General features: G+C 55.2%; 4 protein-coding genes, 1 long non-coding RNA gene and 1 pseudogene across 16 annotated transcripts; 3 read left to right on the top strand and 3 right to left on the bottom strand.

The window, feature by feature from the left end:
- The first annotated feature begins 3,923 nt into the window (after nt 1-3,923).
- Nucleotides 3,924-10,840, top strand: LOC132414220 (small ribosomal subunit protein eS17-like; annotated as a pseudogene).
- A 2,082-nt stretch (nt 10,841-12,922) lies between these two features.
- PPP1R9B (protein phosphatase 1 regulatory subunit 9B) lies at nt 12,923-29,238 on the top strand. The gene is made up of 10 exons (XM_059996585.1): nt 12,923-14,805; nt 18,635-18,767; nt 20,084-20,204; nt 22,064-22,168; nt 23,204-23,339; nt 23,928-24,080; nt 24,191-24,244; nt 26,760-26,989; nt 27,324-27,420; nt 27,612-29,238. Exons 1-10 carry the CDS (start codon nt 13,432-13,434, stop codon nt 27,663-27,665), a joined length of 2,457 nt encoding a protein of 818 aa, XP_059852568.1. The 5' UTR covers nt 12,923-13,431; the 3' UTR covers nt 27,666-29,238.
- On the bottom strand, nt 24,074-31,817 carry LOC132414204 (uncharacterized). The gene is made up of 4 exons (XR_009516907.1): nt 31,711-31,817; nt 26,522-26,768; nt 24,446-24,486; nt 24,074-24,232 (listed from the first exon to the last, which is right to left on the bottom strand). It is a non-coding gene; the product is annotated as an uncharacterized lncRNA (long non-coding RNA).
- A 631-nt stretch (nt 31,818-32,448) lies between these two features.
- Nucleotides 32,449-47,682, top strand: SAMD14 (sterile alpha motif domain containing 14). Of its 10 annotated transcripts, none has more exons than XM_059996591.1 (11): nt 32,607-32,634; nt 35,959-36,135; nt 36,873-36,927; nt 41,428-41,594; nt 42,028-42,316; nt 43,041-43,128; nt 43,219-43,293; nt 43,400-43,559; nt 44,769-44,888; nt 44,976-45,131; nt 45,942-47,682. In XM_059996591.1, the coding sequence occupies exons 3-11, from the start codon at nt 36,885-36,887 to the stop codon at nt 46,095-46,097; spliced, it is 1,254 nt and encodes a 417-aa protein (XP_059852574.1). In that variant the 5' UTR covers nt 32,607-32,634; nt 35,959-36,135; nt 36,873-36,884; the 3' UTR covers nt 46,098-47,682. The 10 variants fall into 10 exon arrangements, with proteins under 10 accessions (XP_059852569.1, XP_059852571.1, XP_059852574.1 ...); XM_059996590.1 differs by lacking the exon at nt 32,607-32,634 and adding an exon at nt 32,796-33,415; XM_059996594.1 differs by lacking the exon at nt 32,607-32,634 and adding an exon at nt 35,547-35,635 and having other exon boundaries at nt 41,428-41,589.
- A 147-nt stretch (nt 47,683-47,829) lies between these two features.
- PDK2 (pyruvate dehydrogenase kinase 2) lies at nt 47,830-64,174 on the bottom strand. Of its 3 annotated transcripts, none has more exons than XM_059996598.2 (11): nt 63,943-64,174; nt 61,956-62,097; nt 54,733-54,804; nt 54,201-54,385; nt 53,640-53,729; nt 53,375-53,452; nt 50,944-51,020; nt 50,755-50,853; nt 50,479-50,586; nt 49,696-49,809; nt 47,830-48,901 (listed from the first exon to the last, which is right to left on the bottom strand). In XM_059996598.2, exons 1-11 carry the CDS (start codon nt 64,058-64,060, stop codon nt 48,761-48,763), a joined length of 1,224 nt encoding a protein of 407 aa, XP_059852581.1. In that variant the 5' UTR covers nt 64,061-64,174; the 3' UTR covers nt 47,830-48,760. The 3 variants fall into 3 exon arrangements, with proteins under 3 accessions (XP_059852581.1, XP_059852579.1, XP_059852580.1); XM_059996596.1 differs by lacking the exon at nt 63,943-64,174 and adding an exon at nt 63,851-63,869; XM_059996597.1 differs by lacking the exon at nt 61,956-62,097 and having other exon boundaries at nt 63,943-64,044.
- A 5,117-nt stretch (nt 64,175-69,291) lies between these two features.
- On the bottom strand, nt 69,292-97,551 carry ITGA3 (integrin subunit alpha 3). The gene is made up of 26 exons (XM_059997825.1): nt 97,093-97,551; nt 89,731-89,858; nt 89,350-89,429; nt 86,961-87,210; nt 85,337-85,423; nt 84,768-84,975; nt 84,113-84,309; nt 82,353-82,441; nt 82,090-82,226; nt 81,836-81,922; nt 80,822-80,889; nt 80,611-80,747; nt 79,865-80,014; nt 79,676-79,773; nt 79,230-79,377; nt 78,881-78,955; nt 78,191-78,270; nt 78,004-78,081; nt 76,842-76,944; nt 76,553-76,735; nt 76,250-76,372; nt 75,400-75,513; nt 74,362-74,460; nt 70,679-70,804; nt 70,177-70,318; nt 69,292-69,422 (listed from the first exon to the last, which is right to left on the bottom strand). The coding sequence occupies exons 1-25, from the start codon at nt 97,296-97,298 to the stop codon at nt 70,208-70,210; spliced, it is 3,162 nt and encodes a 1,053-aa protein (XP_059853808.1). The 5' UTR covers nt 97,299-97,551; the 3' UTR covers nt 69,292-69,422; nt 70,177-70,207.
- Between the last annotated feature and the right edge of the window lie 26,037 nt (nt 97,552-123,588).

Below are 123,588 nucleotides of genomic sequence, written 5' to 3'. Positions count from 1 at the left end.
ACACCCCTTTGCACGAGCTCTTCCCTCTGCCTGGAGCTCCCTTCCTGCCCTAATCCTACCTTTCATCCTACCTTCTACTCACCTTGCAAGACGCAGCACAGGCATCCTCTCCTCTCTGAAGCCTTTCTGTCCTCCCTCCTGTGTGGCACAGCCAACCGCACAGTGTTGCGGGGTGGCCTGGGATCTCATGATCTTTGCATCCCTGGACCTAGCCCAGGGCCTGGCAACTAGTAGGTGTAGGGGGCGAGGTGACAGCTTCATGAACAGCACGTGAGGGCACCCATTCACCCAGCCCTCTCCTCAGACTGGGCACCCCCAGCATGCCCCCCAGGTCCGGGAAGAGAGAGAGCCTTGGACAGAACCAACCAGGTAGAGACAGGGAGTAAAGGAGGCCTGCAGGCCTGGACATGAATCCCACCTTGACCCATTCACTGGAGAATATGGCCTTGAAAAATCATCTGCCCTCCCTAGGCTCTGTTTCCACGACTACAAAGTGGCAAGAACAGTGCTCTCCTCCGGGTGTCCTTGTGAGGAATCCACAAAATCGTGAATTCAGCACATATTACAGAGCACCTGCTATGTGCCAGGCACTGAGGGGGCAGAGATGAGCAGCCCCTACTCAGGTGGAGCTCTCACGTCAGCAGGTGATGACAGCTGCCCTCTGCCTGCTACTGTGCTGAAGGCTTTACATAGATTTACATATAGTAACTCATCCCATCCCCACGGCCGTTCCATGAAGCAGGTATTATCTTTGTCCCCATTTTACAGATGAGAAAACTGAGGCATGAAGGGTGTATAACTTTCCTGAGGCCACACTATAGACAGCTGAATGCATGTAAAGACCTCAGCCCGGTGCCTGACTCAGTCCAGGATGCCGCCAACGTCCTTGCCGGTGGGGTACCACTTCCCCTTCCTTCCTGCGTCTGCCGAAGGATCTCAGTACAGGTGTGATGGAAGCGGTGTGCCCTTCTTTCCCTGGACCACCCATTCAGAACAAGCAGAGGGGCACTCTCCCCAGATGCCCTGAGAAGGAGGCAGGGGACTGTGGGTGCCAGCGTTCCAAAATCCTCGGTACCTGTGTGAGCATTCTTCCTGGGCCTTGAGACATAGGGGGTTGCCACCTCATCGCCATAGGCGAATGCCCCTGGCAAGGACATCTGGGACCTGCCCTGAGTCAGCCTGAGAGGGAGGGTGTTGGCCTGAAGATTGGGGTGACCGGTGGGCATGTTACTCAGTCCTTGTCCCTTCCTGTCTCTCCCCACATGACCATCCCACCTGTCCTTGGATAGCCAGCAAATTCCAGAATGAGTGTCCACTTAGGCTCTCAGACAGGGCAGGGTATGTCCCAGAGTCACCTTGGTACCTCTCTGCCTTCTCAGAGATGGAGGGCAAGAGGAAGAAAGGAGGCAGAGGAAAGTCAGAGGGCTCTGGGGGAGCAGGCAGAGGTGCCAGAGCCTGGCTAGCTGCCCAGGCCTCAGCCCCTCAGTGGCTCCATGTGATTCCCTCCCTCCCTGGCTGCTGCCTCTCCTGCTATTTTTAGAGCCACCCAATCACACCCTCAGCTGTCTTAAGGTGGCATTGCCCGAACCCAGTGCCACCAGGCCCACTGAGGCCAGCCTTTCTTACTGATCCTTCGCTCTCTCCCCAAAATCAAGGGAACCAGGGACTGGGCCAGGAGGCAGCTGGAAGTCCCTTGAAAGTCTCCTCTGCCCCACAGATGACCTCCCCACCTCAGAGCTGTCTGGATTGCAATCTGCTGCTATAACAGATTGAGTGCCTTCCGTTCCTTGAGGCTTAAGGGTGGTGGTGGTGGGCGGGTGTCACAGGGTCTTTAAACCTATTCTGGAAATTTTAAAATAAAACTAAAATATATAGAATAATACAATGAGCCCCCGTATATCAATCAGCCAGCTTCAACAATGATCAACTTATGGCCAATCTCATTTCATCTAGAGCCCTCCCAGTTAATTTCCTCTGTCAATATTTCAGTGTGAATCTTTGAAAGATAATGACTTTTTAAAAATATAATCACAATTAAACTACCCAATGACATTATTTTACCATAAGGTTAATAATAATTCCTTAATATCAGATCTATAGTGCTCAACTTTCCAATTTCTCATAAATGTCTTTTTTTTTTTACAATGTACTTGTTTGAATCAGGATCTATATAAGATGCACACATTGCAACTGATCGATAAGTCTCTTTGAAATCTCTTTAAATCTTTGGAGTCTCCCTCCAACTAACTCTCTGTCTCTCTCTGCCCTTGGGGTAACCAGGTCATTTGTCATGTAATTTCCCAGTCTGGATTTTGCTGATTGCATCTCTACTGTGTTCTTTAAAATATTCCTCTGACCTCTGTACTTCTTATAAATTGTATCTCCTGGACATTGTTTTTTCTTGTAAATTGTAGTTGGATCGAGAGTCCTGATCAGGTGTATATTCCACTTTCTTTGGCAAGACCACTTCATAGGTGGTCATAGGAGCCCATCTTGAGCTCCTGATTTTGTCCTATCCAGCTGAAGCACCCATCTAGGTGAACTGGAGGGTCAGTTCTGCACCTGGGTTTTTCTCAGCCTTGTCTCCAAAAGCCCAGCCCAGGTTCCCATGCCTCTGCTTTACTCCTGCTACTCCAGCCCTGACCTCAGCTAGCTGATTCTCTGTCCCTGCTGCTTTGCCTTCCGCACCTGTCTCCCCAGCTTTCTGCCCCATCTTGGCCCGTCAGTGTCTCAGTTTAATCCCTTGGGTCCTTTGTCCCTGTCTCTCCCCATCTCAATGAATGTTTGCTGAATAAATGAATGATTGATTGAATAATATATCATCTCCCCAACTCTCTCATTCCACTTCCGTCTCTATGAACCTGTTTCTTGATCTCTGAGAGCCATATTTTCTTCATCTGCATCTAAAACGGAGGGTTAGATGTTGGCATGAGGGACAAAGGAAAGGGATTCTCGTCATTGTGATCTGACTGTCGCATCTGCCTCCCAGACTCCACCCACATCTTTCTCCTGCATCCTCTTCGCCGCCTCCAGCACTATAACAAAGGGTGCGATCTGACGGTCTGCCACGAGAGGGCGCATTCGCCAGTTCAGGCCCGGACTTGCGCCTGCGCATTATGGGGCCCGAGCCGGGTGGCCCGTCGGAATGGCAACAGAGAGCCCCGCCCCAGGCTACGGATACGCGTCAGAGGTGCTTGCTAAGCTCGGCGGCTAGAGGGGGCGACGGAAGAGGGGACCCACGGCCTCTAGCCCTTGCTCGTCCTCCCCTTCCGGGTCCGGAGGATGTTCTTCCAAACAGGGAGGAGAACCCGCGAGGAGGCAGGGCACTGGAGACAATGCCCTGTTTCCCACTCTCTCCATCATTTATATCATTTCTCCGACTTGAAACACTTCCATTTTTCCCCACCCCCACGACGTTTGGGGACACCAGCCTGAGGACCTAAGTGTACCCAGAATCTTACCCCCCTTTTATCGGTGAACTTCAGTCTTCAGAGGGGTTCCTTGAGCCTCGTGGCCGCCCAAAGCTATCAATCATGAGTCTGAGCATGCCAGAGACCATCCCTGGCCAAACTTTTTAGCTTAGAGGAGAAACACAGAAGGAGGGGGACTGTCTGAGGCTTCACAGCGCAGTGTTCCGCACAGCTCGATTGCTGCACTTGGAGCTTACAGCCCTTCCCTTTCTGTAAAGTGGGGGCAATATGGGTCCACGAGATAACGGAAGAAAAAGTGCTTTGTAAACTGTAAAGCTCTGGAGAGAGTAAGGGGTCTTTTATTTATAACAGTGCAAGGCAGGAGCCGCCCAGGGCCAGCCCACTGGCACAGCCCAGGAGCTGGGAGAGGTCAGTTAGAAGCTACCACTCAGCGATAGAGGATTAGGAAATAAAAGAAACAAAATCTCACTCTTTTACCAAGGACCTGCCAACATGGGCCACGTTCACACCAAAACCGTGAAGAAGGTGGCCCGGGTCGTCAATGAGAAATAATACAAGTTCCTGGGCAACGAATTCTGCACCAACAAGCGTGTGTGCGAGGAGGTGGCCATTATTCCCAGCAAGAAGCTTCACAGGGAGAAAGCAGGCTATGTCACACATCTGATGAAGCAGTTTCAGAGAGGCCCAGTGAGAAGTGTCTCCATTAAGCTGCAGGAGGAGAGAGAATTATGTGCCTGAGGTCTCAGCCCTGGATCAGGAGATCATTGAAGTAGATCCTGACACTAAGGAAATGCTGAAGCTCTTGAACTTTGGCAATCTGTCCAACCTGCAGGTCACTCAGCCCACAGCTGGGATGAATTTCAAAACACCATGGAGCCAGTTGACTCTGCTGTGCTGTAATATTTTCACCGTAAACCTTGGGACCAAAAAAAAAAAAGGAAAAAAAGACTCAGACTTTTTTTTGCAGATGGTATGATTATATAGAAAACCCAAGAGATTCCATAGGCATGTTGTCAGAGCTATTAAGAGAGATCAGCAAGGTTGCTGGACAAAGTTTAACATCCAAATACAAATAAAATACAAAATTCAGCAGTGTTTCTATACACAAGCAATAATTTATTAGAAACTGTAATATCTTTTTAAAAAGAAATAATTCACAATAAAATTGTACAGAACCCAGAAAAATATTAGAAAAGATATCTGAAGATATTTGTGAAGAAAAACTATAGGCTATAAAACCATAAAAACTATAGGCTAAAAAAAGAATAAATTGAGAGATGTATTAAGTTTAGGGATGAGAAGCCTCGATGTCACTAAGACAGTTCTCTCCATAAAAATATGTCGATTCAAGGCAAGTCCGCTGAATATTCCAACAGGATTTTTCAAAGAGCTAAGCAATGATTCTAAAATTCATATGGGAGAGCAGAGGACCAAGAATAGACTAGACAATTCTGAAACGAAGACTTATTTGAAAGCGATAGTAATTAAAACAATGTGGTATTGGTGCTGGGCTAGACAAAGAGATCAATAGAATAGAGTGCCCAGAAACAGATCCAAGCATATGTGGAAATGTGATTTATGATGGCAGTGGCATTGCAACGTAATGAGAGAGAATAGGCAACTCAATAAAAAGTGTTGTGACAGTTGACTTTTCATCCATAAATATTAATTCCAGATGGATTAAAGACCTAAAAGTGAGAAACAAAACTTTAAAATAATTAGAAGAAAATGTAGGAGATCTCAGAGCAGGAAAAGTTTTCTTAGATGAGAGACACAACTCACAAAAGATTGATTTCATTACATCACCAAAAAAAAAAAAGATTTCTTCTATGAAAATGACGTTATAAACAAAGTTAAAAGACAAGCAACAGCCTAGGTGATAATATCGGCAGCACATAAAGCAGATAAAAAGTTAGTATCCAGGATATGTAAAGAGCTCCTACAAGTCAATAAAGCAAGCACAGAACTTTTGAGTGCCACCCCAAAGGGCAGTCTTTCCCTTATTCCTTGCTAACAGAATCCTGATTCAAAAGTCAGGGGTCTAGGCTTTGGGTGAGGCTGGGCCTTCCCCATCTGCATCAGGTGAACAGTGATTGGTCTAAATAGAGCATGATAATACAGTTCTTCTGGTCAACGATTAGTTTAGGTGTGGACCTGGATGCAGTTCTGTCCACTGAGACCAGAAGGAAGAGCTCCTGTGGGCCTCTAGGAAAAAGACACTGAGAAGAAAGCATCCACTTTCTTCTGCCTCTGGACACTGTTGTCTGCATGAGACGCCCGGAGCTGAGGCAGCCATCATGGACCATGGTGGGGCCAGTCTAGGAAGCAAACCAACATGAGGAGGGTCTTATAGAAAGATGGAAAGAACCTCTTCCTTGATGTCATATTTGAGTCTCTAAATGAACCAAACCTGGGACTCCTTGTTATGTGAGATAATAAAATTCCCTTTTTTGCTTAAACCACTTCTAGTTGGGCTTTCTGTAACTTGTATCAACAGCTGCACTGGAGAGCAAAGGATGTGGACGTAAGCAATTTGCCTGGAGGAAACCCAGATGGCCAATAAGCATGATAAGATGCTCTACCTCAGAGGCAGGGAATGCAGATTCAAATGAGATACCACTTCACACCCATCAGATTGGCAAAAATAGAAAGTCTAACAAGAGCAGATGTTGGCAAGGATGTGGTCAGATAGGACATCTTGTACAAATGCTGGTGGTGAAAGCATAAACTGGCTTAGAGAGCAGCTTGGCAGTACTAGTCTAGGTGACAGGGTGCCTGCAACCCTGGCTTCCTGCTCCGAGCTGTGCACTCCAGAGATGGGTTAGACAAGCACAAGGGTGTTCATCGCAGCCCTGCTTATAACAGCAAAACACAGAAACAACTAAAAGGCCCATGAGTAGAGGAACTGATGAATAAGTTGTGGCTTATTCATATGATGAGATAGAAAACAGAAGTTAATATGAATGAACCAAAGCCACATGTATTAATGTGGCTGCATCGTGGAAAACACCTCAAGTGAAAAAAAGACGCAAAATGATACACACAGCATGATGGTCATTATATACATTTTAATAATACAGAAAACATTACCATACGCTGCTTTATGAATACTTAAATGTGTAGGGAAAGTATGAAATTATGGGCTAGACTTAAAAGGTAAGGAAATTCTGACATATGTTACAACGTGGGTGAATCTTGAGGACATCCTGCTATTCGAAATAAACTAGTCACAAAGGGACAAATACGGTATGATTCCATTTATATGCTGTACCTAGAGTAGTCAAATTCATAGAGACAGGAAGTAGAATGGTGGTTGCCAGGGGCTCGGGGGTGGGGCCTGGGGAGTTATTGTTTAGTGGGTAGAGAGTTTCAGTTTGGAAAGATGAAAAAGTTCTGGAGATGGATAATGGCGATGGTTGCATAACAAGGCAAGTGTACTTAATGCCAATGAACTGTACACTTAAAATGGTTAAAATAGTAAATTTTATGTTATGTATATCTGACAATTAAAAATGGTAATTTAAGAATTATGGGCTAGGGACTTCCCTGGCGGCGCAGTGGTTAAGAATCCGCCTGCCGGGCTTCCCTGGTGGCGCAGTGGTTGGGAGTCCGCCTGCCGGTGCAGGGGGACGCGGGTTCGTGCCCCGGTCCGGGAGGATCCCGCATACCGCGGAGCGGCTGGGCCCGTGAGCCGTGGCCGCTGGGCCTGCGCGTCCGGAGCCTGTGCTCCGCGACGGGAGAGGCCACGGCAGTGAGAGGCCCGCATACTGCAAAAAAAAAAGAAAAAGAATCCGCCTGCCAATGCAGGGGACACGGGTTTGAGCCCTGGTCCGGGAAGATCCCACATGCCGCAGAGCAACTAAGCCCGCGTGCCACAACTACTAAAGCCCGCGCGCCTAGAGCCGGTGCTCTGCAACAAGAGAAGCCATCGCAATGAGAAGCTCGCGCACCGCAATGGTAGCCCCTGCTCGCCACAACTAGAGGAAGCCCGCGTGCAGCAACGTAGACCCAACGCAGCCAAAATATTAATTAGTTAATTAATTTTTAAAATTATGGGCTATAAAGGATGCATTCCAAATTTGTGAGAGTGGGTAGGGTGGGCAACAGGACTGGGGATAAAGAGAAAGGGGATTGGGGCTTGGTAGCGCAGTGGTTGAGAACCTGCCTGCCAATGCAGGGGACACGGGTTCGAGCCCTGATCTGGGAAGATCCCACATGCTGCGGAGCAACCGGGCCCGTGAGCCACAACTACTGAGCCTGCGCGTCTGGAGCCCATGGTCCACAACGAGAGAGGCCAAGATAGTGAGAGACCCGCGCACCGCGATGAAGAGTGGCCCCCGCTCTCCGCAACTAGAGAAAGCCCACGCACAGAAACGAAGACCCAACACGGCCAAAAGTAAATAAATTAATTAATTTTAAAAAAGAGAAAGGGGATTGAACCTGTGCCCCCTGCATTGGGAGTGTGGAGTCGTAACCACTGGACCACCAGGGAAGTCTCTGACAGCATTTATAAATTCTGTTTGTTATGTGATTCTCTGAACTTTTCTTTTTTTTTGGCCCCGACCAGGGATCAGACCTGAGCCCATGGCACTGATAATACCAAGTCCTAACCACTGGACTGCCATGGAATTCCCTGAACTTTTCTTATTTTTAAAGAAACTTTTCAAACTAAAAGTAAAAAAGTAAGTGCACATTCTTTTTCTTTTTTTTTTTTTCTCTCAGAAACAAGAGTTCTCTAAAGTAGAACTGCCCTGAAGTGGCAACATTTGTCACCCAACCCTCGCCCTCAAGGCCACCTGAAGTGCAAAGGATTGCGTGTGGAGCCTGAAAGCTGGCTTTGCAGACAGTACCTAGGCCAGGCGCATGCAGCCTGGCCGAGCCCGGTGGAACCAGTTGGGAGGGGAGCTGGCAGGGCCAGGATTCTCTCTCCTTTGACCTTGGGCAGGTGAGGCAAAGGCTGGTGGGAAGGTGACTCTGAGAGCCAGTCTTTTCCCCAGGCATCCACTGCAGATCCAGAGAGCAGATGAAAAACAGAAACCAACATCAAAACACAGGAATGTGTAATAATAGCAGTTGGAGCAGTTCTACGAATCTGCTGATGACAAAATAATATTGCTCAATCTTTCCAGTTATTTTTTTTTCTTTGACCTCCCTGCATATCTCTGGAGCTCCGACGGCTATGGCTGTCTGCTTTGCAAAATACATATTTACAAACCCTCTAAGCTTAGCTAAATATAGGCTTTCTTTTAAAGCAACTGATGATTTGGAGAAATCTTTCCTCTGTCCTAACCCTTCCCTGCCCCCAACACACACACACACACACACACACACACACACACACACACACACACACACACCCTGACTCTTCCTTCTTGGTCTCCTTCCTGAATCTCTAAGAGGTATCTGAACTTTCCAAGTGACACTAGAATGAAGCGTGGAGGGTGGATGAAAGAAAGCGGGGCAGAGCAGAGAGACCCAGGCAAGCCAGTCTCCCAGCTGTGGGAGGACCCCAAGGGGCACTCTTTCTGCAGGGGCACTGGGGAACTTGAGACACTAAGAGGAAGGAATGAAAAACACTTTGGGAGGTAGAGAAGGAAGGTCACCTTCACTCCAGGGATGATCCCAAAAGCTTTGGAGGAGCTGCAGGCAGGGGGTGCTTATATTTCAGAATTTCATATAATAGACCTTATAAGGAAACAAGAGGCCCTATAGTCCAATGAAGACACACGTGGAGATGCAAATACCGATGCCCACTTTCAGTCGTACCTCCCCACACGTGTACACGTGTGCACATACACGTTCAGATATACATGTAATCAATAACAACCAAGCTCCTTTGTGCCAGGAGCTGTTCTAAATGTATTTAATTCTCACAACACTATGAGGTTGGTCTGTTATCTCCATTTTACACATGAAGAAATTTGTTGAAGTCCCTTAACTGGGCAGTGGCAGGTTGGAGATTCTAACAAAGATGGTCTGGCTGCAAAGCCCATGTTCTGCTCTGTTCCAGAATTGGAAACAACCAGGATCACCTATGCTCGGGAGACACACTCAGACATTCAAATTTGAGCAAGTTGAGGAAATTGGGGCTTAGGGAGAGGAAACAACTAGCCCAAGGTCACTCAGCAAATGGGTGGAGCTAGCGCTCGGTTCAGACCTTGTGAACCCTGGTCTCTTTCCTCCAAAACTGGTAAGTCACTTCCCACTTCAAGTCTCAGCCTTCCTCATTCCCCCTGGGAAGGGGTCAGCCAAGGGCCGCTAAAGGCCCTTCAACACTGACATCCTGGATTTGAGCTCCCCTGTATATAAAACATGTACGCATAGGCAAGCCTTTCCAGCATCCTTGGATTAGCCCAAGTCCCTGGCAGAGGAGGACAGATGAAGGAGAGTGATCGGGGCAGGGGCCACTGGCTCACTACAAAACGACCAAAGAGCGGGGTCTAGGCCAGTCTTTGCTCAGATGACCCTAGCCACGGAAACACCACTTTCCGAGGCTGAGTCTCAAGGCCCCAGGGCTGGGAAGAGAAGGCAGCCTTGGCACCCAGCCTGGATGTGAGCCCAGGGTGCTAAGAGCTTGGGATTTATCACAAATCAGGTCTGTCCCTGCCTTCATCACCTTCATCACCTGTCTTTGCAGTTAACACCTGGTGTTTAAAACTATGAAGCCTTGGGCTTCCCTGGTGGCGCAGTGGTTGAGAGTCCGCCTGCAGAAGCAGGGGACACGGGTTCGTGCCCCGGTCTGGGAAGATCCCACATGCCACAGAGCGGCTGGGCCCGTGAGCCATGGCCGCGTGTCCTGCGCATCTGGGATCAGAGGGCCCCCATCAGATTTGAGGGTAGGTGGGAAAACAGGGAGGAGCTTTATCTGGAGAATAAAGATTACCTCTCCCTATAGAAGCCCCCAGGCTTTTTAGCAAGAACTGGGGAAGGCACACACCCTATTTTCTGTGTTCCACACTTTCACCTCAGTTTACCCTTATCAGAGCACAGAGAGGCTAAGGGATTTGTCCAGCGTCACACAGCTAGTAAGTGGTGGAGCCAGGATTTGAACTCTGGCAGCCTGGCTCCTGCGCCAGCTTTGGGAACCACTCTATTCCACGTCAGAGGTAAGGAAGGAACTTCCATTCAAAGACCATCAGGCAGCTCCACAAAGGAAAAAGGAGAGAAAGAATGGCTAAATTACCCTGGGAGATAAGTAAGGATCTGAGGATCACAGCCTGAGGAATGAAAATTAGGTTCAAACCCTTCAGTTTGGGCGTAACCCTCCCCAAAGTAACCGCCCTCCTCACCCTCCCTGCAGGTGTGATTATTGCCTCAGGCAGGCAGGGACTGGGTGGAGAAGATAACAGCCATTCCCCACTCCTCTCACAGGCCAGCCGGCCTGGCGCCTGACCCCGGGGAAGGAGTGAGGCGCTAAAGCACTCATTGCTCCATAACAGCTTCTTCGGGAATACTGGCAGGGGGTGTCGCCCAGGAAATAACGATCCCCCTCGTTAGCCTCAGTCCTCCGAGCTCTGGGCTGGCTCCAACTGTCCTGCATCCCGAAGTACTTAAAAGAGTTTCACTCTTGGAAGTCTCAGGACAAGGGGGACGCAAGCATCCCGAGTCTAGTCCACTCCAAGCTGCTGCTGGAGATGTTGTTGGGGGTCGGGGTGGGGAGCGTCCACTGGGCCTGACTTGGTTCCCACCTCCTCCTCCCGTCCTTTAGAAGCTGGATTCCCCACCTGGCCAGAAGCATGGGCACTGACCCCTTGGGCTGGGACCAGTTAGAATGACTCACCAAAGGGTGTGGGAGATTCTGGGCGGAACACCCAGGGGCCTGTACCCTCCCCCAATCCACACAAGAGCTTCTGAGGACACCGCCCAAACCCCCAACTAGGTGAGACTTCTGTCTCACCCAACTTCTATAGTGAGGTTGAGCGGGGGCGGGGCCGGGGGCGGGGGCGCTGTGGGTGGGGAGGTTCAAATCCCAGACTTGAGCTTGGAAACCCAAGTCCCAAACCTCCTGCTCGGAACCCAGATCGTTCCTCTCCGTTACCCTCAGGATTGCCAGCCTCAAGATCCAGTCCTGTGGTTCCTCGCCCCTCCCTGTCCCAATATTCAGGGTTCCCAGGCGGCTTCCCACACCCCATCCCCCACGCTCTTTTGCACGTGCTAACCAGTTTATATCCCACAAAACCCACACATATCCCAACAGTGGAGAGGTGAGAGGATTCCTTTCGACAGCCCTTCCAGGCAAGGGCAGTGGGTAGTGGGAGATTGGGGAGAAGAGGAAGAGGATGGAAGGGAAGAGGGCGGGGGAGGAGGCAGAGGCTGCAGGAAGGCCCGAGATGCAGGAAGCAGCTGGGAGTGGGGGGAGGCTTTGTGCCTGAGTTGTTCTCTGGGTCCTAGGGTCCACAATGTTCATCATTTTCTGGGATCTGTGGAGTGAAGCCGTGCATCTGGATCTGTCATGGTCTAGGGGGTGGACCTTCACTCCCAGGCCCTGGCATCTGGGGAAGGGTAGAGGGCAACCCCAGGCCCCTTGTTGTGTATGTGGGGGTTGGGGGGAGCATCAAAACAGCTGCCAGGACAGGGAACGTATAGGTCACTGCCCCCCTTCCCCCTCCCTCCCCACACACACTTGCACACAGTGGCCAGAATCCTTTAGAGTAGAGATCCAAGCTAGAGCTCTCACTGGTGAAACTCTGGCCCGAGGCCTCCAGAATTCCTCCTCCAAAACTCCTTCTTCCTGTTTGAGAGGCAGGAGTGCTCTAGTGAGGCCGTGAAGACAGGCATACCACCCCTTCTTTCCCAGCCTGGGTGCAGTGCAGGCAGGTGACAGGACACCCTCTTCAGAATGGCAGAGGGCAAAAGCCAGCTTCGGACTGCCACCTGGGTGATGAGGACCATCTCCTTTCTCTCTTCCCCTTCCTCCTCCACCATAAGGCCAGCAACACTGGGCCAAGGTTTCACGCGTTAAAGGGTGCAAAATGTTCCCTATGGGAAATTGTTAAAATGCAGATTCCAGGGCAATCTGAATTTTTAAAATTTTCAAAGTGAACTATACTAGGAAGCTCCAAGGACATTGAAGGAAATGATCCTTTGCCCCGCCCCACTATTCTCCCTCCACACCTCGGGTAGAGGAGGGCCACACTGAGACCACAGTGGTTGGCTTGCCAACCCCCAATATTTAGTGGGAGTGCGGTTATGTGGGTTGTGAAAAGCCACAGTCAGAGGTTGGGATGGAAGGGTTGAAGTGTACAAGCCAGCGTCTGGGGTCAGTGGAAGGCTGTGGCGAGGAACGGGCAGGGGAGGGGAATACAATCGCGTGGAGGGGAAGGGGAGGGCTCACAGGCTCCGGCCCCGGAAATCCGATCCCTTTAGGACCCAGAGGTGCCAGTCCCCAGCGGCGGCTGCGAGAAGGGCAGCCGCTTGGTCTCCGGCAGCCGCCGCTCGGGCAGAGCCAGAGAAAGACCGAGGCTCGGGGCGCGGGGGGGAGGGAGGGAGGGAGGGTAGTGCAGCGGCGGAGCGGCCCGGGCCGGCCGAGCAGCCATGGGCGCCCTGGTGCCGGGCCCCCCAAGAGCCAAGGCCCCCGGCCGGGGTTGGGGGTGCCGGGGCTACCAGCCCCGCTGACACCGCCTCGGACGATGTGAGCCGGCGCCTCCGCTGCTGCTTCGCGGGCAGGGCTCGCAGTCCCACCGGCCCCGGCCGCCGCTTTTCTAATTTGGGTGGGGGCGACCGTTCCAGGCCGCTCGGTCTTTGGTAGAGGGGCTGGCTGTCTTTGGCAGCTTGACTGGGGGAGGCGACCCACACAGGGCTCTCGGAGATATTTTTTCCCTTTTTTTTTTTTTTAAAGCGAGGTTAACTGTTTTGAGCAGCTTGGTTTTGGGGGGAGGCTAAAAAAGGCCTTTCGGGGTTCCTTTTCTCTGGGGGAGGGGGCGGTGGTCCCGACTTGGCCAGCCGCCTGTTGGAAGGGGGGAGCGGGAAGCGTGGGGATGAGAACCCGGCTCCCCCCACTATGATGAAGACGGAGCCGCGGGGGCCCGGGGGTCCCCTCCGGAGCGCTTCCCCGCACCGCAGCGCCTACGAGGCGGGCATCCAGGCTCTGAAGCCGCCCGACGCGCCCGGGCCAGACGAGGCACCCAAGGCGGCCCACCACAAGAAATATGGCTCCAACGTCCACCGCATCAAAAGTATGTTCCTGCAGATGGGCACGACGGCGGGCGCGCCGGGCGAGGCGGGCGGCGGCGCGGGCCCCACTGAGGCCTTGCGGGCGCCCGAGCGCGGCGTGCGCCTGTCGCTGCCGCGGGCCAGCAGCCTAAACGAGAACGTGGACCATAGTGCCCTGCTGAAGCTGGGCACCAGCGTGTCGGAGCGCGTGAGCCGCTTCGACTCCAAGCCCGCGCCCTCCGCTCAGCCTGCGCCGCCGCCGCACCCGCCGTCCCGGCTGCAGGAGACGCGGAAGCTGTTCGAACGGAGCGTCCCGGCGGCCGCGGGCGGCGACAAGGAGGCCGCGGCGCGGCGGCTGCTGAGGCAGGAGCGCGCCGGCCTGCAGGACCGGAAGCTGGACGTCGTGGTGCGCTTCAACGGCAGCACCGAGGCGCTGGACAAGCTGGACGCCGACGCCGTGTCGCCGACGGTCAGTCAGCTCAGCGCCGTCTTTGAGAAGGCCGACTCGAGGACCGGCCTCCACCGCGCGCCGGGGCTGCCCAGGGCCGCGGCCGCCGGGGCGCCCCAGGTCAACTCGAAGCTGGTCAGCAGGCGGTCCCGGGTGTTTCAGCCGCCCCCGCCGCCGCCCGCCCCGTCGGGGGATGCCCCAGCCGAGAAGGAGCGCGGCCCCGGAGGGCAGCAGCCCCCGCAGCACCGAGTGGCCCCCGCGCGGCCGCCCCCCAAGCCTCGGGAGGTGCGCAAGATAAAGCCGGTGGAGGTGGAGGAGAGCGGGGAGTCGGAGGCCGAGGCGGCGCCCGCGGAGGTGATCCAGGCGGAGGTGACGGTCCATGCGGCCCTGGAGAATGGCAGCGCCTTGGCAACCACCGCCAGCCCCGCGCCCGAGGAGCAGAAGGCCCAGGCGGCCCCCGAGGAGGAGGCGGCGACCGTGGCGGCGCCTGAGAGAGGGGTGGGCAATGGCCGGGCCCCGGACGTGGCCCCCGAGGAGGTGGACGAGTCCAAGAAGGAGGATTTCTCGGAGGCGGACTTGGTGGACGTGAGCGCCTACAGTGGGCTGGGGGAGGACTCTGGGGGCAGTGCCCTGGAGGAGGACGACGACGAAGATGAGGAGGAGGGTGAGCCCCCCTACGAGCCCGAGTCGGGGTGTGTGGAGATCCCGGGGCTTTCGGAAGAAGAGGACCCGGCCCCGAGCCGGAAGATCCATTTCAGCACGGCGCCCATCCAAGTAAGTGAACCCCCTCCCCGCCCCCGCGCCGCCCCTGCCACGTGCACGCAGTCGCCCCCGCCTCGCCAGCCAGCCGGGTTTGGCAGGCTGAGTCAAGCCCTGTCACCCAGCCCCCTTCCCAGAAGTTACCACCCTAAGGGGGGCGTGGGGGACTTCCAGCTGTTTGTCAGAGGGGGAAGAGTTTTAGGCCTGAGCCGGGGTGGCCTGCTCTGACCTGCCCTCAGGTTCCTGAGCCCGCTGCCCCGCCCAGCTCTGGGGCTCACCTGCCCTGCCCTGCGCGGGTCCTGGGACACCTGCTTTCCCTTCCTTTCCCAGACCTTCGTCCTCCAGAGGCTGCCAGAGGCGTGGGCTTGGGTGGTGGGAAGGTGTGTCTGTGTATGTGTGTGTGCGTGTGTATCTGTGTCCTCAGGAGAGCCTCCCCACTTTGGTCCTTACTCCACTCTGGGCTGGAGGAGCCTGGGGAGCTTAGAAACACCCCTGCTTTCCCCCTGCACCAGAGCTGCATGGGGGGATGGAGGAGCAGGAACGTGCAGTGGCCTGCAGCCCTTCCTCCACAATGTCTGTAGCCCTCACCCCAACTTTACAGAACTGAAAGAGGGAAGCAGGTCTGTGAGGTTGAGCTGAGCTGGGGCCATGTGACTCGGGCCCTGTTCCCCGGGGTGTGTGCTGGGCCAGCTCCCGAGGTGGGGGTACAGGGTTCCACGGGGAGCAGGCGCTTTCTGTGGGTTTTGAGGAGGCTAGGCCTTCTGAGGGGTGTGGAGAAGGGAGGGGGTGAGGCTGGGAAACCCCCAGGTGCTTTTGCTCTTGGCCTTGGCAGGACCCAGGCGCTCTTGCCTCATTCTCTGGGTGCCCTCTTTTTTGGGGACTCAGCTGCGTACACACACACACACACACACACACACACACACACTATTGGTGATTGGTTTGTGGGTTGTGCCAGTGCCCTGAGATCCTCAGGAGAATGTTGATGGTGAGATCCCTGGGAGAATTAAGAACCACAGCCCTCCTGCTACCACAGCCTTTCCTACTACCCTCCATTCTCGGCTGGCACCTTCAGCCTAAAGGCTCTTTCTCACCACGCCAGGCTCAGCTGTGCCCAATTCCAAGTCGGCTTCATGGGGGTGTCCAGGCCAAGGAAAGTCCAGCCTTTACCCCTCACCAGTCAAACCCTCATCTGTTTGCCTGAAGTTTCCATAACTACTCCTGGACACTGAAGCTGCCCAAGTTTCCTCTCACCTGCCCCAGCATCTTAACCTCTGTTCCTCTCCCACCTCCACCCCAGGGGGCCTGAAAAGTGCTACTCCCCGCCTGGGCCAGCCCCTTCCCCCAGCTGTGACCTCACAGGCCCTTTCCCCTCCCCTCTCCTCTTCTGAAGGTGCTGGCATCCTGGAGGGAGAGAATTGAAGATTATGGGTGTTTCTGGGGACACTGAGGACAGAGGTGGGGACCACTGAGGCGGTCAGGACCTCCCCCACCACCACCACCGGCAGTTCTCTGAGCTGTCTGATCCCCTCAGTTGGAGTTTGGTCTTTCAGCCCTGGGCCTCTGACTGTCTATATTTGACACCTTACCCTGATTTTTGGGTAGAAAATAGCACATGATTTGGAACAGTGCTCTCTGACTCCCTGGTGACTGTTGCTCGCCTGTGTGTGGGAGCCTGTGGTGTGGGGTGCCGCCTGTGCGTGTCTGACGTTTGACCTTACTGGGAATTTCCTCCCCCCACCCCCCAGTTTTTCCCTCTCTTTGCTGCGCCCCCTGCATTGATACTAAGTCCAGGTCTTGTGCCCCTTGGATGACCCAATTGTTGCCTTTACGGAGGCTTCTGCTGAGGACAGAGAGCTCAATTCCAGATTGTCACCTGGAGAGGGGGGACTGGGTCCAGGGCCCTGAGGTAGGCTGGGCACATGGTGGTGGGCAGTGGTGAGGGGTGGTCTGGGACCTCTGAGCCTGAGGCCTGGGTTTCCTGCAGGGGGCAGGATTTGATAGGCTGAGAAAAGAGGGGAGGGCGAAGCCCAGGACAGGCTGTGAGGGTGTTATGGAGGTCACTCTGTGTGTGTGTGTGTGTGTGTGTGTGTGTGTGTGTGTGTGTGTGTGTTTGCGTGTGCACACAATGGGGGGGTTTTGTTGACCCAGGCCACCACATAGACTGAGGGATGAAGGGACCATCTCTGCTGGAGTAGAAGGTGAGGGTCAAAGGGACTCAGGTACAAAAGGGGGCCAAAGCCAGTTTGCCAGGTCTAGGCACACACCCGCCCCTGTCCCAGGGCCTGGGGCATATGTGCAAAGGGGACAGAGTCTCAGTGACCCACCCTCCAGTCTCATCCCGCCCTGTCACAGCCTAACCCCCGTGACCTTGGGCAGCGGACCTGGCATTTTGCACTATGTGTGGATGAGGTAGCCTGTCCCTCCCAGGAGCTTGGGGCTGCTGGCCAGAGGTCAGGGGGGCAGCCCGACTACTGCACAATCCACAAGGAGCTTTTAAGGGTTTGTGTTCAACTTTCTCTGATGCTGTGAAGTTGAGGGCAGTGAGTTAAGTGACCCACATGGACTCCTCCAGCTAGGAGCCCCCTTGTGGGAGTGGTGGGGCTTCGCGGGGGTGACACCAAACCACGGCTGGGACACGAGAGTGCCGCTGCCGGCCTGGGTGCCCGTGGAGCCTGCTCCTGGAGGAGTGGGGCCCTGGCAGGGGCCTTGGGGGAGACGGTGCCCCACTTCAGCTGCTCAGGCCTCAGGCCCAGCCATCTGATAGAGCTGCTGCCACCCTTCGTCGCCCCCGCTTGGCTCCAAGTGGTACCAGCCTGTCGCTGCAGGCAGTGCAGCAGGAACACGTCACGGTACCCCAAATGGTGCTCATTAACCTCCCACCAGGGGCACCCTGCCTGGGCCCAGAATTAGGCACTCCTGCAGAGCCCTTGTCCTAACTTCTCTGCTCTTTGGAGGAGGGTCAGGCTGGGGAATTTCCCTTTCTGCTGAGAGACGGCAGAGGGGTACGGGGGACAGTAAGGCCGGGTTCGCTGTGGACAGTGTCAGAGGCTGCCACCTTCCCGCTCTCCTTGCTTTCTGCAGGGCACCGGGCCCAGGACCTCTGCCCAGGCCTCCTAGTGCCCTGGGGATAGGGGCGTACCTCAGAGAGCTGAGGTTCTAGAGGGAGACTGAGGCCTGGCTGTGCAGGCAAGGCCACAGGGGCTCCTCTGGCCTGCCCTCTCTCCGTGGGGGTAGAGGTGGTCCTTCCTGCCTCCCTCCTCCACCCTGGCCTCCACTTCAGGTTCAGGTCAGCTGGGTCCTGGGTGCCCCTCTGCCTCTTTCTACCGCTCTCTCTCCTCCCTTCCCCCTCCCTGCGTCTCCACTCCCGTCCGCCACCCCCCAAATGTGGCATCCTCCAGCATCTCCTTCACTCTTTCTCCTCTGCCCCTCTTCCACTCATCCTGTTCCTTCCTCTCTCCTGCCGTCTGTGTCCGTGCCCACCCTCGCCTCTGTCTGGGACAGGGGCTGTCTGTCCATCTCTCTCTGACCTGGGGACCTGGGTTCCTGAGTGTGACCGTTTCTCCGGCATTGACCTTCCTTTCCTACTCCAGTTGGCCATGCTCATGTGGTCGGAGCTGCAGGGGAGTAATGGTGTGGATGCGGCAAGGCTGGCTCCCTTTCTCTCTCGCCCCACAGTTCCGGAACCAGAAGGGCCCCCACTCTGAGCTGGGGTCATTGCGGGCTGGGGGAGGCCTGTGGCAGGAGGGGAGCGCGGCGGGGGGCGCAGCCTGCCCTTTGGGCCCCCTCTCAGCGGTTTAGCGCTCGCCCTCCTGCGGGCTCCTCTGACAGGCGGCTTCCTCCCCAGGTGTTCAGCACCTACTCCAACGAGGACTATGATCGCCGCAACGAGGACGTGGATCCCATGGCAGCCTCTGCTGAGTACGAGCTGGAGAAGCGGGTGGAGAGGTTGGAGCTGTTCCCTGTGGAGCTGGAGAAGGGTGAGCCGGGCCTCCTGCGCCTCCTCCCCCGTGCCAGCTTCCACCCTGGACCCTCAGGCGCTTCCACAGAGACGTTCTGCTTCTACCTCTAACTGGGCCTCTGTCAGCGCCCCACGGCCCCACAGACTCAGCCCAGCCCAAGCTCCTACCGCCACCACCCCTGTCATGCTGCACTATGTGCTCCTGAAGTCATCAGGCCCCCCGGGAGCACTGGGGGCTGGGTCCTGGGCTGTGTGGGCCAAGCCTTGATGGGAGAGCGACGGTGGAGGTGGGGGGCAGGCCTGGGTGGAATGGTCACATCTAACTACGTCCTTGTGTACAGTGAGGGGGCCGGGAAAAGAAGGGAGGGGCCGCTATAACAGCATTTAACAGGAAACCTGACCAGACTCGGGGGGATCCCCAAGGAAGTGATGCTTGAGTTGAGCCCTGAAGAGGAGATCAGGGGAGTGTGTGGGAGAGAGGAGAGACCTGGTGGATTCAGAGGGTGGGGGAAGAAGGGTGTGCAAACAAGGCCTTGTAGACCACTTTTTTCTAAGATGGACCGGAAGTCTTGCGAGGCCTGGGAAAGGTATTCTAGAGAGACCACACCAGGCTGTGCTGTGGGGTGAAGGGTTATAAGTGGATGGAGAGGGGCCACTGCGGTGTGGACAAGACGATGGCCATGCAGGAGGTGGATGAACAACTTGAGAGCTTCTTAGAAGGTGGGATCGGCAAGAGTCGGTGGTTACTTGGCTTCCACAGAGGGTACGAGGGGGCGGGAGGAATCCAGGTGGCTCCCAGGCCCCATGAAGGAGTGGCAGACAGGAAAAGCCTGTTTGTGGGGGAAGATCATGAGTTTGGATGTCAGAAGCCCGTTAGACAGGCGGGGGCAGCAGCTGTGGAGAGAGGAGTGGGTCTAGGGGGAGACAAAAGCGGGAGGTCTTGAATTGTAAAGGCTGTGAGCAGCGATGAGACTGCTTAGGGAGGGGGGAGATCATCCCCATCGTGGCTCCCCCAGTGGTCCTGTGGCCACCACACACCTGCATCTGCATCCAGACAGTACCCCTCAGCACCTCTGCTGCCCGTCTGTTCTTTGGATGGGGCAGAGGGCAGGCAGTGACCCAAGAGCATCCTAGTTGGCAGAGAAGAGGTGGCCAGAACCATGTCCCTTCCCCAGGTGTGGGACACCCCCACGTGGAGACTGCTTCTTGAGGTGAGGCCATACCTCAGCACGAGGGTAGGGGATGGGGAGTCTCTCACTCTGTCCCCTGCAAGCCCCAGGCTGGAGCTCCTCACCCCACCCCCCTACCTGCTTCTCATCACCCTCTGCTTTGCAGATTCCGAGGGCCTGGGCATCAGCATCATTGGCATGGGGGCCGGGGCAGACATGGGCCTGGAGAAGCTGGGCATCTTCGTTAAGACTGTGACTGAAGGCGGTGCGGCCCATCGGGACGGCAGGTACCGCCTCCCCTTCCCTGATCAGCCATCATGTATGGGGTGGGCCACTACCTGTGTGGGGCTCAGATGTTCGTGGAGCACTACTGTGCCAGGTGCTGGTCCAGGCCCTGGGGGTACAGTGAACAGAACAGGCGGAGTGCTCGGCCTCATGGCATGTGCATGCTAGGAGGCTATATGTAGGTGTTGTGTGTCCTGGTTTTGAGTGTGTGTTGGGCCATGGGGAGGAGAGCACGGGTGTGGAGGCTCTGTCCTAGCAGAGTACCTGTGAGCTTTTTTTTAGTTTAGCAAACACTGAGCCTCTGACCCTGTTGTAGGGCTGGTGCCAGGCGCTGGGGAGTCAGTGTTGAGGCCTTGCCCTCAGGAAGCATGTAGTGTAGTGAGGCAGACGGATGAATAGTGGATACACAGAAAATGGTGAAACAGAGAAAAATACAGGGTGCCACTAAACCCTAAAACAGGAGGGCTTGACCTCTCTGGGTATCAGGGAAGTCTTCCTGGAGGAAGTGATGTTGGAGTTGAGACCCGAAGCATGAGCAAGAGTTAGCTAGGCTGAGGGAGTGGGGCATGCAAGGCATTGCAGGCAGGGCACCGAAAGCAGGCAGGTATAACTGGAGCTAGAGACCACAAGGGATCAGGTGTGCGGTGAGGCTGGAAGAGCCAGTGGGGGCATGCCAGGGAGGAGGCTGCTTCTTGCCTGTGTGCCTATGTTTGGCCTCTGAGGCTGGAGGGTGTGAGTTCTGTGGGTCAGAGGGCTCAGGAAGACCCCCTGGAGTTACGGGCAGCCCAGTGACCCCTCTGGAGCCTCCCTACTGTGTGGATTGCAGAGGGGGAGTGGGAACAGCTGTAGGGCACCCCGGGTTATTGTAAGTTAAAGGCTGATATCAGGGGTACCTTGTGGTACCTCTAAGCACAGACCCCTCCACGTGACAGAGGTGAGTGGGTGTCCTTGCGAGGACCGGGGTCATGATGCTGGAGGTGGGGTTGCCTCACTCAGGGAGCTTCTGTCTGCTGCAGCCCAGGTGGCATGGCGGGCTGGGGTTGGGGGGTCAGAGAAGAGGAAGGAAGGCCATCCCTGCTCTTTCACTTACCCCCTCATTTGAACTTTCCAGAGCCTTTCCCATGGTCTCTCGTTGGCCGCGTGGGGAGTGTGTGTGCATGTGAGAGTGTCCCCACACGAGGCGTGTTGGTGTGAGCTGTTTACAGTAGGCTGTCTCCTCCATTTCTGTGTGGGAGCCCTGCGGGGAGGCCTGGCATTCTGGGGGGAGGTGGGAGTGGAGGAAGGAGGTGGCCGAGGGTCCCTCCCACGCTTTCGTCCCCCTCGGCGGCCTGTCTGGACCACCCCCATCTCCTTGTGTGGAGAACAAGGGCTTCCAGCACCACAGCTGGGGCGTGTTGGGGGCTGTGCACCTGTATGGGGGCAGGGGGTGACCCTGTGGGACTGTGTGAGAACACAGGTCTCAGGCATTTGGAGGAAATCTGCGGACTCAGGTCTGCACGGAAATGGATGTATAAGAAGGCTGTGTGTTACGTGTGCGCGGCAGGCCCTTGCTGGTGTGCATGGCCGTGATGAGCTCTGTGGATGTCACACTGGTCCGCTGAGTGTGGTGGAGGAGGGGAAATAGCTTGTGATTGTCATGGCAAGTGTGCTTGCCACCATTCCTGGTCCTGGATGCCTGGTCTCACTGCCCATGGGCCTGGCTGATACCTGGTCCTCCGGCCTCATGCATCTTATGCAGGCAGACAAAGTACCAGGTCCCTGTGGGGACTGAGCCTTGAGTTACTGATGGGAGGGGGGCCATGTCTACCCCAGCTCCACAGTTCGCCTCGTGACCCCCCCTAACCAGTGTCACCTCCCTTAGGATCCAGGTGAATGATCTCCTGGTGGAAGTGGATGGAACAAGTCTGGTGGGAGTGACCCAGAGCTTTGCAGCCTCCGTGCTCCGGAACACCAAGGGCCGTGTGCGGTGAGGCCCGGGAGGGTGGGGGCGGTGGGCAGTGGGAGCAGACAGGAGGCTCAGCCCTCATCTGGCCACTTTGCCCAGCTGCCCACGCCTAGTGAAGACTCTGGGTGGCCCAACTTACAGAGGAGCTTTCACCATCTCCCTGCCAGAAGGAACTGCTGTGTGCCTATCCCCTGCCCTGTCTGCCTTCGCATCTCTAGCCCCTGACTGCTGCTAGCCACCAGCACTCAGGCTTCAAGGCCCGTTGTCCACCATGCCTCCACACTGGCCTCTTGGGCTTATTCTCCTTTCTCCCTGCCTGTCCTGACTCATTCACTGAAGATCCGAGACATGCAGGGAGGATGTTATCCAAATTGCAGTTGATCCCTCCCTCCTCTCTAGCCTGGTGATTCCTGTGAAGACTCCTCCCGGGGTCTGTCAATTAAAGGGGTTGGGTTAGAAGCTCCCTACGTTCCTCTCTGGCATAACATTCAAGGACCACTCCCTGCCCCCTCCAAGAGGGGCACTGCCCCCAGAAAAGGGTGGTAGAGAAACAGGATGTGGGTGGCCACGGAGAGGAGGGGCTGGTGCCTGGAAGTTCCACTATTTCCTCTCCATCCTAATCTCTAGTTGCCATCATCCCGCCCCTTCCTGAAGCTCAGGGCCTTGGAGTGCACACAAGACACCCGTCTACAGCCCCAGGGTCGGCTTCGCCAATCCCCTGCCTCGTTTTCTCCCATGTGGTGGGGGAAGAGCTCCTATGCTGGCACCTCCCGAACTCCTGTGCCCTGCGGCCTAGCCTGAAGTTTGGCTGATGTCTCCCCACCCCACAAACTGGCCAGAAGGGCTAGTGGGCCTCTGCTTCTCCTGGGAAGGAAACCCAATAAGGGCCCCCTGCTACCCCATTCATTATTAACACTCTGCAGTCTCTGGACTCAGTTCTTTCATTTCACCTCCCTGGGAGGACCTGGATGTGGAGAGGGGAATACCAGCGGGGAGGATGGTGGCATTTTCCGGCCAAGGACAGAGACAAAGGGAACGATGCTGGTGCCTCTGCAGATTTATGATTGGCCGGGAGCGGCCGGGTGAGCAGAGTGAGGTGGCCCAGCTAATTCAGCAGACCCTGGAACAGGAGCGATGGCAGCGGGAGATGATGGAGCAGAGATACGCCCAGTACGGGGAGGATGACGAGGAGGTAGGGACTCCGCCTGGCTGGCAGCGTCATCGCCCCCTGGTGGCTTGATGGAGTATTATAGCCATCCTCTGCCTCTGCCACTTTCCAGGCCTTGTGAAGAACCCCAGAGCAACGCTCCTATCCTGGGGGAGCCCCCAGTCTGAGGGAGGCGATGCAGACCTTTCCCCTAAAGAACCTCTAGTCTGATGGAAGAGTCACACCCTCTGTCTTCAGAAAGCCTTCCTGGTCCTACAAGAAAAACGTAGTTCCCTCTAAGAGCCCCCACTCTGAGGGGACCTAGTCTGAGGAAGGAGACAGTTCCAGACCTCAGGGGACCTGCTGTGTGAGGGGGAAAGCAGAGGCTGTTTATTCAGGGCCCTCAGTCTCACAGGGGAATTACCCCTGTCTTCTGGGGACTCTCCAGGTTGTTGGGGGTAGACACAAACCATGCCCCTGGGTGACCCCCAGTCTGATGAGGGCAGCGTGAACCACACCCCTGGGTGGCCCCCAGTCTGACATGGGCAGACTGCTGCTGGCCTAGGCCCCAGTCCTCAGGGCTGAGGGAGGTTGTGGTGGGCAGGGTGCACAGCCGCCTGTCTCCCTTCGCAGACAGGAGAATACGCCACTGACGAGGATGAGGAGCTGAGCCCCACGTTTCCAGGTGGCGAGATGGCCATCGAGGTGTTCGAGCTGGCAGAGAACGAGGATGCCTTGTCCCCTGTGGACATGGAGCCTGAGAAGCTGGTGCACAAGTTCAAGGAGGTGGGCAGAGGGGTCCCTGGGCTGGTGGAAGGCAAGGGCAGGCTGGTATCCAGCCCCTCAGTACTGCCTGCCCCAGCCCGAGCTGAGTGCCTGTGCCCCTGCCCCCACAGCTCCAGATCAAGCATGCCGTGACCGAGGCGGAGATCCAGCAGCTGAAAAGAAAGGTAAGAGCGGCGGGGAGTGGGGGTGGGGCGCTGGGGGAACGACCCCTCCACCCTTACACTGCACATGCTGGCCCTTGCCCTCCACCCACAGGTGCGTGCAGAACCAGCCGCTCTGAGGTGAGGGAGGGTAGTGTTAAGAGCACAAGTTCTGGACCCATCTCTCCACCACTCACTTGCTGCTCTGGGTCTCATTCTCCTCACCTGTAAAATGGGTTGATAACAGTGCCAACACCGTAGGATCACTGTGAGGATAAAATAGAATAATACGCGTAAAGTCCTTAGTACAGTGTCTGACACATAGTAGGTGCTCAATAAAAAGTTGTGCTGTTAGCCGTCAGCATTCTAACAGCTGAACGTGGATGTCTTCACGTTCACGCAGTCCCACACGTGTCCTCTACACACAAGCCCAGCGGTAAACGTAAACCATCCAGGGGTCCAGGCACGTGGTACCCACAGACTCACTCACCCAGACACCTAGAGACACCCACTCTGCTCAGACATAACACGGGGACAACGGACCCATGCTTCACATGGCAATACCTCTGTGTCCGTCTGCTGTGTCCGTCCGCTGTGAGACACAAGAGGAGTGTCACAGGACGTGCGCATTCTCACAGAGATGCTGATGCTACCAGTTGGTGCACACACGTGACATCTACAAACACACACATGTGCTATGTACAGACACCCACACGAGCACACGGGGTGCCCACACCCTCACAGGCATAGATACACAGACTTCTGATACACGGTCTGTACTGGGTCCCTGCTGGGCCTGGACATTAGGAGTCCCAGTTCCCCTGGGGCTTCCAGTGTGGCAGGGAGAGGCAGGGGCACATAGGGACTGTGCAGACATGGTACACACATGTGCACTCCCACACGTGGGCTTAGACCAGCACACCTGGAGAGAGGAGAGCGTGAAACAGCCCCAGGGGGAGGGCAGGGTTTAGATGACTGAGGCAGGGGAAGGGCATTCCTGGCAGGGAGACCAGCGTGAGCTTGGAGGCTGGCTTTGGAAGGAGGCCCACAGGCTGTGGCAGCCGTTCCTGTGGGGGAGAAGTGGGAGACAGCTGGACTGCCAGGGTGGGCTACGCTTGCAGTGTCCTGACGCCCTGCTAAGGGCTCCAGCCTTGATTCTTTGGCCGTATGGGGCCACGAGGGGGAAGGTCACTGCCGACAAAATGGGAGGCGTGGGGGTGAGCAGGACTTGGAGGCCGGCGAACCAGTTAGAAACCCGGGTGATGTCCCGGCAGGGATGGGCAGGGCTGCCCAGGGCACAGGCAGAGGGAATGGTTAGGAAGGGCGGGTTTGAGTTGCATTTTCTAGGGTGAGGTGACAGGCCTTGTTCCTGGGTAGATGCGGAGCATGAAGGGGAGGAGCTGCTGGGCGCCTTCTAAGTGCTCAGCGCCATCTAGGACCTGTGATGGGCGAAAGCAGATTTGATCCTTGCCCTTGTGCGGCTTAGAGTCTCTGCACCGACACTGGTATCACAGAAGCTGACCCGGGCTCTAGAGGAGAGGACAGGGCCGCTGAGCTAGAGCCAGCAGAGCCTGATGCAGCCGGGCTGTGTGTGGGCTGTGCTGTCAGAGGGGAATCACGGGAGACTTCTAGGGAAGTGATGCACTAAGGAGAGGGCCTAAGGGTGAGCTAGTGGGAAATGACGAGGCGGTGGGAGGGTAGGTGTGGGCATTCCAGGCGCAGGGAACGGGGAGGCAAAGGCCCTGCAGCAAGAGGGAATGTGGCAGGTCTGAGGATGTGCACGAAGGCCTGTGTGGCTGGGACACAGAGGGCAAGGGGTGTTTGCAGCCAACGAGGTGTGAGGGGCAGGCAGTGGGGCTTGAAGCTGAGCCCTGGGGTGGCAGTGAGATGACGGCACCTTTGGATGGAGGTGGGCTAGTCAGAAAAGGAGGAATAGGTTTGTGTGGGTGGGGGCAGGGTGCCTCTGAGGAGCTGGGAGTAAATTTGGGCTGGAGGTGCGGGGCTCAGTACACAGAGGTGGTGAAGGAGGTGAGTAGAGAGAGAACAGAGTCCCCAGGACTGGGCTGTGGGCGCTGGGAGGTCTGCACTGGGGTGGCCAGGGAGCTGGGAGAGGAGCCAGGACTGTTGAGGAAGCCACAGAAGCCAGGGCTGCAGAGAGGGGATAGAGGGCAATGGTGACCCTCACCTGCCCTGCTCCTTTATCTCCACCATCTCACTGCAGCCTCTGTGAGCTTGGCAAGGAAGGAATCACTCCTGCTTTACAGATGGGAGGACTAAGGCTTAAGACAGAAGTGGCCTTACCCCAAGGCCCCGAGCTAATCAGCGACGATCCTGGGCCTCCGGCCTTCTAGGAGTGTGGCACGTGTCAGGGCCCCTGGCTGGGAAGGCTGAGGTTGTGGTCCCACCTCGTCCCTCTCCAGCATTCGGTTCTCAGGCCCAGCCAAGGAGAGTCAGTAGCTGGGGGGCAGTGGGCTCCGTATCTGCGGGAATCATCCAGCGACTCTGGCCCCCGCCAACCCAGGGTGTTTCTTCCTCTCAGCTGCAGAGCCTGGAGCAGGAGAAGGGGAGGTGGCGGCTGGAGAAGGCCCAGCTGGAGCAGAGTGTGGAGGAGAACAAGGAGCGCATGGAAAAACTGGAGGGCTACTGGGGCGAGGCCCAGAGCTTGTGCCAGGCTGTGGACGAGCACCTGCGGGAGACCCAGGCCCAGTACCAGGCGCTGGAGCGCAAGTACAGCAAGGCCAAGCGCCTCATCAAGGACTACCAGCAGAAGTACGTGGCTGGGGGCTGGGCTTCCTGGGCCTAGGGGGGACTGAGAGGCCTATGGTGGCATTCCCTCCCCACCCCAGCCAAGTAGGGAGGCAAGGAGCACAGAAGTTGGAGGGCCCTGTGGTGGGGATGCCCGGGTTTGTAATGACTGGGCGCCAGAGGCAACAAGCCAGGCCCCAGAGGCTTTGGGAAGAGCTGGGACCTCCCGACCTGAGGACAAGGAGCCGGCAAAAGCGGCCCAGGTGGAGCCGAGGACGGGGCCGAGGACCCTGAGACGCTCTGGATGGAAGCTAGACCAGACCCCCTTACCCACTGTCTGTCTCCCCCTGGTACCCAGGGAGATTGAGTTCCTGAAAAAGGAGACGGCACAGCGCCGGGTTCTAGAGGAGTCAGAGCTGGCGAGGAAGGAAGAGATGGACAAGCTCCTGGACAAGGTAGGCCCAGGGGTGCCCTAGGGGCAGGCAGGGCAGCCCCCGTCTGGCACCCACCCTGTGGATCCTGCAGGGAGAGAGAGGAGTCATGCTGCTGGCTGGGAGCTCAGGGTCATGTCTCCTTCAGGGGGGCCCGAAGGGCAGGGACCATGCCCAGCGCCCAGGCCTGACTCCCTCTCCCCTTTGTTTTTCAGATCTCGGAACTGGAAGGAAACCTGCAAACACTGAGGAATTCCAATTCTACTTAACAGGAATCATTCCTTGACCGGACAATAATTAATCCCCTCCCATTGTCCTCCTCCCTCCCCTGTCCTCAATACTTCACCCCGCCCCCTACCAGCCTGGGGACAGGTGCCCCGACTCCCCCACCCCTCCACCCCACCTCCCCCAGCTTCAGGGACCAGAGGGCCCATATTACAGGCCCCCTTAAGGTGGCCCCGGGCAGACAGGTGGCTGGAAGGATGGCCTCCTTCTAGCCTTTGGGGCTGAGGCACAGAGGCCATGGGATGCCAAGGGCTGGCCTGGGTGGTGGATGGACACGAGGACCTGCAGACCAAACTGCCAGACGTTACAACCTCCAGCCTTTGTCTCTGGACTGGAAAGGGGCCGGGGGCTCTCCCAGCATCTCACCACCTGGAGGCTGCTCCCTGCTCACGGGGCTCCTAGGCGGCCCCTGGGCCTCTCGACTTGAGTCTACCTTCCTGTCCCTTCCCCGCTCCCCCGTCATCGTGCTGTTCTGTTGCATCCTGACCCTCCTGCTGGGAGGGGTTGCCTCTACACCTCTCCTCCCATCCCTGTCTGCCCTCCCAGGATGGGTAGCGTCTACCCAGAGCCTGGAGGCTGGGCCTGGCCCTGCACTGATTTCTCACGTATCCTGCGTGAAAAGGGGAGAGTCCGGGACACCTGATGTCCAGCTCCCCCTTTGCTCGGGGCAGCAGCCCTCAGTCTCTCCTTGTGCCTCCCCTCCCCCAGGTGCCAAATAGCCATAACCTCTTCCTGGAACTGTTCCGCGGCCTCTTTGGGGACCAGGTTTCCTGGCCGACCCTGGGAATGAGCGGGAGGACAGGAGGTCAGCTTAGGAGGCCTGGTTTTAGGCAAGGGGAACATTTGTCACTGGAGAGCCAGGCCCTGTCCTGCCCTACGCAGGGCCACACCTGGAAGCCTTGTACTAACACGGCAGAGATTCGGCCTCACCCCACCCACACCCACAGTTTTCCAATGTTTTGACTGGAGGGCAAAATTTTACTACTTTTCATCTTTTTGGAGACCAGGGCTGCCCTGCTGGCAGCCTGCTTTCTAAGTGAAATCGACTCCGTTTCCCCACTTTAACCCCAAATTGGGGCTTGGACCAAGGGAGGTGAGACCCTCACCCCAGGTCCCCTCCCCTTTCAGATGACATCTCTCATTCTGCCTCTTCCTCACGCCCCTGCCTCAGCCTGGGTTTTTGTTCTTTTTTTAAAAAACGACGCTTGTTCCATCCATTTTGGCTTTTCCTCGTCCCCTGTAAATACACCATGCCATCGATCAGTATTTCTCAGCACCCACTTCCTGCCCCCAGACGTGCGCCCACCCCCGAAGGAGCTGGCTGTCTCAGTGCCTGGGCCCGTGCACTTCACCTCCTCGGCCTCAGCAGATGGAGGGGGCGGGGCTGGGTGGGCGGGGCCGTGGGGGGGTGCTTCTGGTTTCTCCGGCCGGGGCCACCTCTGTCCCGCCTTCCACAGGACTGCGTCTCTGTATATAATATATATATGTATGTATTGTTCCCGGTTTTGTACGGACCATGCCCTCTGTCAGGTCGTCCCCATAAAAGCAGCCCCCAGAGCCTTGCTGCCTGGTTTCTTGATTCGCAGGAGGGGGTGGGGGGCAGAGATGCCAGTCTGAGCCCAGTGGTCTCCCGCTAGTGCTACCTCTGACCCTGAGGATCTTTATACTGAGAACCCTTGTTCCCGCAAACTCCATCTGCCACCATCCCCCCACCGCCCCCCATCCCTTCCGGGCAGGGCTGGGGTTTCTAGAGCTTTCCTTAGGCTCATCGCTTTCCTCTTTTTCAAGGTCTCTGATGGAATTCAAAGGATGGGTTAGCTACAGTAAGGTGAACCCTGAGTCCCTCCCCTGAGAAGTGTAACCTGATGGGGATACCCAGCCCCTAGTTTTCCGGAAGTGCAGCTGGGGGTGGGAGATGATATGTCAGAGCAATTTTGTCGCCTGGGTTCTAGAGATTCCCTCTGGCAGTAGCCAGAGAGGCCTTAAGTAGTCCTAGACCTCTGCTCTGTGCCAGCAGGTTTGGTTGCTAACTCACCAGTTCTAATACCAACAGGCCTGGGAGTCCAGATGCCAGGGTTCCAGGGACAAACTTCAGTGAAATCCCAGACAGAGATGAGAGCAGGGGGCAGTGGGGCCTCTCCTTGCTCTGGGAGCTGTGTGCTATGTGTGAGAAAAAAGTACAAGACACTTGTGTTCAGTGGCCCGGCCACCAAGAGGATTCTCACGGTCCCCTTTGCCCTAAAGAATGGAAGTCCCAACATTAGGGCCCTTCAAAGTCACTTTGGTGGGTCCCTGACAAACCCGAGACGAGTGGCCTCTACCAGAACTCCCAGTGGCAGTCGGCTCCTGGGGTGGCCACTCCCTTCTGGATGGCTCTGTCACACAAGTCTCCTTCACGTCAAGCCAAATTCTGGCTTCCCATAGCTTCATTCCAAAAATCCTAGTTCTACACCTCAGGGCCATATATAACCAGTCCAATTCTGCCACCCACCTAAGAATCACCTGGGAACCTGGAGATGGTGGCCATGCCTCTCTAGGCATTTTCTCTTACAAGTGGCTCTTCCTTGGAACACTGCTGGGAAGACAAATCCAGGTGGCTGAATCCCAGGATCAGAAACCACCAAACCACAAGGTCACAGGTCATATCTCCAAGTTACAGGTGACTCGGGCCCTGCTCAGGCAACCTGGCCAAGAAGACCCAAGGAGGACTTCCCTGGTGGCACAGTGGTTGAGAATCCGACTGCCAATGCAGGGGGCCCGGGTTCGAGCCCTGGTCCGGGAAGATCCCACGTGTTGCGAAGCAACTGAGCCCATGCGCCACAACTACTGAGCCTGTGCCCTAGAGCCCATGAGCCACAACTGCTGAGACCGCGTGTTACGACTACTGACGCCTGCGCACCTAGAGCCTGTGCTCCGCAACAAGAGAAGCCACTGTGATGAGAAACCCACGCACTGCAACGAAGAGTAGCCCCCACTCGCCACAACTAGAGAAAGCCCGCACGCAGCAACGAAGACCCAACGCGGCCAAAAATAAATAAATTCATTAAAATAAAAAAAAGGTCCCAAGGAGTGAAGTGGCTGGATCTTCCTGGGTGGCGAGGCAGACGTGGGGGTTGTGATGAGGGTTTCTGTTGATCTGACCAGAGCAGAGCATCCAGGGTGGGGTCCTGCCCCCGTCTGTCCTGTGTATTAGGTGAGGGGCTTGCACCCCGTATGTTCCAAAAGGTGGAATCCCTTTGGAAAGTAGCCCAAGTCAAAGACTGAGTGTGGTGTGTGGCTGGGGATGGTGTGTGTGGCTTTGCGAGTTCCTCAGGCCTGAGAGGTGACTCACCTGTGAGCTATGTCAAGTAGCCATGGGCAAGCCTGTGTGAGGCGTTACCCCAGCCCTGCCCTGCCACCTCCCCAGTTCTTAGGAGCTTGCGTAGGTTTGCCACAGCCCCAACATTCGCCATAAGGGAGGGAAATCAGATGAGGGGAGTTTCCCAGCTCCCAGAAATTTAGGGGGTCCTCCTGAGTCTTATGATCTATAGACACCCTCCCATAGAATGTGCCCCCAACATTGACATTACATACCTATCATCTCCCCACTCCCTACGGGGGCTATATAATCAATCCCTCACTCCAGCCTACCACCCAGATTTCACCAAATGCCCACAAACTGTGTTTCCCAGACACAGCCCCGATAACACCTCCAGAGTCACCACTCCCTCCCCAGATCTCCACAGTCCAGCCAGCAACCCATGGCTGCCAGCAGATTCTAAAGACACCCAGAGATGCCACAACTCCCACCATCTCATTGGATCTTCAGCCCCTAAAAGTTATGAATTCTGTCCTTACCCATGGTCCTAAGACCATCCGGGCTCAACATGCCACCTCCCAGAGCCCCTCAGAGACCTGGGACTGCAGAGACTTTGGCCATCGGGGAACTCTATCCCTACAGGCTGCACACTGCTCCCTGGGCTCTGGACCCCCTTGCCCAACCTCACCACTTGCTCTTGAACAGACAAAGGGGGTAACAGAAACACCTACCTCATGGGTTTATTGTGAGGGTGACGTAAATCATCTGAGAAAAGTGCCTAGCACAGTGTCTGGCATCCCCTGCACCATCTCGGGACCGTAGCTAGCTGTTGATTATTGTATTCTCTCCCCTGGCTGGCCTGCCACCACCTCCAGCTCACCAGGTCCAAGTCTGACCTCATCCCCCCACGCCCCCTCCACCTACGGGGCCTCCAGCCAAGGCCTGCAGTCATCTAGACCCCTCCTTCTCCTTCTGTGGCCAGCCAGTCCCCAAATCCTGTCAGTTTCTTCAATTCCACATCCTTAATATTCCTCATCACGATCTTTGATCTTCGTGCCCACTGCCATCACCTCTCAACAGCCTCATGAGTGGTGCCCCAGCCTTCAGGCAGCCTTCTCCAAAGGAGCCGAGGGGTTCTTCCTAAAATGCCAATCAGAGCCCCTCACTCCTCTGTTACTTTTTCCCCTACGGCTGGTAGGATGAAGTGCAAGCCCCTCTCCCCATCCTTCATCTTCCTCTCCTTTCCTCCCCACCCCCACAAGTCCCACTAGCACTTCTACCCTGGCCTGGCCTGCAGAAGTAGCCAACAGGTCACCTCCTCCGGGAATCCTCCTGGATCACTTCCACACACAGCCCCCGCCCCGGTCCTCACCCGCCCCCGGGCGAGGCCTGGCTCCCTCTGGTGTGCTCTCCCCGCGCTGAAGTGTCCTCTGTGAACCAAGGCTCACAGCACCCGCTCTCTTGAGAGCCTCCCCACTCGTCTGTCCCCCTGACAACGCTGCGAGAGCCACGACGGCCCGGACCGGGTCGGCTCTGCTCTCCACGGTCCCCTCGGGCCTCGGCGCACCCGACTGCTCTGTGGACTTCTGTTGAATGGATGAATCAGGAGCCCTCACAGGCCTTGCAGAGGAGGCAGAAGCCCCGCAGGTCCTAAGGTGGGGCCGCATCTCCGTCCGCTCACACCCGCCCCGACTCCCGCGGGCCGAGAAGTAGCGGTAACTAGAATCCCCTCGCCCGGCTCCGCCAGCCGGGGCCGCCTCCTCCCTCCCCCATGCTCCCGCTGCCTCCGCCCCTCCCTCCCTCCCTCCCTCCCGTTCTTTGTCTCCCGGGCGCCCGGCCTCCCCGCCACGCGCCCCCTCATCGCCCCTTCCCTGGGGACCCCCCGCGGATCCCCGTTGACACGACGCTAAGAGTATCCGCCTGCCAGGCGGGGGACCCCGCGTCCAGCCGGGCGGGGCGGGGAGACGGTTTCTCTCTCTCTCTCTCCCTCCCTCTCTCTTCTCTTCTCTCCTCTCCTCTCGTCTCCTCTCGTCTCCTCTCCTCTCCTCTCTCTCTCTCTCTCTCTCACACACACACACACACACACACACACACGCACACACACACACACTCGCACACACACGCACACACACGCACGGAGCATCCTCCCGTCAGGTCTCCTGGTCCAGCCCCTCCCGCCGTGCCTCCTGCTTCCTGCAAACCTTCTCCTTCTCTCTCCGAACTCCCCCACCCCCACCCCCACATTCCCTCCGGCTCCAAGACCCCCCTCGCTGACCCCTACCCCTACTCCCGGGATGGAGCGGATGGAGCCAGCCCGGAGCCCCCCGAGGCCGGGGTGACTGTCCCCCGCCCCTCTCCCGCCTGGCCCCAGCCCCAAACACCATGGGCCTGAGGGGATTCTGAGGCGCCGGACGCTGAAGATGACAGATGCTGGAGGTGAGGTATTGGGACCCCAAGAGCCCCAAGTTGAACGGGGAAGCGGAGCTGGGGGGGTCTCCGGCTTGCGGTGGGAACCCGAGTGGGGTTGGATAGGGCGAAGAGACAAGGACCTTTCTTCCCCTGTCCCTAGGGCGGCCCGCACAGAGCCAGGGTTCTGGGCCGTTAGGAGATGGGGTGGAGATAGGATTTGTGTCCCTAATCCTCTCCCTTTGCCCGAGGTCCGGAGAGATTAATTTTTTTAAAAAACTGGTGTTGGGGGAGGGGGGAGAGCTTAACCCCTTCTTGCCTGGTGCGGAGTTGGACTAATGGATCGGACAGAACTAGCCACTTGGCTCTGATTGGGCAATAGGGGCCCCGAGAGTGCAGAAGGTGCCCTGTCCTCCACCCCCACCCCATCTCCAGCGGTGCTTGCTGGATGCCCCCAGCTTGGGCCTTATGGGAGGGGGTCGCCCCTTTCTCTAGCTCCACACTGCCTCCCCCTGCCCCAGCCTCCTCTCCCAATCATCCCTCCCCAGTTGCACTTCTTTCTCGGGCTCCTTCTCCTCTTCCAGGGCCCCTTTCCTCTTTCCTTCCCCACTGAGGGCCGCCTCTCTCCTGGCAGCCGATTCTGCCCTTCTGCACCCTTCCCCTGGGCCTCACTCAGGGCTGCTGGAGCCCTGTCTGTACTGCTTCTTCCCCTGGCCCCGCTGCCGCCGCTGCTCTCAGGCTCATCTCCTTCTTGCTCTTTCTTCCTCTGCAGCTCTGTAGACTGACTCTCCACCAACCTGTCTCTGTCCTGCTCCCCATTTCCTCTCCAGGGCTTGTGTACCCTTTCTTTGTCTTTCTCCTTCCCCTGGGTCCCAGGAAACTTGGAGTTCACCTGCCTCCCTTTCTCATAGGGAAGGGTCAAAAGTTATTGGTGTTCTTCCTCCGGGAATTGGGAAGTTTTGGGAGGAAGGAGTGGCCTGGTAGAGTCAGAGCCCAGACTGCATCCAGAGAACAGGTTCATTTCCACCTTGTAGTGGTTACCTGGTTTGAATGTGCATGTATGAGTGTGGCGCGGGTGTGTGTGTGTGTGCGTGTGTGTGTAGGAGTGTAATGTTGTAGGAGTGTAAATGGGGGGGATGTCTAATTTACCAAGGTTCAGTGTTGGAAGGGGGGGTGGGAAGGGCCTGGTGACATTCTGATGTCATGCTTCCCAGAGTTCCCCAAGGGACAGTGTAGGGAGGGTCCCCCATACACCCCCCAGGGAGTTAGTTGTTGAAGAAAGCGGTTTGTGCTGAATCAGAATTCATTCGGCACTGATGTGAGCTGGAGGCCCCAGCCCACCCCAGAGCGTACCTGAAAGAGGATGGCATCCACAAGAGGGTCTCCACCCTAAACTGGGACCTTGAATAAAGAGCACATGGGCTCTCCATTCTCAGGTGGTCTAAGAGAGGAAGCACCCTCAGGGAACCTCCATTCTGTTGGGAGAGGCAGTTCTTATCTTCCGAGATTCCCTCTTCTGATGGGGAATGCTGCCCCTTCTCCTCAGGAGCTCCCATCTGATGTGGCAGAGATGTGACCCAGTTAGGGAATCAATGAAGTATGAAAAATTACTCATTTCCTAGTAGTGGGGAAGAGTGGATTTAGAAATTATATAGACAAATGAGAGGAGTGAGGGCTATCTAGGACAGCTTTCTGGAGGAGGTGGCAGCTAGGTCCTGGTCAGATGAGCTTTGCGATTGAAGGAGGGAATTCAGTTCATTCTTAGGGGCAGCCTCTCTTCCCATCTACCCCTTCAGGACAGGAAGAGAGGTTCTAGAACTTCTCTGTTACTAGCACCCAGGGTTGAAGAATGGCAGGAGGGTTCCTGGAGGGCCCACATCCCTGGCTCCTTCTCATACCTCATTTCCTGCTTGCAGCCCCAAGCATCCGCAGAGCCTGGGGTGGAGGTAGCTTTGAAGCGTATCCGGTCCTAGCGAGTATGGACCAGCTCCCTTACCTCTACCCCTGTCCCTTCTCCCAGCAGTGTTCTTTCCTCATGAGCAGGTTCCCAAACTGCAGATCACCACCCAGGACAGAGCTGAGGGGCAGGAGACTGTGGTCAAGGTCGAGTTCTGCCTCTTATCTCCTGCATCTCAGTTTTCCCATCTGTAAAGTGGGGACACTAAGAGTCCCGAGCCTGGACAGTTCACAGTGAGATGAATCTATGTAATAACAGAAGAGGAGAATCGGAAAAGACCAAGCAGGCATGAGGTAGCTTTCCTACACCTGTCAAATGGGTGGTCTAATGCAGTGCTCTGCCCTTCTCATGGGGACCTGAGTGTTAGAAGTAATTGGAGATCACGTCCCAGGCATGCAGCATGCCCCTGACCCTGAGCTTCCTCCTTCTCCCCTCATCTGATATTCCCTTGCTTCTCTGACACCCAGGCTTTGGTTTAGGGATGCTGCAATCCTACATCTGCTAGGAAGCCTGCCCAAATTGTTCCGGCTACATATATCCTGCTTTCCCACCTGCCCTTCCTTTCTTACTTCCCACAAACAAAACCAAACCCCTATCCATCCATATTTCTTCCCAGAACATTATCTGGTGCATCATAGAGATTTGGCTCTGCACTGTTCTGCTACGGGTACTCTTTATACCCTTCTGCATCTGTGAGTCTGTCTTGAACTGTGAGAACTGTGACTTTGTCGAGAACAGTGGCCCTGTTGATGATGCCAGCTTCCTGAACAGCTCATGTTCAGGAAGACAGGTGGTGAGTGCACCAGTGATGAGAGTGGGGGGAGGCAGGACTGGGTGATGGATGGGAAGATGGATGGGTGGATGGTATAAATTGACGGATGTAAAAATGGGTGGATGGTTGGACGGGGCGGATGGTGGATGGATGGGTGGCTGGAAAGATAGATGTTTGGACAGATGATGGATGGGTGAATGAGTGGACGGTGAATAGGCAAGTAGATGCATGGATAAGTAGGGATGTAAGTAGGTGGGTGGATGGAAGAACCTGGGTTCTCATTTTGATCTTGCCATTAACTTATTATGCGACCTTAGATCAGTCATTCTCCTGTCTCTTTCTTTATTTGTAAAATGAGAGGATTGGATTTAATAGTCTCCAAGATTTCTCCCAGATTTGATATTGGACAGCTTATGATGATTAAAAGCTTTTAGGGAATGCTAATGACGGAAGGGCCCAAGACAGTGACGGGGAGAGAAGTTCAGTGACCCGTGTGCAGGCACTCGGCAAATCAGCTTGGACCCGGGCTTCAGGACAGCCTGTGTCTATACCCTGGACTCGCTTCTACCTCCTGCCTGCCCCAACCATCTGGGCTGTGGTTCAGATGATTTCTCTTTCAGGGGCCAGAGAAAGAGTTGTAAGGAGAGGTGAGGGCCGGAAGGCTAGGAGCAGGTAGCCATGGGCAGCTCCCTTGCCTGCACCAACCTGAACCTCTTATCCATGGTCTTCTTTTCCTCTTTCTCCTCTTGTTCTCCCAGCTCTCTTGAGTCATGGCTTCTTCAAAGCTCCGAGAACCTGCGGATGAGGTTTTCGGTAAGTTCTGTTTGGCTCTATCTCTAGCCAAGGCTATCGGGCCTTGGGGGAGAGGAGTCCTGGTAACTTCAGTGTGTGTGTGTGTGTGTGTGTGTGTGTGTGTGTGTGTGTGTGTGTGTGTGTGTGTGTGTGTATTTTGGCCTTACAGCCTGATTTTTTGTCACCATTATCTGAGTAGATATCCAATTACAACACGATGATAATAAGGGTCCCCATTTATTAAGTGCTTGTCTCATGCCAGGTACTAGGCTAGCACCCCCATTTCACATGCACTGTATCATTTAACCCTCACAACAAGGCTAAGGAGTGTGCCCACTTGTCCTACGCCTAGGACACGGAGCACAGAAGTGACTTGCTTTAAAGATCACACTGCAAGTTAGTGGCAGAGCTGGGACTAAAACTCCAGACTGCCTAACTCCCTGCTGGCAGCCACTGTGCCGTATGTACACCAGTATTCCCCAGCGCAGGTGACACAGGTTACCTCCGAGCTGCATAAATAAGGGACCTCATCTGCATGGATGTGCAGGGAAATCAAAAATGCATAACACACACTCAGCATCTACACCCTCGGGGCACCCCCAGACTGACCCCCCTGTGTTCTCACTGGGGTGCATGGACACCCCCCCCCACCCCATCATTTACCCCCTGCAGCCTTTCTATTGTGTGGATTAGAGAAAGACCACTGACGGGGCACAGCTCCCAGCATGCACTGGGGTGGAAAGGCTGTTTACCAGCTGGGTTCGGTGGAGGAACGTGGAGGGCGCGGTGGAGGCAGAAAGCTCGCGTATGCAGCCCTCAGGACTCTCAGCTGGGAGGGGCTCCTAGCTGTGGAATGCCACAGGGCCTCCAGTTTCTCCACCCCTGCCTCTCATCTCTACCTTCCTTGCCCTCTCCTCCTCCCACTTCCCCGCTCACCTCTCTCTCCCCTGTGGCTGCCACAGGCCCCGGCAATGCCAACGCCGCCCGCCGGAACTGCTGCCTCCTGGCTCCTGGGGAACTGCTTCCCGGCCTGGCCTCCCTGGGGCCTGTGCATGGAGGCTTTGCCTCGGGGACGCCCCCAGCCTCGAACTGTCTCTGGGCCTCAGACTCTGAGTCTCTCCATCCCCACGCAGGCCCAGCCTGACCCCTGGCCTGGCAGAGGCGAGCTCCCCGTTCCTTGGGCTTTTTGGCCTCCGCTCCCCCACCCCCGACCCTTCCTGTTTTCCTTCTCCCTGACCTGCTGAGGTAGCTGCCTGCCTGGCAGCCTTCCTGAAGAGAAAGGCGATGAAATATTCATGACTTCCCACTGCCCAGGGCCGGGCTAACTCCCAGGGAGAGAGGGAGAGGGAGAGCAAGATGGTGGGAGGGATGGACAAGGTGATGAGGGCCTGGTAGAGTAAGGGACCAGAGGAGAGGCTGGCCCCACCTTGCCTCAAAAAGCCCCAAGCCCCTTAGGAGTTCCTTTGCTCCCTAGACCCTCCACGGTAAGATGACCATGGTTTTGATGTGGCCCAGATTCAGGTGCAGAGAGCCCTTCTCCACGGCCCAGGGCGGCTGGGCACCAGCTGCGCGCTGGACGGGTCAAGGAGGCTCATGAGCTCCCTTCCAGGAGCCCTGCCTACTGTCCTTAACTCCCTCTGCACCCTGGGCCAAACTTTCCTCTCCAAGGAAAGTAAGGGCCTGTAAGGTGAGGGGTTGGACTCACAAGTCACTCCCATCTCTGCCTCAGAGGACGTAGAGAGGGCTTGGTGGTTACACACGGAGCCCTGGAGCCGGAGCCCGAAGGCCTATGACCCTGGCCTGCTCTTCACCAGCCCTAACCCTCGGGCAAATGAAGGCTGCCCTGGGGGTTCTTGGAGTCGCTTCCTCCTTGGGTTGTGGGGAGGTTTAAACGAGCTAGTAACTGTAAAACGCTCAGAACACTCATATACACATACACTCTCTCACACACACACTATTCTATGCCTGTGTTAGTGCAGTGAACAAAAGAGAGAAACGTCTGCCTTCACGGAGCTGACGTTTTAATGGGTGGAGAGACAATAAACTAAATTAGTAAAATATATGGTATGCCAGAGGATGACAAATGATATAGGAAAAAATTTAGCAGTGGGGGTTTGGGGGGTATTCTAAATTGGGTGGTCTCTCAGTGAGAGAAAGCATTTAAGCAGAGCCTTGAAGGAGGTGAGAGAGAGAACTGTGCAGAAATCTGTGGCAAGAGCCTTGCAGGAAAGGGAAGAGGAAGTGCAAAGGCCCTGAGGTGCAGGATAGCTGGTGTAAGGAAGAGCCAGGAGGCCAGGGTGGCTGGAGCAGAGGGAAGAAGAGGGAGAGAGTCGCTGAGCTGCCTGAGTCTGGAGGCCGTGGTAAGAACTCGGCTTCTTACTCTGTGAGAGATGGAAGTCACTGGAGGGTTCTGAGCGGAGGGAGGCGTGACCTGGGCTGACATGTTTTATCAGGATCACTCTGGCTGCCGGGTTGAAATTAGGCCGTAAATGGGAAAGGGAGGAGGAGGGAAGACCAGCCGGGATGATCTGTAATAATGGAGGCAGGAGGTAGTAGTGACCTAGACCAGGAATGCTGTGTGCTCTCCCTCTCCTTTCCTCTCCCCTCCTCCTTCTCCCCACATGTATACATGTATGTAAGTGCGTGTGTATACAGACACATATACACAATATTTTACTGTGGGAAGTCAAAAGTAGAGAGACTAGCACAATGTACCCCATCATACGCTTACGTACTCATCTCTCAACCTCAACCATCATCAACTCATGGACAGTCTTGTTTCATCTACATCCCCTTCCACTCTCCACTCCTAGTCTCCTGGATTATTTTGAACCTAACCCAAAACATCATGTCATTTCACCATAAATATTTCAGCATGTCTAGATATATTTCCAAAGTAGACCTAACAGGAATTGTGGACGGATCAGTTTGCAGGGTGAGAGGGAGAGGGAGGAATCACGGGTGACTCCAGGGGTTTGGCCTGAGCAGCTGCAAGGATGGAGACGCCATTCACTGAGCTGGGCAGACCGGGCAGCTTAGGGGGTAGGGAGGTCAGGTGTCCAATTGTGACATATACGTTGAAGATGCCCATTGGACATCCAAGTGGAGGTGTCAAGTAGGCAGCTGGACACATGAATTACCAACTGGGTCTGAGAGGAGTGACTGGGTGGACAGTGGGGCCTTTCAGTGAGCCAGGGACAGAGAACCAGTTTGAGGCAAGGTGGTGGGTTCGTTTGATGGGCTGAGTTTGAGGTCCCTGGGTGATTCTGACATGGTAAGTTCCCTGGCAGGTGCTGAGGTGCCCAGACTTGGAATTCAGGGGAGGGGTCAGAGTTGGAAATAGGTATAGGTAGTAGTTCAGCTACTGGGGTGGCTTAGGGGGTGTCTGCAGACAAGGGAAAGAGGAGCAGGCAAGGCAGGGCCTTGAGTGATGGGATGGGGTCCCTGAGATCATGAGGGGTGGAGTGGTGAAGAAAGGTCTTAACCCATGCTGAGGTCTGGGAAGAACCTGTTCTGCCTGGAGAAGCTCAGGGTCACTGCAGAGTGAAGGTTGCATTCTCCGGTGGAGCAAACGGAAAGTGAAACTTGGAGCAGGAGGGTCTATGCATAATCTGTTGGGTTTGCCTACTCTTCCGCATGTCCTCATCCAGGACCTAGCCCTGGGCCACGGACCCCAGGACGGGAGAGACAGGCTTCAGGGGTCTGTAGGCTTTCCTCTCTGCCACCGCCGCTGGCTTTTGGGGGTCCCTCTGCTCCAGTTAACTGTGAGCCCTCTAGATGCTCAGCAGTGCTGTCTCTGAGCGTGACCTTGAGCATGGCACAGCAAGCCAGTGTCCCAAGCAGGGCCAATCTCGAGCTAGACTAGCCAGGCCGGCGCGGCGCCCCCTGCTAGCCAGGCTCAAACCCCAGACCATTGCTAGCTGCTGGCCTCAGTCAAGAGACCTAACCTCTCTGATCCTCAGTTTGCTCAGCTGTGAAATGTCCCCAGCAGCTGTGCCCAGCCTGCGGGTTGTTCTAGGTAGACAAGGTGTTGTATGTATGTCCTGGCGTGTAGTGGGCGCTTCCTCAGTGGCAGCAGTTACAACCATGCTCTCTCCGGCCTCATCCTCCAGTCCTTCCCTCCACAAACCTGCCCTCCCATTGCCCTGGAGGTGCCCGCCCCCAGCTTCCCTTCCTCCCAGCACTGCATATACCAGTTTTGCCAACCTCCTCTCTTGTAAACTCCCATCCAGACCTTAAGACCCAGCTTTGGTGTTTCCTCCTCCAACCCATCCAAACAGAGCCATTCTGTCCTCTGTGCCCGTGAGAGGTTCCATCACACACTGCATGTATGAGCTGATATGTCCAGCTCCCTGCGAGACTGTGAAAGACCCAGCTCTCCGTCTCATAGGACTATCAGTGCCCTGCGCTTGGAGACATTTGTGGAATGCCTGGGTGTGAGTACAGGTGGCCACTTGAGGTGGGCCTCCGGGATTGCTGTCCTCATGTGTCTGGTCTCTGCCCCTCTTCCCCGGTTTGCAGACCTGGACTTGGCTGTGCCAGAGACCGTCAGACTGGACAGCAGTTTACACAAGGCCCGAGCCCAGCTACTGGCCAAGGGCCGGAGACACAGGCCCTCCCGCTCGAGGCTTCGGGACAGTGCCAGCTCTGCAGAGGATGGTGAAGGCTCCGATGGGCCCGGAGGCAAGGTTGGGGCAATCCACCCAATCGCACATACCCCACCCACCCTTCTTGCTCCTGGATAGTCCCTCCAAACCACTCTTCCAGGGAAACCACACCCCTAGACTTCTGACATCATAAGGCTAACAAATATTAGCTGCAGTTCAATTCTGGCTAATCTCATCCTTTCAAGGAAGGTATTAGCCCCATCTTCCAGACGAGGAAATTGAGGCTCTGAGAGGTTCACTAACAAAGTCACACAGTTAGGAAGTGAAGGAGGCGGGATCCAGCCCCAGCCCATGTGACCGGAAGTCCCGTTTCCCACCTCTCGCTGCCCAGCCACCTCTCGGCCCAAGGCACGAGGAAACCCTCCCTCCAAGTCCCGGAAGGACCTAGGAGCCCCGCGCTCCCCTCCGGGAAGAGGGGAGGAGGGTTGGCGGTGAGCGGCTGCCCCTTCCCCAGGTGACCGATGGCTGCGGGAGCCCCCTGCACCGGCTGCGCTCACCTCTGCACTCGGGCCCGGGGTCCCCAGCCGGGAGCTCCTTCTGCCTGGAGCCCCCGGGGTTGCGGCGCAGCCTGGACGAGGACGAGCCGCCGCCCTCGCCGCTCGCACGCTACCGACCCCTGCACAACGCCGCCTCGCACGAGGGCCTGGCCGCCGCCTCCTGCTCGCCGCCGCGCTCCGCGCCCTCGTCCGACAGCTCGCCCAGCTTCGTGCGCCGCCATCCCCGCGCCGAGCCGCACAGCGAAGGTGAGCGGCGGCCGGCGCGGCGCCCCCTGCTGGCAAGAGGTCCCTTGGGCGCCGAAGTGCGTGGCGGGATCCGAGGGGCAGGGTGGCTGGGGAAGGTGGGGAATAAAGACCACGGTTCTTTCACTCATTTCCCGAGCGCCTTAATATGTGCCAGGCACTGCTGGCCACTGACACACACAGAAGAGCAAGCAGATGCAGTTCTCGTCCTCACGGGGCTTATAGGTTCGAGCAGAAACAATCAAATCATCCATTGATTAAACGTATAGTTACAAGGTGTATTAAGTGCTATGTGAGAAAACAGTGCGCGGGGCGGGAGAGCATATATCAGCGTGAAAGCATCCTGGGAGCAGCTGGGAGCATCCTGGAAGGCTTCTCTGAGGAAGTGACATGTGAGCCAAGATTAGAAGGTTGGCTACAAGTTGGACAAGATAAAATTAACAGTAAACAGCAGTGGTCCCTACGTTTTCAGCGTGGTTTATGGTTTGTCTAAGGCTTTCATCAACATCTTATTAGGTCTCATGAAACAGGCAGTGTCATTATCCCCGTATTTGAGATGCAGGAAGCTCAGAAGGTAGTAACTTGTCCTAGGTCACACAGCTAGTGAAGGGCACCAGAGCCAGGTTACCTGATTCTAAGTCGAGAGAATTCCTACCACCTCACTGGCAGCTGGAAGAGGCAGACAAGCCACCACCCAGGCTGTTTTCTTCCTTCTCTTCCACAAAAGATGACAGCCGGGATGCCAGCCCACCTGAGCCCGCCAGCCCTACCATCGGCCTGGATAAGAAGACTCGCCGCAAGTTCCTGGACCTGGGGTGAGTGGAAGAGGGGCCAAGAACAAAGGCTTGGGGATGGGGGTAGCACAGTGGGCAGCACTGTCCCACTCCCCCTCGCCCTCCCCACAGGGTCACCTTACGCCGAGCCTCCACTAGCAAGAGCCGGAAGGAGAAGGGCAGCAACCGTCTGTCCATGGGCAGCAGGTAAGAGGTACCCACAGCCCCTCAGCCGCAGCTTTTGCCCCCAGCTCCCTGGGGGCCCCAGCCCTCGCCTTGGTGCCCACACCCATGCAGGGCGCTCTCTCCACAGGGAGTCGGTGGAGGGGTCCGGCAGGTCAGGGGGCTCCCCGTTCCTGCCCTTTTCCTGGTTCACAGACAGTGGCAAGGGCTCGGCGTGTGCTGGCAGCACCACCTCCCCGGCCTGCTCCCCTAAACACGAGCGCTTCAGCCCTAAGAAGTCAGCTTCTCAGGTGAGTCTGTGGCCCTCTGGCTCCCATACTGGCCCCCAGACTCAGGTGACATGAAGACATACTTCCCCCTGGCTTGGGCTGGGATCCAGGCATTCCTGGAGTCCATCTGTCTGTCCATGGAGCCATTCCGTGATCCATTAATTCATCCAGTTTCTGAGTTCAGGCATTCGCTCATTCACTTGTTTATATGCTGAGTGGCTCCTTCATTGATTCGTTCATTGCTGCCTCCAGGATCCCCTAGTACACACCCGGCCTGAGGGCTCCTCTATCCCTGCTAACTCTCCTGCCTGGCTCAGTTCTGGCCCCATGTCCTGTCTTAGGAGCTGGGCTACGTGTGTGGTGTGGTGATGCTTGGGGGAAGCAGAGATGAACAGGACCCCAACCTAGCTAGTGCTCAGAAAGTGCACTAGCTGTGGGAGAAGTGAGACCGAGTAGCAGAAGGAAGAACGGGCAACTGTTGACATTCCCCGGGACTCCGCGGTCTACAAAGCTCTGAGCGCATGTTTTTGCTTTACTCTCACAAAGGCTCAGTGAAGTGGGGAAGGCAGACACACTCACCCCCATTGTACAGATGAGCAAATGCAAGCCCAGACTGAAGGGATGTGCCTACAGACTCAGTTGGATTTAGGTGCCAGGCGCTATGACTCCCAGCCCTGTGCTTGTTCTGTGATTCTCTTTCTTATGTGCAGCCTGGTCAGAGATCAGAAAACTGGAAATTCAGGGGAGAAGGGATCCCTCCCTTTCTTCCTTCCCTTGTGCTGGGCCCTGGTGAACAGACACAGCCCAGGCCCTCACAGAGCTCACAGTCCAGTGAGGACAAAGACATCTAACCAGGTTTTTACGAGCCAGCGTGCTAGAGGCCATGCTGGGGAGGCACAAGGCAGAGACGTCCGACCCAGCGCGAGGGAATCCCAGTCTGCTGTCTAGAAAGCGACACCAGTCTGACCTCCTCCATTCCTGCTAACTACTCCGCCTGGCTCAGTTCTAGCCCCACGTCCTCCCAGAGGCCTCAGATGCGATGTCTCGCACGGGTTGCCGCGCCCTGCGTGGCCGCCTAGCTCCTGGCTCACTACGAGGGCCCTGAGCAACTCCTGGTGCCCAGCCCTGGGCTTCAGCTTCCTCTGGATGGGGCTGGAGGGTCGGGGGTGACTGCCTTGCGCTTGGAGGTGAGGTCTCTCCTCAGCAGCGTGCCCCCCCCCCCCCGTCTAGGAATCCACTCTGAGTGACGACTCCACACCCCCCAGCAGCAGCCCCAAGATTCCAAGTGGTCCCCGGCAGGCGGCCAAGTGTTCCTACCCCTACCACACACTGTCCCAGTCTTCGGATGAGGTAAGCAGGCCCTGACGTCTGACGCAGCCAGGTGTGCGGGCCACGGGCCACGCCTTCCCCCCTCACGCTCCTTGGTCTCCGCCCCAGTTTCTGGATGAACCTCTCCCCACCATCTACCACTGGACCAGTCAGCAGGTGGGCCAGTGGCTGCACAGCCTCAACCTGGAGCAGTACGCTGCCGAGTTTGCTGCGAGGCAGGTGGATGGGCCGCAGCTACTGCAGCTGGATGGAAGCAAACTGAAGGTGGGTCAGAGTACAAGGACCACGACCCAGCCAGAGCCTGAGGCAACCTTCAAGAATTAGGATCCCCTCATCCTGACCTTTCCACTCCCGTTAAGACCACTGCCCTGGCCTCTGACCTCTAGGCAGGATCCCCGGCCTGATCGCTGCCCTCTAGTATGGGTTCCCAGTCTGACTCCAGCCCAATTCCTCAGTTTGACCTTCAAGCTCCAGCCCAAGTCTCCAGGTTGACCTCTGACCTTGAGGACTAGCCTATCATCTGACTCTTCACTCTAATCAGTCTCCCGTGGTCACCTCACCTGATTCTTGGAGTCTTAGTCTCCAAGACTAAGAATCTTGGAGGCTGGTGGTTGTGGGAGGGAATGAGTCGGGGGTGGGGTGGGGGGCGGTGGCAGGGGGCTTCTGGCCTGTTGTGCACCCTCTGCTGAGCTGCTTGGGGAAGCGGTGGTGCAAAGAGTCCCCCAGGAAGTCTCTGGGATGGAGAGGGGACTCAGCTACTGACTAGCTGTGTGACCTTGGACATTTTGCTCCCCGTCTCTGGGCCTCAGGGGATCGGGCAGGGTCATGCCAAGGCTGAAATCCTGAGTGGAGGAATATGGGAGCCAACCCTCTACCCTCATCTCTCCCAGTCACTCCCATTCCAAATTCTTGCCCTGAGGGTTCTGATCCATCAGCAAGTCTGGGAGGTGGAGGCTGAGGGCTGGCAAGAGCTCCGGATAGAATACACCTGGGGCACAGAGAACCCGGGGCTTGGGTTGGCCAGGCCTGGGTGGCTCCGGGGCTCTTCCGCTCACCCTTGGATTCCTCCCCCAGAGCCTGGGGCTCAGCAACTCACATGACCGGGCGCTAGTGAAGCGGAAGTTGAAGGAGCTGGCAGCGGCCGCTGAGAAGGAGCGCAAGGCCCAGGAGAAGGCTGCACGGCAGCGTGAGAAGCTCCGGCGCAGGGAGCAGACGGCCAAGAGGAGCTAGGGGGACGGGCAGGCAGCTGCTGGGCTCTGAGGGCACAGGCCGCCCGGGGAAGTGGGGCCTGGCCCCATGCTCTCAGGAGGAACAGCCCTCTCACCCTGTCTTCTATCTGGACCCAGATTCCTCAGAAAGGGAGACCCCAGGGGGAGGACCCAGTAATAAACCCCATTTCAAGGACTCGTCTGGCACAGGGTTCCTGGGGGAAGTGGCAGATTATGGGCAGAGAAGCCAGGGCTGAAGCAAGTCTGGGAGCCCAGAAGTGCCTGAGTCATTCCGACCCTCTGCCCTCAGGCCATGGTGGTCCTGGGACCAGCAGTGAATTAGGAGGCCTGCTTACCTACCAGAAGCCCTGGGCTCAGAGGGGGCCGGGCGTCTCTGCAGGAGCAGGTAGATAGAGCAGCTCCTTGCCAGCTCTCCCAGGCGACTGTGTCGGGACAGCCCGCTCTGCTCCGCAGGGAGGCTGGTGGGCCTGCAGCACGGTGCATGCAAGGTGGGCTCCCAGTCTGCACTCCTCAACAGGAGGGCAGAGAAAGCAGCATGAGTACCCCACATCATCTCTGCGAGGACTTCAGAAGGAAGGGAGGAGGCAAAGCTCCTCCTTTTCCCTGTCCCTGTCCCGTGGGTCTCTGTTGAGATAATGCCCTTGCAGGTCTGCCCCTCCTGAGGCCCAAAGCCTGGTCTTTGACCCACTCTCCAAGCTGGGCCCACTTCTGCTGCTCCCTCAGGGGCCACCTGGGCCCTCCCTGAGGACAGAGCAAACTTGGGAGCTGGTGGCCACGGAAGACACCCCCTACCAATGCCTAGATGGTCCTGAACTGGCGAATCCTCATCCCAGCCAGAGAGGCAGAATCTGGGAGGTCCCCCGGAGGCTGCTAAACTGGAAAGGTCCATCAGCCGTCCCCCATCTGCCCTGGTCCCTAGCGAGGCCTCAGTGGGTTCCAGAACTGGCAGGCAGCGCGGGCTCCGGTTCCTGGGCCACAGGGAGGGGTGGGGCCGGCTCCCTGGGTGGGGGTGGAGTCCACCCCAGCAGCCCAGAGCAAGCCACCTGTCCTTGTGGGGAGGGAGTGTGCGGCTACGGTGCTGGCCAGCGGCTAGCCCAGCTTCTGGAGCGCTGGCCGGAGTTAACAATGAGGCCAGCGGCCTCTGATTAGAGACCTCCCTCCGCCTCCTCCCATCCGTCTGGAGCGGTGGACAGGACCCGATGCATGCCTGCTCCCCTCGTTCCAGCCCAGGCGCTGTGGCCTGAGGGCTACCCCTATTCCTTTCCTCCTCTCTGCTATCTGTGCCGGGAGAGGGGCTTCAGAGAGGGGACTGAGATATGGGGGCATCAGTACCATCTGGGCCCAGAGGAGGGGCCAGTGGGGAAGGTGAAAAGTCCCCAGGTCCTTGAAGCCATCAGGAGTTATCTGGGTGCCCACCTGCATGTGAAGGGGGAGGCGGTACTCAGTTTATTTCAATAAACACTTACGACGTGCCAGTGACCTTTCTGTCTGCCCCAGCTGGGGGGTTGGGCTGGGCCCCGAATGTGGGAGGCCACAGTCCCGTCCCTGGGTGCCGCACCGTCAAGTGCTCTGAATGGACAGCTGTGGCCGCTGTTACACTCGGCACGCACTGAACCACGTCCTGAGCCGGGATCAGGTGTCCCGAGCGCGTCATGTGTTGGTCACAGGGGCTGCAGTCTGTATGCGTTTATACGTGAGGATCTCCCTCCCCCAGGAAAGCAGCAGGGCTGCAGTCTCATTCGATCTCCTCTTTACTGTGGATGTCACTGTCACCATCACAGCCACTGGGAGGAGCACACAACTTTAACCCCCTGTGTGCTAAGGGAAAGGGCTATAAAACTAGCTATGTACACACAACATTCTAGGGAGAAAGCCACCCCAAGCACACGCGGGCACAGTGGGAACTGGGGTCTGGAGCTCGGTGGGGGACCGTGTGTGGCAGGCAGGTGGACGCATGTGAGGACATGCAGGGGAAGGGCTCAGGCGGCGGCAGAAACATCGCTGGGGCCACCTGCAGGCTTCAAGCAGCTTGGCTGGACGGCCAAGCTCTGGGTCCTCCCAGGCTCCTCGGCTTTAGGGGTGAGCCCCAGGTGAGAAACCCCTCCCCCCTAACTTTGACCTTAAACTCAGTGGAGGAAGAGACTGTAGGACCAGGTCCCCAACCAAGGGTCCCCTCCCCCTATGACAGATGTGGCGGGTACCTGGCCCCTTCCTAACACTGACACCAGACCAGGGCCAGGGTACCGGCACGGGCCAAGGGAATAAGGCAAGCAGGGGTGTCCACTTGGAAGGCCAGGGCTGTGGAAGGCAGTGAGGGGGACCTAGGACCCCCAGCAGAGAAGTGGCAGCTCTGGGCTCAGAGAGAAAGAATGCCATGGAAATGTATCTCTGGGACACCCTATCAGGGTGGAGGCATCCCCCAATCCTCAGGCATTGCCCACAGAGACTGGACCCAGGGAGATCCCCTAGGAGTCTCCACAGGGACAGAGATTGGCACTTAGGGGCCACCACAGACCGGTCACCGCAGTGATTTCCACAGAGCCAAGAAGCTGGTCATCAGGGAGAGCCTCCCCCAACCTGGGGTGGGGACAGGGAGGGTCACCATGGTGGCCGGATGCAGAGACAGCAGTCCATGCTCCTGGGCGCAGATGAGTGGGGCGGCCTCTAGCTGACACGGTACGTGGACGTGTTCTTGGGCTCCGTGCTGGGCACACACCAATCGCCGGCCTCCTGGATGGTCTGGTAGTGGCGCCAGGCTGACTTGTTGTAGACGGGCAGGCGCTCCACCGAGTCCGTGGACAGGGCCTGGACGGCATCAGGGTCAGCCTCTCCTGCTTCCCTGCGCCTTGCCCACTCCTCGGCACACCAGCCTTGCCCCGGTACACTCTGGTGGCCGCTGACTGTGGCCCACATGTTAGCCCAGCCAAGTGCCAGACACGGGCTGAGATGACTAACCCGGAAAGACCCATGAAAGGGTCTGTCCCTTCTGTGGCTTGCTCCTGCCCATTCAAGAAGGCTGTTCACTTAAAGGTCAGGGAGGGATAGGAAGGAGGCTAGGCTCTGTGACCCTGAATAAGGTCACCAGCTCTGGGCCTCAGTCTCCCCCCTGAGCTGAATCAGGAGTTCTCTGTGGTCCCCCCTTTCCTTTTTTTTTTTTGCAGTACGCGGGCCTCTCACTGTTGTGGCCTCTCCCGTTGCGGAGCACAGGCTCCGGACGTGCAGGCTCAGCGGCCATGGCTCACGGGCCCAGCCGCTCCGCGGCATGTGGGATCTTCCCGGACCGGGGCATGAACCCGTGTCCCCTGCATCGGCAGGCGGACTCTCAACCACTGCGCCACCAGGGAAGTGCCCCCCCCACCCCATTTCCTTCTGAGTCTAGCAAGTCAAGGGTTCCCAGAACAGGGTCTTACTCATGCAAACCACAGACTCCCTGAAATTGCCTGCCAACTTAGGAGTGCCTGGTGGCTGGGAACTATAGCTTCGCTCTGATTCTCAGTTTGGAATCAGGAAAAGGTTGGAGGGATGGAAAAGAAACCTAATAACAGGCCCGACCTATCAGCAAACTCCCCCAGCCAGACTCTGCAGGCAGGGGCACTCACCTTGAGATAGATGACAGCGTCGGTCCCAAAGCCCTCCATGGAGAAGAGCTGCAGGTCCCCCTGGAAGTACTTGGCATACAGGCGGGAAATAGGGAGCCCATACCCGAAGCCAGCCTGCAAGGGGGTGAGAAGGGAGTGTGAGGAGACACTGGCCCTGGGCTTCCTGGAACTGCAGGGACCCGATGTGCTGAGTGAGGAGGGCCAAGCTGGGGTCGTGCACGGGGACTCCCAGAACTGGGGTGGGGAGGGGACATGAGAAAGGGACAGCTCTGAGGCAAGGTGGGGACCGTGGGATAAAGGAAATCGGTCTGGCAGAGGGAGGAAGGCTGCGGAGCATGGGGCGGGTGGGGAGCAGTAAGCAGGGCAGGGAGAGGGGCTCGGGACTGGTAGCCAGGGGTCTGGGCAGGTCACGGGGCACCTCTCTGTCTCAATTTCCCACACCCAGCTCTGCCTACTCTGCTGGGAACGGACAGGGAGGTGTTGGTAAGCTGAACAACTCCAAGAGAGAGGTAGTTACTTGTGGAGAGAGAGAGGGGAAGGGAGAGTTGAGCAACAGTGACAGACAGAAGACACCCACAGATAGGTAGGTAGGTACAGGCTGGGAGAGACAGGAAGAGCAGGGAGGCCCAGACTCAGACTCACACACAGCCACACAAGGACGGAGGGACCATGGGAGGTAGGGAAGCGAGAGATGGGCAAGAGTGACAATTTGATAAGAGACCCGAAGGCCAACAGGCATCCTTCAGGAGGCCAGTGGGGGGAGCCAGAGAGAAGCCGTCTCACCAGTGGGGTTCCCCCGGTGCCAGGCTGAGGCGTGGGGGCCGTGGAGTACATGTAGCTGAAGAGGCGCTCAATCTTCCTCAAGGGAACACCCCCACCTCGGTCACTCATCTGGGGGACGTGGGACACGTCAGGGTCTCCAGACCTCAGTTCTCTCCACACCCCACCCGACCTTCTCAGATCTTCCTCACCCCCAGGGGCTTCCCTCAGCCCATCTCCTGGCAGGAGGGAAGTCTCCACACCACTGCTCTCTGGTCCCCAAAGTCAAGGGTCACATACTTTGATGGAAAGATCTTCCTCGCCCAAGGCCACCATGACCTTGAGAGGTGGGAGAGTGAGGCTGGATTCATGGCTTTCCACAGTCGCTCGCATGGCATTCTGTGGTGGAAAAGGGGTAAGACACAGTGAGAGCAACCTAGACCCCACCACTCCCACCCCCCACAAAGGACCATCCCCCAGCCTCCTCACCTTGAAGAGTTCAAAAAGCATGTGGTAGAGGTGGGAGGGGACATAGACCATGTGAATTGGCTGTTTGGAGTTGGATGCTGCCAGGGAAGTCCAAACCACAGATCAGGAAATTGTCAGGAGGTCAGCATTCAGCATTCATTCACCAGCATCTAGCACCCAGCACTCAACCACCAACCACTGTCCCTCCATCGTCCATCCATCTGCTCATTCGTTCATCCGTCTAGCCATTCATTCAGTGTCCATTCATCCATCTCTCTCTCTGTATAATATCCATCCATTGTACAGTGTCTGTCTGTCCGTCCAGCCATCCATTATCCATCCATTCATAGTCATATCCATTCAATATCTATTCGTTCCTCTATCTACCCATTCGATGTCCACCCAACCATCCAATTGTCCCTCGATCTATGTATCTGTTCAAACATCTCTTTCCCATCTATCCATTCATTCAAAGTACAGATCCATCCTTCCATTCATCCACTGTTTATCTACCCATCTATCCATCATTCATCCACCCAAATAATATCTGTCTATCCTAAATGTAGCCTACTAGCGTTCACCTTGATACCAGAATCCCCTGTAGAGCCTGTTCACTTAGAGGAGAGGGGAGGGGGCTGCCCAGGTGATTTTGACACCAGCATCCTACTTCCCAAGAATCACTCTATCCTGGAGAGTTTTCTTGGTTTTATAGACTGAGTGTCTCTTCCTGGTGCCTGGCACAGAGCTTTGCATGTAGCAGAAGCTCAGTAAATGTGAGTGGATCAATGAAGGAAGGAAACTCGGGCCCTGTGCTGAGCAGTGGAGACATAAAGTTGAATAAAATTCAATCCTACCCTCTCAGAAATTCAACTCTAGACAGAGAAACGCACAACTGACTTTCACATTAGGTGTTGTACCCAGAGCTGTGTGCTAGGCCCTGGGCTTGACCCCAGGGATCCTGAAGTAAAGCGGCCTGTCTCTGCCCTTTGGTTTCTGCCAAGTAATGCAAACAGTGCAATTCAGAGGCACACCTGGGGCAGGCGGTGCCTAACTCTTCCTGGGAAGGCTTTTCAGAGGAGGTGGACTTGATCCAGGTCTTAAGGAAAGACTAGGATGTGGGCAGTGTGACTTCCAGGCACAGAGGCGTGAACACCTCAGGTTTCTGGCCCACAGGCCAGGGTGGCTGAGGAGCAGGTGGGTGGAGGGGAGGGTAGAGGCCCTGATCCTCCTCACCCCTGCACCTCCAAGGTATTTATCCAGTTCACCCCCTTCTTTTCCTCTCTGCTGCCTTCCCTTCCCCTTGCCTGAATCTGCAGTGACCTCCTAACTGGTCTTCCTGTGTCCTCTCCTGCCTCCTCCAACCTCTAAATATCTTTTTTTTTTCTTTAATATTTATTTGGTTGCACTGGGTCTTCGTTTTGGCAGGTGGGCTCCTTAGTTGCGGCTCACAGGCTCCTTAGTTGCGACATGCATGTGGGCTCTAGTTCCCTGACCAGGGATCGAACCTGGGCCCCCTGCATTGGGAGCACGGAGTCTTAACCATTGTGCCGCCAGGGAAGTCCCCTCTAAATATCTTTAGAATGTTACTCAGATCCTGTCATCATCGTGCTTCAAACCTCCGGTGGCTTTCTGCTGTTCTCAAAATCCCAGCTCCTGTCTGTGGTCCACTGGCCCTGCATGCCTAGCCTCTCTCCCACCCATCACCCCTTTAATCTCCTAACCCCACCACACTGTTCCTTCTGGTCCTTGACTACCCCATCCAAAGTAGGACCCTTGTAGCCATCCTCTTGTATCCGTTATTCCCTTTCTTCTTTTAGTAATAGATGCCTCCCTCCCCTGAAGTTTTGACTAGCACGTGACTACCCAGCTAGAGACTAAATTCCCAGCCTCCCTTGCAGCTGGGAGACGTAGGAAAGTGCTGTGTTCAGCTCTTAGGCCCTGCCTTCTACATCCTCTTTCCCCTTCTCCAGGCTGGAACTGAGACATGAGGGTGGGTAGCCAGCTTTCACCATTCTACCCCAGGGGCTGGGGAGATGGAAACCTCTCTCTCAAATTAAACCAGTTTTTGGATTTTGGGAAGACAGCCAAACTCATTTCCCACCTAATACACTGCTCCTATCCATCACTGTCACGTTACCCCATTGTGTTTCCTTCCTGTCACTTATCATGACCTGAAGTTATCTTGTTTGTTATTTGTTCCTTGGTTAAAGGTCCCATTCCCCAACCTCCCCAGTACCGAGAATGTAAGCTCCGTGGGAACGGGGACCTTGCCTGTTGGGTTTACTGCTTAATAAATATTTACCAGATAAATTAATAATAATAATACAATAACAGCTCTGCTTCTCTCTCATCCAGGTAACAGTTCATTTCCTGAGTCCCACCTCACTTTCCTCTCCCATGTGCCCAGCGCTTAGACAGACAGACAGGCAGACACACAGCCTCACTCCCTCACCATTGATCTCCTGGATCTCCAGGTCAGGTGAGGCCATGTAATACTTGTCACACAGGAGCTTGGCCATGTCGTAGGCATCTGAGAGAAGAGAGGGGTCATCAGGGAATGGGGTGACCTCTCCCCAGCAGGCAGTCCTCTTGGCACCAACACTGAACCCATGGGGACGTGGCCCCCACCCACTGGGGAATGGGTCACCGTCTGGCCAGGTAAGATTGGGGGATCACTGGGGCTCCTCTGTGGGCCAGGCACGGTGGGGACAGCTCACCTTTCACCACCTCAGAGACGCTGCAGTTGGGGTCGATGCTGCCGATGTGTTTGGGGTGGGCTGGGTTGGTGCTGCCGTCAAAGATCAAGGCTGCGGGCGGGGAGGGCGGGCGCGGTTAGCGGGGCCGCACAACCCCAGCACTCCCTCCCCCCCGTTCTCCAGTGCTCCACCTCTACTTCTGACACTTCTGACCCTGATGCCGCACCCCCCCACCCTCTCTCCCCTGACCCCTGACCCCTGGCCCCTCCAGCCCTGGCCCAGGCCAGTCTTGGACCTTTGTAGGCCTGAAGCAAGTCTTCTCAGAAGTTTCCTCCCCATACATTCTACGTTATATTTAGTCTTCTCTTTTGCTATACGTTTAAAAATAATTTTTACCTTCTTGTGTAATTAATGACTGGCTACGATTTCTCAACAATCATAGTTAATACTCCTGGAGTAAGAAACACCAGACAACCACCTGTGTCCTAACGTAAAGAGAATTTTACGAACGCCGCGTAAAGAGGCGACGCGGTTTTGCCTTCTGTAAACATGCGAACAGCGACCGGCCCCGCGCCCGCTCACTGTGCTGGTTGATCAGCATGCGGATGGAGATGCGGCTGAGGTAGAAGCGGTCCAGGAAGTACTGGATGTTCTGGTTGGAGACGGGGTCGTCGCCGTAGGCGTCCTTGTACTCCAGCACGCCCTGCGCCATGGTGGGCACCACGTCATTGTGGCGGTTCCGGATGGTGACCAGGGCGTCGGTGAACCTGCGATGGGGGTACACGTCGGCCCTCACCCTGCCCCAGCCCTGGGACACCCTCAGAAGCACCCCGCTTCTCTCCATGGTGCCTTCACCCACTCGACTCTCCCCAGCCCACTCCCCCGGAAGCCCACCCCAAATCTCCCACCGCCTGCCTGACGGCCTGGGAGCTCCACAGGGGCGGGGCCTGGGTCCCCCCATCAGACTCAGGGCACACCAAGGATCGGGGGCTGTCTGCCCCCTCAGACTGGACACCCCTGAGGGTGGGGGCATTTCCTTCATCCCGCTGGCATTTCTGCCCCCGGGGCCGTGGCCCACACCTGCCCTCCCGCCCCCAGCCAAGGCCTCACTCACTGGCTCAGGGTCCGATGGTCCTCAGGGTCCTTGTCCAGGAACTCCATGATGTCCAGGAGACTCTGGACATACCTGTGTGCGGGAGGGGGCGGGGGACGCCTCAGCCCCAGGCCGGGCCCCGGCACACCCGACTCTGCTGACCCTGCTTCCGTCCTGCGCCTCCAGTGGGCGCCGCCCAGAGCTGGGCCGCGTGGGTTCACGAGCTGCGTCTAAAGTACTCTCACTCTGCTCCCTCCGTACGTGAGTCTCCCCAATGACACCGCGAGTTATGCAAGAAGGTCTCTAATTTGTTGGTACCTAGAGCGCCTCTGCTTGACATCCTAGAATACCAGTCCTCAAAGGGGGTTTGGTGACCACCCCACCCACAGGTCTCCCGGATTAGGAGACTGAGGCCCAGACCGGAGAGGGGCCTTGCCCGAGACCAGCAGCGAGGGCAGGCTGGGGCGAGGCACTTAGCTCCCCAGGGCCCGTCGTGGAAGCAGATCTTAGTGTTTGTCCCGCAGGGTTGTTTCTGCATCCCACGGGCACGGGGGCAGAGTGGCCAGCCCAGAGCTCTCCCAGAGCAGGGGTTCAGGGAGGCCCAGAGCTCTCCCAGAGCAGGGGTTCCAGGAGGAAGATGACAGCCTCATACTCCCGACTGCAGGCACCAGGAGCTGTGCAGGCTCCTAGGGAACTGGATTTTAAATGGTGGGTGGGAAGGACTCGGGGTGGGGTGGGCATGCCCAGCTCTGACACTGGGTAGGGCTGGAGCCCATGGAGAGCCTGAAGCGACCCGGGCTGCCCAGATGCTGCCAACCTGGAGCCAGTGTCCCCCCTGCCCCTCCTGCGAGGCAGGACGCCACTGCTTCCCTGCTGACACCTCAGCCCGCAACAGCCCATTCTCCTGGGGAAGGCGGAGAGCTGAGCCTCTCTCCGGCAGAAACACTTCCAGCCGGCAGGAAGGAGGGGCCACCCAGAGCTCTGACCGGGGCGGGGGGAGGGGAGCCCCCGGGGCCTAACAGTGTCTCTAGAAGAGGCCCCCACCACAGTTGGAAGCATTCCCAGGTACACAGTGCTTTGACCCTGACAGGTAAGAACGGCAGTAATTAGCCCCATTTCACAGTCTCCTCAACTGAGGCCTCAAGCAGCTCCACAGCTGGGAGGTAGTACAGTGAAGACCGGCCTCCAGCGCACCTGCCACTGTACAGTGCTGGCTGCTCGAAGTGCTCAGCCCGTGGGGCCTGCGGTTCCCTCTGCCTGGAGTGCCCTGCCCCCTCCACCCACTAGCTGCTACTCTCCCCTCTGCTGCTTAAACCAGTAGAGAAGAGGGTAAAAGGGCTAGCTTTGAAGCTGGCTCTGCCGAGTTCCTGGCTGGGTTTTTCCACTTTGAGCTGCGTGGCTCTGGGTAAGTCATGGAACCTCTCTGGGCCTGAGTTTCCTCATCAGAAAAGGAAGGGTTTTGGACCTACTGCTGTCACTGCTTTCTGGTTAGAATTAAATGTGATAATCAACACGGTGCCCAGCAAACAGTGAGCACTCTCTAAACGTTTGCTCTTGTTTCGAACAGTGGTTCAGACACTGTCAACAGCTGAGTGCACCCTCTGGGTCCCCAGGCGGCACACGACACACTTCTCCTGGTTGTACTGGACAAAGACTCGGAATCACACCATGTCTGAATCTGTCACGCTCTGGACGGCCACTGATGGCAGGAATGGGGCCGTGCTCGCCCTGCTGCGCCTGCCTGCCCTCCCCACCCAGGGCCCGGCACGACGCCTGGCAAGAGGTGGCGTAGTCACTGGTAGGCGGAGCCGACAGCAGAGGAGATCAGCTCCCCCTCAGTACCCCCGCAGCCCCAGCAGACAGAGCGGCCCTCCTTCGGCCTCACCGCAGGCTCCCTGGAGAATAAGAACAGACGACACTTACCCAGTGACTGTTAGAGCTCAGAGTCTACACAGGGTCTCTCATCTCCCAGCAGCCTTCATGAGCATGTGGTATTTCCCCCCTTTTGCAGACAAGGAAACCAGCTCAGAGAGGGCAGGTAATATGCCCCAGGCCACACAGTAAGCATTCGCACTGGGATTCCAACCCAGGTCTGTCTGATGCCAAGTCTACACCACACGGTCAAGTGCTCACTGTCTACACCGGTCCCAACAGCGATGCTGCTGGTGAAGGCGGCCCAGCAGCTACTGGCGCCGGCCTTGTGCCAGGGCTCTGCTCTGTGTTCCCCTACTTTGACCTCCACAGTGACCCTGTGTGTTGGGGGGGTGCTACCGCTAGACCCATTTTACAGATGAGGAAGTTAACATGCAGAGCTGGGATCCTCTCTCACAGGCCTGTGTTATCCCTCATTCCTTGACCACACCCAGAAGAAAGCGTCAGGCTCATGGGATTCTTAGAGGGAGAGGGGATTTGGGAGGAGAACCTGCGAGTATGCAATGGTGGGGACAGGCAGAGAGAGGAGAGCGAGGAGACCAGCTGAGGGGTGGGGGCCCTGGAACCCCTTCCCAAGACCCTGGGGTAAGCAGAGAGAGCTAGGGGCCCCTGACCAGCTTGGCCAGGAGCGGGGGCGAGGGTAGGGTGAGCGCTCTCGCTGCGGGCCCCGCCCCTCTGGGGCTGCCTAATGAACCACAGGGCGCTGTCACGTGGCCAGTGAAGTAGAACAAAGGGCACCAGGATGGACTGGCAACGAGCAGCGCCTGCGGGCAGGGCTCTGGGGAGAGCGGCAGCCTCGGGCCTCCGTCTCCTGACTGTGAAGCAGGGTTTAGAATCCCTGCCTGCCCCCCTCGCAGGGCCATTCCTTCAGGGCAGTGGTCCTGAGTGTACTCTTGGAAGGAAGAGGAGAGGATGACAAAGATTCTCCCAGGGGAACCTTGACTCTGGCCTGAAGCCCCCCAAGGGCCTGGCAGACCAGACCTCAGCCCTGGGCCAGATCTTGGTCCTAAACAGGGAAAGACGCTGGGGAAGGAGTGACGCTGGCTCCTGGGCTGCCCACCCCCGAGGGCCAGAGAAAGAGCTGGGCTTGGACACTAGTCTGGACCAGTGGTGCAATGACAGATGCGCAGCCTGCCCCGGGCCTGGCAGAGCAGGTAGTGGGGCCAATGTGACGCCCTAGGGAAGGCCTGGCCTGCCGACCCCAACAGTAAACAAGGCCACCCAGGACTTCCTGGGTGAGATCTAGAGCTTCCTTCCCCTCCCCTCCACCGAGGTAATGTGGAAGCCCCAAACCGTGCCTCTGGGGCTTTCCAGCCATTCCAGAGCCCTGGATTTAGGAGCTGGGAGGAGTGGAAAACGGAGAGAGGAGGGAGCGAGACAGCGTGTGTGTGTGTGTGAGTGTGTGGGTGCGCGTGTGTGAGCATGTGTGTGTGTGCGCGCGCGTCTGTGTGAGCGTGGGTGTGTGTGTGAGCATGTGTGTGTGCGTGTGCGCGTGTGTGTGTGCGCGCGTGTGAGCGTGGGTGTCGGAATGAGTGCCCGGCAGCTGGGGAGGAGGCGTGTGCAGCCTTGCGTGGGGGCAGAGGAGTGGTAAGCATGTTTGAGTCTGGGCGCCTGCGGGTGTGTGTGCACCACGTACTAGTGTCCACAGCCGCTGGGGACCAGGGGTGTGAACAAGGCAAAGGCCCTGCGAGGAGGGGAGAGGGGGCAGACGTGTCCTCCATCTATCTGGAAGCTGCTTGTGGAGGGGTGATGGGCACGGCCCTGAGCCAGGCCGACCTGGGTCCCATTGCTGGCGGTGCCACTCAGGTTCCCGTGTGTGAAGTGGGCTTCGTAGCAGCAGGCGCGGATTAGAGGAGACGATGCTGGTGCCCGGGTCTCCATTCTGATTACGTAAGTGGCGGCTGAGGGATTCAATGGCAGGGTTTGGCCCTGGGCGCCCGGAACCTGTGAGGTGGTCATTCTTTTCAAGGGCAAGGACTGGGTTTGGGGTCTACATACCTTGCTGACGCGAGGGAAGTTCAGAGAAGGTGCTGGTGACACCCCCTGCCACCCCCTTCCCTACAGCCCTGCAAAGGCTCTACTGGTGACAGGAGGGACTCGCTGTCGTTTGATTCTACTCTGCAGTCATCACTCAACCCTCCCTTTTCTCGAAGTACATCCCCACCGACTCCACGCCCTTCCTCAGGCTGTCTTTCTCTCCTGAGAGGAGGCAAGGTTACCCCTCTGTGCCCCCACAATACTAGCCATCAAACCCTCTCTGTAAAGAAAATCTACTTTCCCACTGACTTGCTCTGCGAGCTTAGAAATCTCTGACTCCTGGTCACTGTCCCAGAACGCGGTTCTCTCCTTTCCCTTCAAGAACGCAGCCTCCAGATCACAGAGCCTGGGCTGGGATCCTGGCTCTACCAGTTATTACCTGAATGAGCTCAGACAAGTTTCTTACTCTCTCTGAACCTCAGTTTCCTCGTCTACAAAATGGGGATAAGAACAAGGCCTACTTCATCAGGCTGTTGTGAAGTTAAATGAGTTAATACGTGGACACGCTTAGAACGGCTCCAGGCATGTCTGCTTCTGTCATCGTCATCATTATTATTACTACGCTGTGAAGAGAACCTCTGCCACAGCACATCGTCTTTGTCCCGGAGGTGCTGTTGCCAGAAGCTCGCAGACATCACTCACGCTTAGAGAGTTCCGTGTACTTTCACAGCCAGCAGTGGCATCTGACCCTTAGCAACAGAACGGATCCCCATTTTACAGATGAGGAAGCCGAGGCTCAGAGGGGCCACGTGGTTGACCAAACATTAAGTGTCTAGCAAGCAGCAAAGCCAAGCCTCAGAGTCAGGCATGCCGGCGCCACCACCCAGGGCTTTCCTCTACCTTCCAGTCACTTCCAAAACAGGTTCCCACAACACCAAGTCTGTCCGGTTGAAATAATACATCAGGTTTGTTTAGAGCCAGGAATTCTCCACTTGCCCACAGTGATTCCTGCCTGGAACCTTTCCCCAGCTGAACAGAAACTCCATTAGCTGTTGCCACAGATTAACTATTACCTCTGCTCCTCCAGAGAGCAGGTGCTCAGGGCTTGTCCATTTCCAAAGGGGAGGTTTTGCTCCTCACTCATCAGACTCTGAGGCTAGCGGGCCTCTTGCCAGGCTCTCTGATAGGTCGTCCCCCTCCTCTCCTGCAAACTCTACCCACCTCCACCGCCTCTATCATCCAAGCTGGCAAGGGGGTTCCCCCAGATAGGGAGGTCTGCCCTCTCTCACAGGCAGCCGCTTCAGAGAGTCCTTCCTTCCCTCAGACCACAGTCTCTCTTGCTGCAGCTGATGCCCATTCTCCGGGAACAGTCTCAGCAGGCCGTCTCTTCAGTGTGTCAGCACACTCTAGCAATACCTTGGCCTGCTCCCCTCTAAGTGAGTCATGCACTGGGAAGTCTTCCCTTTTGTCTAACTTCACTCCCTCCTGCTGCTGCTGGACATTACTTCCCAGCTCTGAGGGAAGAAAAACGTCAGGCCAAGCCCCCCGACACGTGTAACCGCGTTTCAGGAAGGGACTCTGGGGGCCTCGGGGGCATCGCGGGCAGTTCAGCAGCTCCCTGCCCTCCCTCCCCACATCCCCTGACTCTTCTAGGAACACGGTGTCCAGGGAGGGGCCTGGAGTCAGGGACCAGCTGGAGAGGCAGCCAGGTGACTCAGCCGGAGGAGGGCTGGGGAGAACAGATGGTACCTTCCGTCCCTCCCCATGCCTTCCACACTGCCCGATGGCAGGAAATGCCAGTTGGCTCAGAGGTCTTGGACCTCTAAGGGACAGGGCCCAGCGAGGGGTGACCTTGTTGGGCCACATGCAAATCAGGCTCTGCCCTCTGTCCCCCCGTCCACCTTCACCGCTTGCAGTAACAGCACTGTATCCACAAAGTGAGCGCTCAGATGCCCCAGCCGGGCCCTCTCCGGCCTCTGCGCCTTTGCACAAGCAGTTCCTTTGGCCTGGAATGCCCTTCCCTCCCTTCTAGGTCAGGGTTCAGTTAGGTACCCTGTAAGGCCCAGTGACACGTCACCTCCTCTCTGCGTCCATTTCAACTGCCCCACAACTTTCTGATTCAACTGAAATTCACTGTGCACACATCATGTACCTGGTCCTTCCTTACCTTATCCTCGTTTAATTAGAGTAAGTCATGCATATGCATATTCATGCATAGAAAAAAGCTGGAAGGGCACCAATAAAGGGCACTTACAAAACCTTAACAGTGTGTGGTTAAGGGGTGGAGGGTAGTGGTTGGCGTTCCCTTTTATCTACTTTTCTGTGTTCTCCAGGTGTCAACGTGAACATGTCATACTTCCGCAACGAGGGGAAAAAACCCAATCAATGTTATTTTAAAATAATACTTCGCTTTTAATTTAAATAAAGCTAACTTTTCAGCGGCTTCCTGCTCCTGCCGCTGTGTAGCTCTTAGTTTGCCCTCTTCTACTCCCCGCCGTGCGATCACAGGCTCCCTGAGGGTCGCTGCTGCCTGTTTAACCTAACACGGCACTGGGCTCGAAGTAGGTGTGGATGCCGCGAATCCAAAAGGAAACCACAGTCACACCACACCTGCCACCGCCAGAAGCAAGGGCAAGATTTCTGCACACACGCCACTGAAGATCAGCCATGATGACGCATTTACATACCCAGTTACACAGCAAATTCTTGCTCCTTCTCCATGTGACTGGCCTCTGGCTAATGGCGTTCAGGTACTTATCCCTGGACAGAGTTTCTGAGTAAACTTTACTGAGGATTTCTCTCTGCTACTGCTGCTCTGTGCAATAAACCTTTGGTCTTTGCCCATCCAAAGCTCTCTGGAGTTGGTACTGAGCCATCCTTGCATCTATTCCAGTGATTTCCAACATCCAAAACACGCTGACGTGTTTGGATTATATAATTTGAAGGTTAGCTTCTTCCGGTGTCTGCTTCCCACTAAGTTGCCTCAGGTAAATACTACCCAACAGGTGCCAGATTTTCAGGACCAGGGCTGGTGGCAAATGCCGACATTAGCCTGATTTGGGTTTGGGGCTGTGAAAATGATGATTTCCTAGGTGGATCCTGTGTTTCCAGAGAACGGAGGGTGGTGAGTATAGGGCTGTGTCCCCTAGACATGGAGGCCACGAGCTTGATCTGAGTCCCTGCTCTGGCCTAACATTCCCACTTGACCGCAGGAACCCCCCTACCTCTCGGAGTCCCTGTGCCTCTCCTCTTTCCCCGCCTCCCTCAAGGTTCCTGGGAGCAGGGGGCATCTGACAATGGGGTGGGAGGTGCGGGGACCTATTCAGGGGTCTCACCAGCTCTGTACCAGCTGCACCGAGGGTGTGCTCAGCACCCGGTCGGGAAGCAGGTTGATTTCTTTCATGATGTTGGCCAGGCGCACGGGCAACTCCTGCCTGAGGAAGGTGAATGAGGTTTTCTCACAGGCATTGCTGGACCCTGGTGGGAGAGGGAAGGGTGAGCTCACAGAGTTACAAAGCACTGGAGCCAGAGGACATCTTGGGGGTGGGGGCGGGGTCAGGTCACTACATCCTTTATTTCCTTGAGGGTTCAGAAGAGAAGAGATGGAGGCATGGGACAAGGAGTCTTTCCTGACCCCCCCTGCACTGACCACCACACCACCCAGCCTAACCCTTAGAGAGGTTGCATCCTCTCCTCACCCCCAGCTGAACCCTGCTTGCCTTCAACCACAGGGAAAAGGGCCACCCTGGGCCCACAGGGAGCTGCCTCCAGCCCAAGTTATTCACTTCTCTTTCTTTCCCTCCTAGTAGATACTCACTTCGGGGGGGGTTGATCCAGGTGGGCAGAAGGGCCTGGGAAATCCATCCCTACCTTGGGATGAGCTCCCTCTGGCTGAGGGGAGCTATGCTCGGACCACCGCAGCTGCAGGGTCCCAGTGTCATCTCTGGCCCAGCTGGTCTTTATGCCCACTGTAGAGCTGCCCTATGTTAATGCTCGCCCACCTGTGAGGTAGACAGGGCCTGAGAACCGGGGCCCAAATACTTTGATCCTTGGTCTGGCTTGAAAATGAAGAGGGAGTAGAGGACTGAATGAGGCCATGGCCTAGAGTCAGGAAACCTGGGTTCTAAGTCCAGGTTCCGCTTTTAACTGTCATCCAGTGCATGTCACCATCCTTCTGAAGGTCTGTTTCCCTCACTGAACTCCAAGTGGGGGACCAAACTCTACTGTGAGCCCCTCCCTCCTGTGACAGTTCTGTTAACTGGGGTCCAGTCTGGACTGGACAGATGCTGGGGGCTGGGAGTGGGCTCAGGCTTTCCTACATGGGCGGAGCTCAAACAGGGAGGGGGGTAGGCAGACAAGTCTTGGGGAACAGATGCCCTGTATCATGGCTGCCACCTCCCCGCCCCGTCCCACCAGTGACACAGCTGTAACCTAAGCCAGGCTCTGTCTCCTCAACTCTTGAGAGACCCGGGCAACCCCCCCTGATCTCCAGCTGGCACCATGTGTGAACAGACAGGGTCCACACAATGCCTGTTTCAGTCCCGACGTTGGCACAGCCTTGCCACCCCCAGAACACTGATGGTAGGCGACCCTGGCCCAGGATCCCAGGGGGGCAGCCAAGGATGGGTAGGTACAAGCTACCTGGCTCCATCTCATGGTGCCCCGGACCCCTGCCCAGCTGGGGTAAGGCGGCCAGGCCACAGCAGATGTGATCTGCAAGTGTCCTTGCCCTCTAGGACAGCTGGGAGCCAGCTCCTTCAGTGCGCGGAGGTGGACCGGCCAGGGCCTCACTCCTGTTGACTCATCTGAGAGAGCCCCCTCCCCCAAACGACCCCTCCGCGCCCACCCCCGCGCAGGTCTCCTTCCAGATGGCTGCGCCTCCCAGTGCTGCCTTGTTACCCCCACCAGCATCCCCCTCATCTCCTCTCTGACCTTCACTTTTAGAGTCGCCAGGACAACCCCCAGTAACCCTTTAGTGCCTGGTTACACCCTCCTGCTCCAACGTCACCGCCTCACTGCCCCTTCCTCTCCAAGACCCCTCACAAAGCCCAGGAAGACATCTTGGACCCTTCCTTCTCAGTGCCCCCCCCCTTCCTGCTAACAGTTCAGTCTCTTCAGTAACGGTGCCCTTAACCCTTTCAAGCCCGGCGGCCGGCCCCTTCCTCCCCGTTAACCCTTTCCTGTCTGGACCCCTGCAAGCAAACCTTCCCTGTCACTCGGCCTCCCTTACCCTCCTCGTTAATCCTTCATGGCCAGGACTCCTTCACTCCACCTCCACCCCCCGCGGGCCCTCGCTGCCAGCCGCCTCCCGCCCACTTGTACCGAAGTCCAGAAACTGCTTCATGGAGAGCGGGGACGGGGAGAACTTGCTGAAGTGCTCGATGTACTTGGGCGCCCCTGCCAGGGACGCATTCTTCAGCAGCGCGCGGACCCAGCGCATGGCGGCGGCGGCGGCCGCGCCTCGGGCTCGGGCTCCGGTCCCCGCCCGGATAGCGCTGGCGCTCCGTTCGGCCCAGGTGGGCCCAGCGCCGCAGCAGCCGCCTACACCCCACCCTGGCCCTGACGGGTCTCCGAATCCCGGCCAATCGGCTCGTCGCGGCGCCCCGACGTTGCCAATGGCGGCTCACAAACAACTCCGGGAGAGCCAGTAGCCTCTCGCCCCGGCACGTGGCTGCCCCTGGGCCCACCCCCTTAACACGTTGTTTACCCGGAGCGGCCTGGTGTTTTCGAGAGGCCTCGCCGAGAGCCCGCCTCCCGGGCGTCACCACGCGCCTTCCTCCTCTGCGCCTAGCCCGGGTTAACCCCTCCCTCCCCAGAGGCCCGTTATTCCCTTTCCTCTTACACTCCTTCCTTTCCCCGCTCCCTCCCTGAATCTCCTTCACTTGCCTTCCCTGAGATTGTCCGGGTAGCTTTCAACGCATTCCTTTCCTCCCAAAGGGGTCTGATTCACCTGTCCTGAATTCCACGCACCTGCTTTCCCTCAGGGGGTCTGGTGGGTTTCCAGTCCTGATGAGTGACTCAGACTGTGAATGTTTGCTAACTTCGGGTTCGGGGTGCAAGCCCACGCTAATCCCTCATATAGATATGCAACCCACCCACTTCCACAAATATCTAAGCGCTCAGGAAAAGGCGGCATTTTGCTTTTCCAGTTAAAAAACGCCCAACCCCCTAACTAACGCCTAGCGGCGGCTACAATAAACTTTTCAAAACACTTTTATTTTATTACTCCCTACTCATTTGACCTGAGAAAGCAACCTTTTCTGCCCTGGGCTTCTTTAGAGAAAGGTCCTTTGAGGTGATTTGTGCTGGAGGCCGAGAGTACAGCCTTGCCCAGCAGCCCGGCTCTCTCGTGGGAACATAGCGCGCCCTCTTGTGGTCGAACGCCGTAAGTCCTGTTCCCTCCACCCCTCCCGCTTTCCCCTTTGAGGTGTTTTTCACCCTTCAGTCCTTGTCTGGCACTCACCAAGTGCCTAACAGGTGCTAGGCTTATATGCTGGGAACGGGAAACATAGACAGGATTGGGACATGGTCTTTTCCCTTGATTATTTCAGTTCTCAGTTTGAGAGAGAGCTGCATAAGTAAATAATAGTTATAACAATGCAATTACAGCCAATGCAGAGCTACGTGCAAGGCGTCACGATGGAAGGGATCTCTTAGCTGAATGAATAATAACCTATGTGCCAGGCACTGTTTGCATGCATCATCTCATTTAATTCTCCAGACAACTCTACTGTGCTACTCTTATCCCATTTTATAGCTGAGGAAAGAGGTTCAGGGATCATTTTCAACTGCAAATCTGAAGGTGTTACTTCTCTTGCTCACAGCCTTTTGATGGCGCTCCACTTCTTACTGGAGCCTTTCTAGCTCTCACATGATCTGATTTGGCCTAACTCTCCAGCCTCATCTCTCCACATTCCCTGCTCAACTCCTAGCCATACTTATCTACTGCCTTGAACCAGCCTCCAATCTCCCCGCTGTTGCTAATGCTGTCTCTTACCCATGGACCATTCTTTCTTCTCACTTTCACCTACCCTTCTTCAGGCCCCTGACCCCCCAGGCTGGGTTATGGGCTCCCTCCAAAAGTTCCTTAGGCCTCCTGACCTAGCACTATTTTAGCTCTTATCACACCAAGTGGTAATCATCTGCTGACTCATCCGTCTCCCCAACTAGACTTTAAGCTCCACGAGGGCAGGGCTGTCTTGGTCTTATTCACCACTGTCTCCAGCACTACTGTCTCCAGCACTGTCTCCAGGCACAGCACCCAGCACACTGAACGGAAAAGAAGGAGAAAAAAGAAGTTGGGGTCACTGGGAAGACAGGCCACAGAGGTATCAGGGAGGACCACTGAACATCCCTCAGGCTAGCCATTAGGTCATTGACAACGTTGGTGTGTGCAGTCTTCAAGTTGCCCAGAAGAGTGTATGAAATACTATATGTAAAAAGCCAAGCCCTATGCCTGGCACACAGTAAATAATGAATAAATAGCAGCTATTACTATTATTATCAAAACTAAAGTAACAAGGAAAAGGCCATGACCTCTGAGGCTACATGTAAGCGACAGAAGGAGATTTCCCATGATCGTCCCCTTCGAGCTGGACTTCCGTAATGAGGCTCTGAGCTTGGATTAAATTCCTCCTGCAGAGATGGCTGAAGGGTGGTAATGGGAGTGGTGTGGTGTATCAGTCCAGCTAGGTTAGGTGATGGGAGGTAACAAAACCCCCCAAATTCCCAAACTTCCCACTAAATGTACAACGTGGGTTGGTGGGGGGCTGTCAAGGCCTGACAAAGCTTTATCTCAACACAGGCTTCCACAGCAGCAGAGTTAGGAGAAGCAGAACTGGGAGAGGCACCCCCAGCAATGAACTGTCTCAGCCCAGAATTGATCCCCTTCCCTCCGGCTGAAAACTCATCGGCCGGAATGGCCTCACGGGGCCTCATCCAACCAGGAGGGCCCAGGAAACGCAATCCAGCCCTGTGACCAGAGAAGAGCATTACCTTATGGATTCTTTTAGTGATATAAAAGCCAAGACCCTCTTCTGAAACTGTTCGGAGGTGCTGCAGCTCCAAGGAGGTCAAGAAGCTTGGCATTAGAAAGGGTCCTTTTCTATAAAGCGGACATTGCTGCATCTCTGTCAGTATGTTTCTTTCATGAAAGGGTAGCTGCACCAGTCCTGGAAAATGACTACTTATTCTCACAACCGTGTGTGTGAGACAGATGGTGTGTTCGTATCCAAACAGGTGCTCACAGGAGGTGGGGGGCTGGGCCTGTGAAGCTGGCCAGAGGGATGTGGAGATCCCACTTCTTTCTGCAGCAGGAAGTGGTTGCAGAGGACTGGACCGAACTGCACGGAACTCTGCTCAACCTGAGCTGGGCTTTCACAGCCCACACGTGTATTATTCCTGGCCCAGTGAATAACCCAGATTCTGGAAAACAAACTGAGGTCTCCGGTTACTGGTTCTGAGAGCTCTGGGTAGGGGCTGGGGTTTTCCTGGAGGAATTGGACATTTCACTGTCAATCAGTGACAAATCCCAGCACAGAAAGTGAGGGGGTGGGCTCTGGTAGAGAGTGGGGAGGGCAGACAGCTGGCACAGGAAGGCAGACACGTCAGGAGGAGCCCGAGACAGCGGCTGGGTCTGAGGGCTCTGCGTAGCTGAATTGAAGATCTGCCTCTAGGCTTCTCTGGGTGGTAATTTCCGGCCTTCTTTCTTGCCAAAGGTCACCGCCTTAGGGACAATTAACAGAAGGACCTGTGCCACGATTTAGGACAACCTTAGCGCAGAGGAGGCAGCGGAGAGCTTGACCCGCTGTGGACTGTGGCTGTGGACTCAGGACAGCAGCACGTCTGGAGGAGCTGCCGCTGACTAGGACTCCAGGTACTCCCGCCCAGAGGCTAGGACATGGATACTATGACCTTTCAGTTTTTCCGGGCTTGTGTCACTGGTCCACCTTTTGCTCGACTCATCACGGGGCCTAGGGCTAGTTGTGGGGGAACTGAGGCAGTAAAGCAGGTTCTTGTCTGAATTTAGCCACCAGACGAGGGCTCTCGGCTCTCCACCTGTGCACCCAGCCTCGCCCCACCATTCCCCGGGACTACCTGCTTCTACAGCACAGTGGCTTCCTGCTTCTTCCAGACCCTGCCCTCCACCACCTCTTCCCCAGGCCTGGCGCACTCACCACCAAGAAGCCATTTTGGGTTCCATCCAGTCTACTCGGGTCTTTTTCATTCATCTCATGTTCTGGATCTCAGTTATGTGACCATGACCATCCCTTAGACTGGGACACCCCTGAGAACAGGAGCAGGTGTCTCCGCCATAGAGCTTCACCCTCCCAACCTCTATGAGCCCTGCACCTGGCTTTGTCCACCTGGGGGTCGGCTAGGTAGCATGATCCGTCAGACCGAATGGCGTTGGTGAGGCGCGGGGGTGGACGGAGGCAGAAGCAGTGTGTACAAACTGGGAGCTCTTTACTGGCTGCCGTGAGAAGCCTATATACAAAGAAGGCACGAGGAGGGGGAGGGAGCTCCCCTGCTACAGTACCATGGAAGTGGGCAGGGGTTGGGGAGGGGGCCTGCCAATAGGCAGGGGTCAAGAGAGGTTTTCTGGAACTCAACTTCTGGAATGGGCCACAGGGGAGAAGGCAGAGCTAACCTGGCTCTGAAAGCCAAGGACAGCCAAGACCTTCACTTCTAGGTCTCCAGCCCACGGTCATGGGGGGCAGAGGGGGGTCTGGCTGATGTGGCATCGTGGGGCTCCCTCCCTGTTCTACATTCAAGTGTCGCTCCCTCTGTGATCTTGTGGGGGTCCCTCCAGGCCAGGATGGTAATGTGGCTGAAAGGTGGTATCTGCTCTGTATCCTTCCAACATCTCCCTGGCCCAGGACCAGTCCCCTCTTCTGTTGAGGATTCCATTGTGCTCCCAGGGCAGTCCCAGCACAGTGTGTCCTGGCTGCCTAGCACTGTGTCCATCTTTTTTCTTAGGGCTGAATTTCCTGCTAGCGCATGGAACGGCCATGGCTGAGGACAGAGGTTTCGCAACGATTCATGAAAGAAAGCCATCCTGGGGACCTTCCTTCTAGTTCCTTCTGCTCTTGGGTCTGAGCATGCCGGGTCCTGTGAACACCCCCTTGGACAACCTTAGGCAGGCTCCGACTCTCTGGCACGGGTATCGGGAGCTGCACCGGGGGCCTGTCAGTAGTTTTCATCTTGAGGACAGAGTCAGTCCAGTGACTGTGGCGCACGATGGGTCCAGTGTGACAGAGGAGGTGTCACCACATTGGGGGCCTCTTCCTCCTGGCTCTGGTGGAGGCCCTTTGGCGTGGTTACGGCACAGGTAGAGGCTGGGACACGCATGTCCATGCACCATCTGGGGCGCACAAGCACAGTCCACAAGCAGTAGGACCCATATGTGCTCATATGTGTCCAGGGCACAGGGCTGCAGTGCTCAGCAATGCAGGTTCCACGGCCCCAGCCCTCCTTCGGGGAGAAGGCCATGGCTGGAGGGCACGTGCATACACTTGAACAGGTGTGTGTGCCCGAGCCTGCTGGTGCCAGCCAAAGGCAGTAGCCCCTGTGGACCGTCAGGGCATAACTTATGATAAATAGAAGAAGGGGACACTAGGGGAGCAGGGGTGGGATCAGGGAGGATGTCAGTAGTATCGGTCGCGAGTCTGCCAGCTGGTCACCCAGTGCTTCTTGGTGGGCAGGGTGCTCCCTGGAGGTGGGTAGCGCTCCTCCTCCCGGATCCGCACCCCGTGGTACTTGGGCATGATCCGGTAATAGCGGGTCCGCTTAAAGAAGTCACACTGGAGAAGGGGAGAAGAGAAAGGCCCTTAGCATCCAGCTTTTGCGCCAGTGGGAAGATGTGCCCAGCCCCTTCCTTCCCCACCTGGAGGTCCTCAAAGCCAGGACCGCTACCCAAACACAATGCCATCTCCCTGCGCTGAGATGGGGGGACGAGGTTCCCCATCCCGGGCCCCAGAGGAAGGAGGAGTTGAGGAAGGCAGAGAGGAGAGGGAGAGGCAGATGGAGACAGAGGGGCAGTCGCTGAGACTGCTGACGGAATGGCTGGGAGGGGTGGTGATCTACCCTGACCACAGTGTCGGGAGGGGTCAGTCTGTCACCCCAGGGGACTCCCAAGAGGAAGAGGGCTGGTTCCCAGAAGAAGGACTCTACTAGTGCCCTCGTTCTCTAGAGGTGGGGATGGGGGTGTGGAATCACTCTGAAGTTTGTCTTGTGGCCTACAAAGATGGGGCCTGGCCTTGGCCTTGACCCTTTCCCGATCCCCAGAAAGCAGAGGGCGCACAGGGAGGGTTTTATGGTTCCCTCTGGGGGTCCCAAGTCCTTGAGGGGCTCAGTGGGGAGGCTGGTGAGAGCAGACACCCCGAGCTCTCCCAGGGTGCGGAGAAGGAGGCCGACAGAGTGGCCTGTTCTTTGTGGTGGTACTGGGGACAGAGTGACGTGCAGAGAGGGCCCATAAAGGAAGAGGAGCAGACAGAACAGAGTCAGAGGCCCCAGCCAGCTGGGGGCTTGGGGGAAGGGGCCCGGAGGCCGCGTTACCCAGTGGACCAGGGGTGGGGGGCTGCCCCCCTCAGTAGTCGTCCGTCAGCCTCTCTGTCTCTGATGGCTGGCTCTTCATCTCCGCCTTCTGCCTCTTAGCTTCATACAGGGCCCGAGTGCGGGCTCGCTTGAAGAAGCCGCACTGCGGAGGGGAGGAGGTGGGGAGGGGCCATCAGGGGGGGTTGGGGGGTCCTTGCCAGCAGCACTCATGAACGGGGGCCCGGATGCCTGGGTCCCAGCCCCAGCTTGGTGATGTAGCAGGAGCCAGAGCTCCTGGTTCCCCTTTCTGGCTTGCAGGTCCCCCCATTAACCCAGGCAGGAGCATCCTGGGTGAGATGAGGATGGGGCAGGGGGTGCGACTGGGAGCTGCGAAGAGGTAGGGGGGACTTGGGGGACGGGGGGTGAGACGGAAGTGAGGACTGAGATGAAGGGAGAGTTGGGGAGGGTCTGCTGGCAGGAGGTCCCAGAGCGGGCGTCGCAGTGGCGGGCTGGGTGTCCTCACCTTCCACAGCAACAGGATGATGAGCCCGAGCAGCAGCAGCCCGGCGCTCACAGCCACGAGCACGAGCCACAGCTCGATCTCGGCCGGCAGCTCCTCCACCAGCTCGGAGTCGATGTCCACGGAGAACTGGAGGGGTGAGAAGGGGCTCAGCCTGTATCCGTACCCTCAGCCCCAGAGCTCATCCCTCCTGCTCCAGCTGGACCCAGGACCCTGCTTTTTTTTTTTTTTTTAGTTGCACATATTTATTTTTAAATTTTTATTTATGTATTTATTTTAAACATCTTTATTGGACTATAATTGCTTTACAGTGGTGTGTTAGTTTCTGCTTTATAACAAAGTGAATCAGGTATACGTGTACATATATCCCCATATCTCTTCCCTCTTGCGTCTCCCTCCCTCCCATCCTCCCTATCCCACCCCTCTAGGTGGTCACAAAGCACCGAGCTGATCTCCCTGTGCTATGTGGCTGCTTCCCACTAGCTATCTGTTTTACATTTGGTAGTGTACATATGTCCATGCCACTCTCTCACTTCGTCCCAGCTTACCCTTCCCCCTCCCAGCATCCTCAAGTCCATTCTCTAGTACATCTGCGCAGGACCCTGCTTTTTGATCTACTGCCAGTAGGGGGCACTCAGGGACTGGAAAAGCCCCTGCCCGCCCACTGACAGCCACAGATTCCTCCATCCTCCCCTTTCTCCACAGGAGCAGCCCCAGATCTGGGAGGCAGCCTGTAGTCTGGGTTTGTGACCCACACATCTGGGCTTGGGTACCAGCTCCATCCTTCACAAGCTGTGGAACCTTGGACAAGTAATTTCACCTCTCTGAATCTCCATTTCATGCTCTCTGATAAGGGGATCATAATGCCTACCTCATAATCCAGTAGAGACCCAAAAGTAAAACCAAAAGCATGGGTTCTGGAGCCAGACTACCTGGGTTCAAGCCCTAGCTGTGTTATTCACTAGTTGTGTGACCTTGGGCAAGTCACTTAACCTCTCTGTTGTTCATCTATAAAATGGGGATTATGCTAATAATACCTACATCATCATAGGTTGCTGGAGAGGATTAAATGTGTTTAGTATGAGTAAACTGCTTTGAGCAATAGCTGGTACACAGCAACACTCCATAAATATTTACAAAAAAACAAAGAGTGCATAGCATACAGTACAATTTCTTCTTCCCCTACAATGAAGATATATATATAATATATATATATTATTATATATGTTTTATAATATGAAGTTATTTCATATATTTTAAATATACATTTATATATGGAAAAATATTTTTTCTGATGCTACATTATTATTTCTTAAAAAGTTATTTAGGGGTCTTCCCTGGTGGCGCAGTGGTTGAGAGTCCGCCTGCCTATATAGGGTACAAGGGTTCGTGCCCCGGTCCGGGAAGATCCCACGTGCCGCGGAGCGGCTGGGCCCGTGAGCCATGGCCGCTGAGCCTGCGCGTCCGGAGCCTGTGCTCCACAGTGGGAGAGGCCACAACAGTGAGAGGCCCGCGTACCACAAAAAAAAACAAACAAAAAACAAACAAAAAACAACAACAAAAAGTTATTTTGATTATTTTTTTTAAAAGATGACATGAAGAAAATTAAAGGTTCCCAGTAATTTTACTCCATAGCAAAAGCTATCTTCAACATTTTGTTGAATCTCTTTCCATATATATATATATATATATATATATATATATTTTTTTTTTTTTTTGGCCGTGCTGTGCAACATGTGGGATCTTAGTTCCCCGACCAGGGATTGAACCTGCGCCCCCTGCATTGGAAGCGTGGAGTCTTAACCACTGGACCGCCAGGGAAGTCCTCTTTCCATATTTTTAAATGTATGTGTTAAAACATATATATTTTTTCTTCCACATAAATGGGATCTGTGTGTACTCTATGCACTCTTCTGCGACCTTTTTCATTATCTTTCGATGTCAATTAATAAAGATCAACCTAATCTCTTCTGATGACTGCATAGTCATTGTAGGAAATGTACCATAATTTACTGAACCAATCTCCTACTGAAAGACATTTAGATTGTTTCCAATCTTATGCCATTATAAACAATGCTATAAAAATATCCCCATATATTTATGTTTGCAAACTTGTCCTATTAGCTCCTTAAGATATATTATCATGTGCAGGATCAAAGGAAATGTGCAATTAAAATTTAATAGATATTGATAAATTCATCTCCAAAAAGAATCCATCAATTTATATTCCAATCAATAGCATTTCCTTCTACCTCATCAGCACCGGACAGCATTATTCTTTTTAATATTTTCTAATATGATAGGAAAAAAATCTTATTGCTATTATTTTTATTTCTTTACTATTGAATTGAACCTTGGTATTTCACTCTATGTACACTGCCTGTTTATCTCTATGCCACCCTTTATCTTTATGTATTAAAAATATGTTGGGCTTCCGTGGTGGCGCAGTGGTTGGGAGTCCGCCTGCCGATGCAGGGGACATGGGTTCGTGCCCCGGTCCGGGAAGATCCCACATGCCACGGAGCGGCTGGGCCCATGAGCCATGGCCGCTGAGCCTGCGCGTCCGGAGCCTGTGCTCCGCAACGGGAGAGGCCACAACAGTGAGAGGCCCGCGTACCGCAAAAAAAACAAAAAAAAAACCATATATATATATATATATATATGTCTATCAACACTTTGTCATGTATGCTATAAACTTTTTAAAAAAGCAACGTATCATTTGCCTTTTTAGTTTCCTTTACATCTCTTTTGCTGTACACAGATTTAAAATTTCATAGTCTCTTATAACTGATTCATTTTGCTGTACACCTGAAACTAATACAACATTGTAAATCAACTATACTCCAATAAAGATTTAAAAAATAAAATAAAATTTCATATAGTCTAATTTGTCAGATTTTTCCTTTGTGACTTCTGGGTTTAATAAAATAACTCCCTTTTTCCATAATTAAAGATTATTAAATTATTTCCTGAATTTTCTTCTGGTATAATAGATTTTATTTCCGATATTTAAATATTTAATCTAACTCAAATGTGTTTTTGTTTATGGTGTGAGGCAGGGGTTTGCCTTTACTTTCCAAATGTGTTCTCCCAATACTACTTGTTTACCTTTTGCTCCTGATTTAAAATGCCATCTGTATAATAAAGTCAATTTCTATCCTGTTCCATTGATCTTTCTGGCCCTTCCTATACTACCTTAATTCATTTTAGGAAATGTATCATAATGTATTTAACCAAAACTTCATTCGCCTCCTATACCTATCCCCTTCATATCTCCACTTATATCCCTTTCATAACAAATTATTAGGGATTTTGTCATATTTATTCTTCCATATGTAACTCAGAATCAAGTTTGGGAACTTTCTTTTCAAGTTTCCACGGAGATGGCACATCTTCACAGAGATGTCGTGCAGATCAAATGAGCTCACGCAGAGGTTCTCAAGCCTGGCTGCACGGTAGAATCACTGGGGGGCACTTTTTAATGTACCAACACTGGGGTCCCACCTCCACAGACTCAGATTTCATTGATCAGGGGTGTAGTCCAGACACCAGAAGTCCTCCAGAGGATTCCAACGTGCTGCCGAGATTGAGACCACATAGCTAAAGTGTGCGAACATGCTCTGGAAAGATGCCCTGTTCTCCCATGCCCTGGCCAGGCACTGCTGTCTCCTAGCACGGTCACTCACCCGCACCGTCTTGTTCTCCATGTTGATGCTGGGGACGCTGGTTCGGAGGAACAGGGTGGCCCAGCTGGCTACCCTGACTCGGTCAAAGTCTTTGTAGTCCTGGAGGGGGGGAAGGATGGGTCAAAAGAAGCAGCTGAAGCCCCTCTGAGCCTCTCTCCTGACCCTCCCTCAGGGTCAACAACAACCCCCAGGACACCATCCCCACATCCTTAAGCAGCACCAGGCCTCTCCTCCACACACGAACACACGTCATTCATTCATCCGTGCGTCAGGTCCTGTGCTGGATGCTGGGGACAGCAGAGACAATGAAGGTCACCGTCTAGGTCCGGCCTGTGGGCTAAATCTGGCCCATGACCTGCTTTTGTAAATAAAGTATTTCTGGCACATAGACGCGCCCATTCATCTATGTATTGGCTGCGGCAGCTTCGTGCTACTGTGCAGAATTGAGTAGTCGCAACAGAGAGCACGTGGCCCACAGAGCTGAAAAGACGTTTAATCTAGTCATTTACAGAAAAAGTTTGGTCTAGGTGGCACAAGATGGCTGGCACTGCAACCCAGAGCAGAGCATGGTGAGCGGCACGCGTGGTTTCTGAGAAAGTTCTGTGCGTGTCCAGAGGGGAGAGGTCATTTTCAGCTGGAAAAGTCAGAAAAGACCTCGCTGGTGGTCTCTTGAGGGAGACTGTGAAGCCTGAACAGAAGTTTACATGCAGAGATAAGAGGCGAGCTGGCATCCAGGGGGAAGGAACAGCATGGACTAAAGCAGGGAGGTGGGAAAGCGATGGACACGTGACAGAATAATGAACATGTGAGAGAAGGTCATCTTGGCTAGAGACAAACTTATGTCACATCCCCCACGCAGATGCACAGACTAACACTGACACAGCACACAGCAACAGGTGCACAGCCCAGCATGTATCAATCTCCAGGCAGTCACTGACACACACTTGGGCACACACATGCACCCTGGCCTCATCCTCTTCCTGTTGCTCTCCCTGCCCGGATGGGTGGCAGTGGAGACCTCCAGATCCCAGCACTGACCTCGATGAAGGTGCTGTTCCACACTCGTGCCTGCACCGTCACGTTGGTGATGACGGGGGCATCAGGAATCCGGCACTCCAGCCACACACAGCGGGTGTGGTCACCGCCACAGCTCTGAGGTGGGCAGGGAACACAGAACACGAGACAGTCTGGGTCTCTAGATTCTTCAGGCTTCGCCCCTGGCTTTGTCCCACCCATGGCTGACCTGAAGGGGCCTGCCCTAATCCCTTCACTCACGCACACTGCACTTACGTGTTTAAGGCACATTCTTTGGGCCAGGCATACGTAGATGCCAGCGACAGGGGGAATGGGAAATCTGATCCTTGTTCGTGTAAATGGGGCCCAATCCCAAACGCCACCTTTCCAATGCCTTCCCACGCTGAGCCTTTGTTCCTGCCGGCTCCCTCCTGGAAGGCCACTTCTCCCTCTCCACCCAGCTAGACCTCAACTTGCTGCCCAGGCCTGCTCCCCTCTCCCTTCTGACAGAGGGCGCCCTGCACCCTGTCTTCACCTTGCCTCTCCCCATTCCCAGCCCTAATGATCAAAGCTTTGAGCATCTATATCACTCCCAACAGGTTGGGGCTCCTGGGAACAGAATCAGTATTTCTTCCTTCAGTCCACTGTCCTGGCTGCTCCCCAACACAAGGCAACGGCAGCGGGGTCCCTCTGAGGGCAGGAGATGAGTCCCCGCCCCCGACTGGAGGCTCCTGAAGGCAGGGGTCACATCACCTCATCAGACTGGGTTCTCCTGGGGCGTAGCACCTGTCTCCCTTGCTTCGTGTGCCCCCAGGTGCCCACCCACCCTGTGATGGGCGGGCGCAATCCCCTCCAACCTTGCCCCGTCACTCACCAGCTGGATCTCAGACTTGGCTTTTTTGGCAGCAGCCAGAGTGACCGGCAGGGGGCCCTGGCCTCCCCCGGGGTCCAGTTGTCGCCGCCTGCGTTGTGGAGATGGCGGCCTGTCCTCAGGAACCTGAGGGGGAAGAGGTGATTTGCTGGAGGGAGGATCAAAGGTGAGGAGAGGAGGAAAGGGCAGGTGGAGGGGCAGGCCCCAGAGATGCAGGAGGGGAGGGAGAGGAAGACGCCGGCCTTTCTGCCCTGCAGCTTGCAAAGGAAATGAGATGCAAGTGAACGCTTCCCCTGGTGTCCTTACAGAGAGAGTGAGGTTGAGAGGGTTGACGAGGTCTCCAGGTGGCCGGCAGTGCCAGGACCCATTGCCGTGGACCGTGATCTCCGTGGGGTATAGCAACCACTTGCCATTGCTGACTTCATAGGGCCACTCCAGCCCCAGGATCAGGGCACCAAGGGCTGCCAGCCCTTCCCCCACTGGGCCCACCTGCGGGTACAAGAGGTGTCATGGCTACTGTCTCCTGGAAAACCACCTCCATCTCACCAACCCCCACCCTCACACCCTCAGACCCTGGACCCAGAGGTCCCCTTACCTGGAACTCATACTTGAGGGGGCTTCCCACATCCTCCACAGTTTTCATGCCAGACTCACCCATCACTGTCCCCCCAAAGAAGCTTTGTAGCCGGTGACTCACCCTAGGGGTAAGAAAGATGCTGGAGTCACAGGGGATGGGAGGGGCCCTTGCGGGGGCGGGGGCACCAAGGTTAGCTACAACTCCTCTGATATCAGGCAGACCTGAGATAAACCCCAGCTCTAGCATTTACTAGCTGTATGGCCTCAAACAAGTTATTTATCCTCTCTGAGCCTCAGTTTCTTCATCTGTAAAGTGGGGTTAATCTGTTAAGCAGGGTCACTATATAATGGGGCTGTTGTGAGAAGACAATGAGATGATGTATATAAAATCCTTAGCATTGTATATACGTGCCACATCTTCTTTATCCATTCATCTGTTGATGGACACTTAGGTTGCTTCCCCTAGAGTCTGTCATACAGAGGGAAGTAAGTCAGAAAGAGAAAAACAACTACTGTATGCTAACACATATATATGGCATTTAAAATTTAAAAAAAATGGTCATGAAGAACCTAGGGGCAAGACTGGAATAAAGACACAGAACTACTAGAGAATGAACTTGAGGACACGGGGAGGGGGAAGGGTAAGCTGGGACAAAGCGAGAGAGCGGCATGGACATATATACACTACCAAACGTAAGGTAGATAGCTAGTGGGAAGCAGCCGCATGGCACAGGGAGATCAGCTCGGTGCTTTGTGTCCACCTAGAGGGGTGGGATAGGGAGGGTGGGAGGGTGGGAGACGCAAGAGGGAAAAGATGTGGAGATATATGTATATGTATAGCTGATTCACTTTGTTATAAAGCCTAAACTAACACACCATTGTAAAGCAATTATACTCCAATCAAGATGTTTAAAAAAAAAAAAATCCTTAGCACAACAAGCTCTCAGGAAACGGCAGGACCACACCAACACCTTAGCCCCAGAGTTTCTGATTCCTCCACGGCTACCTGCTTTGCAAGGAGAATAATAATAATAGTAACAATAATGATAGTGATGTTGTTATGTCTTGGCCTAAGGATACCAAGCCAGGAGAGGTGTCTCAGAGGAGCTTGAGAGACACCTTAGGGAGGGGAGACCCTAGCTCAGGCCCAGCAGGCTGGGGTTGGGGGGAGTGGTACCCACATGCTGAGCGAGGCCTGGAGTGTGTAGTCCACCAGCAGAGTCAGGGTTATGGGCCACAGGTCATCCTGGTGACTTGACCTGGGGAAAGAATGGGGAGGGTAGGGGAGGAATGTGTTAGCTAAGGCTGGGGTGGGGGGGCCCAGGACATCTCAACCCCGACATAGCCTGGCTTCTCGAGGTCACTCACGTGGAGAGCTGCAGCTGTGCCTGGAGTTCCCTTGTGTGCAGGGTCACCCCAATGACCTCGAAGGCAATGAGCAGCTCCATCTGCCATGAGGGTGAGGGAGGCAGAGAGGAGCGTTTGGGGCCAGGCAGGGGTGATGCCATGGGGAAGCGAGGGGCTGAATGCTACGCTAAGGAGTTGGTTCTCTGGCCTCCTCCTCCCATTCAGGGTGCAGTCTCCCACTGCCACCTGTCTCCACTTTTCCACCTTCCTAGCCCCTTCTGTTTCCCTTTTCCCATTCTCTTCTGTTAGTAATATCTCTGCTACTTTTGAGCCACATGACCTTGAGCAATCACTGAAACTATATAAGCCCATGTTTCCTTTCTGTAAATCAGCATCTACCTCCTCAGAAGGTTGTGAGAATTATATCATATAAAAGAAGCACAGCCTTGGGGTCAGGGCCTGGCACATAGTAGGTGCTCAGCAAAATCGGTTTCCTCACCTCCACCTGCTCTAGCTTTGTGCATAGCTCCCTAGTGGCCCCATTTTTCTGTCTCTGGGTCTCTCCCCACCCCCTACTGTATCCCCCCCTCCTCCACTCTGGCTCTTTGCTTCAAGGAAGCCTGGGAAGCAGGCAGGCAGAGTGAAGATAAGGAACTCATCAGAGGAGGAGCCTGGGACCCACAGGGTTGGGAGGGTGTGGTCGGCGCTCACCCTCTGGTTCCGTTTGAAGGGGTTCCCCAGCTCGCAAACAATGGTCATGGTCTCGTTGGCTTGGCAAGCTCCAGGCTGAAGAAAGAAGACAAATCAGGTCTGGGTGGTCAGACTAGGGCTTGTCCCGCCCCTCTCCTGTGGTACAGGGCCTGAAGCCCTAGAGGCCTGAGAACCCATGTGTTCCCCTAGCAGCAGAGACGCTGCAGGCACCTGAGGAAGCCCAGCCTAGAGTAGTTGACGGGGGGCGGGGAACACATGGCAAATGACAACACATGTACATGACATGTATGAAGGATGCATATACGTGGTGAAGCCGTGATTGGGCTCCGAGGGGGCGGAAGGCACTCACGGGGCGCACTGAGGACAGCAGCAGGGCGGGAGGCACCGCCAAGGTGAGCAGCGCCTCGTGGGCGTCTTCCCCAGCCCGCTCCCGGCTTGGGGTGTTGGTCAAGTTGATGCTCAGCAACAGTTTTCGGAAGTCTCTACTGTATGGGAGCCTGAGAGGGGAGGAGCCCCGGGCTGAGCCCAAAGCCCCGCCCCCGGGCCCGCCCCAGACCTGTTAGGCCCCGCCCCCCAGAAGAAAGCCCCTTTTCTGGCCAGGGAAGGCCAGTCTGAACAGCTCCCACCCCGCTAATTAAGGTCCCTCCTCTCCGATTCGCCTCTCTCTGAGACGCCTCCCCTCAGATCTTACCAGTTCTCTCCCCTCTTCCAGACCAATAGGGCCCCGCCCCTCAATTCCCCAAAGCCAGTGAAGTCCGCCCCACCCTTGGCCAATCCCCGCGGTCCAGAGCGCACCTGCTCAGCCGCTGCCCCAGCTCAGACACGAAGGCCGCCTGCATCTGCAAGTTGCTGTCGCACTTGTTGTCCGGCCCGCACTCCTTCTGGAACTGGACCTGGGGGTGGTCGGAGGCGTGGAGGGCCCACCACTCACAGCGCCCTCTGGCCCCACAGCTCTCCGGGTCCCTGTCCTTCGGCCCCACCCACCTCCGTGTGGTTCTCCAGAGCCTGCGCCTGGTTGAGGACCGGGTAGGCGTCCAGGGACCGAAGCCCCAGTCGGGGGCGCTCAGGCATCCGCAAAGGTAAAGAGTAGTTCATGGAGATGATGATGGGTCGGAGTTTGTCACGGACGTTGTCCTGGGAAAGGAAGGTGCGCTGAACCCAGCTCTGCACTGCCCTCCAAACCAAGTTGAATCCTCACACCATCCTAAACCCCTAGGGAGGAGCTGAAGGCCCCCACCCCGCCTCAACCCTGAAAACCCCCTGTAAGGCTGAACCCCCTCCCGTCTGATCACCAAATTGACCCCACTGGTACCACCTTGACCCACAAGTGAGAAGGTGGGGCTCCTCCTCTCCAGGGAACCCTCTGGGGGGAGGGTTGCGCTTCCCTTCATCCCTGGGGTTCCCAGGTTGAGTTCTTCCTTCTCACCCTGATGTCCCAGAGAGAGCCTGAGCCTGCCCCTACTAACGGATGCCTTTTCCCCAGAGGTGAGCTGAGGCAAGAATTTCACACCCCTCACTGTGGCCCCCATCCGTACTCCAAGGGGCTCCTCTCTCCTCTACCATGGGCTGGGTGCTGTGCACTGTACCCTCTACTTACCTATGGCCTTCCAGGCCGAACTGCCACCTCTGTCTCTGGGGAGACCTCATTCCCTCACCCTTGACCTTGGGGACTCTGGCTACCTCTTCCTGGGGCCATGGAGCCCATGTGCCACCCCTCGCCCCTCCCTCACCATCAGGAGCAGCTCCAGCGTCTGGCAGCGCATCTCGGGCATGGAGAAGAAGCCATGGAAGATAGCTGACTGACTGCGTGCAAAGCGGAGCCGGGGCGGGCGGCGGTCCCGGTCGGCCTCCAGAGTGTAGGCCAGGGCTGCGGTGCACAGTGTGGTCAGCAAGTGACCAGGTGAGCACGCCCTCCCCCTCGCCCCGCAGCCCAGCACTCACTGATGTTCCGCCTGTAGTTGGGGTCCCCGGCACTCTGGTTGTAAGCAAAGCACAGCTCTACCTGCACACTGTTGAGGGTGGGGGACATGGAGGAGGGTCTGGTCACAGTGGGACCCAGATAGCCAGGCCCTGGCTTTCATCCCCTTTCCTGGGCAAGGCGGAACAGGGCCCTTCAGGGAAAAGGCAGGGACAAAACTGGGGAGTCCACAGGGTTGGGCTGGGGTGTCCCTGACCCCTTCCCTCCCCACTCTCATCAGAGCCATAGAAAACAGGGTTAGAGGGCACCAATGGGGAAACGGAGGCCCTGAGAGCAGGAGTTGCCTGAAGTCATTAGTCAGTTGTTGGCCCAGCCCAGTCTTGGGCAGGATCCCCAGTCCAGATCTCCCTCACCACCCCGCCCCCCACTTCCCTGCCCTGTCTCCCCCTGCCTTCTGATCCAGTACCCTCATTCACACACAGACCTTGGGGTCATCACCATCATTACTGTAACCATCTTAGCAACTAACATTTTTTGAGCACTCAGGGTTTACAGAGAGCCATGCTAAGGGCTATTTGTATATTATCTCATTTGATTATCACAGCAGCCCTGTGAATTGGTTATTAACTTTGTTTTATAGGCAAGGAATCTGAGATTCAGAGAGATTAATTTGCTCAAGGTGGCTCTCTCTCCTTCTCCACATCCCATCACCTAAGTGTCTTTCTCTTCCCTCCCCTTCCAGGATCTCACCCCCCAGAGCCCATCCCCACCACTGCAATGGCCATAGCTGGAATTTGAACCAGGCGGTCAGAGCTCCCACTCTCAACCACCGTGCCCTATTGCCCCCACCCCCAATTCACCCATTACCTCCTGCAAGGAATTTTGCTTTTTAATGAGGTTGGGTAGGGAGGGCCATGCTTACCCAAGAATCAGCCCTTTAATGGTGGGATATCGGGAGTTGCCAGGGGAGGGTTTTGGGAGAGCCTTCCCATACATCAGGAGGAATGGGTGGGCAGAGTGGGGCCTGAGGGTCTCACCAGGAGGTGGCTGTGCAGAGTGCAGGGTCCAGTACAGATGGCCTGGCCACCAATGTCCTGTGGAGGATGTTGATGACAGGCCGGGCCCTGCATGGAAAACCCACAGACATCAATGCCTCTGGCCTGTCCCAGGCCAGGCTGGGGTCGGGACTCAGGTTTGCACAGACATGATGCTGAAGGTGGACCGAGCTGGGGCTCCACGCAGACAGGGATGCAGGAGAGAAAGGCCCCCATCCACTGTCGCCCTGGCTCACCGCAGCAGCACGATGTGGTCTGACAGGCTCCCCACCAGGAGGTCTGGGTAGAGGTTCTCATCCACATCCATCTGCCCACTCAGGGAGTAGCCGAAGGTGGCCAAGCCAGGCAGTCCCAGCTTCTCTCCGTCTATTACCTGGAGGCAGAGGGAAGCGGTGAGGACAGGCTCTGGGGTAGGCTCCAGGGAGTGGGGCCCAGGGGGAATAGGGAGGGGTGGATGAGGGAAAGGAGGAAGGGCCCCTCCGTCCCTGTCCATCCATACCTGCTGGGGCTGTCTGAGGAGCCCCCTGGAGCTGCCGTGGTAGATGTACACTTTGCCCAAGCCCTCGAAAGGGGCTCCCACGGCAACGTCTGGGGAAGAGATACAGTACAGGGTCACCCCGTGTACTATGGGCCCCACAGTTCCCCAACCCTGTGCTCCAGGCCACAGAGCCCAGCATGGCACTGACCTCCCTGTCAAGACAGTGCTCAGAGCATCAGGGAACAGAGCTCTGTGGCTCAGGATTAAAACTGGGACCACTGGGCACCCAATTGCCTCTTTTATATGAGGGAAATTAGGCCCAGAAGAGGGAAGTGACTTACCCAAAGTCACACAGCAAGTTAATGTGTCCAGCAGGCCTAAACCCCAGATTTCTGACCACTGGCTGTTGTTTGTTTTCCCTCATTGCAGTGCCTTCCTTCTCCCCCACCAACCGCCCCTCCAGACACCTGGTCCTTCTAATGACATTTACCAGCAGGGCCACAAAAGCAGGTGTTATCCGTTGGTGACTTTGCCAGGTAGTTATCAAGCACTGATGTCATCCAGTCCTCACAAGAGTACTGGCAGTAGGTACTACTTTGTTTTGTTTTTTCTCTTGGCAGTAGGTACTACCGTCCCCACTTCATAGATGAGAAAAAAGGCTCAGGAAACCCAAAGTCACACAGCTAAGGAGTAGAGAAGAGGCTCTAAGCCCATGTCTGTCTCTGTGTGGGGGCTGGGATTTTAATCACAACACTCTAGTGAGCTTTACTTGTTAAAATGGCCAGGCTTTTAAATTCTAACCATTATTTGCACAAATAAATCCAAAACGTTTTGTCTTCTTAAACTTTCTAGTTTTCTGCTTTTGATCTGATAAGGTCTAGGTAACCAGAAAGCCAAGCTCGTTAGAAAAGGAAAAGGAAGTAGGTCCTGAGTGACAACTGGGCAACTCTTGTATCAGTAAGTGCTTGGACTTCATTAACTAGACTTTCTAGCACCTGTTTTGTCTCTTCAGCGGCGCCTCTGCCTTCCTTTTGGTTCTCAGGTATGTTCTAGGAAGTTGAGGTTGTCAGAGAAATGATTTACAGATACGCCAGGTGCTCCCGTGGCAACCAGGCTCAACGCCTTGATTTGTCCCTCTCCTTGATACACCAGGTCTGATTGGTCCCCAAGTCCTGCAGAGCACTAATGGCATCCCCTATATCTGGGACGTCTACCTTGTCCCAGCGCTTAACGTCCCACACCTGATATACTATATTCTTGATCTTAACACCCCCAGCCTTGCTCCCCGCATCCATCCGTCCCACATCTCCCTCCAGAATCATCTTGCAAGGTACCAAGTTATCATATCAAATCCCTGCCCCCAGATCTTTTTGGACACCGCTCTGCCAGAACCCGAATATAAAGCCCTAGTTTTTCTGCCTGGCTTTCAAAGCGTCCACCCCACCCCTACACTACCTCTCCAGCCTCATCTCTGATGCGAACAACCCACACCTACTAGATCTGAGCACATCAGGCAAGTGGACCACACTCACGTTGCGCCCCTTCTCTTCCCTCCACTGTGCACACTCAGCCCAGCCTTTGATGCCCAGTGGTACGTCCACTCCTCCAGGAGGTCTACCAAGCTCGCCTCTGTGGGGGCTCCCTTTGCACGCTGTCTCTCCAGCACCGCTGTGAGCTCCCCAGACCTGGGCCCCAGCCTGTCTTCTCTTCGGACCCTGTCAAGCCTGGTATGCAGCTGGCTCTCAGTCAGTGGATGCTGGGGCAGGAGTGCTGGCTCATACCCTGGAATCCATCCTGGTTGATGTCACCGATGCTTGCCACGGAGAAGCCAAAGGCAGAGCGACTGGGGCCGTGAAGAAGGAGGGAGGGGTGGGCCGGGAAGGAGGTGCCTGCCTGGTTCATGAAGACATAAATAGCACCCCCTACCTCCTCTTTCCGCTCAAAGTAATAGGGGGCACCCACCAGGAGGTCCTGCCACCTGCACAGGAGAGAAGAAGGTGGAGATGGGACATGCAGCGTAACTCTTATTTAGCAGACACAACTGTGCCAGGCAGGACACGTGACTCTACAAATGGCGCCTCTGGCCATAGGTCGTGGGAAGGACAAGGAAGCGTCACTGTGACCCGTCTAATAGAAAACACACGTTGTGGAGAAGCCATGTAGACACAGGTCACACCCAAACAGCCCACATCCACTAGAGCCATACAGATGACAGGCACAGACGAGGAGATGCAAGTCTCATGAAACTGACATGCAAATACCCAGAATCCCATAAAGTCTGATTGCAGATCAACATGCAAAATTGACTAGCCAATCCCTGCAAACAGCACGCAAAGAAATGCACAACGGCAAACCTCCATTTCTCTGCCCTGCTTTGGGCAAGCCCGCCCCCCTCACCATAATCCCGGCCCCAGAGAAACGTCCCTGGATTCTCACCCATCATTGTTCAGGTCTGCCAGGGCAATGGCGCTGCCAAAATAGGCGCCCACCTGCCTGCCCTCCAGCACCTGCCTCCTCCGCAGGTCTCCACCCGCCTCCTGGCTCAGCAAAAAGACAGCGCCCACATGTTGGTGCCGAGGGGCACCCGTCACAATGGTGGTGCTCGTAGGGTGCAGGACGGCACTGCCCACCTGCATCGTGTAGCCTGGGAAGCGGGGAAGGTGGTCAATCAAGGCTCCAGTAAGTTTTGTCCCCTTCTACTCTGGACCCACCTCCCAATATCCCCCCATTATCTTCTGTTCCTCTATTCTAAGTTGGGCAAGAAGGTGGACCTTGGATGCCCAGCCCCCAGTCCTGCCTGCACACTGGACCGTGAGCTCCATGAGGGTCATGACTCTGCATCTTGGGGGCATACAGGTGGTGCTCAATAACTGCGTGCTCGCTGAATTAAATGCCACTAGTCGCACTGCACCCTGGCCTCACTCTTCCACCAGACACTGAAGGTGAGAGGGCCACTGAGCCCCTTTCCTCCTCTCCACCCAAAGGGCCACCACCACAGGACTCACCAATGTAGAGGTTGCCTTGGTCCGCTGGGTCCTTGTAACTATATTCGGATAAATCCCAGTCCTTCCGCTGAATCATGTAGCTGTTTCCTTCACAAGGATTTGAGGGGGGGAGTATAAGTCACGACTCCTTTCCTCCACTATGTCCAGGCCCCCCACCTCCAGATAAGGATAATAATAACCCCTTTTATTTGTGAGTACTTCGCCATTTGCAAATCACTTCCTCTTTATTTTAACAATTCTGTGAGGTAGAACGATGACCCCCATTTTGCAGATGAGAAAAGTGAGGCTCAGGGATGGAGAGCTAGTTGTCCAGCTGGAATCCAGTCATCCAGGCACCCAGATACTAGATGACATTTCCCTCACCCTAGACACCAAAGCCAGACTCCACACCATTATCTCCTCGTAATCCTGCCCCAGACTCGGGCTGCCTACCCCTACCCTGCTCCCCAGGGCTGCTGCTGGAGAGTACCTGTGGCCCTGCCAAGAGTCTACAGGAGCAAGGGGTGGGAGGTAAGACTAGCAGAGCGAGCAGAGGCCTCGGCCTCGGGCAAGCCCAGAGCGGTGACTACGCCCTGCGCTACCTGTGGGTCAAGAGGTCGAAATAAATAAATCATTGGGATGTAACATAGAGCATAAGAAATATAGTCAATAATAACGTAATCACTTTGTATGGGGACAGATTGTTTCTTCACTTATGGGGTGATCATCTTATAATGTATTTAAATGCTGAACCACTATGTTGTACACCTGAAACTAACAAAATATTGTATGTCGACTATACTGCGATGAAAAAAAGCAAAACAAGATTCTGGGCTCCCTCTGCCTGTTGATTCTGCAATAGTAGGTGCAGTAAGGGAAAAGCGGCCACTGTTGCTACAGCCTATGTAGTGGAGAGAGGCAGGTGGAGGGGGTGTGAGCCGTCAGACTCCTGAGAGGCAGTAGGTGGTGTGGCAGATACAAGCATGACTTTGGATACAAGGAAATCTCTGCAGCCCTCCCAAAAGACTGCCCTGTATGTACGGACATGAAAAGATGCCCACAGTTTATCGATGTGTGAAAAGGAAGTAGCAGAACAGTACGTTTAATGTGATTGTGTGTGTGTGTGTGTGTGTGTGTGTGTGTGTGTGTGTGTGTGTTAAGATACCTATACATTCTAAAATAAGTCTGGAAGGAGCCACAAGACACTTAGCAGCATACACTGGGAAATGGGACAAGGAAGATGGGGGAGAAGAAGGGCACTTTTCCTCTTTACTTTACTGTACCATTTAGTAGTTGTACCAGGAACGTGCTTTATTTTTTAAGTTTTTAAATGGTTAACCTGGAGTCAGATGGGCCTGCATCCAATACAAGTTTCAGAACTTACTGTTGATTTACTTCACCTCCCTGAGGCTCAGTTTTCTGTAAAATGAGTATAATAATACTCGTATTTTAAGATTAATTCAGAGAATAGGTGTAAAGCCTCTGGTACCTAGTAAGCACTTTAAAATAGCAGAGGTCGAGGTAGCTGCTGGTGTTGGCAAACGAATGCTCTCCTCTGCCCTCTCGTGTGGAGGCTCTGGCAGGCTGCCCTCGGGCCTAACGGGGTGGTGGCCTCTGCCCCCTTCCCTCCCCCCACGGTCCCCACCTTTCCAGTTGTAGGCACCAGGAGCGCCAAAGTACACAGTGTTTTGGGTGAAGCCGCCGCTGGCGCCCAGCTGACACATGCCGGTCTCCAGGTAGTCGGTGTTGCTGTTGCACATCTCGTTGTGGTAGGTCTGCCAGTCGTCCCTGGGGTCCAGCTCCAGGTCGTTGCCCCTCACATAGCACTTGCCCACCATGCGCCGCTGGTCCTCCGACCCCGACCACAACACCTGGGTGTAGCGGTGGGCACAGACCTGGGGACCCCAGCCCCCCCCAACGCACACAGCTGAGCCCGCGGCATGGACTCAGGAGCAGTGTCTCCACAGCCCTGTGCGCCTCTGGCTTTGCAGGAGGGGAGTGGAAAGAGGTCTCCCAGCTTTTCTTTCTTCCCACAGTGGTGCTTGGACCTGCATTGCCTTTCCAGAATTCAAAAACCTGCTCTGAAGGCTGAGAACACTTCTGGAAGGCCAGAAGGTACTGGAGTTGAGAGTGGCTGAGGGATCTTGGCAAAACGAAAAGGGAAAAGGATGAGAGAATGTGGGGTTCAGGCCCTTGGGTCTAAAAGGAGCTAGACACAGGGCTTCCCTGGTGGCGCAGTGGTTGAGAATCTGCCTGCCAATGCGGGGGACAAGGGTTCGAGCCCTGGTCTGGGAAGATCCCACATGCCGCGGAGCAACTGGGCCCGTGAGCCACAACTACTGAGCCTGCGCGTCTGGAGCCTGTGCTCCGCAACGAGAGGCCGCGACAGTGAGAGGCCCGCACACCGCGATGAAGAGTGGCCCCCGCTCGCCGCAACTAGAGAAAGCCCACGCACAGAAACGATGACCCAACACAGCCATAAATAAATAAGTAAAAAATAAATAAATAAAATTAAAAAAAATAATAATAATAAAAAATAAATAAATAAAAGGAGCTAGACACAGAGCAGGTTAGGAATTTGCGTCTCTGCTGTCCCCTGATGGCCTCGCCCTCTTAATGAAAGGTCAGTATTAGAATAACAACAACCACAGCAGCAGCGGCTGACACTTACTGAGTGCTGACCGTATGCCAGACGCAAGTCTGAGCTCTTCACATATTCATTCTTTTAAGCCTCCTACCAGCCCTATGGAGTAGGGATAATTATCTTCCCCATTTTAGATAAGGAAACTGAGGCACAGAGAACTGAGAAACCTGCTTAAGATCTCACATCTAGAGAGAGGCAGGGGATGTTCAAACGAAGGCTGTCGGGGCTCCGGGGTCTGAGCTCCTAAGTGTCAGGCTGTGCTGCCTCTCTTGAAGCTTCTCCCTGCACATGGGAGGTGCTCCATGAAGAGTTATTGGACAAATCAATCAGAATAGGGTATTTGCAAAAACAGCCAGGGGCCAGGGGAAACCCAGAACCAGGCCTAGTTCTTGTTTGCTCGCCGTCTGTGTCCCCGTCCAGCTGTGAGCCAAACCCATGCTCGTACTGGCCTGAGCCTGTCCCGGGTAACTACAAGGTTTGCAGTGCGGGCTCCGTGCAGGGCACACAGGACGTGCTCACCAAAAACGGACTGAATGAATGGATGGGTGAGCAGAAAACCGCTGAAGGACCCAGGATCTAGAACTGACTTAAGTGGAAACCTGGACCCACACCACCCTTAACAAAAGACTAGAAAGGGTGTTTCAGTGAACTGGTCAAACCCAGAGCTTACGACAGTGTTCAGAGGTGACAGAAATCACAACGTGATCCAAAGGTGACGGCTATGGGGGTGACGGTTGACTGGAAAGGAGTGGGCTTTCTGGAATGATGTAAATATGCTATTTCTTTAGTGGGTGTTGGTTACACAGTTGTATAAACGCAGTTCAGTTGTCAAAACGCAACTGAAACAAAATTTGTACATTCACTGTATGTAAATGTTACATGAATTTAAAGATGAAAAATAAATTGTCTATCTGGGACTCAGAAATTGAGGAGGTGACAGCTGACAGCAGGGAGGGGGCCCCCAAAGCCCAGCCGGGTGAGCTGGGGCAGCAGGGCTGTGCCTCTTCCACCAGCCGGCCTCCCCGGAAGGAGCGCGCCCAGGCCGCACTGCCTGAGGCCCTCTCTGCCCTTTCCATCTCACAGTTCCCTCAGCTCATTCCTACGGAGGGTGAACACCCCCCCCCCCGTGGGGGCGGGCAGTGGGTGCTTCAGACAGGACCCAGGCTGGCCCTTGGAGAGCGCCAGACACCCTCCCTACCCCCAGCCCCTGCTACAAGTGCAGGATGAAGGGACACACATGCCGTGGAGACGTACAGCCACAGAAATGGACATTTGCAAGGCACCAGCTCATGCGCAACGGACCCTTCTCCTGCCCTCTGCCTCCCTCCGAAGCTCCTGGGAGACGAAGGAGAGGGTTGGAGGGGGACACCGACGGCGAGCGCCCACTTACCAGGACTCTGCCCGCAGGGCCCTGGCTGGCCACAGTCACCCCGAGCCACATGTCCTCAATAATGTGATGGTCAGGGTCACCTGTGGGCATGGGAGGGGTCATGAGCCAGGGCACCTCACCCCACCCTCCCAGCATCAAGAGCACCCAGGGGGCAGGGGTTGGTCTCTCCCGGATCTTCCACTCCAGCAGGGCAGCCCTCCCTCCCCGCCTTCTCCAGCCCATCATAGTCCGAGCTCCACAAATCCCATCTGGTCCCACTCTAGGACTCCCTCTTCCCAGCCGGACAAGAAGGGACTGGAAGCTACCCGGGTGAGCCTTCTGTCTCTTCCAGTCATCCTCTCTGTGCCACGCCCTCCACCAGGCTCCTGTCCCCCTGCTCACTTTTCTCTGCAATGTCCATCCGTTCACAGTCGTTCTTGTGGGCAGTGAGTGGGCACAGGTACACAGCACCGGTCTGGTTGGTATAGCCATCAGGCACAGCAAGGTCCCGGGGGGCGCCAGCCAGGAGCCTGGGGGCAAGAAGGTAGGTAGACCCGGGCCCATAGTCCCCAAAGCCCGCTTCAAACAACTCACTGCTGAATGTGCGTGGGCCGGGCATCCGCTCTGTGCCAGGCTCTGCCATCGGGAGATGAATGGCTCCCCGCCCCAGCCCTCGAGGAGTGCCCAGGGTAGGGGAAGCCAGGCAAGGAGACAGACACCCGTGGTCAGTGCCTCATGAGAGGAAAGCAGGGAGCAAACCAGCCCAGACTCTGCGTGGGGGGCAATCAGGGAGGCCCACAGAAGAGGGGACCCTGGCCTGAGTCTGATGACCAGGGCTTACCAGGTGAAGAAGGGAAGGAGGGGCTCTGTAGGCCAAGGTCTGGCCTGTGCAAGAGCCGGGAAGCATGAGCAAGAGAGTGACTCAGGGACCTGCAAGGCCCTCGGTACAGCTGGAGGCCAGAAACACGGGGAGGGACAAGACGCAGGGTGGGAAGGGCAGCCACGGAGGGATTTCAAGCAAGGGAGCGACATGGCCAGATCTGGGTTTTGGAAGAACTGTTTTGGCATCTGAGTGACATAATCAGATCTGGGTTTGGGAAGGAATGCTTGGCCTCTGAGATGAAGCCAGAGGGGAAGAGAGCAAGGCTGGAGGAGTCCTGGTCCTACCTCTTTGAGCCACATCTGAGGACTTAGATCCGGGGGCGGGCGCTGAAGAATGTGGGCAGGAAAGGACAACTGACCCTAAACCGGAGCTGGGTGAGCTGAGGTCAGCAGGGCCCTTATGTGACCTGGGCGATGTCTACTGTCCCCCCCCACCCCTGTTGAGACAGACATATGAGGTACAGGGGTGGTGGCAGGGGAGCTGGGTACCTGACACTTTGGACAGTGTGGCCCCGGGGCAGAGTTCTTGCTGCTGGGCATGAGAATAGGGATGCGTGAGGACTAAAAATCACCTTGTCCCCAGCCTGCCTGGAACCCCTCTTTAGGGACACCAACTGCAAGTCTCTGCAAGGTTCTTAGGGCTCTAGCAGCCCTTCCCATACCAGAGAGGTGACTAGAGGAGAGGAAGGCGGTGATCAGCTTTGAAATATCATCTCAAAAGACAGTTCTTGGACCACCAGAATCAAAAATCCCTGCGATATTTGTTAAAAAGGCAGATTCCTCAGCCCATCACAGACAACCTGGATTGAATCTGGGGGTGGAGCCCTGGAACCTGCTTATTTAACATGCACCCCAAATATTCACACCACAGTTTGAGAACCCAGCTCCACCACCCCTTGCTCTCCCAGCATCATCTGTCTGCAGCCTCTGGACGTTCTGCCAAGACCACCTCGTCAGTCCTGCTGGACCCAGCCTCCTGGGTGGCAGGCATCTCCTAGGTAGGTACCCCTCCATCCGGCCCCAGCAGTGCTGTCACCTGAGGCGCCCAGCTCAGAACCTGGGCGCCAGGCCCCCTGCCAGAGTCTGCGCGTGCAGAGCAACAGCCCTGCCTGCAGCTCCTGCCTGGGACCTGAGAGTGAGGGCTGCCGGGAGTGGGCAGGGCAGGGCCCGGGCATGCCAGGGCCTGGGTGCCTCGGCCCACTGGGTGTCAGGAATGCGCTGCCTGGGGGTGCTGGGAAGGGGACTCTGCCTGCACCTCACACCTCAGCTCAGACCTCACCCTGGGGAAGGGTTCCTGGGGGCAGGGGTATAGCTTCTCTAAGCAGAGCAGGGCTGGGAGCTCCGGCAGGAAGGCTGGCAGGGGGCCAGTGTGGCAGCCAGGCCCTGTTAGTCACCCTCTGTCTGGGCTGGGTGGGGTGCCTAGCGAGTCCGCTGCCTGACCACCCATAGGCATCCGCCCCCAGCCTGACAGGTGCGAGAGGGGAGCTGCTGCCTGTGGGAAAGGAATATCTCAGCCTTGGAGCTGAAGGGCCTGGTTCTAGGTCTGTTCTGCCTCAAGGGACAATTTCTTTTCCCTCTCTGAGCTGTGAGTGCCTCATCTGTAAAATGGGACAGCAGCTGTCCCACCACCCTCCAGGGTTGTTGGGGGAAAAAGTGGGTTCATTCTTTGAAAGGGCTTCCTGACTATGAAGCCAAGGCCAACGTGAGCACTGTCGTTCTGCTTTCTTGTGGCACCAGGACTGGCCCTAGCACACCCCCAGGCCTTGCTCCGGGGACCCAGGAATTTCTGCCCCACTGGGTTAGGGGACCTGAAGCACAGGCACAGAGCAGACTAGTTCAGGTGTTCAGATGGGGCAGAGGATCCACGGTCTAAGGCAATCAGTCAGGTGGGGGTGGGGCACTGGCAGCTAGTCATTCGACGGTGAGAGCCCAGATTTGGCTGGAGGTGGCAGCTGGGGGTTGGCTACAATGACCTTGAAGGGGTGGGTCCAGGCCTCAGTGGGCAAGGGGTCCCTGGAGAGCCCAGGTTGCATTCCAGGGCGGGCGATGCAAGGGAAGTGTTGCCGTGCCTACAGCTCTCTGGGCCCAAGTTGTCAGGGTGGGAGGTGGCTGAGGAACAGGGTGGCCACGCCCTCCCAGCTCCCTCATCTTAGAGGGAGTGGCCTGAGGGTCCCCGCCTCTTTGCCTCCTGTGGTACAGAGCAGGCAGAGCTGGGCATGAATAGCAATTGGATTGACATAAATCCCCTTACCACCTATACCCTCTCCACTCTCACCCCACACCAGCCTTGTGCCCATTGATGGGCGGTGGGGCAGGGTCCTAATCCCAGCACCCCCCCCCCCCCCCCCCCCCCCCCCCCCGGCATCCCAGGCCCCTCCCTCCTCAGAGATTCCACAGAGAGCACCTCCCACCTCCCTGGAGTATTTTTAGCTCCTACTTGGCCTGCTTAGAGGCCCTTTAAGGCCCTCTGGCTCCCAGCCCAGGATCCAATGGGTCTACGGCCAGAGGGCTGGGAGTAGATGGCGGAAGGAGGGTGCACAGAGGGCCGGGTCCAGCTTCCTCCAGCCACAGTCAGGTGTGGGAAAATCCAGAGGGTGGGAAAGCTCTTACTGGTATGTAAATGAATGTAAGTTACTATGCAAATGAGCACATTGCTCCTGCTGTTGGATCTGGTCCAGATCAAAGAGTCGAGAAGCTGATCCCTCTGAAACCACCACTGAGGTCACCCTCCCAGCAGCAGCCAGAAGTGGGATGCTAAGTGGAAGGCTGTGCCCAGCCCTGGGAGCAAGGAGGAAAGGAGACTGGACTGCCTCCTTCCTGGAGTCAGGCTGGGCTGGGTGGGAGCAGGTGTCTTTCCAGGAAGTAGGGAGATGAATAAAATGACCTCGCAAGGGCTTTCAAACAGCTGCCTCTTCACCCTATCCTCAGGCTCCGGCCAGACAGCCCCTCCTGGCCTTTGTGGAGGCCCCTGAGCCCCAAGTTGTGGAGAAGCACTTTCTCACTCCTGCCCCATCACTCTTCCTGGGGCAGTTCAAAGCTAATGAACAGCCAGGTAGAAAGCAGTGGAATCACAGGAGGCAGGGGAATGGGGCCCAGGGGTGTCAGGGCACCAGGCTGGCTCACCCCAGAGAAGAAGGCCCCCTGAGGGATATTGGGGTGGGGTGATGCTCAGAGAAACAGCCTGTAGGATTCAACTTCCCAGACTCCTCACCTCAGGAAGGCACTGGGGTAGCCCCAGTGGAAAGACTTCAGTTAACAATGAGGGTCCAGCGGGCCCCCATGCCTTACTCCTTAGGCCAGGAAGCCAGTTGGGGAGGGGGCCCACTCCAGCTCTGAGCCCTGGGGTGGGTTGGGGCCAGCTCTCAGATGCCTGGATCCCAGCTCTGTGCCAATCCTCCTGACTGAGTTAGCCATGTCCCCAGAGGCTTCTCCTGCGGTCGCTGAAACTGCAGTCCTCTCCATCCCCGCCTTACTTCTCCTTACGCTGCCCCCCAGCTCCCTTTCCCCTCTGGTGACGCAGCCCTAGAATCAGAGCAACAAGCCGGAGAAAGCGAGAGAATGAGAGAGGACAGGAGAAAGAGGCCTTGCTCAAGCCTCCAACAATAAAGAACAAGGCTGTTTTTCTCATTTCTTCTCCCTTTCCCTGGCTCCTTAGTATTTTTCCACATTGATCCCTTAGGGCATTCTTCATGTCATTTAACCTCAATCTCCCTTGCTGTTACCGCCATCCTCTTCCTTCTTTGTTTAGTTCTGACCAAGCCCCTTTCACTTCACTTTCTACAAGATCAGGCTTCCCTTACCTCCTGCCCAGTTTTAAGCTCTCTGGCTTGGCCTGGTCATTGGAGACAGCCAGAGAAAAAGGACACTACGCATCCCCGCCTTCTGCTTGCAGCCACAGCTGCTATGCCCATTTCCTCTGGCACGAGCCTTGGAGGCTGCCAGGTGCCTACCCTGCCCAGGGAAACATGTTTTAGGAGAGCAAGTAAGCCTAGTTCCTGCCTACCTCAGGTATGACCTCATCTTCCAGGAGCTGCAGCCACCCCCGCCCCAGGCATCCCAGACACCCTCATTTCCAGGCAAGAGCCCCAGAGGTATGTCCCATAGCCCACAAGGTCAGGCCGGACCAGGACACCTGGATTCCCAGGAGGGAATGACAGAACAGGTGCTGGGGGAAGGGGGGGAGGTCAGTGACCATCTCCCCGAGGAAGAGTCCCTCTGCTCACCCAGGGGTCCTCATGTATCTCACCAAGAAGCCCAGAGAACCTTGGCTCCCTGTTCTGCTCCTGACCCCTCACTCCAGAGGCTGCGAAATTGGGACTGGGGTTGCAGTAAGCCTCCGATGTTGTGGGCATGGAACCTCAGTCTAGAGATGAAGGTGATGGGGAACAAAGACACACCTGGGTTTTTAACCATTCCTGGAATAAGGCCATCTTTGAGAACATAACGAAAGCTATGCTCTCCCCTCCTCCAGGCCCCAGAACAAGGCACACACACGCAAGATTTTGCACACACTTTCCAGGATCCCTGCATCTCCTGAAAACCTTCAGTGAACTTCAGGCTAAGACTTCGCTCAGGATCATGAACCCTCCCCCTTTTCCAAAGGGACTTTGAAGCTAACAAAACCGCCACTTGACTTGCTGGATGCCCTGGGCTGTGCACTCAGGCAGCTGTTTACATCTGGCTATACAGCTGGCTGTAGCTCAGCCCAGCTGGCCCAGCTGATTCTCCCAAAGGGTCACGGGGCAGAATTCAGTGAGATGAGGAGATGACCCAAGATGCAGAACCACCCCTGGAAAAGTCTGAGGATACCCAAGTGAGTCCCCCAGAACGCTATCTAGACTACCTGCCTCTCCGAGATTCATTAGTTTTAGAAACTTCTGGGCTCCTGGCAGGCCTAATGCCATCTCTAGCTGCCCAGGAAGAAAAGTGGGACCCCTCTGCTCAGCCCTCTTGGGTGAGGTCCTTGGTTAGTGAGGGCGCATCCAGGTCCCAGCTTCAGCACAAGAGCCCTCAGCTGCCCCTGGGCGAAGAAGGCAGATGCAGAGCATTTTACACAAATTATCTCATTAAAAGCCCACCGTCACCCCATGAAGAAGGCGTGTGGCTCCCCTCCCCCTGACGTGTAAGATAATTAAGACTCAGGTATTAGTGACAGATTCAAGACAGGAAACTGGCAATGGGACTCGGGAGCCTCTTCTTTCTCCACAGTGCCAAGCTGCCAACAGAGGCAGGAAGGAGTACATAGATCCAGACCCAACCTCTCCTTGGGGAAAACTGGCCCAGAGAAGAGAAATATCCTGCTTAAGGTCACACAGCGAAAAAAAAAGGGGGGGTGTGTGTGATTACAGAAGCTATGATTTACTCCAGCTTTCCATTATTTACCCTTGCTTTTCTGATATTCTCTTTACACTCCATTGCCTCATATCATGCAGATTCAGCACTGAAAATCGGAAAATCTTTTTCTGGGCTGGGGCAGAAAGAGCACCAACATAGAAACGTGTGCTGATGATCACTTAGGGTCTCCAAAAGATGGAAGAGTGGCTAAGGCCAGACCGCAGCTGCTAGGGCCAGGCTGGGAAGGGTGTGGTGGCCCTAGCCTCTGCAGAAGCTAGATGGAATTGAGGCCAAGTAGGTAGGTGGCCTGGGCAGGGGCTGGACCAGGAGGGCAGGGAACAAGGCTGGGGCAGTCTGAACTTTGGACATTGCAACTTCCTCAAGTTTCTGCAGGTTCCAGCCAGAGTTGAGAAAGGTTTCAACACACCCTTTATCCGACCATGTCCTCTTGCTCAGCAGGGTTTGACATCTCGGTAGGTCAACCAGAAGGGCTACTGCCCAAAGAGGGCCTGCCTGTCCCGTCCTAACAACCTTCCCTCCCGTGGCAGCCTCACCTTCCCCAGCGGCCTCTTCCCCTAACTGCCAACCTCAGCACGCTGAGCCCATGCAGAGAAACTTCTCAAACTTGGACATGCCCCACTGGGCATGACTAAGGGGGGCGGGGGTGGCAACCCAAGCAGCTGGATGCGCTCCTTCCCCTCTCTCCCCTCTGCCTAGCTCTTTCTCCTCCTTCTTGCAGCTGTTGGGGAAGGAGAACAGAAGAAAGAGAAAAACACTATTTCCCTCCTGAGACCAAAACAAACACACTCAGGGTTGAAGATTCAACATGAATCCATGGAATGCGAGGAGGACGTCTGGTGGGAGGGCATCACTGCTGGGGGTGGGGGTAGGTTGCAGAAGACCAAGCAGGAGTTGGGACAGCAGCTCCTCTCACTTCTACTTCTGCATCCTCAAGGGGTCAGAAGGAGCGCCTGGACAGCTCCAAACGCCCAGACTCGCCCACCACTTCACTCTCCAACCGCCAAGCAGTTGAGAAGGCCCTTCAGTGTGGTTCTGCAGAGGGTGTGGCTGGCGGGCCGCAGACTATGTGCGAGGTGGGGGCGGGCATAAATGCATGTCCCCGTAGGTTCTTCCCAGGAAAGGGGAAAGGTGTTTATCTTGCAGTTTTCCCCAGTTCCCAGCCCTGGAGAGAAGAGGCATTCGGTATACTAAGCACCCAGTTCACTGAATGGGAGGGGGGTCAGGAAACGGGGACCCCACTTCTACTCTCAAGAGAGGTTTAAAGGCCTGAGGGGCTGAGTCTAGACAGGTTCTGGCCGGGTCAGCACTTGCCAATAATTACTGCCCCCCATCCCACACCCAATCCCTTTACTTCCCGCCAAGCCTCGGCAGCAGAAGGGCTGCCTAGGTCTCCGCTCCCTTAATCGTCGCTCCCCAGAGCTGGAGGCCTGCGAGCCTGGAAGCCAGCTGGCCCAGGGCTTGGACTCCACTCGGGATCCGCACCCTGTTCACACACTCTCCCATCCCACCCCGGCCGGTTTCACTTACAGGTAACGCTGCTGCCGCTCCGTCTGCCGATGGAGGGCGACCGAGTAGCCGAAGAGGCTGCCCGGGTTCCCGGCCTCCTTCACCACCAGGAATCGGGTGTCCAGGTTGAAGGCGGAGGCGACGCGGTCGCTGGCGGCCACCATCAAGGCGAGCGCGCAGAACATCGGGCGTAGGACGCGGGCGGCGCGGCTGGGGCCGGGGCCCATGGCTGCGGACGGGAGCCGGGGCCCGGGCGAGAGCGCGTGAGAGCGTGGAGCTGGGAGTGAGGACCTGTTCACCTGCTCCCCCGCGCCACCGGAGAACACTCTGGCGTCCGCTTAGTTGAGCCCCGAAGCGCTGATCAGTTTCTGGCCCCCAGCCCTGGCCAGTTTCACGTCCGCTCACGGTCTGAGCTCTCAGATTCCCCTCTGAGGTCCGCGGGTCTGTTCTCCCGCCTGCACTGTCCCGGGTCACCGCCCCCCTGCCCCGGGCACCCTGCCCCCCAACTCGTGCCGGCCGCGCCCACTTGGCCGCACTGTCGCCTCCGATCCGGGCTCGGCAGCGGATCTGGGCAGGCAGACCTGTCGACAGCAAGGAGGACGGGAAGGAGGGGTCCCACCGCGCGCGCCCCGCCTCTCCACGCCCAGCCCCGCACCTCCCCACCTTGCGCGCCCAGCCGGGGCTAGGCTTTCCTTCCGGGGAAAGAGACAAGGTCCCGGCTCGGCCGCCTCCTCTTAAAGGGGCAGCACCGCCCCTCCCTCTCCATCCTCCCTAACCCGGCTCCGCCCTCTCCCCCGAACACCTGTCCGGAGCCCCCGAAGGCTTGGATTACCCCTCCCCGCCCCTTGTTTCTCCCGAGAAGCGTCGCCTCCCGAGCAAGATGGATTGGACGGGCGGGGCCGGGGGTGGGATTTGTCCCGCTGCTTTGCTGCGGAGGCTACAGCCGCTGGAAAGGCCGTTCCGGACGCGGCCACCTCTGTGGGTCCGGCTGGAGAGCCCCGGCGTTGGCGCATCTGGGAGCCGACATCCGCAAGCCACTGGCTGGAATGCCCTCGCCTCCGCCGCGCTGTGAGCCCCTGAGAGAAGGTTAGCGGTCTCTGGGCGTTCTTCCTCGTACGCAGCCCTTCACCGTCCTTGTCAAGATTTCTTTCTCTTGCCCACTCGCTCCCACCCACCCCGATCCGAGCTGGGAATGGTCGCTCAACAAAATCAGACAGATATTTAGCATTGGTAATAACCAAGTATCGCTAACTGTAATTAGCAACAAGACAGCGTTTTCCCCAAAGGGCTGCGCCTTCTGATATCTATTTTGTATCATGGATGTCCGGTAGATGTGGAAAGAAGTCCCTTCTCTTTAGAGTGTCTGCGTGGCCAGGGAGCTGGGCCCAGACTGGACCCATTTCTCATCCACCCTTGCCTTCAGGGCCCAGCCCAGCAGAATTCCAAAGGCCCCCTCCAACCACGCAGGCTCCAACCGAGCGTTTGGAGACGGCGGGGGACTCCAGCCCCCACTGGTGTGTAGTGGGTGGCGCCAAGGTGGAGGAGTTAGGTGGGCGAGGCCCAAAGGCCTGGTTATCCGCAGAAGAATCGAACTGAAAGGGAACTTAAAGAGATCACTCTGTATTTTCTTGAGTCTGACTAAGATTTCCCTTATTGCAGCACAAAGACCCATTTTTCCCCTGACCATTCTTTTTTCTAGGCTAAAGGAGCTTTCTTATTTTGGTCCAGGAGTTCAGTTCTCAGCTCTTACTTCCTTGAAATTCATTTTAGAGCCCCTATCTCTGAGAGTTTATGATAATAAGAAAACCACCATATAGTAGTGCTTGTGCAGCAGAAACTATGCTAAGTGCTTTACATTTTTTTTTTTTTTTTTTTTTTTTGAGGTACGCGGGCCTCTCACTGTTGTGGCCTCTCCCGTTGCAGAGCACAGGCTCTGGATGCACAGGCTCAGCGGCCATGGCTCACAGGCCCAGCCGCTCTGCGGCATGTGGGATCCTCCCGGACCGGGGCACGAACCCATGTCCCCTGCATCGGCAGGCGGACTCTCAACCACTGTGCCACCAGGGAAGCCCACAAATATTATTAAATTAAATTCTCACAGCAATCTTTGAGGTGTTATCTCTGTTTTAAGATGAGAAAACTGAGGCTCAAGGAGGTTAAGCAACTTGAAGGCTATGCAACTCGGATTTTAATCCTGTGTTATCTGAGCCGCCCTTCTTGACCACTTATGCTAATAATTAACATTTGTACCATACTCAGGGCAGATCTAGGTTTTGTGGGGCCTTGAAGCTTGTACAATTTGGAGCCCTCTTTAAGGAAAAAGATAAAGAATTAGGAGCACAAAATTAGATTCAAAGAATTAGGAGTACAGAATTAGATTCAGAGCCTGGGAAGGGACTCGAGATGAACTTGTGCTTATGAATCCTTTCACCTGCAGACTCTCATATTCTCCTGGCCTCATTTGACTCCTCATTTGACTTGAGGAACATGGATGTCCAAGGTCACGCAGCTCATGGGAGGTAGAGCTAGGACTGGAGGCCACTGGCCACAGCTGTGTCTTTAAGAGACAAACTCCAGATGTTGGTCAGAAAGCCAGACATGCCTAAACAAAAGCAGCTGTGATAGCAGCGTTCTCTGCGGTGTTTGGGGAGAGGACACTCATCCCTGTCTGCCCTTGGAGCAGCATTTGTTCCCAAGCTTTGACTCTCAGAGCTGCCCAGCCTCTCTCCATGGTCTGCTTTGCGGCCCAGAGTCTCCAGGGGTTAGGACATGTGGGGCCAAGGAACAGGAAGCTGACCTGGATGGAAGTTGAACAGTTACCTCGCTCTCCTTCCAGCTGGCTGCCGGGTCCTCCACCTCATTCTTAGAGAAGGAGGAAGCAGACAGGGCCAGGAGCCCAGGGGCCAGGGTGGACACTCAGTGTGGACAGGGGCCCCACCTGAAACAGCTTTGAGAGTCCTGTGATGACAGATGGGCTCCATGCCAGGTGTTATCTCTTCGGCCATCCCAAACAGGAATGACCAGCATGTCCGATCCCAGGGCTGGGAGCAGGAAAGGGATGAGGGATGGTTTTTCCACTCTGGGGAGTGTCCAGAGGGAATGTGGGAGTGGGAGCACGGGTGCCTGGTAGGGGGAGGGCCCAAGCTAAGGAATGTGGGGGAGTGTCAGACAGATCTGGGGGAGATGGAATGGGAATGGAGGGATGAAGGGACTGGAGGGGTCTCTGGGCTGGAGAGATGCAGAAAGAGAAATCCCCAGTTCATGCCAAAGGTCCAGAATCCTCTGATGTAAGTGACATTATCATCCACAGCCTCATCTCATCCCTCAGTTGACCGATGCCAACCCTTCCCAGTAGAGAAGGGACCCACCTAGAAATGTAAACAAGGAGAATAACATGTGTAATGAGGAGTCTGAGCCCAGTTTTTTGTTTTTTTTTATTTTTTTATTTTTTTTTGCTTTATGTGGGCCTCTCACTGTCGTGGCCTCTCTCGTTGCGGAGCACAGGCTCCGGACGTGCTGGCTCAGCGGCCATGGCTTATGGGCCCAGCCACTCCGCGGCATGTGGGATCTTCCTGGACCGGGGCACGAACCCGTGTCCCCTGCATCGGCAGGTGGACTCTCAACCACTGCGCCACCAGGGAAGCCCTGAGCCCAGTTTTTGATGTTTGACTGCTGACACCTTTTAAGCCGTCCCCTCTCCCTCTTCCCCTTGTGCCTCCCACCTGGACAAGCTCATAGCTTGGTAATAAAAAAAAAAGAAAGCCTGGGTGCTGTGCTGCCTCCTTTGGCGTCCATGGGAGATTCGAACCGTGCAAGCCACTTTCCTCACAAATGCTCACCTGGCCTCACTCCCTCACCACAGTAAAAACCCAGGCCAATCTCCTTTCCTCGCTCTCTCAAGCCATTTTGGACCTGTTTGAGAAGCCAGCCCTGCTCCTGCAGAGACCTCAGTTATGTAAATAATAAACCTTTTCATTCCCTCTTAGTGTGTGTGTGGCATCATCAGTCTTGACATTGAACCAAATCTTGGATGGGGTCCATCTGCCTCTGTGGGCAAACATGACAACATACAAACTGTGGGTTCTGCTGTAGAGTCAGGGAGGCTTCCTGGAGGAGGAGTATCTGGACAAGTGAGAAGGAAAGGATTATTAGCAAGAGGGAGCCTCAAGAGAAGAACGCAGAAGAGTTGGGGCCTAACTTGGGGTGCAGTTTTCCCAGTTGTAACATGACAACGTCATATTCTGTAAAGGTACCTTCCATTTATTCAGTGCCTGCTGTGTTCATACCAGCCTTCCTCTGCTGCTCCCCCCCGACACACACAACACTTCCCCCCCTCCCCATCTCCCTCTTCCAGAGCCCCAGAGCACACCACTTGCTCACTCACTTCTCATAGGAAGGTCAGTGCAGAGATGGAGAGATATGGATGGAGTGGAACTGTGGTTCCACGAGGGCTGGATGCAGGCTGTCTTCTGCCCTCTCACCTTGCGCAAGTTCCTTTCCTCCTCCAGGCCTCGGTTTCCCCATCTATGAAACGAAAGGCTGGAAGGAATCCCTTATTATTCCTCACCTGGCATCCCTTGTGTCCCAAGGCTCCTAATATTCCTTGAACTAAATGGACCAAATCTCAGCTATGGAACTAAGACTCAGGTCTCTATCTCTGACATGAATTGAAAATGCAAATTACTGGGGAGGGAGGGAGGAGCAGTGAAGCATGAATGGGTTTATCAGATTTCCTTTCTCCTGTGCCCCAGATGTGGGGGAGGAAAGACATCCAGGTCAGGCAACTTCTCTGGCTCAGAATCTGTCAGTTTCAAGCATTCCGTGACAACCTGCTATGTACTGGCACAGAGCTGAGAAGCCTCAGGGGTTCAAAGATGAACGAGGGAGGGCTTCTTCAGGAGGCCAGGGTTTCATCCCGGCCTCACGTTCTGAAAGCTCTCAAATTTAAACATTGCATTATGTTTCAGGGCTGGTGATTATGGAACAATGGGGGTGTTAGAAAGAACATTTTGGCTACAGCGTGACGCTGGCATTGCCAAGACGAACTGGGCTGGGGAGCAGGAAGGGGCTGCTGTAATCATTTAGGCAATGGGTGAAGTGGGCTGAGCAGGGGCAGGGGCAGAGGGAGGGAGGGAGAGAGTGAGTGAGAAGGACCCAGGGCGCTGATTTGACTTGGACTTCAGGTACATGTGTGGTGGGGTACGCAGCGGGTGGGGGAGGGAAAGAGCAGAGGGGTTCCAGGGATAAATGGGCAGTGACCCCCACAGGGGCCTGGCGAGCAGGCTGCAGACATCAGGAAACTTCCCTGCTGGCCCACCCCTTTGTCTTTCTAGTTCCTTCAACCCTCTCCATGGTCCCCTTGCTGCCCGCCACGGCCTGGCCTTGCTGCACAAGCCCTGCCCTCCTGGCTGGGAGATTAGGACTCTATAGCATTCTCTACCTCATGCCAAGGTGGCCTCTTCAAGTTTGGGAGGCCACGGGGACCCACCTGGTAGCCCCAGCTGAGCTGAGTCACCAGCCCCCTAGGGCCTTGCCATTTCTTGGGGAGATGCCTTCTTATTGGCAGGGTTCTTATTGGCCAGGTGGGAAATCTGGACAGGTGGGGGGCTTCATCTGCCTCCTCCACACACTCCTACTAACTTCCTAGAGCTACTGCTAAGGGTGGAGGGCCATGTGTGGTTGTCTATGGAGCACTCCTATATACATGTTGATGGGAACATGTATCTGTGCACACGGTCCCTTGCACATTCACACCTGTTTGCCTGTGTGACTATGTGTCTCTGAATGTTTTATGAACATTTGAATTCAGAAGGGAAGCTTACATTTATTGAGCACCTACTGTGTGTCCCGCCCTTTATGTATGTTATCTTCTAATAACCTTATGAGGTGGAGATGTCTCCCACTTTACAGCTGAAAATACTGAGATGCCCAAGGTGCAAGAGGTGTGAATATCTCCTCCAGGCACCCTGCTTCCCCCATCCCCCAGTCATCTTGGCTGCCTTCTGTTCTTCCAGGACACACACAGCTTAGAAGTCACATCCTTGAGATAAGTCACCTGTCTGCTCTCTCTGGAGTAGGGATTCTGCCCTTGGGTTGTCTTGGTCCCTTCTACCTCCCCAACCTGGTTTCAGCCCCCTCATCTCACTGAAACCTTATCCACTTGGGAACCAGCCTCCTCTGGGGGGCATGCCCGGTAGTAGTCTTTGGTCCTTTGCCCCTGACCTCTCTGGGGTGGCAGCAGTGACCCTGTTGACTGACCTCTGCACCTTCTCTTGGCCCTCCTCCCGCACTATCTCTGCCCAGCACCCTCACCCCCTTGCGAGATTCCTCAGCCCACCCCGGGCTGCTGTTCGTGCTCGTCCCTCTGCCTCCCCAGATCACCCTTTGTGCATTACCATCCTCCCCCATGCTGATGACCCCCACCCAAGCACCTCCAGGCTCCAGCCTTGATGTTCAACCCTTGCCAGTCACCTCCAGCTGGCCACCCACAGGCTTCCCAGATTCTGAGCGTCCGGAACGGGCTCAGCACCTCCCCATTGTCCCCACAGCCTGCTCCCCTGTAACAGCCTCTGTCGCAGCGCCTTGCCCCTGGCAGGATTCCACAGACACGCCAGGGCTGGTCCGTGCCACTTGCTGATACCTCTGCCTCCCTACACCCCCTCGTTCACTTGGGAAATAGCCACTTGTTCTTTGAATTCTTTCATGAATTTTCACTTCCTTCCCTCACCCCTGCCCCCTGCACCCCTGTGTACACACACACACACACACACACACACACACACACACACACACACACAGATGTAATCACTCGTGCATCTTCCAGACCTTGCACTGACTTGTAGGCTGGGCTCATGGTATGATTAGAGACTGATAGGGCCGTGACCTTGGACAAGTCCCTTCACCTCTTAGTCTCAGTTTCCTCACTATAAATTGGACACAGATACCAGACTCACAGGTTTGTTGAAAAACAGCAGAACTGGGACCCAGAAGTCGCTCACTAAGTACTCGCTGTACTCACTGTCCATTACATCTGTATTTCCAGCACCCATGACAGTCCCTCACACACAGTAGGTCTTCAACCACTGCACGTCTGGCTGAATTCAGTTGGTCCCATACTGTTTATGGCCCTAAAAAAGTGAACCTGGTAGAGGTGAGTGAGAGGCCAGCTCTGTCTCATAAATACCCTCTCGCTCTCCTCCCCTCCCCTCCCCCACCGCAGGATCCTGTTGGGACAAACGTCTTGGCTCAGTGGGTTGAAAAGGAAAGTCAGAATTCTGAGGCATGAATTGCTGTGCCCACTGACTCACTTCCTCCTCCCCGCCCGCTCCGGACGGGCCAGGGCCCTGAGTAACGCAGGTTGTAGCCTCCTCCCAGCTCTCGCCCCTCATCCCAGCACCGCCCCGTCCCCAACCAGTCCCTCACTTGGGACCTCACCCCTGAGCGGCCAGCGGCAAGAAGGGCAGTGGGGCGAGTTGCCGCTGATTTGAAATCTGCTTGCAAGTTTCAGTGAGCTAAAGAGTAGATTACAAGGCAGACGGAGCGGGGAGGTGCAAGCCTGCTCTAGGGACCCAGAGTCTGATGTGCAAGGCAGGGCACCCTTCTGGACTCTGATCTGGGAGACAGCAGACGTTCCTCCTCCTCATGGCCCTCTCCTTTCCTGCCAGGATCACAGAAATTCTCACCACTGGGCAACCTTTTTGTGGCTTAGGGCCTGTTTCCTGAAGGTTGCTATTAAAAGGCGGGGAGCCCTACCTGGCAGGGATGGGGCAGGATGTTACAGCATCACACACAGAAACCAGGGCCCTGGGGTATAAAATGACTCAGGCAGCCATGAAGGTGGGAGTGGTGGTGGCAAGGAGGAAATGGTGCTGGGGGAAGAGCTGGGACAAAGAATGATTTAGTGGGGAGTGGGCGGGGCAGGCAGGGGTTCCAGACGGGCCCTGGCACTGCTCTCTTTGCTTAACTGTTACCATGATGAGGGCAATGATGGAGATTTCAGTTTCCTGTAAAACAATCCCCCAGGGGCTTGGCCTTTTCTCTCTGGGGGATCGTCCTGGGCATCAGGGACTCATCTGAGGTAAAGAGTCAGATGGGGCTTGGAGGATGTGAAGGCCACTCCCGAAGTGGCTGAACTGCTCTGGACCACGCCCCCGACAGGTATAGCTCTGCGATGGGTGAGAGCACAGTCCACCACGGCTGCTGAGAAGGGAACTTACGAGTGGAGTGTGGGGAGGTGGGGGGCACTGAGATGCAGTAGGTAGGACACTGGGCAGTAATCACAAGTACAGCTGGCTGTAAGGGACACGCTCAGGAAAGCACTAGAGCCTGGAGTTTGGGCTTCAGCTTGCTGGCCTTGGCACTGAAGGGAAGTGATGGGTTCATGCCTTGGAGTAAGCAGACAGCCTTTGTGGATTCAAAAGCTTCCTCTGGTTGGGAGTCAGGGAGACCCATCTGGGGCTGATGTGGAGAGAGAAGTGAGAAGGGGTGAGGGGCTGCCTTACTGTAGAGATGTAGGTGGACTGTCAAGATATTTGGACGAGGAGTGTGGGCAGGAGTTGGTGGCTATGGGATGCAGGGCACACGGGAGAAGTCAGCAGTAAGGACAGCCAGCGAGTCGGGGACCTCTAGGGCCTCCTACGTGGAGGTGCAGGTCTGGCTGGCAATCTGCCCGAGGCCCCAGGGCAGGGCTAGAGATAGACACGGAGGCCAGAGGCCAGGAGGGACTCCAAGGTTTGTACCCCAAACCCAGGCTTTTCCCCAAGAGCACCAGCCTGAGCTCTGCTGTTGATCAGGCCAGTGGTCAGCCAGGCCCACCACAAACTCACTGAAGACAACCCCTGCGGTCCCAACCCCCGCAGGCCTCTCACCACCTGCACCCTGGGCTCCGGCCCCTCAGCTCTGCCCTTCCTTCCTTTTGACCCCCTGTTGTTCTAGCTCTCTTGGTGACCCCATTTGTAACCCCAGAAGCCCCACCTCATTCATTCCATGCCCACCCTCCTCTCTGCACCCATAGACACCCTGAGAAGACCTCAGAGTACTGCACACCCACCCTCGCCGCCAGTGGGCAAACATGGTCTGGGGCCTGGCCTCACCTTAGGGAACAGGGCCCCCACCCCAGTGCCATTAGCCTCGAACCCACCTCTGGTCAGCTCTGAGCCTCAGTTTATTTACAAAGAGGTGATGATCATGCCCACCTCTAGGGACTGTTGGGAGGCTGAGATCATACCCAGGGAGCACCTGGCATCGGGCTACCCACCATATCTTTCCCTTCTCTCCCCTTAGACAATTGTCACCTGGCCCCAGGAGGCCCTCCTCCTCTCCTCTGATCTGACTCCACTTAAAACACTACCTTGGGTGACTTGCAGAACCAAACCCGGAGCCCAGATCCTCAGCCGGGGCCTTGAGGTCCTCCATGACCGTCCTGTTCACCTTCTGCCCTTGCCCGCTGCACTCCTGTCCTCCCCACACAGCCCCAACTGCCAGGCAGATCTTCATCCCCCAAACGCCTGCTCGCCCCCTTCTTCTTTTTTTTTTTTTTTTTGCGGTACGTGGGCCTCTCACTGTTGTGGCCCCTCCCGTTGCAGAGCACAGGCTCCGGACGCACAGGCTCAGCGGCCATGGCTCACGGGCCCAGCCACTCCGCGGCATGTGGGATCTTCCCGGACCGGGGCACGAACCTGTGTCCCCTGCATCGGCAGGCGGACTCTCAACCACTGCGCCACCAGGGAAGTCCTCGCCCCCTTCTTGAGGCCTTTGCCTGCAAGCAGTGCTCCTACTTCTTCCTGCCCATGAACAACTCCTCTTCCTTCAAGGCCAGCTGAAACCCATCATCTTCCCAGACTCCCTGGATCTCAGTGGATGTTTTCTGCTCCAGCATAACCCTGTTTCTCCCTCTGATAGAGCATTTGTCACATTTGGCCAGATGTCACTTATTCACTTGAGCAAAGTTGCTTAAGTTCTTTGTGCCTCAGTTTCTATGTCTGTAAAATTGAGTTTAAAATTGCACCCTAAGCATAGAGTCATTGTGGAGAGTAAAAGAATTTGCACAATGACTATCACATAGTAATAGCTCAACAAAATTTATTTTTCATTGCAATGGGTGTGGGGGTGGCAGTGGCTATCTCTCCCCCTATAGCTCAATACTCCAGGAAAAGTAAGCTCAGACTCCCCTCTCTCTCCACCCTGCCAATAGCTCCTACCACAGTGCTCTGCTTGAAGTCGAGGTCAATGATGTACATTGAATTGAACTGGTCCATTGAAAAACTCATGAAGCTCCCTGTGGATCCCCTTCAGCCCCATTCCCTATGAGACATGGATACGTCTATGTGAGAGAAATGGACACTTGAGAGCTCATGGAGATATCAGAACCTGGAGAGTCCCATCATAGCACCTCCATCACGCAGGAGCCCAACTGGCCTTCCCCAGGGCTCAGACTGGGACCCCAACACAGGGATGGGGAGACAGGGGAAAGAGGGCATCCTGGAAGACTTCCTGGAGGAGGAAAGTGGGAAGAGCTAGGCTGAGAAAAGAGATAACATTTTGTATTGGGAGTCTCATTGTGCCAGGCCCCTTATGTATATTATGTCTTTTATTCTTCATGACAAACCTGTGAGGTCAGTCCCATTGTCCCCTTTTCCAGAAGAGGAAACAAAGACTTAGACTGGCAAAGTGACAGGCCCAAGGTCATGCAGCTGGTGGAGGGAGCAAGATTCTCATCCAGGTCTGTTGGGCTTTGAGGGATTGCCTATCCGAGAGATGGCTGAAATTGAGGATGGTGGGAGAATTCCAGTCCCAGGCCAGCTGCCCACTCAGCCAGGGAGGTTATGGGTGGGGCGGAAACAACCACCGGAAGTCAGGGACACGCAGCAAACAAGGGTGCCAGGAAAAGAACTGGAGCTGGGGCCCTTCCTCCCGGCCAGCTCTGTGCCCCTGACTGCCTGCCATCTCCCATTCTCAGCGCTTCCTCCAAGGGAACAGGGAAAGCTGGGTCGGAGCCCAGGGAATGGCCCTTGAAACCCTGGAGGAACCCTGCCAGGCCTAAGCCCCATTGTCCCCGGGGAGAGAGACAGGGCAGGGTCCCAGGGGTCTTGTTCTGTTTGTCTCAGATGGGGCTCAGACTGGGGCCTGGCACAGGCAAGGAACTCAATAAACGTATGTTGAATGGAGACACAGCAGGCATGGCATCAAAGCTACCAGCAGGAGGTAGAGACCTCGTCCTGACATGGTTTCTGCCCCACCTTGTGACCCTGGGTGAGTCACAGAGCCTGTTATCCTGGAGTGTACCCCACATTCCAGGAAGCTTGAGGCCCTTCCAGCTCTGACAATGCAGTTCTATTCATTCTTTTACTCATTTGCTAACTTGGTATTTCAGCAAACTACATAGTAGAGTTCAGTAAATATATTTTGGTACCAATGAAGTAGTGGGCAGAGTGGGGGTGATAAACGAAGGCTGATTGGAGGGCAGTGATTAGTTGGAGCAGGGCCTCTGGAGGCAGACGGTCTGGGTTTAAATTCTCCCTCCATCACTTGCTAACTGTGCAACCTTGGGCAGTTTACTTACCCATGTTGAACTTCGATTCCCTCACCTATAAAATGAGGATAATAGGCGTATATACGTCATAGGGTTAGTGTAAGCGTTAAATGAGATAATACTACGAATAAAGGGCTTAGGAAAGTGGTACCTAGCAAGTGCTCATAAATGTTAGCTATTATTATCCCTTAGAGGATGAGTGAATTTCAGTAGGAAAAGGTGGATGGTGTGTGTGAATGTGATAGTGGTTGGATGCAGTGTTAGAACAGTATATACTAAGGCCTGGAGGCAGAAAAACCCAGTGCAAGTCTAAGGAACAGCAAGAGGCCAGTTGGGGGCAGATGGTGAGAGGCCTTGGCTAGGCTAAGAAACTTGGACCTGATCATATAGGTTGGCAATTCCCAATTGGTGTTCCCTGAAGCACCAGGGTTCCATGAGATGCTACTGGAGGTTTTGTAAATATACAAGGTGGACTGCAGGGGAGGACTGGGATATTCACATGCAGAAGGATGAAGTTGAATCACTACGTCAGATCATATGGAAAAATTAACTCGAAATGGATCAAAGACCTAAATATAAGAGGTAAACCTGTACAACTCTTAGAAGAAAGCATAGGGGTTAGTCTTTGTGGTCTTGTATTTGCCAATGGACTCTTAGTTATAACACCAAAAGCACAAACAACAAAAGAAAAAATAGATAAACTGAATGCTGTGGGCTGGATGTTTGTGTCCCCACCCCCCACACACCCGTATTCATATGTTGAAATCCTAATTCCCAAGGCAATGATTTTAGGAGGTGGGACCTCTGGGAGGTTATAAGGTCATGAGGGCAAAGCCCTCGTGACTGGGATTAGTATCCTTATAAAAGAGGCCCACAGAGCTCCCTAGCTCCTTTCGTCACGTGAGGCTAGAACAAGAAGTCTGCAACCCAGAAGAGGGCCCTCACCTGACCATGCTGACACCCTGATCTTGGACTTTCAGCCTCTAGAACTGTGAGACATAAATTTCTGTTGTTTAGAAGCTACCTAGTCTGAGGTATTTCATTATAGCAGCCAGAATGGACTGAGACACTGAACTTAATCAAAGTTGTGCTTCAAAGGACACCTTTAAGGACTTGCCTGGTGGTCCAGTGGTTAAGAATCCGTGCTTCCACGGCAGGGGGCATGGGTGAGATCCTGCATGCTATGTGGCACGGCCTAAATAAATAAAAATAAATAAATAATAAAAATAAATAAAAAGACACCTTTAAGAAAGCAAAAAGATAACCCATAGAATGAAATAAAATATTGATCCATCATATATCTGATAAGGGATTTGTATCTGGAATATATAAATAGCATTTACAATTCAATAATAAAAAGACAAGTAACCCAGTTTAAAAATGGGCAAAGGCTCTGAATAGACATTTCTCCAAAGAAGACATACAAATGGTCAACAAGCACATGAGAAATGCTCAACATCTCTAATAATTAGGGAAATGCAAATCAAACCACAATGAGATACCACTTCACACCCACAAGGATGGCTAGAACCAAAAAGTCAGATAAGTGTTGGCAAAGATGTGGAGAAACTGGAGCCCTAATACGCTGCTGGTGGGAATGTAAAATGATGCAATGGCTTCAAAATAGCCTGGAATTTCCTCAAATAGTTAAACATAGAGTTACCATTTGACCCAGCAATTCCACTCCCAAGTATATACCCCAAGAGAAATGAAAACACACGTTCCCACAGAAACTTGTACATGAATGTTCATAGCAGCATTATTCAAAATAGCTCCGAAGTAAAAACAACACAAATGTCCATCAACTGATGAATCAAAATGTAGCTTATCCACACTATGGACCATTATTTGGCCATGAAAATGAATGAAGTACTGATACACATTACAATATGGGTGAACCATGAAAACATTTCGCTGAGTGAAAGAAGACAAAAGGCTGCATCTAGTATGATTCAATTTCTATGAAATGTCCAGAACAGGCAAATATAGAGATAGAAAGTAGATTAGTAGCTGTCCAGAGACGAGAGGGAGGGATAAGGGGGACAGGTTGGGGTATGGGGTTTCTTTTGAGGCTGATGAAAATGTTCCCAAATTGATACTAGTGATGTCTGCACATCTCTGTGACGATACTAAAAACCACTCAATTGCATGCTTTAAATGAGTCAGTTGTATGATTTGTGAGTTCTATCTCAATAAAGCTGTGAAAAAGAAAATACAAGGTGAGGAGAGTGTGAATTTATCATCAAATTCGTTTGGGAAATGCTGAGTTAAGGAGGGGAATGTTTGCCTTGGGACTTCCTTGGGCCAACATGTGTTGGCAAACTCCTGGCATGGGTGAGAGGACGTAGCATTTCCCCAAATTGTGACCATAATTTGACCATGGAACCATCTTCAAAGGAACCTCTCCTGACCTCTCCCCAAACACTTTTCACAGGACACAGTTTGGCAAGTTCAGCTGTAAGCAGTGGGGAGCCATTAAAGGTTTAAGCAGGGAAGAGCCTGGCTAGAACCTCACTTAGCAAAGGACAGGCTGCTACGGGGAGAATGGATGCAGGCAGGACAGCCTAGTGGCTTCGTGCCAGCAAGGTGGTTAAAAAGCATTTGAATAGACATTTCGCCAAAGAAGATACACAAATGGCCAATAAGCGCTTTAAAAAAAGATGCTCAAAAAAAAAAAGGATGCTCAACATCGTTAGTCATCTGGGAAATGCAAATCAAAACCACAAGGAGAGGGCTTCCCTGGTGGTGCAGTGGTTGAGAGTCCGCCTGCCGATGCAGAGGACACAGGTTCGTGCCCCGGTCCGGGAAGATCCCACATGCCGCGGAGTGGCTGGGCCCGTGAGCCATGGCTGCTGGGCCTGCGCGTCCGGAGCCTGTGCTCCGCAATGGGAGAGGCCACAGCAGTGAGAGGCCCGCGTACCGCAAAAAAAAAAAAAAACCACAAGGAGATACCACTTCACACCCATTAGGTATGCAGGCAGAGGTGGTAGGGGTCTAAATGCCACCTTTGGGTGGGACCACCCTGCTCCCTCTCTCCTTAGCTCCTGGAATGGGTGCTTCCCCACTCCCTGGGCTCCCTAACCCAAGCCCTAGGAATTCCCAGACCTCCCTGACCCAGACAGGAACCCCAAGTATCCTGGTACTTCCGGAGAGGATGCTGGGGCTCTAATCTATCTGAGCAGTGTTTACGTCCTTCTTCCTGGAAGTGGGATGGGCACCAGGCTGGCAAGGCTGGAGGACTATGGAGGAAGACCCCAGATCTGGGGTCTCATGAGAACCCGGTGGGGAGGGCAACAGTGGCTGGGAGCAGGTCGGCCTGCTCAGGGCAGGCAGGTTGGGGCAGGGGTTTGTCCAGTCCCAAAGTATATTATTTCCTACACAGCCTTCCTTCCCCCAGGCAATGAGAAGCACACCCGGAACTCAGGGCTGAGGGAACGTGGAGAACTTGGTCTTTGAGTCTTAAAAGTCTTAGTAATAATGGTTAACATTTATTGACTACTTACTGCATACTCTATCCCATGCATATTGCATGACAAGACAGTGGGCCAGGGGAGTATCATGAAGTGAGGGCAGACCCACAGAGCAAAATTGGAAGAGCACACACGAGCACCTTCTTGCCTGCCCCGACTCCAGCTCTCCTGCTCCGTAGCCTGTCCCAAGGCTCTAGGAGTGCGGGCGGGGAGCACCCTGAGACTACCTCAGCCATCCCCCTGCAGCCGGCGGCCGCCGGTTCCCTCCAATTCCCAGCTGCCTGGCATGGGAGCTGTCCAGAGACTTCCTTCAAAAGACATCCTTGTTGTCTTGATCTGAGGCCACGGGAGAGGGGGAGTTGAAGGCTGCTGTTCCCCTCCAGGCTCCCGGTAGGGCAGGAAAGGGGACTCCCAAGGAGTTTTGGGGCGCCCACCCAGGGCTGAGCCCTTCCAGACAGGGTGACAGCGGGCAGACAACTCTCCAGGAGGGGGCAGAGTGGAGCGGGATGAGGACCATGGTTAACTTTCCAAAGGCCAGACCAGTTCATTTCGGTCCCAATACCAAGTAAAGGGGCCCCTGAAGGACGGAGGCTAGATTTTAGGAAGAACATCCATCAGCAAGGCTGATGAAGACGGGCACCAAGCCTTCTGTGGCTATATGAGTCGGCTGTGTGGGGAGGGGCGGGCACCATTCATTCCCCAAATATTTACGGACTGTGTTCCTGGCGCTGGGCCCAGAGCCAAGGAACTTGGGTCAGGCCCTGGCTGCATCCATTACTCTTGTCTCACTCAGGCAAGCAGGCCCTGGACACGGGGAGGGGAAGCCGGAGGAGGCAGGAGCCTGGCTCACCCTCTGAGGGGGATGGGAGATGCAGAGAACAGTAGCCAGCCTACTGATCCTCCCACAGCCCACCAGCCCAGCAGGAATCTGGTTGCATCCCAGAGGCTCCGGGCCTGCTCTCAGGGGAGAGGTCGGAGAGCTGGGGGCAGGGAGGGGGCCCTCCCTGGCTCCCGGGATGACGGTGGGAAGAGTCTCTCTTGTCACACTGGCTTGGGTTATTCAGCCCCCTAGGAGGGGGGCTCCCCCAGGGCCAGGCTGGGTCAGACAAGCTGCTGCCTGCCTTACATCCTGGGCGGGAGGCCGTCCCTGAAGGCAGAGCTGACAGGAAAAAACAAGCAAGGAGCTTTACAGGGCTGGGGGTGCCGTCCCAGGCCTGTCGGCCTCACAAGCGGCCCCCACCCAGGGCACACCGCCCCATCAGGCGTGGCAGCCTCAGACACACCCTCAGAACTGCCCTGGGGCGCCAGAGGCAGGGGCCGGCCCCAGAAAATTACGATACTCTTCCTGGGCAGTGTACAGGGGCCAGACCTGTGTAGCTCCCTCCCTCTGGGCCAGGAAACTGGGGAGCCCTGCTCTGCTCCCAGGGCCTCTGCCCGAGAGCTTTCTCGAGCCTTCTCCCTTGTCCCCTCCTCTGCCCCCATCACCCACCTCTGCCTTCTAGTCCTGTCTTCCTCTGCCTCTCTGTCCCCTCTCTCCTCATCTCTCATCTCTGCATGGACAGGCTGGGACAAGAATCCAGGTGCCACCCACCCAAGAGAGGTCTGGTGGAAGGAGGAGCCGGGCCAGGAGAAGTGGCTGTGCATCCCCATAGCGTGTTGAGGACCCAGACGCTCAGCTTTCTCGGTCCCGTCCGGCCCCACCCGTGCCCTGGGAGGTCTGAGGCAGCAACATAGGAGCAAACAACACCTCTTTCCCCCTTGGCATGTTTAAGTAGCTAAACTTGAACTTCAGCCAAGCCTCTCCCAACCAGGCAAACACCTGCTCCCCTTCCCTGAAGGCCACCCTTTCCCTGATAACACCCCTGGGGACAGAGGGGGAAGCAGCACCGCCTGCCTCCTGGGGAGCCCCATTCAGCTCTGGCCAGAGGGGGGAGGGGCTGTGGGCCTGAGAGGCTCCAGGCCCTGTGGGTCCAAGGGCTCCAGGGAAGGATGGGCCCTCTGCCCAGTCACGGCCTCTCCTCCCCAGACCTGGGCTTCCCTGGCTGGGACTAGTTATGGGGATGGGCTGGTCCCCAGCCAGGGCAGCAAGGGCAGGTCTGCCCTAGAATCAGGGTTCAGTGGGCATGTGGCTGTCAGAGGAGATCCGAGCACCCCCTCTTCTCCCCTAAATTCTGGAAGGTCCTCCTGCCTCTCCGGGGCCCCCTCCCTCAGGAAGTCTTCCAGGTGGCGTGGACCCATCTCTGGTTGACCCAGAAAGTGCTGGTGGGCACCTGCCCTGTGCGGAGCGCACCTCGGCAGCCTGGGGGAGACCCGGAGGAGCGCTTGGCCCTGATCTTCAGAGGTCACTCAGTGCTCAGTGGGGAGACAGGCAGAGCAGGCCCTCCACTCAGGTGGGGGGCTGGTGTGCCTGTGTTTGGGAGCACGGGTTGGGGATGAGGATGGGGACAGCCTCTTTAATGAGGGCATCTGGGAAGGCTTGCTGGAGGAGGTGACATTTGGAGACGGGCCTCCATGAGGAGGGTCCTATCCCTCTTGGGGGCTGTGTCCACCACTGCTGCCCCCGCACTCCCACACCGACCTGGAGCCTCCTTAACCGCCAGGAGCAAAGCACGTTCCTTGCCCTCCTGCCACCTCACCCAGGGCCGGCCTCTCCTGCACCCCCATGACTTCCCAGCTGTGTCTGGGCTGGAGCCTCTCAGAGCCTCATCAGTGAGAAAGAAATGGTCTAGCACTGCCTCCTGCAGTCTTCCTGCTGATCGACTGGGGTCCTGTGAGTGACAGGTCTGAGAGAAGAGAGGTCCTGCACCTCTGCGCCAACAAACTAGACCTACTGCAGGTGACTGGGGTTTCTAAATTGTGAGAGGCAAAGGAGATACTGTGGTAAGCGTTCTCCCACTTGCCCTGGGGGGAGCTGAAGCGCCCCCCCCCCCCCCCCGCCGCCTTCAGTCTCAGTTCCTCAGGGCTGCTGACTCTTCTCTTGGGGCCTTGAACCCCTGTTTCTTTGAGTGTCAGAGTCCTTCCACCCAAGGATAGGCCTGGACAGGGCAGGGGTGGGGGTGGGTTGGGAAGGGGGGCTCCTTCAAGCTCCCAGATGTCGGCAAGGTGAATCTCCATGGCCTCCTCCAGCCATCTTGGCCTTTGGTCACTGACATGCTCCACGGTGTTAGTGTGTCTGTGTAACATCTGGCTGAAAGGTCTGACCTTCTACAGCCTGCACCAGTGCAGGAAAGGGCTTGGGGAAGTTAGCTGAGTGCAATGGGCCCTAAACCACATCCAAGCTCCCCTGCCTGCTTCACATGAAACCCAAGGGTCAGTCACCCAGGGAACTCGAGTGCTCCAGATTTCTAGGCTCACCCTTCCCCTTCTCACAATAAAAATCATACTGGGGGCTTACCTGGTGGCACAGTGGTTGGGAGTCCGCCTGCCGATGCAGGGGACACGGGTTCGTGCCCCGGTCCGGGAAGATCCCACATGCCGCGGAGCGGCTGGGCCCGTGAGCCGTGGCCACTGAGCCTGCGCCTCCGGAGCCTGTGCTCCGCAACGGGAGAGGCCATGGCAGTGAGAGGCCTGCGTACCGCAAAAAAAAAAAAAAAAAAAAAAAAATCATACTGGAAGAGCATGAGCCCCCCACCCCGAGGGTCTGGCTTTTGCTGAATTGTCTTCTCTGCCTCTCACCTGTGGGCTGTTGGCCCTGCACTTTGTCAGCCCAGGTGTGGAATGCACCCCCTCCTTCCTTAATTCCTCCTTGAATACTAGTCACCCAAGGCAGTGAAGGTGGAGGATCATTCCTGCGGGGTGGGGGTGCTGGAGGAGGGAGGGGAGTGATGAATATCAGATACCACTGGTCTTCAAGCCCCACAGCTGCCCTCTCCTCTCACGGCCAGCCGCCATGTTTTCATCTCACCCTGGTCACCCACCATCTTGTTGGTTCTCAGCCTCTCTCTGTCTCTCTGTCTCCCCCCACCCTCCCGCCCCGCCCACATCTCTCTTCAAGAACTCTCCCCTGAAACCCCGAGTGCTCCAGGCTGTTAGCTGGGGCCAGGCTGCTCTTCCTTTCATGTCCAGAGAGAGCCCAGAAAGTTATTTCCCAAGCATAGCCTCCTCTCAGGGGAATTCTGCTGTCAGCTTTTATAACAGCAACTGTGGTTTTGTTTTCTTCCCACTCCACATAGATGGGGGGGAACAAAGCAGGAGTAAGAACCTAGGACTTTAACTGCCGGTCTAAGAGCTGTGTGACCCTGAGCAAGTTCACAGGTCTCTCTGGGCCACCATTTAATTTTGTTGTAATGTGAATGTTTTATTGAAGTGTAACATACAGACAGAAAAGTGCATGGGTTTTCACAAAATGAACACAATATGTGGGACTTCCCTGCTGGTCCAGTGGTTAAGACTCTGCACTCCCAACATAGGGGTCCCGGGTTCGATCCCTGGTAAGGGAACTAGATCCCACATGCATGCCGCAGCTGAGTCCGCATGACACAACTAAAGACCCCACATGCCACAACTAAGATGCCACGTGCTGCAACTAAGACCCGGTGCGGCCAAATAAATAAATAAATAAAAGATCCCACACGGCATATGGCACGATCAACATCAACAAAAAATCAAACTTCTAAAACAAAAAATGAACACAATATGTAACCAGAATGCAGCTCAAAAAAATAGATTAATTCCAGCATCCCCCAAAGCCCCTCTTGCCTCCCCCTAATCTCTGCTTTCCCTAAAGGTAATCACCACCCTGACTTCTACCACCACAGAGTAGTTTTGCCTGGTTTTGAACTTTCTATCAACAGCATCGTACAATATGTGTTCTTCTGTGTCTGGCTTTTTTTGGTTGTTGTTCAGCGTTAAGCTTGTGAGATCCTCCATGTCGTTTCTTGTAGTTGTAGTTTGTTCCTTTGAGTTGCTGTATAATACACCATCATGTGAACATATCACCCTTTATCTGTCTATCCTACTGCTGATGGACATCCAGCTTTTAAAATTCGTGGCTGCTGACCACAGTGCCGTGGGGAACACTTGCCCCTGTCTTTTGGGGCATAATGTATGCCTTTCTGTTGGCTACATGCCCAGATGGGAAATTGTTAGGCCATAGGGGTTGGATAAGTTCAGCTTTAGTTGATGCTGCCATAAAGGTTTCCAAAGTGGCTGTGCCAACTTACTCCCACCGGCTGGGTACAAGAGTGCTACGTGCTTCACGTCCTGCCAACACTTAATAGTGTCGGTCTTTTCCCTTTTAGCTCCTTATGGTGTCTGCATCTCCCTGGTGACTGATGATATTGAACATCTTCCCAGATGTTTACAGGCCATTTGCAAAGCCTTATTTGTGAAGTGCCTATTCAAGCCTCTTGATCTTCTGATTGGGTTGTCCATCTTATTCCTATTGATCAGCAAGACAAGCCCTGGACACAAGCCCTTTGCATTGCAAATATCTTCTCCAACTCTGTAGTTTGCCTTTTCACTTTCTTCATGGTGACTTGTGATAAATAGAAGTTCTTAATTTTAGTGGAGAATAATTTATCAAGTTGTTTTCCATTATGGTTAGTACTTTGTGTGTTCTGTTTAAGAAACCTTTGCCCACCCCAAAGGCATGAAGATATTCTATGCTTTCTTCCAGTTTCCTTACCTTTTATATTTAGAACTAAACTTATCCTGAATTTATTTCTGGTGTGATGTGAAATAGGGATCAAGATGTCTTTTCTCCAGATAATAACTAGACTTATTGTGGTGATCATTTTGCAATGTATACAAATGTAGAATCATTATGTTGTACGCCTGAAACTAATATAATGTTGTATGTCCATTATACTTCAATTTTTAAAAGATACTTTTTTTCCAAATGAATATCCAATTGACCCAGCACCATTTTGAAGAGACCATTCTTTCCCCAGTATAGCATAGCAGTATCATCTGTGTCAAAAATCAAGTGGCGGGGCTTCCCTGGTGGCGCAGTGGTTGAGAGTCCGCCTGCCAATGCAGGGGACATGGGTTCGTGCCCCGGTCCGGGAAGATCCCACATGCCGCCGAGCGGCTAGGCCTGTGAGCCATGGCCACTGAGCCTGCGCATCCGGAGCCTGTGCTCTGCAAGGGGAGAGGTCACAACAGTGAGAGGCCCGCGTACCGCAAAAAAAAAAAAAAAAAAAAAAAAAAAAAAATCATGTGGCCATATTTGTGTGGATCTGTTTTGGGGCTCTGTATTTTGTTCTATCTGGTCTATTCTTGCACTAATACCACGCTGTCTTAATATCTGGTGCTGGAGTTCTTTTGCTTTGCTCTTCTTCAAGAGTGTCTTGGTGTTTCTTGGTCTTTTGCATTTCTGTATAAATTTTATTTTTTTTTATAGGGGTAAATTTAGAATCAACTGGCCAAGTTACACACACAAACTCACACACATACACATTCTCACTAGGAGTTTGATTGGGACTGCATTGAATCTATAGATTGATTTGTGGAGGATGAACACCTTTACAATATCTAGTCTTCCAATCCATGAACATGGTATACCCCTCTGTTAATTTAGGTATTTTAAAGTATTTCTCAGTAATGTTTTGTGGTTTTCTGTGTATTGACTATTCTTGCACTATTTTGGTTAGGTTTATTTCTAGGTAGGTATTTGCTAATCTTAAGGTGTATAAATGGTGTTTTTAAAAAAATTCCTTTCCCTAATTGTACATTGATAGTATATTGAAGAACATTTGATTTCTTATACTGATCTTGTATCCAGTGACCTTGTTAAATTCACTTATTTAGTCTAATATTTTGTATATTTTATGGATTTTGTCTGTGTATCATATGTCATCTAAATATTAGTAGTTTTCCCAATGTTCATAGCAGCATTATTTACAATTACCAAAGTATGGAAGCAACCTAATGTCCATCAACAGATGAATGGATAAAGAAGATGTGATACACACAAACACACACATATACACACAATGGAATACTCAGTCATAAAAAAGAATGAAATTCTGTTATTTGCAGCAAAGGTTGGACTTGGAGGGCATTATGCTAAATGAAATAAGTCAGACAGAGAAAGACAAATACTGTATGATATCACTTATATGTGGAATCTAAAAACTACAACAAACTAGTGAATACAACAAAGAAGAAACAGACCCACAGATATAGAGAACAAACTAGTGGTTACCAGTGGGGAGAGGGAAGGGGAGAGGGGCAATCTAAGGGTAGGGAGAAAAAGGGTTATGATGGGATTACATGAATTATGTGTGTGAAACTTTTGAAAATTGTAAAGCACTATAGAATTTAAAGAATCTTTCATTCAATAAAAAAAAAATAAGATAAATGATTCAACACCCCTCCCCACCCCAAAATACTGGTAGTTTTATTTCTTCCTTTACAGTTATTATAACTTTTATTTTTTGCCTCATTGCCCTGTCTGGGACTTGCAAGTGTAGTGCTAGTCAGAAGTGGTGATAGTGAAATCCTTGTCTCATTCCTGATCTCATAGAAAAGTTTACAGTAATTCATCATGAAGCTTGATGTTGGCTCTGTGTGCGTGTGTGTGTTTGTGTGTGTGTTTGTTTGTGTGTGTGTGTGTGTGTGTGTGTGTTTGGAGATACTCTTCATGGTACTTCTTTTTTTTTTTTTTTTTTGCGGTACGCGGGCCTCTCACTGTTGTGGCCTCTCCCGTTGCGGAGCACAGGCTCCGGGCGCGCAGGCTCAGCAGCCATGGCTCACGGGCCCAGCCGCTCCGCGGCATGTGGAATCTTCCTGGACCAGGGCACGAATCCGTGTCCCCTGCATCGGCAGGCGGACTCTCAACCACTGCGCCACCAGGGAAGCCCCATGGTACTTCTTTTTTGGACACATTTTTCTGATAAGAGAAGGAGGACCTGGGGTGGGGAACACTTGGGGGAGGAGCACCCCTGGGAATGGCCTGCTCCTCACTCAAAAACCAAAACGGAGCTATCTCCAAAGGGGGAGCACCTCCCTGATAACTCCCCTTCATGTCCTCCACCAAGCTTCAGTCTAGTCTAAGGGGTCACTAGGTGTTCCCCTTAGGCTCAGAAACATGAGACCACCAGTCCATTCCTGTCATTCCTCAGGGAAACTGAGGCTCAGAACAGGGTGGTGACAAGCTTCAGGTCAGCAAGTTAGTGGCAGGAGCCAGAATTAGAACTCGGGGTTCCTGGATCCCAGCCCCCCTTCAGCCACTGCTCTCAGGCCAGGAGTTGGGAGGTGGCCAGAGGGCAGAGGGAGGTGTATGTGTTTTAGGTAAAGGACAATTTTGTCCGAATATCCACAGATGCTGTGTAAAGAAGGTGGGTAGGCAGCCCCTCCTCTGGCAAGAGAGGGAGGGGGGCTGGGGCTGGTAGAGGTGGGAGGTGGGTGGAGAAGCTGACCCTCACTTCTGGTCCTGCATAGTTTGGAAGGGGGCTTTGGGGGCACTCTCAGAAGAGACTAGAAAAGGATGAGGAACTAGACATGGGGTCCAAGATTGGAGGGCCTGGGAGGCACATGGAGGGGCCCTGGGCCCTGGGCTGGGGGTGGTGGTGGCGGTGGCGGGGAGACACTGGAGCAAACAGAGACACAGGATGTTGAAGTCAAGCAGCATTCTCCTCTTCTGTCCTCCCCTCCTTCCCTGCCCACGGGGAATGTTAGGAATGTGATGAACTGATAAGATCGGGACTCCCACTCTACCTGGCGCTGAGTACTGGGGCTGGGGTGCTTCGCCACCCCCACCTACAGAGGGGATTTTCTTGAGAGTTGGGAAGTTTCCAATAGATATAATTCTAATGGAGGAGCTGCACGGAAGGTGTGAGGGAGGGGTGCTCCTCATGTAGGGCAACGGGCCACATGCCAGGGCCATGGGCGTGGCCAGATGCTTTCTAGCTGAGCTGAACCATGTGTCAGAAGGCAGGGGGCTGGGTTGAGCGAGGGGGTTCCCAGTTGCCAGGGAAGCTGGAGCAGGAAGAGAGGGGAGTGGGAAGCAAGGCCAAACAGTGGCTGACACTCTTCCAGAGGACAGGGCTCCGTGGCTGCTGGCCAAGGAAGCCATCTGGGGGCCCTGTCCAAAAAGTGACCCCAGGGGTGCTACCACACCCCTGCTGGGTCTGGAGTTCCGGTGTGTAAGGAGCAGACTGGGGCTCCTGCGGTCCTCATTGAGGTTGGTCCAGGGGATCCTCCGATTCAATTCAAGGCAGTTACTTGGACCCATGGACACTCTCGGGCGTGTTCTTTTTTTTTTTTTTTTTTTTTTTTTGCGGTACGCGGGCCTCTCACTGTTGTGGCCTCTCCCACTTCGGAGCACAGGCTCCGGATGCGCAGGCTCAGCGACCATGGCTCACAGTCCCAGCCGCTCCGCGGCATGTGGGACCTTCCCGGACCGGGGCACGAACCCGTGTCCCCTGCATCGGCAGGCGGACTCTCAACCACTGCGCCACCAGGGACAAGACTCAATGCTTCCAGCACACGGGAGACCAGTGCTCTGGAGGTAAACACTGGCCCTGGTTACCCAGAGCAGGGGTGGGGTAGGAGCCAGGTTTCAGGAAGGCAGAGGCGCACAGTGACCCCAGGGCACGCAGGACCTGGGTCTGCTCCCGGGGCCCACTTTCTGCTCTCTGGATGCACATGTCTGAGGAAAGCTGCCAGAACAGAGCCGTGCATGGGAGGACGAGGGGAGGGGAGGGGCTGGTGGTTGGAGGTTGGGCCTGGTTGGAGGAGGAACAGAGATAGAGAAAACCGCAGCCCCCCGGGGACCTCTGTGCGGCTACACCTGAGACCCGCTGCGAGCAACCCGACACAGGGATGGGAGGCCATCCAAACCTCGCTCAGGGCCCACTGCCCGTTGGTTCTTGCTGCAGAACAGAGGCAAGGGGCACCATCCCACGTGGCTGCAGTAGGAAGCGACCGAGGCAGCAGGCCTGAGCCACAGACACCTAGCTGCCCTTACTGACCCGCGTCTGCGCATGGGACGGGCTGCTGAGTAGAGAGGAGCTGTGCGAAATGCCTACAACAGAGCCCTTGTCTCGGCCACTTTTGTTTCCTCCTTACACCTAGCACAATGCCTGCTGGCACATGTGAGGAGTCCAAAGTGCTTGGGGAATAAAAACCACGAATGAATAAATGATGGATGAATAAACAAATGCGGTAACCCATCTGAGTTCCCAGCAGCCGGAGTCCTCATCCGTTAGAAGTGGACAGACCTGCCACCTGGTGGTGATTGCGCTAACTGCAGCACGCGGTCAGGGCCCAGCATCGCCCGTCTCCAAACCGCAGAAGCCTGGATTGCAACGGTTCAGACTCATCCAAGGGCCACCTTGACCCTTCTCCTGCCTCCAGACCACACCCCCTTCTTTTCCGGCACACTTAGGCAGTTTTCTCTTATTTTTAAAAATCTCCAAGGAAAGAGATTTCTCCTTGGAAAATCCTATGATCTGACCTCTTATCCTCAAGACAGAGAAAGACTGAGAGGACGAGAGGGCACCTGTCCCCACATCCAGACGGGATGGTCAGCCTGAGGAGGGGCCAGGCCCTGGACTGGCAGGAATTCTGTCTGTCTGCCGGTTTCTCCTTCGACTTCTAAATATATTAAGTTGGCTGGTTTGTACCAGGATGGGTTGTTGGCTCCTGCCTCTCTCCATTTGTATGAGAAAACTTGGCCTCTTCCTCCTCAGAGGAAGGAAGGCAGATTCCAGGCTGCTCTGCAGGGTCTGGGCAGCCCCAGTGGGCACCCGGGGCCCAGAGACACACTGCCATTCACCTCACAAGGCAGATAACTGTGGGGACCCCCCAGGGCCTGTGATGAACTCGGTGGCTCTAACATGGGGAAACGCCCAGCCTGGGGATGCAAGACGTTGCTGTGTGACTGTGGGCAGGTCACCTGCCCTTTCTGGGCCTCAGCGACCCCACCTGTATAACTGGGGGTGCCTCTGCCTCTTCATACCTGGCTGACGTCTATGGCGTGTCTCCCCTCCTTCCACTGGCCCAGTTTCCATAGCTGTCTCCATCCTCTCCATTCCTCGTCTTGCTCTTCACCCCCAGGGCCAGCTGCAGAACAAATGGTGACTTCTCAGATGTCCCTGTAAGGAAACATCCCAGTGTGGTGAAATCATTGGTTGCCCACCCCTGACAACCACTCTTCCCTTCCTCCTTGGTCACAGACCCCACTTTTACTGGGGACAGCAGGATCTCTGGAGGGGAAGCCCAGGAATAAGCGCAAACATTTCCCCGAGCAGTGGGTGCCTGGCTGCACCCACGCCGCTCCCCCTCCCCCATTCCATCCCTGACGTTGAGCTCCTTTGCCCACAAAACCACACCAGAGGGACTTGATGGTGCCCTGGGGAGAACACCAGTGTCCTTCCCAGGGTGCTGTCTTCCGGTGTTCCTCTGTCAGCCCCTGGGTGCCAGAGTGGCGCTCAGCTCCAATGCATGGGCCCCACAGCAGCTGTGCTGGGGCTCAGAGGCTCAAAGTCTCTCACATAAATGCTCCTGCCACCTGCCTAATCAGGAGCTCAGCCTAGGCCGTGGGGCTGGGCAAGGACGGATGTCTTGGCT

Source organism: Delphinus delphis, chromosome 19, assembly GCF_949987515.2.
Source record: "Delphinus delphis chromosome 19, mDelDel1.2, whole genome shotgun sequence".
Classification (NCBI taxonomy): Eukaryota; Metazoa; Chordata; class Mammalia; order Artiodactyla; family Delphinidae; genus Delphinus; species Delphinus delphis.
The sequence above is the reverse complement of the archived record's forward strand: the minus strand, read 5'-3'. Positions and strand labels throughout refer to the sequence as shown.

Coding starts and splice junctions, on each gene's coding strand:
- PPP1R9B (XM_059996585.1), top strand. CDS start 13,432: ATGATGAAGACGGAGCCGCGGGGGCCCGGGGGTCCCCTCCGGAGCGCT. Junction 20,205..22,063: donor GCGGCCCATCGGGACGGCAG/GTACCGCCTCCC, acceptor CACCTCCCTTAG/GATCCAGGTGAATGATCTCC. Junction 24,245..26,759: donor TCCAGCAGCTGAAAAGAAAG/GTAAGAGCGGCG, acceptor TCTTCCTCTCAG/CTGCAGAGCCTGGAGCAGGA.
- SAMD14 (XM_059996586.1), top strand. CDS start 32,573: ATGGATGAATCAGGAGCCCTCACAGGCCTTGCAGAGGAGGCAGAAGCC. Junction 41,590..42,027: donor AGGCTCCGATGGGCCCGGAG/GCAAGGTTGGGG, acceptor CCCCTTCCCCAG/GTGACCGATGGCTGCGGGAG. Junction 45,132..45,941: donor TGGATGGAAGCAAACTGAAG/GTGGGTCAGAGT, acceptor TTCCTCCCCCAG/AGCCTGGGGCTCAGCAACTC.
- PDK2 (XM_059996598.2), bottom strand. CDS start 64,060: ATGCGCTGGGTCCGCGCGCTGCTGAAGAATGCGTCCCTGGCAGGGGCG. Junction 62,098..63,942: donor GAAGCAGTTTCTGGACTTCG/GTACAAGTGGGC, acceptor CTCTCCCACCAG/GGTCCAGCAATGCCTGTGAG. Junction 48,902..49,695: donor ACGCTGTCATCTATCTCAAG/GTGAGTGCCCCT, acceptor GATGCCGTCCAG/GCCCTGTCCACGGACTCGGT.
- ITGA3 (XM_059997825.1), bottom strand. CDS start 97,298: ATGGGCCCCGGCCCCAGCCGCGCCGCCCGCGTCCTACGCCCGATGTTC. Junction 85,424..86,960: donor TGGTGCCTACAACTGGAAAG/GTGGGGACCGTG, acceptor ATCCTTGTGAAG/GAAACAGCTACATGATTCAG. Junction 80,748..80,821: donor CAACTACAGGCGGAACATCA/GTGAGTGCTGGG, acceptor TGTGCACCGCAG/CCCTGGCCTACACTCTGGAG.